Here is a 144,179-nt window from a genome sequence, read left to right as displayed (position 1 = left end):
AGGTATTCTGAGTGTTATATTGAATGTTGTTGTGCAGTTGCTTAGGTATTCTGAGTGTTCTTCTGGATGTTGTTGTGATAAAATTTTGTTTTTCCTTTTGACATCAGAGTATATTGTTTACCCCATTGGCAGATTATTTAGCTTGTTTTAAGGAAAAACTAACTAAATCTAGGTGTATTATTTCTTAAAATAAGACATTAATATTTGCTTGTTTACAAAATGTTTCTTCATTTAAGAATTCTTTGATATTTGGACTAGAAACAAGACAAAAACTAAGTAAGAAAAGCCTTTTTTGCAGTGTAATAGTTCATTTTTGGTGTGTAACCCTTACAGGTATGTAAATGCAGATCATTTTGAAAACATTGTCATGTAAATGTGAAACCTTTTAAAAACTTTTAAGCTTCTGGCTACATCATTATTGCGTAAACATAGAATGTGCCTTGATGCCTTGGAGTGCACCCTTTGAAAGCAGCATTTTCCAGACTCGGAATGCAGACCTGATTAGAGGATTGATTCATATTCATAGAATACATGATGTGCAGGATGAGATCACCCACATTGTTAAACTGCTAAGTAATGAAATACGCAAATGATTTAATATACTGTTGACTCTTGACCTCACGCTTTCTCATAACTATATTCTGCAATCGCTCTGAGGATTACATTCCCCAAAGAGAACATTTAATTGAAGCAAGATCAGCGCATACTAACGTGACAGGCTGCGCTCAAACCACATGCATGCACACTTCGATAAAGACTCACTCCCCAACCGCAAGCTACTAATCTAGAGCAGATATCCCTTAAAAGCCTCCAGCTACAGCTCAAAGACTCTCTCTCTGAGGTGTCCGCTATCTGCTGATGGCTACATTAGTCATGTATAAGCTTACCTGAGAAATGACCCAGAGCATTCTTTTGTTTTTGCCATTAATGCTAAACGACAGATGAATGAAGTATTTGTGAACTCCGCGTAGCCTTAGGGAAATCTGGCGGCCGTTAATCATGTGCATAAACATTGTATGACAAAACTGGATCTGCCAAGACAATGAGAGGAAACAGCACGTGTCAGAAAGCTTTGTTTGTATTTGTCTTTAAAGGTGAGCTTTAAATTCTTCAGATGTTTACAACAATGGCTTTTAAAACTGAGCCTGGTAGACTGCTTTTTAATTCACATGCAACCAGGCAAGCTGTTCTACAACAACTCATTCAACACCAGAACATTAAACTCGGTCAACACAGCAGACAGACAATTGTACGCACAAACACACATACCATGAGCTTTTGTATAGTTAGTTGTGTATACAAAGCTCACATCCGTAATGCACGCTTTCAGACTTGTAGCCCAGCAAACACTCTCCGCCTATTAACTACAAGATCATTTTACAGCATCTTAGAGTGAATGTTTAATGAAAGATTTGAATAAACGATAAAGATTTTTGGAGGTTGCATGTCTGTGCTCATCCCAACAGCATATTAGCAAATGCTATCAATCATCTGTTTGAGTAAATCTGTCAGCGTAAACTGAAAGCACATGGGTGTGTGGTGGGACTGTTGGTGGAATGGTGTAGGCTCAAACCCTGCATGGTTTTTTGCAGAACATAAGGTTATCGTACATTTGAAAAGAATATATTTTTTTTAAATATACTTATTATATTGCATTATTAAAAATTAAACAATTGTTCACATATAAAGTCTCCTAAATCCTAATATTCAAAGGGCATCCTCAGGGTTTTGTGTTTGAAACCCTAATTTATATAGTGAAAAATTACGATTACTGTATAGAAAATATGGTGGCTTAGTGGTTTGCACTGTTGCCTCACAGCAAAAAGGTTGCTGGTTCAAGTCCTGGCTGGGCCAGTTGGCATTTTTGTGTGGAATTTAGTACTATTGCTTGCTTCATTTTAATTGTATTTTGGATAGTTTATATTTATGTCATTTAATAAATTTTGTGATCATTAGATTATAAATAGTATTCTATTTTATATTGTTATTATAGTAATAGTATTTTATTTATTTTTATTTAATTGTTTTTCATACCAGAGTGTTTATTCATCTTAATCAAATGTTAAATAAATATTGACTGTATTTATTTTTGGGCTTTTTAATTTTAATACAATTTTATATGGTCAAGCACCAAATTGTTCACACCCCCTTGCAAATTCTGACGTAAATTTTTCTATGTAAATTTTTTCAGATGTAAATAAACCGAGAAAATGTATCATTTTTTCACACAATGATGTCTCTTGCACATTGCCTTACTATCTTTTGCTAGGAACCTGTGTCGTTTCTGGTCAAAAAACAAACAACAACAACAACCTTTAATTCAGAATTTGCCAGATGTATAAATAATTTCGGCGGCACAATGGCACGGTGGGTAGCGCTATTGCCTCACAGCAAGAAGGTCGCTGATTCAAACTCTGGCTGGGTCAGTTGGCATTTTCTGTGTGGAGTTTGTTTGTTCTCCTCGTGTTCGCGTGGGTTTCCTCTGGGTGCTCCGGTTTCCCCCACAGTCCATAGACATGCGCTATAGGTAAATTGAATAAACTAAATTATCCATATGTGTGTATGTTCTGGTCCTCCAGGTTGTGGGTTGAGCATTGGGCTAACGATCCACCTCGTAAAAAAAAAAAAAAGATGGTGCGAATAACCACCATGGTGTTCCAAAATTCAACTTCGATGAAAAAACAGCCCTGGGAGTAAGTAAGAGTAAGTATAAATAATTTCGGCCTGACTGTATATATTATTATTTAAAACAAATCAGCTGTAAACCACATCCAAAGACATGTGACATCATTATATGCCATTCTGGGTAAAAGTTTGAAAAGTAAAATTCGGCTCAAATCAAAACTGATCAATAGTTCCCCCCAATTTTATTATTATTATTATTTTGTTTGTTTGTTTGTTATTAACACTTAATCCAAAGTCTCTCTGAATTCCATATGAGTGTAAATATTTATCAGTGGTGTGATAATAAGTACAGTAAATGTGACTATTTACTAAATTCATCACTGAAAGTCTAAAATTACCTAAAAAAATACTTTTTTTTTTGGGTGCATGAATCATATATTCATTCAATGAGAGTAGGCTCCTTAATGCAATTTAAGTATTAAAGTTAAGCCTTAAGTGCTCTGAACATGCTTAAAGTCATTCAGTTGAGAATTATTAGCTTCATCATCACTATTAAAAAACAATTGTATCTGATCAGTCCAATCTAGATTAAAAGCTGCACTTAAAATTCCTCTCAACATATTTATTGTCATATAGGTGTCACATAGGGTGCTCTTTGTATTTGACAATTAGTTTAAATTGTGTATAATTTGAAGAACTATTTTGAAATGAAAGCCTTATACTGGTGTCACCAGATATAATTTTCTATTCATTTTGTTACTAGTTTTGCTAGAGTGGAAAAAGGAAATGTGTTACAATGTTGCTGGATATTTAGATTTAGTTTTAGACAATTGCAGGACTTCAAAGTGCGAATTCACAATGACTGGAACACATGAAATTATTTAACATGAGCCTTTCGTAACAGCCACAGTTTGATGTCTGCTGCTGGGATTAATTATATGACCAAAACAGTCGAATCTTTTACAAAGAAGCGGATATTTGTATTTCTGGATAGCACACTGAGGTTACAATGACTTTAGAAAATATTTAGCCATTTGCCTTTTTCACTCTGTTTTTGATCATTTATGTGTCTTGTTTCAGCATACGAATGAAATCACACATTTATGAGTAAACCAGATGCTAAAGAGTTGGTCATGTCTGGCCTCTTTGATCACTTTTCTTATATTTAAGCCCTTTTCAATCCGTTGCTTATTTAGCTGACGGCCTGCTCTGAGCTGTGCTGTGTATTTATTTCCATTTCGTTACATTGGACGTCACAGTGCTCTCAGGAAAGTTCCAAAATGTCACCAGCTTTTTTTTTTATTACTTTCTCAAACATTTTCCCTCCCACTTACATGGTCTTGAAGTTTCACAGGCATTTCTTGGTTTCCATGACAGCAGGACTGAAATGATCTGCTGTTCAACCTCAAAAACTGAGTGATATTTAGCTTATACTTTAAGCAGAGTTGAAGAACAAATTGCTGTGACTTATGGGTGTGTAGTGTGGGAAATATCTAGTATTTTTGTATTTATTTGCTTATTTATTTATTTATTTATTTACTAATTTGTGATGACAATTTGATTGTGTGGAGTTAAGCTTCAGCTCAGTATTCTCAATAGTGTGCAGCACACACTTTAAATGAAAGGAACTTAACTGTATAAATATTTAATAACTGTCTATTTGTTTGTGTGTGTAGTCATTTTTATTTTACAAAAAGACAGCTCTAGTCATTCTTGTTTTGATTATATGATTTCAAATATTAACAAAACAGCCTTTTTCAACCATTTAAAGCCTGGTTTATACTCTGAGCGCTCACAAGCAGCAAAGGTGGTTAATATCAAGTTCACACTGCATGATTTTAGTCTGAAAAAGACATTGTCAATGAGCTACAGCCAATGAGAGAACAAGATTGAGGACTTCGTTACAGACTACAATATCAAGAACATGAATTTGGTAAAGAAAAAGGCTACTTGTCTGTCTTTATGGACCCAAGAATGGCGGATAATTTGGAAAAAAACTTTGGCAGGAGCATCCATGGATTTTTGACATTTTGCCTAAGCTGTAGCCTACCACAACTGGGTACTATTTCCAGACAGTTATTTCCTTATCAGTTATACTTACCTGTGCTTGGTTGTGAAACGTAGTTTGTAAGATTTGTTCAAGTTGAGTAAAGTGCAGTGTGTGAGTTTCTGTTGCTGATCTATCATGCAAATGTAGCACAGTACAACCGAATATTCATGCAATGTGAAAATAACTGTGATTCAATGACTTTAAGAATCATACTGTGTGAACTCGGCATAAGGAGTTTATGGAGCATCAGAAATGAATCACATCCACTGATGTGAACAGGAACAGTCTCTCAGACTGCTATCAAGATACAAAGTGAAACTTGTATGCTTAGTATGCTTGTATGCTTAGTTAATCCAAGAGCAGACAAGTGATAATATATCTGTATTAAACTTATTTAAAGTCTACACAATTCTTTATATTTATATATATATATATATATATATATATATATATATATATATATATATATATATATATATATATATATATATATATATATATATATTTCATTCATTCAATTGTTTTCCTTTCGGCTTAGTCCCTTTATTTATCAGGTGTCGGCACAGTGGAATGAACCGGTAACTTATCCAGCGTTTGTTTTACGCAGCAGATGCCCTTCCAGCTGCAACTCAGTATTGGGAAACATCCATACACTTTTGCATTCACACATATACACTATGGACAATTTAGCTTACCCAGTTCACCTATAGCACATGTCTTTGGACTGTGGGGGAAACTGGAGCACCCGAAGGAAATCCACGCGAACATGGGGAGAACATGCAAACTTCACACAGAAATGCCAACTGACCCAGCTGAGGCTCGAACCAGCAACCTTCTTGCTGTGAGGCGACAGCACAAACCACTGCACCACAGTGCTGCCATTTTATATATTTTATTTAATAAATTTTTTCTTTTGCTTTCTGGAATTTGTTTTCTGGTATTGTGAAAAGGCCTCTCTTTCTTTTCTAGTTAATGTTATTGTTTATTTTCTTATGCTAAAAGCAATAAAATATATACAGTATAAAAAAAATATACTAAACTCAATCACTGGAGAATCAATGTTTATATGAACAGTTTATATGATTCCTCTGACTCAGCAGACACCAACATCCCAGTCCACCACACTCTTATGTTTGTTTTTAATTGTGGCCGTTAGCCATGGTTTGGGCAACACTGATTGGGCAGAACTATGATGTTTTCACTTCATTGGTTAGTAAGACTGTGACTCAATGAGAACCATTAGGCGCCTCCTCATGGTTATATGTTTGTATTATATATATAAGATGTAGAGCGCACTAACATCACAGCCTTAAAAATCGTGATTGTTTTTTTATTTTTTTGATAAATCACTCAGGCCTAGTGTCATGTCATTTCAAAGCTTCAGGTTTGTTTTGAGTTTATTTCAGGTGTTTGAAACAGCTCGCCAAAGCAGCTCGCAAAGTCTGCTTTGGCTTGTAAACACCTTTGAAATGTTATTGGTTTATAGAGATGATGTAATATGCATGCTCCGCCTTCATCTTCGGTTCATTTCTTATGTTCAGTCTGTCGAGGTTGAACATCAACAACTAAAAACAAGCAGTAGAGAGAAGTTTCATAGAAGAAATTTAAGAGCTGTTTCTATTCTATTCTATTTTATTCTATTGTTTTGTTTGCTTGCTTGTTTGTTTGATTTTTTAAAATGATTCTTTTTTGCTTTAGCTTTATTTGGCGTAGATACAGCTTTTGGTCAGATTATTGGGGAAAATCTGTAGAATCTTGGACGTGGAAAATGACAAAAAATTGTTACTTTGGTTGCATCTTCTGATTTATAATTATAATTATAAATTATAATTATATTATGTCTTTATAATTCTGTAGACTTTTTGAAATACAGTTTATTTTAGTTTACTTGTATAGCACTTTTCACAATAGTTATTGTTTCAAATCAGCTTTACAAAAGGTGTACATTATTGCATTACCATCAAATTCTGAAAGGTTAAGGTTATTAGTTACCATAACTTTATTAGTTAATAATAACTTTAGCGGCAACACGGTAGCGCAGTGGGTAGCATGATCACCTCACAGCAAGAAGTTTGCTGGTTTGAGCCTCGGCTGGGTCAGTTGGCATTTCTATGTGGAGTGTGCATGTTCTCCCCGTGTTGGCGTGGGCTTCCTTAAGGTGCTCCGTTTTCCTCCACAGTCCAAAGACATGCGTTATAGGTGACTTGGGTAAGCTAAATTGACCATAGTGTATGGGGGTGAACGAGTGTGTTTGGAAGTTTCCCAGTGATGGGTTGCAGCTGGAAGGGTATCTGATTAATAAAGGGACTAAGCCGAAAAGAATATGAATAAATGAATGAATAACTTTACCTAATTACCTAGTAACTAATGATGTGGGATGTCTACAGTATGTAATTTTTCTAAAAGATTTTTCAGATTTTATTTCTGACTTACTAGTTAAAACTTATAAAATATTAATTGATGAATAAACGATGACTAAACGTGTGTGATATTTAGTTTCAACTTAAACAACTGATAACCATTGGATTGTAATTCAGAATGAAGATGTTTTTGAAATAAATTCCAGGGCCTGATGGAATCTGAGGAGTGTTTTGTAGTGTTTTTGTTTTGTGTATTTGTTTAGTTCTGTTGCTGCATCTGATCAATTTTTGAGGAAAAATATTTATAGAATTCAGAGGGAAAAAGTCAATGGAATGTGTTGTTGTGTTGAAAAGTTAGTGATTTTCAAAGCTATACCATTGATCACAAGTATGTACAAACTGTATTAATGTGGTTTACTCAAGATTCAACATGCAACAAGTTGTTTACTCAACAAGACAGAATTCAGGCCCACATGGAATGTTTGGTTTTTGTTATCATTGTGTTTTGTGTTTATCAGCATATACTGTACCACTTGACTCGGCACTCAGTATTAGTAGTATTCTGCAGAAAGGCTGGTACAGTTAAAAATAAAGTACTGACCAACCAAGAACACCTACACCTGCATTTTTTTCAAGTAAGCATACTGAAGAGAATGCCGCACATTATCCCTGAGGGCAAAGTTACTTCAAAGACTCAAAGCACACATCTCTCATTTTAATGTAGTCCGGTATGTTAGCTATGACAAGAAGAAACACAAGCTGCTTAAAATGAAAAACAGGTCAAATATGTAAGCATAATTGTTTATTGTACCACTTCATTCAACCTGTCCTTAGGTATTTTAGTTTTGTACTGAGTTTTGCCACAGAGCGCCATCTGAATAGTTTCGTTTAAAATAGCATGCGAATGTGCACGTCTGGTGTGTGAAACTTTCAGCTGTCATGTACGCCCCATGTCGCGGCACTGAGTGGCGCATCCGGTGTGTGACGGCCTTTACACTGCAAAAAAGACTTTTCTTACCTCAAGCTGTTGTCTTATTACAAAGCGAAAATGAAATTATTTTGCTTACACCATTGGCAGGTATTAGCTTGTTTTAAAATAATTTTGACATGATAGATCTAAAAGCAGTGGTTAACCCTGTCGTCTCACAGCAAGAAAGTTGCTGGTTCGAGTCCCAGCTGGGCTAGTTTGCATTTCTGTGTGGAGTTTGCATGTTCTCCACCTGTTCGCGTGGATTTTCTCCGGGTGCTCCGGTTTCCCCCATGGTCCAAAGACATACAGTGAATTGGACAAACTGAATTGGCTACTACGTATGACTGTGTGTGAATGTGAGCATGTATAGGTGTTTTCCAGTACTGCGTTGTAGCTGGAAGGGCATCCGCTGCGTGAAACTGGAATAGTTGCTGGAATAGTTGGTCGTTCATTCCGCTGTGGTGACCCCTGATGAATAGGGGCCTAAAGGCCGTCACACACTGGGCGCCGCGGACAGCCACCGACTTGCGGCGCCGGTGTGTGTACACTGATAGAAACCTATGTTTAGAATTCTGAAATGTATGGTCGCCGAGCGGCGCTTCTGGTGTGTAACCCCCTTAAGCTGAAGGAAAATGAATGAATGAATGAATGAATGATTAAATGAATTAAAATCTGAAAACAAGACAATGTTTTATTCTTGTCTACAAAATGCTTCTTGATTTAAGAATTTTTAGATATTTGGACTAGAAACAAGACAAACCTTTAAGCTTTTTGCAGTGTAAGATGTGTTTTGACTGTCCCTTTTGTCCATTTTTACACCACTAATGTTTAAGAAGTGGGACATGAAATGAGTCTGACTGCCTCCACCTAAAAAAAACCTCCACCTGCAGCTCCTACTTACAAACATACCTGGACTCTCTGTACATGATGTCATCTGCTGTCTCAGCAGCTTTTTATTTATTTATTTATTTAGGTTAGTAACCTGTTGTGTGCTAACTGCTTTCTGCGTTTGTGAGTCTAGACTGGCAGCTACACTTTGATACATCTAATTTCTACATGTTTGTATAAGGTCTTTTGAGTGCAGTGTTTGGATGTTGGGTGGAGAATTCTCACAACAGCACATATAATATTCTTCCTAATAATATCCTAACATATGGATCAAATATGATGGCAAATGCAGCCATTTACTGTCATTTCTGGAGGATTCTATGTAGGATTTTAACCGTTGCAGTGTTATTGAAAGCTGTGTATTTATGACTCAGAGTTTCTACAACTCAGATCTATTTCTGCAGCCCAGATGTGTATGTGTGTGTGTGTGTGTGTGTGTGTGTGTGTGTGTGACGGCGCGCGTGCGTGCTTGTGCGAGGAAAATAGGGGTAAAAAGAAAAAAAACAGTTGAAATGGAAAAAAAAAATCAATTCCAGTATAATTTTAAAATTGATAAAATAAGTCTCTTATATTATGAACGTGTTTCTCATATCTTGACTATAGTCAAAACAGCATGCTACTTTTACTTTTCTGCACTATGTATTGTGTGTCGAGAATGCAGATTTTCTGTCTGTATAAAATACATATAAGGAGGCACGGTGGCTTCAGTGATTAGCACTGTCGCCTCACAGCAAGAAGGTTACTAGTTTGAGTAACCAACAGGGTCAGTTGGCCTTTCTGTGTGGAGTTTGCATGTTCTCTCTGTGTTAGTATGGCTTTCCTCCAGGTGCTCCGGTTTCCCCCACAGTCCAAAGACATGCACTATAGGTGAATTGAATAAACTAAATTGGCCGTAGTGTATGAGTGTGTGTGTGTGTGTGTGAGAGAGAATGACTGCGTATGGGTGTTTTCCAGTACTGGGTTACGGATGAAAGAGCATGCGCTATGTAACACATATGCCGAAATAGTTGGCAGTTCATTCCGCTGTGGCGACCCCTGAAATGAAGACTAAGCCGAAAATTATTGAATAAAATACATATTGCATTTGCTCAACTATACAATACGCAGCCACAATGAAGAATGAATAAACTAAATAAATCATTGCATTTAACTCCATTTGTCTGAACTGTTTATTGGTTCATAATATGTTCATTTACAAGCTGTTTTAAGGAAATATAAAGATGTTTACAGCAGTGTTTTACTGTAACAAAATACCAAACCCAGTAGTTGGTACTAAATTCTGAATTCTCAGTACCAGTATTAGTACCACATGAAAATCATAAAACTATCATTTAATATTAATAATACAATATTAATATTGATGGGTGGCACGGTGGCTCAGTGGTAAGCACTGTTGCCTAACAGCAAGAAGGTCACTGGTTTAAGCCCCGGCTGGGTCAGTTGACCTTTCTGTGTGGAGTTTGCATGTTCCCCCATGTTGGTGTGGGTTTCCTATGGGTGCTCCGGTTTCCCCCACAAGTCCAAATATATGCTGGAATGGTTGGCGGTTCATTCCACTGTGGCGACCTCTGAAGAAGAGACTAATCCGAAAAGAAAATGAATGAATAAAGGAATATGAATATTGGGGAAAATGTTTTTAATTAATTTAATTAATTAATTCAATCACTGGTTAATTCTAATCATTAGTTATTGGTAAATAATACCTTTAAAAGTTTGTAACTTCCAGATATTGTGTTTAATAAAGCAGAGGTCATGAAATTAAAAAAAATCTATAAGTTGATATATTTCCGTATTTAATTGTTTTGGTTTTTTTTTTGGGATTTGAAAAGTTTTGGTTGCACAGACTCTAAGTGCATGTTATTAAATTAAAATATATATTTTTTTTAAATACAAGCTTTCTGCAGACTTTATTAAAGACCAATTTAAGACCTTTATAACATACTATAACTTAAATTATAAGGAAAAAATCAAAGGTTTTAAAGCACAATTTCCAAAAGATCTTTATTTGTTTTTAATTCATTTTATAAGTACATTAGAAAACATTGGCGGTTCATTCCGCTGTGGGCGACCCCTAATTAATAAAGGGACCAAGCCGAAAAGAAAATAAATGAATGAATTAGAAAACGTTGACGATCTTCACACACTCATCTTGATTTTAAGTAAAGCTCAATTGAAGTCTGTGCTAAAGCAAAATGAGCTGAGAATAGAACAAGCTCTTGATTTGTGGCTTACTAAACACACAAGGAGTGTGAGGTTTGTTGAACTTTGTTAATGATTTTTGAAGGGGGTTTCCAGTAAATCCATTGCGTAAATTTACTGATTTGTGTGCATATTTTGTGTGGGCGTCGTCTGATTAACAAACATTTCTCCTGAGCAATTTTTCAAATATTTATCAACCTGAATTAGCTTATTTCTATAGAAAAAAATGACCCTGCAACTCAGCAGAACAGCAATTATTTTTTGATGGTGGATGAAACTTAGGTCATCTCTGAAGTACAGCTGAAATCACTGTGGATCATGATGTCATATGATGTTAATGTGCTAAAACACTCCCGTCCGCATTCCTTCAGCTCCAACCCCCTTATGTGGAAAGAAACGCATTACATCTAAGTGTAATATTCACTGTTTAAGATTGCGTGATGAGTTGCAGGGTCAGGTTCAGCAGGTTATCATCGGTGTGACTAAACTACAGACTGACTGGAAAAATAAAGATGTCTCTTTTATTTGACTGAATGTTACAAAATGCGCCACAATATATATGCAAACTTTTCAAAACATTTTTAACCCATTTTGCTTGTAATAAACATCAATGTACAGTACTTTTAAATTCTGAGTGTAAATTATTATATACGGTAAAAGCTGAGATGTCCAAAGTAGGGCCCGTGGGCCAAAGTTGGCCCATGCTAACCTTTGATTTGGCCCGCCATCCCATCTGAAAAGAGGGAGAATGTTGATGGTTGGGGTGAATGCCTTGGCCCGAAATCGTCATTCTGAATTTTGATTTTAACGTAATCTTTTGCTTCTTTTTTTGTTTTATTGCTGAGCTACAAAAAAGGCAACTGAAATTAAATGATTCAATTAAATGTTGTAAATGAATCAGATTGTTAAAATGTAAATACTGTCTATTGCCGTACAGTACATCTGACATCTACAAGCATAACTAGGTAAAGGTGGATGCAAGCAATGAACTTTATTGTGTTACGAATGGAATTGTTCATGTTTTTTACAGTAATAATTCATTATAAAATGTAAAAAATTATACTGCATTAGATATTAAATATGATTTAAAGCAAAGTTTTCTAGTTTTTTTTTAATATTACAAAATAAATGAAGAAATTCCCCTTGGCAAATTTAGTGTAATACAGTTTGGCATATATTCGGCCCACAGGCCTCAATCAAGTTTGGTTTTTGGCCCTTTATAGGAAAAAGTTTGGGCACCCCTGTGTAAAAGACTGTAAAATGTTTAATACAGCATGCAAATGCAACTTGATATCCTTAAAAAAACGTAAAATGCTATTTATTTGTTTGGACGATTAAACTGTTTATAGGGCACCTATGGTGAAAAATCTACTTTTCAAGCTGTTTGGACAGACATGTGTGTAGATGTAGTGTATAGACCGTCATATTGGGGTGATATAAACACACCCAGTCCTTTTTTTTTCAATTCAACAACATAAAAACGGTGGACCAATTGGAGCGGTTTTCAGACCGACTGCAACTTGGCGTAGGAGTGTGGTCCCCCCGCCCACCGAATTGATTGACAGCTGCGCGTAATAACATGTCCCAGTAGTAACGTGTATAATCATATCACCAAACAGGACGTGTGCAAAGCAACCGGGAATAAAAGATCTGTTCAGTTTGCTAGGATCATCAATCATCATCAAATGTGATCATGAGTGAGTTTTACAAGTTTAAAATGTTTTAAAACAGAGCATGTGTGTAATGAATTACAGCGATTCACTTCAGATTCACTTCATCACCACAGCCGCCACAGTGTCAGAACAATTATAAAAGAAGATGCTTCAATCCTGGTTTGTTGACATTAAATCAGGTTTATTTTGTACATTAATATAACAGATATTCATACAGCAGTGGATATTAACCTGTATCCTGTCACATATGCGTGCAAAGCTAAACGCGCGTGCTGTCTGTGTGTCCGCACTGTGTGTGTGTGTGTGTATCTATGTGTGTGTGAACTTTGTAACGGCATTGTGTGTGACTCATCGTTGCAACTCCACAACAAATGCATCAAATCCTCATTGGTAAAGTTCTTACTGTAGTATTTCTCACAAACGCTACGTGAGATTTTCTTTCTTTATGTCTGTCTGTTGTCTGAAGCAGCCGAGGGAGGAGATTAAGGCACGCTGAAAGGCACATAGAAACATTGGGCGGGGAGGACTAGCCTTAAAGGCGCAGTAATAAAAAACCACCTCCTGGTGCTCAGAGTTATAAAATAGAAACTTATAAAAGGTATAAATATTATATAAATAATCTGATGGGTGTTTTGCGCTGAAACTTTACAGACACATTCTGGAGACACAAAAGACTTATATTAAATCTGGAAAAAGGGGTGACCTTGGTGCCCTTTAAGTTAAATATACTAGTTGTGTTTTAAAAGTAATGTATTTCTGTAAGTTGAGTTAAATAGTGTAACGCATGTTAAATAGTGTAAAATGTTTTAATTATTATGTTTTAACTTATTTTGATTAATAAATGCATTAAGAAAACCAAAGTGAAAAAAAGTCATGGCAAGTCAGTTTTGTTTTTGGGAACGTGTGACCATCATTCTTTTGATTTCAATCCAATTTGTTCGTGGGATATTTCACAACAGTGCTTTTGAGTTGTGAAAAATGCAGATATGTTTTTATTACAAAGCAAACAATTTGTAAATATCAACAGCATTTTAATTTGCACGACCTTTCATTTTGTGAGATCTTGTGGCATAAACAACAAAAACAGCTTGTTCTTGTTTACTGAATTTAGCTAACATTGTCCTTGCAGAAGTTTGTTTACAAGACACAGTACACTCAAAAAAATAAGATGTATTCTGATTGCATTAAAAATTTCCATCCATATGGATCACATACTTTAACATAATTGAACTAATAAACGATATGTGATTCATATTTGTTAGTTAAACATAAATGAAACAAATAAAAACAAGATTTATATAATAACATCAATAAATCCTATGCGTTTTAAATGCTTTTTATTAATTCATCTGTTGTGTGGAGTATAGGATTGAGTCAATTTTGCCCCTGAATATTAAGTAAATCAATCTCATAGAATTTAACTAACTGAATCTGGCTTTTTCTACACCTAGATATATTTTTACCATATTCATATCTTTCAACTGATAAAAATCTAGTATTCGTTTTCAACAGATTTAGATTGATTGTAAAGAATCTGACTACATACATTTAAAAAAACTGACGAATTCAATCAAATCAAAAGGTTTCAAACAAATATGCATTATGTTTTTATTACAAAGCAAACAATCTGTAAATATAAACAGCATTTTAATTTTACATTGCAAGACCTTTAATATTGCGAGATCTTGTGGTATAAACAACAACAACAACAAGCTTGTTCAGTGAACTTAACTGAATTTAGTTTAACTGAATTTAATTTTCTTTACAAGACATACATAAAATATGACATAAAAGGTATGATTTATGTATTCTGATTGCATATAAATTTTCCATCCATGTTAAGACTAACAAATAAAACAAAATGTATGTATTAACATCAATAAATCCAATATGTTTTGCTTCTTATTAATTTATCTGTTGTGTGAAGAATGGAGCTGCATCAATTTAGCTCCTGAATATTAAGTGAACCAATCTCATAGAATTGAACTCATTGGATCTGGCTTTTTCTACAGCTAAATATATTTATACCACATTCATAGCTTTTAACTGATTAAATCTAATAGTATTCGATTTCAACAAATTTAAATGGATTCTAAGGAATCTGACTTCAAACATTAAAAAAAAAAAGATAAATTAAATCAAATCAAAAGGTTTCAAGCAAATATGCATTATGTTTTTATTACAAAGCAAATAATCTGTTGATATCAACATTTTAATTTTCCATTGCAAGACCTTTAATATTGTGAGATCTTGTGCATAAACTCAACAACAACAACAAGCTTGTTCAGTGAATTTAACTGAATTTAGCTAACTTTTCGCTTGCAGTTAGTTTCTTTACAAGGCATACACTAAAAAAATATAATTTATGTATTCTGATTGCATATGACATTTCCACCCATGTTAAGAATAACAACTAAGAACAAGATTTATGTAATAATATCAATAAATCCAATGGCTTTTAAATGCTTTTTATTAATTCATCTGTTGTGTGGAGTATGGAACTCCATTAATTTTGCCCCTGATTATTATGTAAACCAATCTCATAGAATTGAACTCATTGGATCTGGCTTTTTCTACAGCTAGATATATTTATACCACATTCATAGCTTTCAACTGATTAAATCTAGTATTCGATTTCAACAGATTTAGACTGATTGTAAGGAATCTACTACATACATTTAAAAAAAACTGACAAATCAAATCAAATCAAATCAAAAGGTTACAGTTAGTTGTGAACAGTTGCGTTGTGAACCAAATCAAGTGCTTGTGCTAATAGCTAATGCCAATGTTTATTGTTTTTATACAATAACATCAGCACTGGGCAAGTAAGAACAGGCTGATCTTAAAACTGCCATTGGCACAGTTATTGCTGATTTAAGTGAAGCAACTGTCTACGTTCTCTGTCTATTATTACTACGTCTTCTGGATTTGCCCCTTTGCTTGTCGCTTGGTTTGGACTGCTTTACTGTTACCGACTACTTGCCTGTTAATACATTGATGTCTCTGTCTCACCCTTTTAAAAAACTTCAGCACATGGATTCAAACAAAGCCTCATCCTCCTCGTAACAGCAACAAGTACAGTTGTTAATTAAGCCACTAGCACCCTAAACATGAGCTGGAGATCTTGTCACACTGCTAATGATTTAATGAGAAAACTGTCCAGAAGGTGTGACCTGTGACTACTGCGGCTGATATGCAGATATCAGTTTGATTAGGAAAAAGGTTAGGCTCACAGAAAGAGGTGGACACTATCTTTTACACTCACTGCAAAACAGGTTTGACAGGTGGCCATAGGTACGTGTGTGTGTGGGTGAGTGTGTGTGTGTGTGCTTGCTAATTTGAATCAAAACGAGCAAGGAAAACCTCAACAAAATAACCTGCAAATAACATCAGCATGTATAAGATTGATCTTAATCAGATTGTAAAAAGATAAGTGATTGTCAACTTTTAGAAACAGGGTGTGTGTGTAATTATGAAACTGAAAACGTATGATTGTAGATACGGTACACTGTGTAATGGCATCTTGCCAAGTAGATTATCATATCATTAGATGTTTGTAAAAGATCCCTGTCTGGTATAGTAGCAGGTGATTCATTTGGCCCAAATAGGGAGGAGAAAGATGATGAATGAAAAGCAAAAGAAAGAGTAAAGTTTTTGCTTCCACCGGGTATCAACATGCACTGAAATGTGTGTGTGGAGTTCAGATTTTGGTAAGATTCTACGATCATCTGAACCGCTGTAAACAAAACCTGGACCCCATCTTCTCTCCCCCACGACAACCCCAATACTATAAATGTGCCTCACACAGGTGAGTGTGCTTGACAAACCACCTGTAGAAAACACTCTCTTGCACTGTAACCGACACTTGCTACACCACTTTTGCATATTTGTAACGAACACATTCTTACAATCAGTCCATATCCTTAATTTTGTTTTTAATTGTGCTTTTATGAAGTGTGCTTCACACAGGTGAATGGGCTTGACATTAGTAGAAACATTCGCTCTCTCTAAAGAAAAAGCACTTTCCTTCTCCTAATTCCAGCATTTAATTCTCTGAGCACTAACAGTTTCTTTGTATAATTAGCACTTCTTATGTGCATTGCCTCTTCTTGTTAAATCGCTGAATGCCTCCTCAATTGTAAGTCAATTTGGACCAAAGACTATAGAATACACAAGACATGTCACTCGTATAGTTGAATGGGGAAAAGTGTAATGGTCAATATGGCAAATGAAGCCCGGCCTACTGGCGCAGGAGCCAATCATCGATCGCTATAGACTGACATTTCTCTGGGGGAGAAGCTCTGACCAGATGTGTGCTTTGATGACAGTTTTTTTGTGGTCAACACACACATTTGAATCTCAGCGAATACATGCTTCACAGACATAAGAAATATATCCAATTAAACTATAAGTTTTAAATGAACCAAGGGCACTTGAAGTTTTCTGGTTTTGTATTCTGCATAAAACGAACGTGAGTTGCAGTCCGTCCTGTCAAACGCACATCATATGACAGCAACTACTCAAACACCCCACAAACATGTGTACAAAAAGTCGCTGTTATTTCTGAATGAGATTCATCAAGACCAAGTTGAGGATTACTCCAGAAGAGCAGCGTGCTCTTACGATCATTATCCAAGCGATGATAATGAATTTATTTATACCAACCATAAATGAGGTTTGTGTCGTGATCTCGTTTCTTTCGAGTGCGCATGCGTATTAGCTTGGTCAACCTAATAAATATCCAGATTTTGTTTGATTCGTATGTTTAGAAACTAAACTTATGAGACAGTTGTTGTTTAATTTTATCGGTGATTCCAAATATATAGGGTAAATGTAAGCTTGACTAAAAGTTTTGGAGAATTTGATGTTTCCCTATTCAGACAGAATGCCTGAGCATACTGCCCAAAAGGTGTTTCAAAGATGGTCGTCGAGTTAAATGACTTGATTTTGATTTGGACAAAAGCATATGCTGAATCACTAAATGTACATAAATGTAAAGACATCTTATTTTGTCATGCTCTACATCTCTTTCACAAAGTGTTTGGTGTGGTGCACAAGTGCAGTTTTGTGAAGGAACACATGCTGTGCAGATTAATATTGAAATATGTGGATCGCAGCTATGATTCATATTGACTACATTTGTTTTTTAATCACAATGAAGTATTTCTGTAAGTATTGTGGGTCCATCAGCATTGTGTCACTGGCATTGCTTGCAGCAAAATTTCCCAAGTATCAGCCAATTGATGACCTTATGCAAATATCGTAGCTTAGGCACAAGTCAATTAACCAAATGCAGATTAAGTCAAGTCCTCATTATTTATATGGTTTATACAAGATTGTTTTAAAGCTGCACGACATAGATGATCAGGAAAAAGGATAAACACACTATTAATGACTTTTATAAATTACACAGTATTTAACTATGTTATGAACTGGATTTTACTGTAGGACAATTATGCAGTATGTTACTGTATTTCAATGTCATACTGTGAAAATTACTGCATTTATTACAGTAAAGCTATACAATACTGTAAATACATACAAAGTAAGGTAAATGGTGCTGTATATGTAAATACAGTATTTTTGCTGTAATTGATTTACAGTAAGTTACTGATGAACTGAACTGTAATATGAACAGTATTTTACTGTAGGACAGTTATGCAGCATGTTACTATAAACAGTTACTTTAAAGTTGCATAGTGAAAATTACTGTATGTTCCACGGTAAAGATATACAAAACTGTAAATATAGAGCAAGGTAAATGGTGCTGTAAATGTAAATACAATATTTTCTCTGTAATTGATTTACACTAAATTACTTGGCGAATTGCACCAGTAAGTGACTGTATATTATACAGTAAATTGTTAACAGTGCAGTCATAACAATATTTGTGGGATATCTTCAGCATGTCAGGCAGAACATTGGTGTAGTTCTGTTTAGTTCAAAATTTATTTAGCTCAGTTTAAATATGAATGTCAGTTGATCATGATTGAAGGATGATCCACTGATCAGTGAACTGAGACCAGTTGAGACTGCAGTCTGGTGTAAGTAATAAAGTCTCTGCACTACCTGATATCTGTACTGAGTGCTTGATATTATCAATACTGAGCTACTTCTGGTCATATATACATTGGTAGATCAGTAGATTATGAATGTCCAGAGAATTCTTACAATCATATGCATACTGTACAATACTGTGCCGCTTGACTGCTGCCAACCAAGATGTCCAGTTCAATTAAATTAAATTAAATTAAATTCATCTTTATTTCAAAAGGGCTTTTACAATGTATATTGTGTCAAAGCAGCTTAACATAGACAGATGACTTTCTAGTAAATTGAAACAGCTTTCGTCCAGTTTTCACAGTTGATGTTCAGTTTATTACAGATCAGTGTAATATGAATATCACTGCTGAAAGCCGAAACACTAAAAGGCAAATCCAATGAGGTGCAGCTTCACAAGTTCCAAACCAAACAAGACAGTTGCAACAGGGGAGAGGAAAAACTTCACCAATTGATGAAAGTGAAGGAAAAAAAATGCAAAAACCAGGCTTAGCTGAACACGACCAAATCTCCTCTGGAGATCTCCTCTGGAGTCCCAGTCTAGGCACCAGAGGTTTGAGAATAATGGATGTCCAGCAGGTCATAAGTCACATACAGTGATGATGAGCAGCCTTGTCTGTCTCACAAGGTCAATAGAAAGGTCATGACACCTGCTGACCAAAGCTCAGAGTGCAGATAGGGTGAGATAAGGGAGCTCCTAAAAACTTTTTCGCCAGTGAAATCAGACGACTTGCCAGACAGACAAACCAGGAAAAATCAGACAGCCCAGAATGAAAGAAATGAAGATGCTGATTCAGATACTTCCAATGTTTCCTTCAGGTGATGGCTAACCTGGACCATCTCATCTACTTAAATACTGTGAAATCAGATCTGGAGTAGTCTCGCATAGCCACTAATCACAAAGTTTCCGCAAATAAAAAAATACAGTTACTGTTTTATGTCTTTTTCTTATCTTCATGACCAAAATGACACAATATTTAAAGGTTTTCACAGGAATTAGAAAAACACGATAATAAAAGCATACCTGCATGTTTGTCAACATCATGTGTCGAAGCTTTTATGCAGTGAGTATTGCATACTTTTAATAATCCAGCATTTATTAGGTCAAATTGATAAATACTCATCTTCACAAAGTTATCCTTACAATAGCAGACAAGTGTGCAAACAGTAAATCACTGATTCATGACTGTTAGAAAGTTATGTTTATTAATGAGCACTGTCGCCAATATGAACATCACAGCTTTTTTATCAAAACGTTTAGAGATAAGCTCTTTTATCAGCTCTTTTATCAAAAAGCCTGCTTCCAGGCTAGCTGATTGCTGCACACTCAACTCCTGGAAATCCTGTTTATTAAAACCAATCAGAGGATGATTGAGGATCTGCTAAAGTGTTTGCAAAAAAGTGTGCCGTATGAATCAGATGTTTAGCCAAAAGTAGGTGGTGCTTGGTGTGATGTATAGATCTGAAGGAACAGCTAATGACCAAAGCTCTGGCACTCAAGCTGAGACAAGACAGTTCAAATTGAGAATTGGGAAGAAAAAGATAGAAAACTCTCAATAATCCTTATAGTGAAAAAACTTGAAATTTAAAAAAAAAACATTTTAAGGTCAAAATTATTAGCCCCTTTAAGCTATATCTATTTTTGAAATAAATAAATAAATAAATCAGTTATTAGAGATGAGTTATTAAAACTATTATGTATAGAAATTCTCTCCGTAAAAAAAAAATTGGGGAAAAAAATAAACAGGGGGCTAATAATTCTGACTTCAATTGTATGTGTATATATATATACATATAAAATTTTCCATCTGTTCCAATTGCTAATTAAAGCAATTATTTATATTCCACAAGTGGATGTCAATAAATATTGGTGTAAACAGGGCTTGTGTTTTTAATGAAAGTGACATAACTCACAATCTTTGCACTCTTTGCTTCCTGTGACGTCACTTGCAATCAGTGATGAGTTACTAGTTGAAGGGAAAAAAAAACAATAGTGTGCAAAGTCTTACGTAAAGCAGTTTCCTCCCATTGAAAATCATTATGAACAAAAATGCATCAAGGCAGTGGTACACTGTATATAATATATAACATGATAAAGAAATAATATTGCAGTACATTTATGTAAAAAATACTTTACAAAGTACAAATAAGACTGATATCAAATAAATGACCTAAATGTTTGCAGATGTGCCCAGTGACATATCTAAAATGCAGTATGTACAAGCTGAGAGATTTATGCTTTGAGACTTTGACATATCTATTCGCTCACACATACACACGCGCACACACACACACACACACACACACACACACACACACACACACACACACACACACACACACACACACACACACACACACACACACACACACACACACACACACACATGAAACCTTCTAATCTCTACACTTAACCATACATACTCATGAAAATATACAGGTGTAGAGTTACAAACTATCCACTCTTGAAGAAAGAAAGAAAGAAAGAAAGAAAGAAAGAAAGAAAGAAGAAAGAAGAAAGAAAGAAAGAAAGAAAGAAAGAAAGAAAGAAAGAAAGAAAGAAAGAAGATGAACGTAGTAACTTTTACTTTACTTTCCATGGTAAGTTTGTTTTATGATGTTTATCTTAGGTAAATCTTTATACGTCTCTTCATCTTATCATGTGAATCATAGTTGTTCTCGTTATAATCATGACCAAACTTCTCATTTCCCACATATATTGTTTGTAGATAAACTTGCTAGTAAACACACCGTGTCTCTTCAAAAGTCTCCATGGTAACTAAATAAACACTGAGCAAGTGATCATGCAGCAGCGGCCGGCGCAGGAAACTCGTGAATATGTGTGTGTGTGTGGGTTTCCTAGTAGTTTGTGATCTGTGGTAACCCTGTTGCCATGACAACTGGGGGTGTGGCCTTTGGTCAGGCTTGGATTGGGGAAGTTCAGGATTAAGGCAAAACACTGCAGGTGATTAAGGTTAAAAAATAGTTATCATCATACTTCCATGCACTGAAAAAATGATGTCTGCAAAATTGTGGTTGTGTTAAACAAACTAATAATAATAATAATAATAATAATAATAGTAATAAATAACTTTTAAAAAAATTGTAAATCCAAGGAATCATCTTTGAATAATTTTTTCAATGTATTTTGCTTTCAAATGTTTGATTAAAACAATTTAATTAAAAGTTTTTAAAAATGTTATGTTTGCTAGTATTGAGGCAATATTTAATTAAATGAACTAATTTCCATGCATTTCTGGCACAAAAATCTGAATGTTGGATGAAGTTGGGTATAACATTTATGTTTTTTTTTTTATTATTTATTGTTTTGACATATTAGAGTCCAATGATTCTACATGGGGATAAAATACAAGTTACAGCCAGAAACTAAAATTTAGAACACAATTTTTTGTATATATCAGGGAAATTGTACAGTATGAACAAATCCCTCTGTACACTCAAGAAACATTTCTTTTTGCTCGTTCAAACTATTGAATTAAAATAAGCTGAAACAACACAATTCTTGAGATTTCATTGGGAAAACTTAATTTTTTTATGTTCAATCCACATAAATTTGTTAAAAGTGTTGGTGACACTTTATAATAACTACACACTATGAATCATTTATTAAGCATTAGCAAATAGTGAATTCATTATCTGTTAAGCATTAACTCTACATTAATAAACATTAGTAAATAGTTTATAACTACAGCTACAAATGCTCTATTCTTCACCTACAAACACATTTATAATGAGCTTAATAATTGAACTTTCATACTTTGTTAATAATTTATTTTTCATTACTAAATTAAGTTTAGCATTATTTACATTTGTATTTAAGAGTAGTTGGTGGTTTTTAAAATCATTCAGAAAGAGTTAGTAAATTATTAAAAAACTATTGAAATTAACGTTTATAATTCTTATTATTCAGGCATATAGTAATGGTTACTATGTATGTTAATAAATGATTTATTAACTAAACTTCATGCACTTATGCTTTATAAATCCCTTATAAACGACAGTTAAAGGCTCAGAATCAAATGAACAATAATCTTTGCAATCTTATCTAAAAAGTAAAATGACTGTACAGTTTAAACATTGCTAAATAACAGAAGTGTTAAAATACGACATCAAATTAGATAAAACAACAATATAACAATTTAACAATATAATAAGATGCAATGTTTAAACTGTACAGTCATTTTATTTTACGTAAGATTACAGACTTATTTTTCATTTGCAGTACAGTATCATTTGTGTTTCTCTTAAAACGAATAGGAATGAATAATGTCGTTTATGTTCTTTTATCCTGTTTAGAATTCAACAGAGCCTTTAATTGTCATTTATAAGGGATTTATAAGGCATAAATAGTCCTCACTTTAGGTCGCAAAACTGCATGAAGTGTAGTTAATAAAGCACTTATTAACATGAAAATTAACTATTAGTATATGCCTGAATAATAAGAATTATAAATGTTATTTTCAATAGTTTAATAATCATTTACTAACTCATTCTGAATGATCTTAAAACCCACCAACTACTCTTAAATATAAATGGTTTGTAAATAATGCAAAACTTAATTTAGTAATAAAAAATAAATTATTAACAAAGTATGAAAGTTCAATTATTAAGCACATTATAAATATAGTTAGGAGTCAAGAATAGAGCATTTGTAGCTGCGGTTATAAACTGCTTACTAACATTTATTAATGTAGAGTTAATGCTTAACAGATAATGAATTCACTATTTGCTAATGCTTAATAAATGATTCATAGTGTGTAGTTATTATAAAGTGTTATCAAAGTGTTAACTTAATCAATTTGTGTTAGGACAATATGAATGCCTTGTGTGGAACCCTGCATTTTTTTTCAGTGCAAAACCCTTAAGAACGCAGATATCAATATAGTTTGGTGTACACAAGTGCTGCTAAATTGCAGATTTGACTAAAGTATTTTGATAAAACGGTCTTTTAAATATTATAATCTATATACACAAATTGATAAAGTGAGGAAAAAATAGGTAACACTTTATTTTGATGGTCCATTTGAGTATAAGTAGACTGTCTGCTTAGTATCTTTTGATACAGCTCCTTCAACAGACATTTGACTATATGAAACTTTGCAAGTACATGTCAACTTACACTAACCCTAACCCCAAATTAACAGTCTACTTATAATCTAATGAGAATTAGTTGCAATGTCACTTCAATTCGACAAACGGACCATCAAAATAAAGTGTGGTTAAAAAGAACACTCAAAAGTTTAATTACTTTAATTAAAAGTTTAGTTATTTTTCTTTACATAATGACTGAATAAAAAAGCCCCCCCCAAAAAACAAAAAACTCTGTCTGTGTTGTATCAACTGGCTGAAGCACTGACAGACACAGAACAGTTCACCTCTGAGGAATCTTACACTGTTTTCTTCCTCAGTCCAGCTATCAGTCCACAGCTTTTCTAACAAATGTGTAGCTATTTTGTGCTGTAATTGTTTAGGCTCCTTGAGGTTTGAGGTTGTCTGAAAATATCCCAGATTCAAGTGTTTGGCCTTCTAAGGGCCGGGACAAACCAAGCCAAATTGAATGTATAGCATAGAAGCAAATATTTTACAATGGTAAGAAGGTGTGGTCGGACTAGGCTTCATTTTCATACTTCCATTTATATGTAAATGAATAGCATGTCAGATTAACTTGATGAACTGAAAGAATAAAACTATTATAATTCATTTATTTTCTTTTCAGCTTAGTCCCTTTATTAATCAGTGGTCACCACAGTGGAATGAATCGCTAACTTATCCAGCAAATGCTTTACACAGTGGATGCCCTTCCAGCTGCAACCCATCACTGGGAAACATCCATATACACGTATTCACATACATACACTACGGTCAATTTTTAGCATACCCAATTCACCTATAGCACTTGTGTTTGGACTTGTGAGGGAAACCGGAGCACCCGGAGGAAACCCACGTGAACACGGGGAGAACATGCAAACTCCACAAAGAAATGCCAACTGACTTAGACGAGGCTCGAACCAGCGACATTCTTGCAGTGAGGCATTTAAACTATAATAATAATAAGAAGAAGAAGAAGAAGAATACAATAAATTACATTAAATTTATGTATAAAACAAAACTATAATAATAAAATATAGTAAAATATAGTAACTATTTTACATGAATGAATTGAGAATTAATTAAAAATAAAAAAAATCAGGATTTAAATTAATAACAAAATTGTAAATATAGTAAAAAGCAATAATGACAGATTTAATTACCCTATAATTTCAAAATTAATTATATATTACACTATTAATTATATTTTATGTCATAGCTTTATATGTTTAGCTTTATATATAGCTTGTTTGTCTATTAAAGTAATAATAAAATCTTTGAAAAAAATCTCTTTTTCAGAATCTTAGATATATATATATATAAGTGTGTGTGTGTGTGTGTGTGTGTGTGTGTGTGTGTGTGTGTGTGTGTGTATTTATATGTATACATACACACACACATATGTATACATACACACACCCACAATGTATATAAGATATATTTTTATATTTTTATATAATAAATTATATTTTATATATTTTTATCTTTGTATATTTATATTTTGCATATTTACAGTTTACATTTTTCTATGTTTACATTCATTCGTTCATTTTCCTTCGGCTCAGTGCCTGATTATCAGGGGTCGCCACAACAGAATGAACTATGAACTGCCTGTATATTGGCAGTTTTTGTGTATTAAAAATGTGTGTCTATTTCTTTATTTTTTAGGTCTTATACTTTCTAAGGCTGAATATCTGTTCATAAAAATACTATAAGATACTATAAGATTTATTAAGTTTAATAAATTTACAACTTGTATTTATTCATGTAATATCAAAGTCATCTATATCACCCGTCTTCAGTGTCACATGATCCTTCAGAAGTCTTTTTAATACACTGTTTTGCTGCTCAAATTCATTATCATCAACACTGAAAAGGGTTTGTGTCAGTCTTCTGTTCATTTTAGTATTCTTTGATCAGTATATATTTCAAAAGAACTGTATTAATTTGATAATATAAATCATTTGATCTTTAATGTCAGTGTAAAGTGGATTTTATGAGATAAAAATTCGTAACGCAGAAAGCATTGAGTATGACGTCATATCCTACTGCCCGCATTTGACTCAGGGTCACCAGCATGAAATCATGAAATCCTATCTGACACACCTTGAGGGAGTGAACGCAGAGAGAGTCGCATATGCGTCTGTGTTTTTGGGTGTATCGGAGTGTCTCTGATTTCACAAGATAATGTGCTGAATGCATGAAACGATTGAAAAATAAGCTGAGAAAGCTTTAAGCAACATTAAAGCTTAAGCCTTCAAAGGCATCAAATATCAATGTTTGTCACCACACTGTATTCATTGTCCTCTGCTAGAGTGTGAAGTGACTGTCAAAAGGCCATCTTTATTCACTGCTCAGCTGATCATATGATCACACACATTAAAAGCTCAAACTTAGGAAAAAATGGTTTTGAACTGTACCAAATTATAAGGTTCTTAAGCATGAACTCTTTCTGATGCTGAACAGAATCATTTTCATAAGGTTCTATAAAGAACCATGTTTTGAAAGTGTTATATATGTAGGACCTAGACTTAAAATAGTTTTAATATTTCCATGAACTTTAGTATTAATATTGGGAATAGGATGCACCAAAATGAAAATTCTAGACCGAAACTGACTATTCTGACTTTTTAAAATTTAACTCAATAGCTTAAATTTCACTGATTTAAAGGGCACCTATGGTAAAAAATCTACTTTTCAAGCTGTTTGGACAGCCATATGTGCATGTATGGTGTATAGACCGTCATATTGGGGTGATATAAGCACACCCAGTGCTTTTTTTTTCAATTTAACAACATGAAAAACAGTGGACCAATTGGAGCGGTTTTCAAACCGACCACAACTTTACATAGGAGAGCGGTCCTCCCCGCCCACCAATATTGATTGACAGGTGCGTCATCATATCCTCAGTTTGTTGATTCACGTCCGCCATTTTCAGCGTGAGTCGAAGCAATATCACTAAAGGAACACCCTTGCTCTATTTTTAGATGCAAGGCTCATTGGGCTCAACACAAGAGCAATATTCTCCACATTATCGCTCTAATCTGAATTATTGGTTGTATCTTTAGGTAAGTTTGCAAACATGTGTATTTCTCATCGAGTCTACCTTATACTTCAGCCGTTTGCATTTCTCGCGATCCCAGAAGCTCCCTGTGATCTTAAATAGCATGCATTTTAGAATTATAAACATACAGTAGGTTTCTATCATGGTACACTCAAGTCGACGGCTGGGCGTCGCGGACCGCTGCAGAAACCTATGTTTAGAATTCAAAAATGCGTGGCGCGACGATTCGGGACACGTCATGTTTCTGCCGCGCCACAGAGAGTGTCTGGTATGCCGTGTCGCGGCTTCGAGCAGCGCATCAGGTGCCTCAGTCAAAGTTAATTCAGTGTGCGTGGTTATTAGTTTGTACAATAACTGTGTACAAGCTCGGCACTTGAAACTAGCACAAAGTTGGCTGTAAAACTGTACAAAGACACAAATGATTTTGTACTCTCTGCTTGGTCTGTGTCCGAGTCGTACATGTACGACTGAATGCTGAACCTCTCCAGCTCCTTCTCGCAGTCTGCCTGTCAGACTCTGTTGCAAACGCAGAGCGGGTGAGCTCATGGCCCCGCCCCCTTGTTACATTGGCGGGAAGCCGAAACTGATTTACATGTGAAGCAACACACCCATAAATCAGCGAACTGTGGACACGCCCCCAACATGACACTTTTTAACACATTATAATAAAAAATCTGAATTGTGTTTTAAACTGAACCTAAACTGGCACACTCAGAAGAACCATAATATTAAATCATAAAAAAGAGGTAAACTATGTGCCCTTTAAAAAAGGGAGAAAAGATGCCAATAACATAACCCACACATTTTATTGACAGTGAAATTAAAATTGATATTTTCAGTTGATGATTTTCGGTGGCCAAAAATCTTTTGCATCCCTAGTAATAAGAGTACTTATAGTATTAATAAAAGAAATAGTAATCTTAGATAGAGATATATATATATATATATATATATATATATATATATATATATATATATATATATATATATATATATATATATATATATATTTATTTATTTATATATTTATATAGAAGACCATATATTGGTCTTCTTCTTATTTTATTATTACTATTATTGTTTGTCTGGTATTACATTTTGCAGCATCTATTAAGGTTTAAAAAGATAAAAATAATAAAAACAGCATACTGATACTCTCATGTAGAAACTGCAGCCTAAATTTAAAACTAAATAAATGGCTAAATACTAATCTTGACACACATTAAAGTGTAAAGCCTGTAACAGGGTATATACAGTTGAAATCAGAATTATTAAACCCCCTTTGAATTTGGTTTTCTTTTTTAAATATTTCCTAAATAATGTTTGGCAGAGTAAGGAAATTTTCACAGTATATCTGATAATATTTTTTCTTCTGGAGAAAGTCTTATTTGTTTTATTACAGCTAGAATAAAAGCTGTTTAATTTTTTTTTTTACATTTTAAGGTCAGAATTACTAGCCTCTTTAAGCTATATTTGTTTTCGATAGTCTACAGAACAAACCATCATTATACAATAACTTGTCTTATTACCCTAACATGCCTAGTTAACCTAATTAACCTAGTTAAGCCTTTAAATGTCACTTTAAGCTGAATACTAACTAGTGTCTTGAAAAATATCTAGTCAAATATTATGTGCTGTCATCATGGCAAAGATCAAATAAATCAGTTATTAGAAATAAGCTATTATGTTTAGAAATGTGTGAAAAAAATCTTCTCTCTATTAAACTGAAATTTGGGGAAAAAATAAACAGGGGGGCTAATAATTCAGGGGGGCTAATAATTCTGACTTCAACTGTACAAGAATCAGAGAATGAAATTCAACAAGTTAATTTTTTTTTTACTCTTTCCATAGATTTTAAAACTCTCAGCTGACATTTTAACTTGAGAAGTATATTTACTTAATACTGATTGTAAGAAACTAATCCTAAACTAAAACATTGTTCATATAATGAATAAAAATGCTAATCCAAGTAGCACCTATAATACAGCAGGAATAACAGTTTCCCTGGTTACTGCAGTAAACAAAGAAGCATGAACACTGCTGTCTTGCAGTCAGCCAATCGCAGCATTGTTCATAGATCTTCAAAACTATCGCGAGCACTCATTAATCTCAGATCAGTATATCAACATATTTTAAACTGATTCGCAAACTTTTTGAAGAACCAAATTAGTCTGAGATCAGTTATCATGATTAAAGATCTGCCAAATTATCTTAGATCATTAAGCGAGGTATAAAGACAGACCCCTCCAAGAGTATTGTCACAGATTACAGACTTGAAAAACAAAAAGCGAGAAATAAAAAACCATAAACTCACATAAAGATCCATTTGAGCATATGGTTCTTCAGGTCAATATAAATCTAAATAGAACTATTATTATGTGCAAAGGACCTTTAAAGAACCATATGTTTAGAGTGTGATTAAGTTAGATCCCAAGTGAAGCAGGAATATCCAATTATAAATCTTATGATGAAACCCTTAAAGAATTAGTTGACTCAAAAGTGAAAATAACCTCATCATTTACACTCCCTCCTAGGGTTTTAAACATTTTTTTTCTGTTGAACACAAAAGAAGATATTTTGAAGAATGCTGGTTGCTGGGGCCCATCGACTTCCATAGGAAAAAAGAATTACTGTGGAAGTCAATAGGATCCAGCAACCAGCATTGTTCAAAATATCTTCTATTGTGAGGATAGGAACTCACACACAATTGCTTCATGTTGTCCCAATACAAATCAATCAATTAACTTGTTTTTACAAATTCAAATGGATTGAACTTAAAAATATTAAGTTGCCACAAGAATTGTGTTGAGTCATCTCATTTTAAATAAGCAATTTTAACAAGCAGCAATCCTTTTTGAGTTAGTGTAGGATGAGTAAATAATGGCAGAATTCAAATTCTTGGGTCAGCTATCCCTTTAATAGAGTTAAACACATTATGAAACATGGCAGCTTTGCTTCTTATTCATGCCAAAGCATGAAAAAATGTTCAGCAAGATGGCCTGATAATTATATACAGACAAGAAGAGCTATAGATAGGGTCGGCATGATCACTATGTGATGGTAAATGATGGTTTTCTTTCAAAGTGTGACATTCTCACTCACTGTACTCACCTAAACAGAGGAATCTCATAATTACACAGTCGTCAGGACCGACACTTGCAGATTCATAACTTTGAATGTGTTTTGTTTTCATGTTGACTGCGAGATAAGATAGAGAGAAGGACAGCAGAATGTCCCAGGAGAGTTGAGAACAGGACAGACACACCTGTTTTGACATTTTGGAGAATGCTAGAAAACATTCCTGTACTGACTAGTAGCCATGGTCCACTTTTGTAGTTCACTGGGCATAAATGCGTAAGATGTACAGTATCATATAGTGTCTTACAGAGAGATATTGTTGTAATTCACTTTCTGGGCAGACTGGGTGACTCATAGGCACACTGTCGTACTGAAATATCTCTGTTTCAGTGGAAAAAAAAACATGAATGCTTCCTTCGGGGCTGTCATGGTTGAGAAAATTCAATGAGGCATTTTAGAAAGCTGGTACAAATAGTTATAAACAAGTAATCTAATACACCACTGAAGGAAGATTTGCTTGAGAAACAGAACTGTGTTAGGTTATATAAAACAAGACAAAAAGGGAATGATAGTTTTAATAAAAAAAAATATTTTAGTCAATAATTGAACACTGGAATGTCTTTTGTTGTTTTTGTTATTTTCGCCTGGTCAAAATAACTATGGTACATCTTTATCATGATTTACAGAGGACGTCAACTAAGATGTCATTCAGTCTAACAATAGTTTTAATGCCCAAAAAGTCTATTCACACATTTTTAGAGCAAGAATCACTTGTTGTCATATGTAAAGACTATTATAGGATCACGGTGCAGGCCCAAAATACTTGTCATTGGTCATTTTTACACTAACCATTCACTTATGATCACTTATTACAGGTCAGATTAAGGATGTTTTTCATTTTTACATTTACCTGTTACAAAAGTTATTTAAAACATAAGAAGTCTGTACTTGCAGCTTCAATATGCTATCTATATGTATAAAATCACTTTAAGACATTTAATTTGATGCTGACACCAAAATGAGATGGCTCAGTTATTACCCATATATTAATATTGTTTCTTCTAGATTACTTTTAATTGAAAATATTGCATCTTCTGTATTTATTGTCATTATTTTGCATTGTTTTGCATGAATTAGTTGATTCTTATTTTCAGAAAGCTATTTTAAACATAATAAATTTATTACACTGCAAAAAAATTTGCTTTTCTTACTTACATTTTTTAGACAAGCCAAACATATGCTCTTGTTTTAAGAAATAATATGCCAAGCTTAAGTAAGTCATTCCTTAAAACAAGCAAAATAATCTGCCAATGGGGTATAAGCATAAGAGAAAAAAATACTAGTTTATTTTGCTTACCTCGTTTGCAGATTATTTAGCTTAATATTATTTTAAACATAAGTAAAGATCTTATTATTACACTGCAAAAAAAAAGAAGCTTTTCTTACTTACATTTTCTAGTCGAGCAAAACATATGCTCTTGTTTTAAGAAATAATATGCCAAGTAAGTCATTCCTTAAAACAAGCAAAGTAATCTGCTAATGGGTTAAGCAAATCAGAAAAAATACTAGATTATTTTACTTACCTCGCTGGCAGATTATTTAGCTTGTTTTAAGGAAAGATTCTTTTAATTTTGACATATTATTTCTTAAAACAAGACAGTATGTTTGGCTTGTCTACAAAATGCTTCTTGATTTAAGAATTTTTTTTTATTTTTGAACTAGAAACAAGACAAAAAAATCTAAGTGGAAAAAAGAAGTTTTTGCAGTCTAAATGTTTAGATTTAGTGTTATGCACAATTACTATCAGGCATGTATGGAAATACAGGAGCGTGTTATATCTGCATGGAAAAAGTGAGCCTGATCAAGTTTTCCCTGGTTCCTCTCAAAAACAATAGCCGGGATTCTGTAATCTTAGGAAAGACCAGCGCCTAAAGATATCATCACTCCATGACTGAAAACCAATGAAGATGATGAAAGTAAAGATGATCTTAAGACACAGCTGATTGAATCAGAAACTTGTTGTAGATGTTCTAGTGTGAAGTATTATGCAGTAATAAAAAGTCATCACACATTGCTTAAGGTGGCAGGATTTAAGTCACGTTTGACACGTACGGGTCATTCCTGTTCAGTAGAAACTGAAGTGATTTTACATTTTTTGACTTCACTAATGGTGCCTTTGAAATGTAAAAGTGCACGCCACACCTGATGACCCAACCATAGAAACACCTGGTGATGAAATTAGTGGTCAGTGAAAATAGTCTGTGCTGGAGGAACAGGTCAAGGCAGGTCTAATTTGTTTACGCAGATACTTCAGTGCTTGCAGAATTCAGTTCATTGGTGTGGTGCGGAAGCCTGTAAATACCCATTACTTTATAGTATTCAAGTCCAAAGCACCATAAGATAACTTGCAAATCTTCAAACAGACAAAGAAAGTAGCATTGAAACTAAATCTAGTGAACATCTAACCTTTGATTTGGCCCACCATCCCATGTTAAAAAGAGAGTGAGAATGATGGGCGGAAATGGACTAACACAGAGATCATTATTTTTAATTTAACATAACATTCTTTTGTTTGTTTTATTGCTGAGCTACAAAAAAAGCTAACTGAAATGAAGTGTTTCAATTAAATAGTGTAAATCAATCTGATTCGTAAAAATGTAAATACTGTCACTTGATGGAGAGAGAACTATGCAGAAGATATTGGCGAGCAAATTAAGGCAAAAACTAGTGTAATTCTGTTATAAATGAGATTGTTTTTGTTTTTACTGTAATAAGTTCATTAAAAATGTAAAAATATACTGTATTAGTTAATATTAAGCAATGTTTTCTAGTCATTTTTAAATATTATTAAATAAATTAGGAAATCACCCATGGAAACTATATTTACCTTTGGCCCACTAGCCTTAATCAAGTTTTTGGTTTTTGACCCTTTGTAAGAAAAAGTTTGGGCGCCCCTGATCTAACCTCATTATACAGCCTCCCCTGTATCATAAATTATCACTGTACTTGCCAAAACCCAAGCCTAATAAGAGCTTCATCATGTTAAGCCATGTTTTAAAAAAGCAAGCCTCTGGTTATTCAACGATTAACACAGCATGAACATAAACCTGGTTAACTTTATAAGGCCTCTGGAATCCAAGGGGTTTCAGGTCCTTAGGGCTAGATTTTTAAACCTGTCAAGTATTGCCTTACTAAAGCTGAGAAACTATTGGTGGTCCAGTTTCATGCAGGACTGTTGCTGCTTGTAAAATTACATATTACATGTGGCATACTATTTTTCCGCTTAAATTTCCATGTGTTTATGCTGTAATCAGAGACAGTAAAACCCAAAAAGTTAAGGTAACTCAAACCATTTGAGGAAACCGATTGCAACAAACCATTTAAGATCAAAAACTAATCCTAATGAGTACTGTGAACTTTATCCATTTGAGTAAACAAAGAAATTTTTGCACAGTAAAACCCAATAAATGAAGAGAACTCAAACCAACTGAGTACTGTAAAACTCAATAAGTTAAGGCAACTCAAACCATTTGAGGAAACGGATTGCTACAAACCATTGACAAACCAAGTTAAAAAACTAATCTATATGAGTACTGTGAACTTACTCTAATTAAGTTGAAGTAATTAAGTATTTAATTAACTCATTACCTTCAACAATGAGTTCAAAACTCCTTTCAATTGAGTAGAATTAACTTAAGTTTTGAGTTAACTACACTCATTTAATTTAATAAAGTTGACTGTTGGGTTTTACAGTGTAACATTTTCTATTGTAGAGAATGCCGCATATATCTAAAGCTAGTTGGGTGCTGTAGGTGATAATAAAGCATAACTGGAAGCCACATGTTCCTCTTTGTACAGCTTCAAGTGCTGAGAGTTAAAACATTTGAGCTGTCAAAGGTCTAGAGTGAAATTCAAAGCCCTCCAGATGTCTTATTTGTATAGGCAAATTAATAGATGCATGCTAGTTCAGTGTGAACATACATTGCCTTGTAGAACCTGACATTGCATTGGAGTATTTCAATACTCTAAATGTTTAATTTTGCTGACATACAGTTTTTTAAAAACTTGGTATTTTGACTTTTATTGAAAGTGATTCATTTTATACTGAATAAAACAATATATATTAACTAGAATAAACTGAGGGTAGGTAACTAGTTTTTCAACCACTTAAAATTCCCAGAAAATGTCTGTTTCTGGTCACATTGAATCACAAAAAGATCCATGTACTGGTTAGACTAGGAATGCAGGGACAATGTTGGATTGAATTTCAGCCACACCCACTTTCTACACCTAAACACCGACCAATCAGACCCCTCCTTTGGCTCCTCCCACTCAGTGTCCAGCGCATATAGAGCAAGACAGAGTCAGCCGTTCTCTCTATCTGCTCGAGTTTCTCCAGCACAGCAGACAAGGCTCATATCTGCTGCTCTCGCTCCCCCTTTGCTCAAGCCATTCTCTACAAGACAGAAAACACATAAGGCAGGATGTCTACCTACAGCAAGAAAACTAGCTACACCGTCAAGTCTTCATCCTCTGGATCTATCCCACGCAACTTCAGCAGTTTGTCTTACTCCGGCCCCAGCATGAGCCGGCAGAGCTACAGTGCACGTAGCTCCTATGGAGGTGTCAATCGTGGCATGGGAGCTGGAATGGGAGGTGGTAGTGGCTTCATCACTAGCTCTTCAGCCTATGGTCTTGGCATGGGCATGGGTACCGGTATGGGTGCGGGAGTTGTGGCACCAATTCAAGCAGTCACCGTCAACAAGAGCCTCCTGGCACCTCTGAACCTGGAGATTGACCCCAACATCCAAGTTGTCCGCACCCAGGAAAAAGAGCAAATCAAGACCCTCAACAACCGCTTCGCTTCCTTCATTGATAAGGTAGGTTTGACATTTCTTTCTTCTGAGTTTCACTAGTGGTCAGTATGGTCAAAAAAGTGGATAAAACTGATTGTGTTCTTGCTTAAAATGTCTGTAAATGTTAGTGTAGAGTGGAACAGAAACTATATTTTGGGTTTAAACAATGGACAAAGTAAGGGCGAGTAGAAAAGGGTGTGTACATGGTCAGAGTGTGATGGCTTTTCATTTAAATGAGATGCCTTGAGGCGCTTCTGAAACCCTTGTGAAGAGTCCACACCCAAAAAAAGGACGTTCTGCAGGACCTGAAACCTGTTTTCTACATATTATCATTACAAGTGATGCATTACATTTCCAGAATCCAAACAAACTGTACATCCAACTAAACGTCACATTCTTTTGTAGTTAATATTTAATTTAAAGAACCAGGGTCATGTTCTGGATAGTACTGGATAGATTACGTAACAGCAAGGCAACAAGAAGAGGAAATATTCTGTCACACTTTTAGCTCTTAAGTATTTGTGACCTTCCTCTTAATTATAATAGTCTACTTTGCATTGCATTATTTGATTAAGGCACCATCTGTTTTGAATATGACAGATGATTAGTAAAGTCAGCTGGCTCAGTGACACTTTTTCTTTAACCTAGTTGTGTGTTCAATGTTCACCTCGAGCTAAGTCTTATCGTTGTATTATTTGCTCTCTGCCGGTCGTTTACACACTCCTTTAAAGGACTCCAGCAGATCAGAGTTGGTATCTTCCTGTTATCACTTAAATATTAACTAAGTGGATCAAAACTTTTTTGATAGTCTCATTTCAGTCTATAAAAAGAGATATAGTTAACCATACTACTATCCTACTGGAATATGCGTCATAATTTCCAGGGGGGGGGGGGGGATGGGGGGGTTCAAACTGAAAACACATGCATCCCTTGTTATTAAAGGAAAACAGTGCTTTCCTTTGTGAAGATCACTTAACCACACGAGCAATATGTTGGCATATGGTTGCACTTCTAGAACCATGATTCTAAATGGCCTCTGCAGAATCGGTCTGGGAATGGGGTTGCTTTCTGAAGTTGAACTTACTTCCAAGTATGGTTTTCATTTGTGCCTGGATTGAGACAAAACCTCTATTTTCATTCTGCCAATGTAGGTACGTTTCCTGGAACAGCAGAACAAGATGCTGGAGACAAAATGGAGCCTGCTCCAGAACCAGACAGCCACACGCTCCAACATCGACGCCATGTTCGAGGCCTACATCGCCAACCTGCGCAGACAGCTCGACAGCCTTGGCAATGACAAAATGAAGCTGGAGGCTGACCTGCACAACATGCAAGGTCTCGTTGAGGACTTCAAAAACAAGTGCGTAAAAGTCTCATATTGGCCTGGTCAAAGAAGGCTTTAGTGGTGTACGTCGTAGAATAAAAGAGGGAGGAAGAGGGAAAACTTGTTTTAAAGGTCTGATGGGAATAGACATCTTCATAATCCAACAACGCTTACACAACTGATACACAACCTCCATAGTCACTCCCTATACTTGCCCATTGTCCAGCCTTTTCAGATTTGAATCATATAATAGGCATTTCACTGAATAATATAATATACCCTTGAAAAACAACTTTGTGCTGCAATTAAATGGGCGTCAGCACAAGTCAGATAGATTTACACCAACTGAACAAACATCTACGCAGCACCTTTCATGGATCTCTAGACAAATCTGATTCATAATAAGGCCCATGAGAGACAAAAAAATGAATCCAGAAATAGTTCAGAACTTTTTGCGATACATGTGGACCACTGCTGCCCCCTAGTGTACAAAACTCATTTAATAGACCACTATTACATCTAACCTGTGTTTCTTTACCTCTCTTCAGATATGAGGATGAAATCAACAAACGCACAGAGTGTGAGAACGAGTTCGTGCTCATCAAGAAGGTTTGTAGACTGCCTCTTACACAAAGCAAATTGTGTTTATTACACAAAAACCCTTGCTTAAATCTTAAATTGCTTTTTGTAGGATGTTGATGAGGCCTACATGAATAAGGTTGAGCTTGAGGCCAAGCTGGAGAGCCTCACTGATGAGATCAACTTCCTCAGGCAGATCTTTGAGGAGGTAAATTATAACTGGAGAATCCCACCAAATATATGGTTCACTGATGTGAGACAAATCCGATTTTAATTTCTCTCACTATGGATATATAGGAGATCCGTGAGCTGCAGTCTCAGATTAAGGACACCTCAGTGGTGGTAGAGATGGACAACAGCAGGAATCTCGACATGGATGCCATCGTTGCTGAAGTTCGCGCTCAGTATGAAGACATCGCCAACCGAAGCCGGGCTGAGGCTGAGATGTGGTACAAGTCTAAGGTATGTTACTTTTCAAGTCAAGTCTTATTTTAGTTATTCTTAACAGTTACCATTGAAGTTCAAAAGATATACTCCTTTTTGTTCTTCAGTATGAGGAGATGCAGACATCTGCAAACAAATACGGTGACGACCTTAGATCAACAAAGACAGAAATCGCTGATCTTAACCGCATGATCCAGAGACTTCAGTCTGAAATCGATGCTGTGAAAGGACAGGTACTACACAAACTGCAAAATGTCAAATATTTGTTCAGTGTAATGCAAGAAGTGAAACTTTTATTATCTAAAATAAAGATTAAAAAAATCTTTATTTTTATTATTATTTTTTATTTCGATAGCGCGCCAACCTAGAGAACCAGATTGCAGAGGCAGAGGAACGCGGCGAGATGGCAGTAAGAGATGCCAAGGCCCGCATTAAGGACCTGGAGGATGCCCTGCAGAGAGCCAAGCAGGACATGGCACGCCAGATTAGAGAATATCAGGACCTGATGAATGTAAAATTAGCCCTAGACATTGAGATCGCCACCTACAGGAAGCTCCTGGAAGGAGAAGAGGACAGGTGAGTACAGCAAATGCACACTTGCTGTATAGAATCAATAATCCCCAAGTAGTTGTGGTTTACAGTCAATTTATAACAGCTAAAGGGAGTCGTTAGACGACGCAAAATTGGATCAATTTACTGTAAACCATGCCCTCGGGGGACTTATTACATTACATTACACAATAGTAATTTCAATGAAAGAAATTTAAAGCAAATATAGTTTCCTTGGCCCAGTACCAAGCCGCAGTCACAGGTTTATGTTTGTAGAGTATTTTACCACAGCTTCAAACATAGCTCAACCAATCAGAACTACAACTGCTTCATAATTTGAGATTTCTGTGCAAGATTCTCATTGCTTTTTCACTCTTTTCCAACAGACTGGCAACTGGAATCAAGGCCATTAATATCTCAAAACAGAGCAGTAAGTTTGACTCTTTTCAGGGTTTTTTCTTCACATAATAATTCAATGCAATGGACTGTAGTCTACAGTAACATCTCCATGTTTCTGTCCCAATAGCAAGCTATGGTGGATATCCTTTGGAAAGTGCCAGCAGCAGCTACAGCAACTACTCTAGTGGTTACTCCAGCGGTTTATCTGGAGGATATGGTGGCGGATACAGCGGCGGATACAGCGGCGGATACAGCGGTGGCTACAGCTCAGGCAGCGGCTACAGTGACACCGTCTCTCAGACCAAGAAGAGCGTCGTGATCAAGATGATCGAGACCAAGGATGGCAGAGTTGTGTCTGAGTCCTCTGAGGTGGTCCAAGATTGAGCGAGTCCTTCCCCCAGTTGTGTCCACTAAACGTCACGCCTCTTTTGCATTCATGACCTTCCCTCTCAACCATTATGACTGCTGCCCAAAGCTCTAGACAGAAAAGCAGCCATAAAGCAGGTTGAAAGTTACTCACACTGACCAAAGAATTCCAGAGGGACCAAATAATCTCACCGCTCTTGTCGTGCCTTAATCCACATCACTAAAAACACAATCACAAGTGTCTTCATGTCTTACCTTGCACAACATGACACAACACGTCTGTAGGCTGGACAATCCTTGATGTGCCACTAACTGCAGCTAGCCGTTTAGCTGAATTGCTAAACATGCTAAGCAAATGAAGGGATATATTTGCATTTGTGCTAAATTGCTAGCGTGTTAGTGGTAGATCCACGTGGTTTGCCTGTTTATTAGATATCATTTCATTGTACATTTGGCAAATGAGAAAGAAGTTGCCCATTGTGTATCCTGTTTTCTGAGGTGCTGTTTTTGCTACCAGAAATAAAAGTGTTTACCTAAAAATGTACCATCATGTCTTTTTTGTGTGTGTGACAATGTTTTATTCAAGTGTTAGTTTTCTTTTCAAACAGGAACATATATTTTGGGTCTTCTTTTACTCTTGGTTGAGTAGCATATTATTTTTTATTTACTTTTAATTTTCAGATATTTTTACACACTGTCTTATATGTTTAAGTTTACATAATAAAAGTGAACTTTGAGATGGAGCACCTTAGAGTAAATAAGATGTGTGTAAAATGAACCTGATCTTTGGTGGTGTACTTATTGCAAATTCCTACAATCAGGTATTATTAATAATAAAACCTAAATTTGAATCTATACTTGAAGTTCAAAAATGTATAAACTGTAATTTATACCAGTTAAATTCATCAAAAATAGCATATACATTATTGGCGATTCTAGAATTGCAGAAACATTTCAAGTCTTCAAGATCAAAATAACATATACAAGTTTAGCCTAAGGAAAATGGATGGAAAATGCTTGAAACAATTCTGGGATGAGTAACATACAATATAAAAACATGCAATCATGACTTAACCAACTTAGCCGCTTAGGGCCCCAGAGTATTAGGGGTCCTCAACCAATTCCAAGAAGCCTACATTTATCATATAGCCCTATTTTCTATCATATGTTGTAAAATCTGTCTATAACTGTTAAGATTTTAATGCTATTACTTATTTTCAAAACCGGGGCCCCCATGAATAAGGGAACGTTCCTTCCGAACTGCACATGTAAGATGTTTGAGCGTTTTGATCAAAGACACTGCCAGCCAGTGTTGCCAACTTAATGACTTTTCAGTGGCAAAAAATGGCAAATTAACTGTACATCTTGGTGCCCAAACTTGGTCCTGGAGGGTCAGTGTCCTCCAAAGTTTAGTTCTAACTCCAATCAGACACACCTGGGCTAAATTATCAAGCTCTTAAGCTGCGGTCACACTGGACTTTTCTCCCCATGGACTTACATTCATACGCACGCAAATGCATTAGACCTGAAACGCAAGCTTGTGCGACAAGTTTTCGCAGTTCACTGCATTGGAAAGTTCAAGCTTGGTGAACTCTGAAATCGCACCACATGATTGCGTGAGACCAATCAAAGATCAAAATAAGACCTTTCTGTACAGAAATTTAAAACATGGACCGATCGCTTGCTTTTTTAAATGTCTAATCATCTTGTTTAATCCCACCTCTTTTCGCAGTGCCGTACAACAGCATTTCGCATGCGCAAACTCTAGTGTGACCGCAGCATAATAGAACGTTCCTTCCATACTGCACATGCAAGAGGTTTGAGCGCTTTAATCAAAGACACTGCCAGCCAGTTTTGCCAACTTAGCGACTTTTCAGTGGCTAAAAAAATGCCTAATTAACTGTACATCAGAGTGCCCAAACTTGGTCCTGGAGGGCCAGTGTCCTGCAAAGTGTAGTTCCAACTCCAATCAAACACACCTGGGCTAGCAAATCAAGCTCTTGCTAGGCTTTCTAGAAACATCTGTGCAGGTGTGTTGAGACAACTTGGAGCTAAAATCTGCAGGACGAGTTTATTCACACAAACACACACATATTTATATATTTATTTATTTATATATATATATATATATATATATATATATATATATATATATATACACTTTTTAACATGTTTTATTTTTCAAAAATGCTAGTGCTCCGTACTCCATGAATTGCTTAGGGCCCCCCTAAGTCCGCCCCTGCATGCAATATAAATATCATGCATTGGTTTGGAAAATGACTATGAAAAAATAACTATGCTGATTCCAGCGTTATGTAAGTGACATTTGGAGTAAAAAATGAAACATTCTTAGAGAATGTATATGTTACCAGTATATTGAAACATTTGTTTATATTTTTCTTACCCCTTAACCATGGAGTTCAGACATCAATATCAGTCTTTACATGTGTTTTATATTTAAAATAACAGCAACATTAATGCATTACGGACGTGACAAAAAAGTCTTGAGTTGACATACTTTGTGGAAATTCTGTGAATAATAATACAGAAACCAAAAAAATATATAACAGTCAAAAGCATAATATGGCTCTCCACATACAGACATAATTTGTTTTATTTAGTTTTTCATTTCTGCATTAATGTGGAAAAACGATTGTTACGGAGGTGACTTATCTTCTTTACAGACGTGACTGTTCTGAAATTGACAGTGAAAATGACTATAAAAAATGAACTACATTAATATTTTATAATTAAAACAATTAGCTCTGCTTTCTTAATTATGTATTTAATTATTATGGGATCAGTAGCAGACCCAAGTTTGCTGAAATGCAATGTGTTCTGCAGTTCTTCAACAGCAGTTAATGGATGTTTCTAAATATCTTTGTTTTTTAAGAGCCATAACCCTGAATACTGTAGATATTAGTGTATTGCTCTCGGCCGTTCTGATATTTTTGAGTATTTTCGGTATAGTTCAATTCAATTCAATTCACCTTTATATGTATAGCGCTTATACAATGTAGATTGTGTCAAGGCAGCTTCACATAAAAGATCATAGTAAATTGGAACAGTGTAGTTCAGTTTTTAGTGTTTAAGTTCAGTTCAGCTCAGTTCAGTGTGGTTTAATATTCACTACTTAGAGTCCAAACACTGAAGAGCAAATCCATTGATGCACAGCACTACAGATCCTGAACCATGCAAGCCAGTGGCGACAGCGGAGAGGGAAAAAAAACTTCACTAATTGGCAAAAGTGAAGAAAAAAACCTTGAGAGAAACCAGACTCAGTTGGGCATGACCATTTTAATTTCTCCGCTGGCCAAACGTCTTGTGCAGAGCTGCAGTCTGAGCGGCGGAGGCTGGAAGCTGGCCTCAGCGAAGACTCGTCTGTCCCTGAGCGTCACAGGAATCAGTCTCATGTTCCACTCCTCCACGACCACCACAGTAGCTGCTCTCGATTTATGAGGATACCGTGGTCAGTGGTGTCAAATGCCGCACTAAGATCGAGTAAAACTAATAGCGAGATGCACCCTTGGTCAGCAGCTAAGAGTAAATCGTTGTTGTTTTTTTCACTAATGCTGTTTCTGTACTGTGATGAGCTCTGAAACCTGACTGAAACACTTCAAAAACATTGTTTGTCTGCAGAAAGTAGCATAATTGAGCAGAAACAACTTTTTCTAGTATTTTAGATATAAATGGAAGATTTGAAATAGGCTTGTATTAGCTAAGTTGCTGGGGTCCAGTTGTGGTTTCTTAATAATGGGCTTAATAACAGCTAACTTGTAAGGATTTGGAATATGGCCTGAAGATAAAGAAGAGTTGATAATGTTAAGAAGAGGTTCTCCTATAACAGGTAGCAATTCTTTCAGTAATTTTGTTGGAATTGGGTCCAATGTACACATAGCTGGTTTAGAACTATTTACAATTTTATCTAGCTCTTCCTGTTCTATGATTTTGAAGCACTGTAGGTTCTTTTGATTCGGTGGGATGTTTACTGGATCTGAAGTATAAGGCGGTGCAGAAAGTTTAATATCTCCTATTTTCTGTCTAAAGTCTTCTATTTTATTACTGAAAAAATTCATGAAGTCATCACTACTAATTTGCGGTGGAACATTTTGTTCCAAAGATGACCGATTATTTGTTAATTTAGCAATGGTATAGAGTAACAATAAATACTGTAGTCTGGATGATACAGTAAATGAACTCTAAAACGTCGTTTCCTCTACTCTGAATAGCATGAATCAATGGTGGTGTCTGATAGGCTCACCTTAGGCAGGTTAATACAGTAGCATTGAACTGCACTGCCATCAAAGGCATTTACTGTAGGAATTTTGGGGGTGGAGCAAAGATTTTGGAAGCACATTGGAACTATTGCAAAAAAGACTATTTTTTACGATCTTCTGCGGCCATCTGGTGTTCAAAAGGTCAAATAGCACATAACTAACTACAGTCCTGATAAATGTAGTAGGCTAAATATGGAGTTTGTCCACCGAAGCAACAGCCGACAGAGGATTTCGTTTGGTCTTAAAGCCTTTTTTGATGGATTATTTTCATTACTTATGACGCATTGGCGGTCAAAATAGGACAAATGAGCTCATGTACGGGACAAATTCTGGACCTTTGTCAGTGACAGTGGGTCTTTCGAACCGACCTGGCTAAAGGCCTGAAAAGTTAGAACATGTTTTATGCTTATAGTAAACATGTTTTTAATAGAATTGTGGCTGTAAAAGTACACCTACAGGTTTTTCAGGCGCAGGTCAGACTTTCTCCAGGTCATAATTTAATTTATTGATATTCATTTTGTCTAAAAAAGGATTAGACCTGTCCAGTTTCGTCTGAAATGCACCCCAGATCACCTTTTGAAGTGGTTTGAGCGATCGGATATCTGATCAGAATAAAATGAATGAAGTGAGCAAACAGCCTAAAAAACACAGACGTGACGGGAATATATATTGAATATAAATATATTATATTAATTATATAATAAATATATTATATAATATTAAATTACATAAAATAATTAAAAGGACAAATGCTGGACATTTTGGCCATGGGGGGTGGTAGTAGCAAGTTACATGCTATTTGGTTATGTGACCGCTAGATGGCGATCTTGGATAACAAGAACCTTACCACCACTAGGAGTTTGTTTGGCAACAGAGTAAGGGGAAAATAACCCAGATCACTTCTACATATTTACCTGGTCTTTATGTACCTGGTCTCCATTTTCCCCTCACTGTTAGTTCCCTGTTGTCTACCTGCAAATGTAAGGAAAAGTGTCTGACCTTTTCTTTTTAGAAGTTTTGCCAAGTCATCATTACTGTCATGATAGTCTTAACAAATGCTCCAGAAACAAAGTAGAAAACATCTTCGTTTATTTTCCTAATCTTCACAAGTGAACAATAACACAGGAATCACTTACAAGTGAAGACATCAGAGCTCTGGCGGACACCGGACTTAAATACACAGACTAATTAAACTAAGACAAGTGATGGGAATCTAACACAGCTGCAACATGTGAAACACTAATGACAGGCGGGAAGGAGAACGAAGGAATCACATGACACAACCACATAGACCACTACAAACATTGGGGCGATATCAAACCTAGTGCAGGTAGTCCAGCGGTCGGAGAAAACCCACGCAAACACGGGGAGAACATGCAAAATCCACGCAGAAATGCCAATTGACTCAGCCGAGGCTCGAACTAGCGACCTTCTTGTTGTGAGGCAACAGTGCTAACCACTGAGCCACCTTGCTGCCTTAAAAAAATCCAAATTAGTCCGCTATTTCAGTGTTATCATGTCCAAGTGTCTTTGGGCTTGCTGTTTATGTTTGCCTCAAGTTCATTAGGGCTTATATAATGGTCAGATGGGAGTATAGCGATATATTGGACATTTTTTTTTTTTGATAAGTGATTTGTTTATTATGGATTTGTTCATGTTTGCTGTTATTTTCACAAAGAGCTGTAATCATTTCTCTGTGCAGATAGTTATTAGTATGCACACACAATGGATGTGCATGAAAATACCTCACTAGTAAATCAATTTGGGTTTCATACACAATGTGTGTCATTTCTGTAAAAGCTTTTGTCACTATTCCATTACTCCACGATACCAAATTTAGTGGAGCCAGAGCGGTGGCCAAGTTTGTCAAACGGGGACACTGGCCCCCCAGGCCACACACAAAAATTGTCCTGCCTTGCTCTGCTCTTCTCTGCATTTCCATCAGTGTGGTCCATTTTAACACAGGTGACAAAACCCATCAGGTATGATACTTGGAAGGTTGTTATCCAGCACGTCTAGTGAAAGTGAGCCCATTCCTCTTAAGACCACAGAGTTACAAAAACGGAATGTAAGTACATCATCCAGGTGTCAGGAGTGCACTCCAGATTTTCTGTCAGTGTTTACTCCCTTACCTTTCAATTAACTTAAGCCTTCCTCAAAAGTATGGGTAGCCTTCTTGAAACTCCTCTATGTGACTGTCACTCTTTCCTCGGGTCTTCTGTCATTCTCTGTTCGGAGGGTTACCAGCTATTTCTCTCAAGTTTTTACAATACATCCAAAATTCTGCAGCACCTGTGTTGACACATACATCGTCTCGGTCTCACATCACTCTTATACTCCAACAGCTTCACCGGCTGCCCGTCAAGTCTCGTATTGATTTTAAGGCATTGATTTTAACATATAAAGCAGTTCATGGTTCTGCTCCAGGTTACATTTGTGACCTGATATCCATTTCCTCTACCTCTCGCTGTGTAAATCTCTGCCTCTGGTCCTACGCTGTTTCAGCCTCGCTGCAAACTCAGCACCATGGGAGGTAGAGCGTTCTCTTTCCGTGCCCCTAAACTGTGGAATGCTCTTCCCACTAACATTAGGAATGCTGGCTTTAAAAAGCTACTTAAAACTCATCTTTTTAGGACTGTTTTTAATTTGTAATATCTTTTATTCTTACTGTGTTTTTTACTGTATTTTCTTATTGTTTTACTGTGCTTTGTTGTTTTTACTTTCTTGTAAGCGCTTTGGGTTTTAGAAAAGCGCGTCACAAATAAAACATATTATTATTATTATTATAACCACCACCAGCACGCCAGGGCTGATTATCATCAGGGCTGAGTACACACAAAACGCCACAGGTCTCACTTCAGTCCATTAGACTTCAAACTACCCATGTTCCCCTGGTCTGAGTAAACCATTGAATGTTAAATCAGTCAGTCATTGTTTACAGGAGAGTAGGAAGGTCTGGGACTCAGCTCATCATCGCCTCTAAAGCTTAGTCCCTTTATTAATCAGGGGTCACCACAGCGGAATGAACCGCCAACTTATCCAGCATTTGTTTTACACAGCGGATGCCCTTCCAGCTGCAACATATCCCTGGGAAACATCCACACACACTCATTCACACTCATACACAACAGACAATTTAGCCTACCCAATTCACCAGTACCGCATGTCTTTGGACTGTGGGGGAAACCGGAGCAACTGTGGAACATCAATGTTTAATTCTGTATGTCTATCTAGTAAGGCTCTGGGGCACATTTCTGACATCTAGCAACTCTGACATCAAATGTTATGATTTCAGCTATATGTACTAGTGAAATTTAAAAATTAATTTTGCAATCAGCATATAAAAATAGTCAGATATATGTATATAAAAAAATAATAATAATTGGTGAAAAATCACAATTGGCAACACTGCCCTCTAGCTGAGAACATCGACATAACAGTCTCATCACAGATAGTTCATTCATTCATTCATTTTCTTTTCAGCTTAGTCCCTTTATTAATCTGGGGTCGCCACAGCGGAATGAACCGCCAACTCCAGTTCCAGCTGCAACTCATCACTGAGAAACACATACACACTTATTCAGACACACATACACTTCAGCCTACCCACATGTGTTTGGACTGTGAGGGAAACCGGAGCACCCGGAGGAAACCCACGCAAACGCAGGGAGAACATGCAAACTCCACACAGAAATGCCAACTGACCCAGCCGAGGCTCGAACCAGCGACCTTCTTGCTGTGAGGCAACAGCACTACCTACTACATTTAAAATGTCATATGAATGGCAAATTTTGATTTCTGTGTGAACTAATGCTTTTATCTGGAAAGTTCACTCAAATTTGAAAGTGTAGATATTGTTTTCTCATGATCATATAGGACAGATGTTAACCTTGGGGGAACACAAGATTACATATTAAGCTCTGTTCCTCCCACAAATTTTTACTAATAATAATAATTCCTTACATTTATATAGTGCTTTTTCTGGGCACTCAAAGCGCTTTACACATAGTGGGGAATCTCTTCATCCACCACCAGTGTGCAGCATCCACCTGGATGACGCGACGGCAGCCATTTTGCGCCAGACCGCACAACACACACCAGCTGATTGATGGAGAGGAGACAGAGTGATTAAGCCAATTATGAAATGGGGATGATAGGAGGCCATGATGGACAGAGGCCAGTGGGCAGATTTGGCCAGGAAGCCCGGGTTTAAACCCCTACTCTTTTTCAAAAGGTATTCTGGGATTTTTAAGGACCAGAGTCAGGACTTTGGTTTAATGTCTCATCCAAAAGACAGCACTCAATGAGCAGTATAGAGTCCCAATCACTATACTGGGGTATTAGGACCCACACAGACCACAGGTTGGGCAGCCCCTGCTGGCCCCACTAACACCACTTCTGGCAGCAACCTAGCATTCCCATGTGGTCTCCCATCCAGGTACTGACCGGGAGCAGCCCTGCTTAGCTTCAGTGGGCGACCATATGAGAGTTGCAGAGAGCTAGCTGCCAGCTTTTGACTTTAGAACCTATGGTTGCATTCATTACATTTATCATGTTTTATTGCACAGTTTTTGCCCTACTTGTCCTTGATAGTATTTAGCATTTAGTATTGCTCTGCACTGGTGTGATATTTAATCCAATTATGACAAAAAAAACTTACGATGGTATTTATTTAACCAAACTCAAAAAAATATATACAATAAACATCATGTACATCATACTACAATAAGCAGCTGATGGTTAGGCTGGATTTTGTGTGAGAATAAATGTCTTGTAGTCTATTAATGTGACCAACAGTACAGTAAACACACAGAAATATAAAAGAGACAAAATTTAGTGGCAGCTATCAGTGATTTCGAATGAAGTCATTTGGTTAGATAAAGCTTTGTGGGACTTTCTAAAACTAAACTCCTCTAAGTAAAGCTGTGTAAATTGACCCTGAAAGTTATTTCATAAAACAAGAATGCATTTGTTCAGCGAATCAAGCTTGCATTTCTTTTCAGTCTTCTTATCAACATGATAAACACATCTTTGCTTGGCTTTTTTCGCACATGATTTGTGGATTTTAAAAAAACGACTCTGATTGGAACTTCTACTGTAAATTATCAGAAACACTGTTTTACTCTTAAAGAAACACTCCCATTTTTTGAAAATAATCTTATTTTAAGTCTTTTACTAGAATTTTACCATTTTTTTATCTATTCAGCTGATCTCCAATCTTTATCTTAGCTTAATATAAATCATTAAATCTATTAGACCATTAGCATCTCGCTTAAAAAAAAGGTTTGATAATTTTCCTATTTATAGCTTGAATATCCAGAAGTTATATAATGTACTGATACTGACAGAAAATTATGAAATATATATTTTCAAGGTCTGAAAATAGCCTGAAAATAGCCCTAGTGCTGCGTTATATCATTGCACCTGCTGTGGCCATGTTATGGCAGCAAAGGACCTTGATTATTACGTTGGAACAACTTTTCATTCTACATCAGTCTAAGTACATGATGTAACTAGAGAAGATTCAAGCTTTAAGCAGGAAATTTATCTAAATGTTTTTTTTTTTTTTTGGAGCGAGATGCTAATGGTCTAATCCAATTCAATGATTTATGCTAAGCTAATCTAACACTGCATCCGCCAACCCTGGAGATCGGCTGAATGGATAAAAAAAATGGTGAAACTCAACTGTTTAACTCTTACAGACAAATAAAATGAGCCTATTTCCAAAATAAGCAGAGTGTTCCTTTAAATCCCCTCATTTCCGAGAAGGGTCTGGCTGCAGACTCGGTACAGATGCAATCTGAGCTGCATCTAATGCTTTTTAATGGGCTAAATTAACCCCACCACTAACCCTACCCCTTACAGTGACGTCACTCACTTCATTGAATGCATTGTGTCTGACGTTGCATCTCTGAGCGATGCAACCTCAGCTTGCATCATAAAGGCTGCATCCAGATACTATTGTCATTTCTAGCCAGTCTGAGATTAAATGGATCATAGTCTCAGTCTGAGTGTGTAAAGGTGGCGTTATGTGGGCGTCTAAGCAAAGAGTAGATGGCCACAGGAGAAGTGGGCTCAGAGCTGTCATGATATGGGCTCCTGTCCATGTTCCTCTTACTGACGCCTGTATATTCTCCGATGAAGGAGCCGTCTTCATTAAACTCCATCTCTTCTCCTTCACCGTACTCCATCAGGCTGTCGTCACTGTTGGTTCTCCTGTTAATGTGCTCGATCGCACCTTGACTTCGTCCCTGACGACTTTCCTCTTCACTGAGGAAGAGATTATTCACTTCAGATTCAATTCTCAGAAAAAAAATGCAAAAAATGCTGGAAAATTGAAGAGATACAAACCGTCTAGAATAAGGTATGGTGGACACTCGTGTTATCCTGATATCAAAAAGATACAATTAATATTATGTTTATGCAAGGTAGAATATTGTAAATAAATAATTATGTAAACTGTGATGTTAGTTGATTAATAAAAAAAACAACCATTCAAAAGTTTTGGGTCTGTAAATTTGATCAAAAAAGCAGTAAAAACACTAATATTGTGAAATGATTTTAATTTAAAATATACTTTGATAATTACTTCAGTCTTCAGTGTTACACGATCCTTCAGAAGTCATACTGTTATGCTGATTTGCTTCACAAGAAACATTTCTGATTATCTTATTAGGCTAAAGATGTTCATATTTTTGTGGAACCATGATAGTTTTATAATATAGTGAAACATCATAGCATTATAAATTTGTTAGTCAACAATGATCAATTTAATGTGTCACTGGTGAAATGAATTTGCCAAACTTTTGAACAGTAGTATAAAAACTGTCTAGACTATTTGTAGTAAATTGATTATTAAAATAAAACTAATAGGACACATAAACACATATTTCACATGTATCATACCTCTCAAGAGACCTTCAGTGGTCCAATCGCAAAAGACAAAATAAAATAAAGGAGGAATGAACAAAGTAAGAAATGTTTAATGAATGGAGGGATCAATTATGACTTTGGGAGGGGGAAAAGGGACAATTATTGTGATATACATTATATTCTCTATTTTAACCTGCGCTAATGTGATTGTGATGGAGTAAATCAGGGAGGCTCAACCCTGTTCCTGGAGATATACTTTCCTGCGTAGTTCAGCTCCAACCCTGATCAAACACACCTGAACCAATTAATTAGGAGCTGAACAGCACTTGACAATTACAGGCAGGTGTGTTTGATATGGGTTGCTACTGAAATCTGTTGGAAGGTAGATCTCCAGGAACAGGGTTGAGCACCCCTCGTGTAAATAATAAGATTAATTCATTTTCAAATGTTTACTACATCTCACATGCTGTTTTCATGTAAGTACAACAATGAAAATAAATTGTCTTAAAGTGCCACTATTATGCTTTTTCAGATATTACTTTTCATGCAGCGTTTAATGTAGCTGTTTATGAATCCAAAATGTCTGTACTCAAGAAATAAAGTATACATCCTAAAAGAAAATTTGATTCTGCACTGCTGAAACAAGCTGTTAACAATTCCAGTTCAAGCTGTGCTTTACAATTACATTTATAATTCATATTCGTTATTTTTCCAAAAAAAGAACATATTTTATATACATTATAATAAAAATAATAATATTTTTACAATTTTTGTGTTGGTATTTAAGAGTCTTTGAAAATTTTGATCAAATGTGTATTGTGATATTATAAAAGTGTTTTTTGACCCGGCATGTAAACTTTTCACAAGAGACCTAGCTCCAAAACAAAACTCAGACGCTAAATAGCATAATAGGAGCACTGTAAAAATACACTTAACATTATTAAACTCACACAGGAAGTCTTAAGATGATTTTTTTGAGCTACTCATCAAAAAAGTTCACCTGTAATCAAAGGTTCCATTCTCTCTATCATCCATCGGCTCCAGTGCAAAGTCCTTATTGTCCCGCACTTACAAAGCAAACAAACACACAAAATATTACAACTTTTATCATAAACAGTACACTATAAGGCTTTCCAGATGGCAAAGATCATGTTTTTATTTGTAAAACTTTTGTGTCCATACACAATTTTTTTCGAGAAATTTCTGCGTCCAGATGAAAATGGGAAAACTGGATTAAAACGGTGTTATATGTGTGTCACACATATATGTGGCGCTGTAAACAAACAGTAGCTATGTTTCCATCCAAAGATGCGAATACAATTTATGTGAAAGACAGAAATATTGCATAAAAGATATGCGAATAAAGCAGCGTTTCCATCCAATGAGTCAAAGAGCACAAAATCGTCACTTCCTGATTAACTGGCGCCAAATATAAAAAGTAAAAAGGGAATTTGCTGTGGTAGGAGAAGCTGCGTCAATCTTCATTCATTCATTTTCTTTTCGGCTTAGTCCCTTTATTAATCCGGGGTCACCACAGCGGAATGAACCACCAACTTATCCAGCACGTTTTACGCAGCGGATGCCTTTCCAGCCGCAACCCATCTCTGGGAAACATCCAAACACACTCATTCATACACATAAACTACAGACAATTTAGCCTACCCAATTCACCTGTTCCGCATGTCTTTGGACTGTGGGGGAAACCGGAGCACCCGGAGGAAACCCACGTGAACGCAGGACATGCAAACATGCAAGAACATGGACATGGAGTGCATGGAGAACATGGAGTTGCAGAACATGCAAACTCCACACAGAAACGCTAACCGACCCAGTCGAGGCTCGAACCAACAACCTTCTTGCTGTGAGGTGACAGTACTACCTACTGCGCCACTGCGTCGCCCTGCATCAATCTTTTCCTTATTTAATAAATTACTTGCACCTCAGAAGACAAATGCCAACACACAATGGATGCATGTTGGCATTTTAAGGCGTGAGCACAGATGCTCTTGACAATTCTGAAGGTAATTAATATTATAACAACACTAAAGCTGCAGTCACACTGCACTTTTCTCTCCATAGACTTCCTTTCATACACATGCGATTGCGTCAGACCGGAAACGCAAGTTCGTGCATCAAGTTTCGCAGATCGCTGCGTTGGAAAGTTCAAGCTTGGGGAACTCTGACCTGCGAAATCACATCACATGATTGCGTGAGACCAATCTAAGATCAAAACGTGACCTCTCTGGACAGAAATTTAAAATATGGAGCAATCGCTTGCTTTTTTAATGTCTAATCATCATGTTTAATTTTGCCCCTTTTTGCAGCGCAGTATGACAGAATTTCACATGCTCAAACTCTAGCGTGACCGCAGCATAATACTGAAATGGTTAAGGCGTTTTAGAATGACCAAAACAACATTTCAAATGTTTTACAATGTGTTCAGCCTGCTGGTTTGTCCAATCATACACATTTGTATCATCACATGATCTCTTGTAAGAAAATCTTTTATAATCCGCATACTGGAATTTGTTCTGTAAAAGTGCTTCTTTGTAACTTTTATTGAATCTCAGCTGGTCATCTTACGTTTTGTAGTAATAGTGCTAATAAACTAAGAAGTGCCTGCAGCATAAATGCAGCTCTGTAATCTGCCATTGTTCTTGTTACGTGTTACGTTCTTCCTCCTGGTCACGTGGCACTGTGACATCATCATTTTCAAAAAGTGCCATTTTGCCAATCTACACAGCGTGTTGTGTTTTTGTGTAACTTCTAACATGTTTGGTTAATCAAATAAATGTAGTAAATTCAAATCAGAGTGCCACCTTCCATGTCTGGAATGTATGTGTTATTGAGTCTATAAGGTAACAATAATATAATCTGATACCTTTGTTTGAAATGGTTTGTCTAAAAGAAAATTTTGGTTTTGTCTTTACTACTAGGTTCTTACATCGACTGGGATAAATAGAATTGCTTTAAAAAGACACTAAATACAAATTTCATTAACTAAAACTACACTACATCTCATCAGGTTTCGTCGATTAAAGCTAAACTAAAAATAGTCATGGATGATTGACAAAAATGAGACTAAAATGTTCAGATTTTACTCAACTAAAAAGAGTATAAACATGACAAAAACTAAAATGTCAGCTTCACAGAAACACTAGAGTAAAACTAAAATTAAACAGGCCAAAAACAACAATAGTGTTGTATGGACGAATGGCCAAAATGATATTAAACTTTTGCTGACTGACTTAAATCCACTGCCATGCGAATGGGGCCTAAGACTAATGGTAGCACTTTAGTTTAAATAACAAAAGACGAATTACCAGTTTGTAAACATTCAGGATGCATGCGCAGCGAGGTTGCAAAAAAAAAAAAAACGGGAGCACTAGCATTTCCAGTGAGGGAATGACATCTGACGCGGTACAGAGTTTGTTGCTGTATTAGAGATAAGTTATATTGATTACATATTATATATATCATTTACATAATGCTTTCAGCGTATTATAACAGCTTATAATCACCCATTGATATCCACAGTTATTCAGCAAAATTAAGGTTAATTTTGAGCAGCGTTGTCAGACAGGTCTATTTGCGATAGCACCCTCCCAATGGATAATGTATAAGACGAAATGGCCAAGCTTCCAGCCCGAAATATACAACTATCTCACTGAAACTCTAAGTGATTTTACAAGAGAGAAGTTAAAAGACCTAAAAGTCTTTGAATGCCAACAGTTTTGTTCTGTGTGGTCTTGTGCAAGAAATAATGTTCCATGATTACCAGATTAAAAATTTTGTAGAGCTAAAAACAAAGCTTCTGCCTAGCCAAAGACAAGCAAAGAAGACGGAGCTATACAAGGCCTGGGTAATCATCCACAAGCAAAACAACAGCATTCTGACAGTGAACTGCACCTGTACAGCAGGGTATGTCAGCTTAGATTTTTACGTTTCATTCCAAGCATTCAGTGTCCGCACTTTAATTCACCATATTTAACTGTTTTTGCTGAAATCATTTCTGCAATCAAAAACAAGTAATATGTATGATTTAGCATAGCGTGAACTAACCTGATATAACATGAGAACTGCAGAGTCAAGCCTTTTTAATTAGGTCCTCACTCCATACACCTCTTATGATGGCTGTTAGCCAAAGACGTCTGCGGTTGGCATTAAAAGCAGTGTAGGAAGATGGTGTACGGTAAAATTAAGGTTTTCTATTTTTACACGACTTGTTTGCTATTGCAACTTGTCTTTTTTGCGGTTGAACCCGTGTGATGTCATGTGTGACGTAGGTTGGTAATTCCCCTATTCTCACTAATTATTGGCTTATTTGCTGCCTATTATAAACATATTGGCTGTTTATTAGTACTTATACATGACATATTCTCCATGATCTTATTCTGCATCCCTAATCCCACCTATTACCTAAATGCACTACCTTAATAACTATTAATAAGCAGCAAATTAGTGTATTGAGGCAAAAGTCATAGATAATAGTTAATTCATAGCTAGAATTGTCCCTTAAAATAAAGTGTGACCAAAATAACTTATCTCAAGTAATATATCTAGTACCTGGGTACTTTCCTCCTCGGCTCCTCTTGATGAAAAAAACTATGAGCATGATGAGGACAAGAAGAGCAACTGCACACATCAAACCAATGAACCATCCCTGCGTCACGATGTCCACTTGATCCCGGGTATGTTCTGCTCATGCATACAAACACACGGTCAGGCAGACGTGTTAGAAATGGTTTTGTTTACAGAATGATGATCTTATGATGTAAGCGAGTTACCCTCAGTTGTGAAATGGGGCGATTCCTCTGTAAAAGCCTCGCCAACTCCAAACTCAGTTTGTGCTGCCAGAGAGAACTTGTATCGAGTGTATCGGTCAAGACGCCGCAGAGAGAAGTAGGTGATGTTAGGAGGGATGTTTTCAACCTGGATTCTGTCCCCCAGACTGACGTTCACTACAGAGATGATATTGTTATTCTTAAAGTGTATATGTGGTTAGTTATTTTCTAGACAAAATAGAAGGCAACTTTAATATGTTAATCCAATCAAATTATGAAATACAATTGTGCAATTTGAAGGAATGCAACATTTTTTAGAAAGAAAAAACTGGAAGGTTTGCAAACAGAGTGTTGGACTTGTTACATTGCAATATTTAACAGTTCATTTATCAGTGAACCTTCAAAAATGTATAACAGTTTCTACAAAAAAAATGTAAAATGACTATATTAAGATATGTTGCTAAGCACAAAATCGGCATATTAGAATGAGATTAGAAGGCTCGTGTGACACTGAAGTCCAGAGGAATTATGCTTAAAATTCAGTTGTGCCATCACAGAAATTAATTACATTGTAAATTACATTTAAAGAGTTTACATTTAGCTGATGATTGATAATGAAGCGTGTTTGGCAATATCAAAAGAATATCCTCGAGCCCGGGGCTCCCTCCCATTTTAAGGGCGAGAGGGGAGTTTGAGCTCGGGTCGGTCTTGAGAACTCCCATGCTTGTGCATGATTTTCAAAGTAGTTGTGTCACGGATGTTTTCACACTGCATGACTATCTGGGGTAGCGTTCCGTCGGTGCTGTGTTTATACTGTAGGATGGACTGGTGACAGGGGGTTTCACACTGCATGACTTTAAAATAGGAAGAATCGCCAACAAATTTGTCCAAACTATGGTCATTTGGTCAATTAAATATATCTTTTGTTATTAACTACATAATGGAAAAAGAAGGGTTTAGTGGGGTAGAAAAATTTACATATTTTGCTCACCTGGCTTTTGAAGAGAATTAGCAATTTCTCCTTAACTTTTTTCTTTTTTGACCCGGTTGTGATATTGCTCAAATGACAGGTCAAACAGACACGAGTGCTCCTGCCAAATTCCCACTAGTTATTCCTTCATTTCTTGGGTCCAAATAAACTTAAAATGAGCGCTTTTAACTTCTCCCCCAACATCCTGCAGGCCTGCCGGTACCCGTACTAGTGAATGCTGCTCTTTCATTGGCTGTAGGTGATCGCTGATGTTATTTTCAGTCAGAAAACATTTCACACGGCATGTGGCATTTGAATCGCCAAATATCTGATGGGTGTCGGCGAATCATCTGTGGTTCTCTCTGATTGCATCCTTAATAGTTCATACTGTGTGATTGTTACTCACATGAACGAGCACCGATTAGCCTGTGATTTCAGGCATTTGTCGCCGATTTCTAAAAACCTGTCGGCGAGTCAAAAATCAGGGCTAAAATCATGCAGTCTGAACCGGGCATTAGAGTTTGTCTTAAGATGCTACTTTGGAGTAGTCAATTTACTTATGATGTATGTCTTTGGATGGTGGGAGGAAACCGGGGAACCAGGGGAAAACCCACGCGAGCAAAGGGAGAACATGCAAACTCCGCATAGAAACGCAGACTGGCCCTGTGTGGGGTCAAACCAGTGGCGTTCTTGATGTGAGGCAACAGTGCTAACCACTGGGCCGCCGTGCCACCCTATCAGAAGAAGGGGAGGAGTAGGGGTGGAAGGGGGGATTCTTCAAGAACACTCTGGTTATTTATAGTGAGTCAGTATTCATCCGATTGGCGCAAAATGCTGAGCCAATGCGGGACCAGCCATGCTCAATCATAAGCACATGATCCTCTCAAAATGAGTTTTTAAATAAACTGCACTTAAAGAGTTTTTACCGTATTTTTTGTGAAATTATTTCAGCCTTGAAATCGCAAAAAATATATATTTTTTAAGGTTATGTGTGAGTCGATCTTTTTAAAATTAATTTTCCTCATACTATTTCATATTGTTACTGTCATTGAAATAATAACAAAACTTCTAGTAATTAAAATGTGTACTACAGATTGTTTTTATTGATTTGCTTTTACATTTTATTCAAAATAATCTTGTGCCAGAAGTTTGCAGAGGCTCCTTAGTGGAGCTTTACCGTTTGTTTGAAAACAGTAATATTGTGAAATAGTATTTTATATAAAATATTAAAAACACTCATCCTAATGTATTAAAAATCTAAATGAAGTAAGGGCACTTACATGTCTGATATTTGAGAATATATCCAGTGAGAACACCATTGGGTTCTGCAGGCTCCTCCCAGTCCAGGTAAAGGGTATCATAGTGGCGATGCATGATCCTGAATGATCTGGGAATGGTGGGAACTGCAGTGAAAAGCAGAAATGTGTGAATTTGGGCCTGTATGTACTGTATACAATGTGTTTTGTAAATGCTCTCATACCTCCTTCAGGAGTCTGGAACTCAATGGTGTGGCTGGGCGGCCCCTCGTATCGGTTATTAGCCACTACTATGTACATCTTGTAGTTACTATATGGGATAAGACCAGTCAGCGTCCCAGACAGACGTGGTCCATTAGCTTTAAAACTCTTGGTCTTAATCCTCCTGCTCACAATGTGCCAGGGCAGACGACTGCTTTCTCTCCAGTAATATACCTAAAAAAACAAACACAGCTCCATCAGCAGCCATTATTATTCACTGATCAGCAGAGCTATGCAAACACAATACTATGGCCAGCCATTTTAACATTTAATACATAAAGTGTTTTATCATCTGTTTTATTCTACTTATTTTTAGAAACTAATAATATTATCTACTAGGGCAAGGGTGTGGGGAATGTTGATCCTGGAGGGCCGGTGTCCTTGCAGTGTTTAGCTCCAATCCTAATCAAACACACTTGAACAATCTAATCAAGGTCTCTGAGATTCAGGCAGATTTTTTAGGGTTGGAGCTAAACTTTGCTGGACAGTGACCCTACAGGAACAACATTTACCACCAAGATGCAACCTCCCACTCTTCCTTGTATAGAAAATACAAAAGTGACTGAAACTGCAATTCATTGATTGGCCACTGGGGGCTTGCACCAAAAGAGAGTAAATGCCCATAGACTCCCATGTTAAAATGCCCAACTTTACAGCAGAAAAAAAAAGGTGTTTACAACCTGGTAAAAAATGGTTTTGGTGTATATAGCTAATATTATTCGTCATGACAACTGTGAGGGGGTAAATTTAGAAATGTAATGCACTCCAGAATACTGGATTACAGATTAGCTGTAGGCCAAATGCTGTCATACAACATTATGTCTGCATTTCATAAATAACCTAGCATTTACTATCACAGCCTATTTTAGAAAAATTTGGAAGTAATTAGCAGTTTTCTCCTATAAAAAACATAAGAATAATGCTTAACGTTTTTTCAAAAAAACAAACTTAGTAAACTCATTATTGATATAGTATACAACCAAGCACACAAGGACAGAACACGAACGAGTTGTGCTTAATGAAGTGCTGAGCGTTTCACCCAAAGAAATTAATCTGAATTTCGGGCTTGACAGTATATATAGACACTAGCACTTACTATATTATCATTAAATATGAAAGCTGCTGTCTGTTTAACTAGTATTTATTGATTAGATACTAGTACAATTTAAATAGATAACTATTAATTAGATATTAACATTTAAATAGAAAGTACAAGAAAAATATTAAAGTGGCTATTACTGCATACAAGTACAATAGATAGTAGAATTGATTTATTATTACTTGTACCTAATAAATACACTACTTCCTTATCGATTAGCCACTAGCACTTATATCACTAGTAACATTTGTTTCTAGTAAACCAAAAAAGTCATACTTTGTACTCCTTTATTTCCCCCATGATGTCAGCTCTTGCCACTGGCTCCCAATGGACTGTCAGTGTTGTGCTTTCAATGTCTGACACACTCAGCTCAGATGGAGCAGCAACTGGACCTGTCAGAGAAACGCAATGAGTGAAAAACTGAAGGAAATCTCTTTTCATGCACCTTGAACAGTACCACTGGTTACTGAAATGTGAACTTACGATCTTCTCCAGAGTAGCCAATAACAACAGGGGATTCTGGGCCATAACCGAAGAAGTTAATGGCCTGAACTTTAATCTCATATGGCGTGAATGTGTCAGTGTCGTAGATGATGGTGCTGCACCACCAGTATGTTGTGTAGTTCTTCCACTCCTCTCTTGAATCCCGCCGTCGCCACCAAACCATATAGCCCAGTTTTGGCCCATTCCATTCTCTGTACTCCAGTGGCTTCAAATATAACAAAATAGCACAGTTAATAGAACCGAACAAAGTCAACAGATTTTAATAAAATGATTGACATCCATCAATCATCAGTGCATCACCTCCCAGCTGATTTCCATGTTATTTCTGAATACTCCATATCCCAGTCCTTGGATGTTTCTCGGGATGGCATCAGGCACTAAATACATAATATAATAATATACATAATCTAATTTTCAGCAAGGATATTGAACAGATAAAATAAACATGTTTGAAATACATTTTAGATGTTAATAGCATTTCACAACATTAATTCCTTTTAAATGTATTTTAGTGAAAATGAATGCAAACTTGGGGACATTGACAATACGAAAAATAGTGACCACAAAAATGATGCATGTTTGAGTAAAACAGGAACAAATATCTGCCAATTTGCACTTCATACATAAAAAAAAAATCTATACCCCACTAATTTATTATTGTCTTAAGCATAATCAACAATATTTGTTGCATTTCTCAAAATTTTACTTCACAAGGTATATTAACCTTTCATTGGTTGATCAACCATATAAGTAACGTCATTTATAGTGATTTCAATATATTTTTATCAACATATTAAATTTTTCATATTTTAAGTGATACAGGTAGAAGATTAATACCAGTTTTAGACCCACATAAACTTTAATATAATATAATATAATATAATATAATATAATATAATATAATATAATATAATATAATATAATATAATATAATATAATATAATAAATTTTAATGTAATATAATATAATATAATATAATATAATATAATATAATATAATATAATATAATATAATATAATATAATATAATATAATATAATATAATATAATATAATATAATATAATGGAAAAATTACCTACCAGCTCCCCCAGTCTGGTAATATTCAGATGCCCAGCTGGGTTTACTGGGACCAATTCCATTTACAGCAATGACCCTGAATGTGTACTCTACAAATGGTGTCAGCTGTAAAATGACAGAATTTAGGCTTCCTGGGTAACTGGTCAGATTCTTCCAGCCACTCGGCAGCAGCCAGTAGTCAGCAAGGAGATTTTCGGTGTACTGAATGAGGTACTCTGAAAGAAAAATCAATCATAATCATCTGCAAGAGAATAGATTGCTTAGATTGCATCTTTGTTTGTGAGAACATGTATACCTTTAATAGGACTGTGGTTGCTCAGTCCTGGTGTCCAGGTGAGTCTAACGCTCCTCTCTGAAGGGTCTGATATCTCTAGGTCAGTTGGAGGATCTGGACGGTCTGAAACCCGGAGTATATGTATAATGTGATCACATTTAGACTGCATACAGAGAGTATATGTGTTTTATATGAATGGAGAGAGTATATATGCAACTACCCATCACAGTGAGTTTAGCAGAGGTTGTGACCTCCTCCAGTTCACTTTTAACCCGGCATGTGTAGACGCCTTCATCTCTTCTGTACACATCAGCAATGCTCAGAGATTCCTCATCCTTTGTCATCCTATAAGACACAAAGCAGTTTAATATAGTTTATTTGAAAAAAGTAAAACAACAGAATGGAATAAAAGTTCCCACATATTTGTATGTGGACAGATGCAATTGTGTTTACCTTCTTCCTAAGATCAAGAACTTCTTGTCTTTCAGCCAAGTAACGGTGACATCAAGAGATGGGTCAAATTTAATCTTACAGTCAAAGCGAGCCAGACTCCCTCTTATGACAACAGTATTGTGGGGAGCGCGGATGATTTTAATGGGCTCTAGAAAACAAAAACAAGTTGAATATTTTAACAAGCAGAACAGTTTACATAATAATTTGTATGTACTTATGCTTGTACTCATGCTCTTGCTTAAACATTTAAGAAGAGGTAGCTAACACATGTTACTATGAGCTATTCAATATCCCTTGGTCATTTACATGATCTCCCTTATAAAAAATAACTGCAGTAAACTGAAATAAAACTGCAGTATAACTGCAGTACAACAGCAGTATATAGAAGTATAACTGCAGTAAAATAAAGTACAATTGCAAAATTGCAAGACAATGAAGTATAAACACAGTTCAAACACAGTACAATAAAGTTCAACAGCAGTAAAAGTTGCAGTAAACTGCAGAGTAAACTCCGTCTTAACTGCACTTGTGCTGCTGTAGTCTAAAATGCCAATGATGTGGTAAGAACTGTACTGCACTTGTGTTACAAGGGATTTGTTCTTCAACATCTTCCATAAATATTTTGTACTTTTTTCTACTAGTACTACCAGTAATTGTACCATTAACAGTAGCAATACTGTATTATAGTAGTAGTATCACTTCAGTATCATTGCAATAGTTGTACTGCATTATAGTAGTAGTATCACTTCAGTACCATTGCAATAGCTGTACTGCAGCTGTACTTTAGTAGTAATTCAATTGAATTGCAGTAGTTGTACTGCAGTTGGTTGCATTGTTGTACTTCAGTTGTATTGCCTTAATACTGCAATATACTTAAATAATATTTTTGGTTTTCTGTTTTTTTTTTTTTTTTTTGTTAACTAAAACTGCAGTATTCTTTAAAAAAACTCCAGTAATTTTTTGTAAGGGCTCTCTCAAGTGTGAGCCTGTGAGCAAAGACTATAGAATACATAAGACATGTCACTCGTATCTTTTTGATTGGGGAAAAGTGTAACGGTCAATATGGCGGATAAAGCCTGCCTTCTAATACAGGACCCAATCACCGATCGCTATATGGCGAATAAAGCCCGACTTCTAGTACAGGAGCCAATCATCGACCAATATAAACTGATCATACTCCACGGAGGGGCTGAGACCAGATGTGAGTTTTTGCAGATTTTGTGTGATTTAGACGTTTAGAAATGTAACTAAAGGGACAGTTGTTGTTTAATTTTATTTGTGACTCCTAATATGAAATTCAATCGTAAGCTTGGCAAGGAGAATTTGATGTTTCCCCATTCAGAATGCCCGAGTATACTGCCCGAGAAGTGTTTCAAAAGATGGCCACCGAGTGAAATGACTTGCCTTAAAGGGACTTTGCTATGAATGACTCAAACTGGGGCTATCTAATGTATCATAACTGACAAAAATTCAGTTAAATATTGTGCCGCCAAAAGCATTACTAGTTTAAACTTGCCTAAACTTCCATAGAAAACAGGATAATCAATGGCTTGCTGTGTGTTGAAGGATTTTAAATGCACTTTGCGTAAGCAACCATGTTCTTTACTTCCACGTTGTACTTTTGAAATCCTTTAACACATGCCAATCTATTGAATATCCCTTAATTCCAGTACAGAACAGCTTTTTTTTCTGCAGGACTTACTTGTTATGTCTGGGGCACACATAAACATAAAAACATCTTTTGATTTTCCTGACAAAATATATCCTTCCCATAAAAATCAAGTATCTACATACTTTCATAGACATCCTGACAGTCTTGAGATTTTAAGTTTCATTACAAGCAGTTCATACATTGCCATTAAAAATGATTTTGACATATTGACCTTATTCTTTGTGTAGGAGCGGGCGCAGCCATTTGAATCTTTTTGACTCAAGACTTCCAGTCCCATTCACTTCCATTTATTTTTAGACGCTAATAACAGCTTGTTTAGCTGCTTGATTTTGCAAAGTGCAAACACACTTGTTTTATAGAAGAAGTTGCTTGACCGTTTTTTGCCGTTTATTATTCCTAGTTATTTCTCTCATAGGAAAATGAATCAGAAGTTCTAAAACAATCGCAAAAACGAGCGCACTTCCGCATTGAAGAATAAGCTCAATTGGCCTGACATATAGCCCCTTTAAAATGAAAACAAGTAAAACTGGGAGTTAATATAAAGTAACAAATTAATTAACATTTTCTTTTTAGACATTTCCTCAAACAAATTAGTTTTTTTAAATAAACATTAGTGCATGTGAGTAATATTTATATTTATTTTAGGATCTGTTCTAGACACTGACCTTTGACCTCTAGTTGCACCTCTTTCTCATCTCGTCCAATGACGTTGCTTGCAACACACACATAAGCACCCTGATCTTGTAGCTTTGTGTTTCTGATTTCCAATGTGCCATTTGGAAGAGTCCCATAACGACCTCCTTCTAATGTACCTACTCCACCTTTAGACCTGGAGTATATACAGATATGGATATTTAGAAGTTATTTACTTCTAGACCTAGTAGTTTGTCTTTTCATCCTTCCATATGTGATAATAAGAATAAATGATAGCAAAGAACTATATTTACCACCGTAGAACAGGTTTAGGAGAGCCAAAATATGGGCAGTCTAGAAGAGTGAGATTGCCTTCTGTTGTTTTAAACAGTTCATCTCTCGGACCAAGCAGACGAGGCTTCATGTCTACAGACAAGAGGATCCGTTGGAAGCAGTAGTTAAAGCTAATTAATATGTACATCCTAACACTTTCACTTCATCCTCTTACCCATTACAGCCAAGAAAGCATTAGTCATGATATATCCATATGGGTTTGACGCGTTGCACTGGAAAACAGCAGCACTGTCTGGAACAACAGCCCTGAAAGTCAAAGTGTCTCCAGAAACCTGTCTGCCAGGACTCCGAGGAGCATCTAATGAGAACAGAAAGAGTGAGTGTCAAAATGCCTTGTAGTGCACTGGGTTGCAATAAGGCTGTTGTTGTTTTTTCCTCACCACTGATTGGCTCTCCATTAACCAGCCATTGTATCTGTGGTCGAGGAATCCCATCAGCTCTACACACCATACTACCACCGTCATCCCGAGACAGAACCAGACTCTCAGGCTTCTCCAGCCAGAACGGAACCGCTGCGGAGAATAGTCGAAGACAATTGAGAATAGGACCTTAATTTAGCCATTCCCGCTTAAAATGAAATGTAGTCATTATTTATTCATCTTCATATTGGATTACACTAGTATGCTGCTGTTTTTGTTTCATTACTATTGACCTTATTCTTCAGTGCGGAAGTGCGCGCGTTTTAGCAATTGTTTTAGAACTTCCGATTTAGCTGCCTATGGGAGAAATGACTAGGAATAATAAATGGCAGAAAACGGTCAAACTACTTACTCTACAAACAAGTGTTTGCATGACAATACAGACAAAGTAGAAAAATATAATAAGAAAATGTCAGTTTGCAACACCAAGCAGCAAAACAAGCTGTTTTTAACGTTTAAAAATGAATGGAAGTGAATGAGACCGGAAGTCTCGAGCCAAAATTATTCAAATGGCTGCGCCCACTCATACGCGGAGAATAAGGTGAATAGAGCAGGGGTGCCCAAACTCGATCCTAGAGGATCAGTGTCCTGCATAGTTTAGTTCCAACCCCAATTAGACACACCTGAACCAGCTAATGAAGCTCTTTCTGTATACTTGAAGCTTCCAGGCAGGTGTGTAAAAGGAAGTCCAGGACCGAGTTTGGACACCCCTGCTGTAGCGCATGTAATGTTTAGGGTTTATAGTGTATTTTTGTGACAGATTAACTAGTTAATCATATTAAATTGATCAGAAGTAACAGTTGTTATATATATATATATATATATATATATATATATATATATATATATATATATATCCATACATATATTATTGTCACAAATATTGTATTTTATTAGTTACTGTTGATTTTTATTTGAAACAAATGCTATTTTAAAATCTGTTTAAAAATCCTGAAAGTAATGCATGTTTTCTTAAAAATATTAGGCAGCACTACTTATTAGTGCTACTATTTTCATAATTACAATAAAATATAGCTATTGAGCAACAAATCAGCATATTTCAGGTGGCACTGAAGACTGGAGCAATGGCAGTTGAACAAATTGTAACAGTATGTCACAATATTGTTGTTGTTTCTTTATCAAAAAAGATTTGCTTAGCATAATAGCTGTTTCAACAACAAACAAAAACGTACCAACCACAAAAAAAATTAAAAGCTGAAGTAAATATGGTTGTCATCTATTTTATTTTATTTTCGGCTTAGTCCCTTTATGAATCAGGGGTCGCCACAGCGGAATGAACCACCAACTTCTCCAGCATATTTTTTATGCAGCGGATGGCCAGCTGGAACCCATCACTGGGAAACACCCATACACTCCCATTCACACACATACACTACAGACAATTTAGCTTACCCAATTCACCACATGTCTTTGGACTTTGGAGAAACCAGAGGAAACCCACACGAACGGGGAGAACATGCAAACTCCACACAGAAATGTGAACTGACCCAGCCAAGACTCGAACCAGCGACCTTCTTGCTGTGAATTGATCATGCTACCTACTGCGCCACCATGGCACCTAAATTTAGAACTTGTGCCTATAAAACATTCAGCCTAATATATGCAATTTTAAGTGAATATTGATTTCAGTGTGGCTATATGGGACAGGTCTTTTGTACTATGTTGCTTATTTATTAATGTGAACAAAGTGTGTGTAATACTGACCCAAAAAAAACATCTTGATTGAGATTTGTTAAATATATAATAATAACACATACAGTGATTTTTTTTGGGGGGATTCATAAAGTAAGCTATACTACTGCATTCTAATAGGGTACATCGCAGTCTGTGCTTTTGGGCTCCCAACAAGTGTTTATTTTTTTGCTCACATATAATTTTACAAAAATTATAAACTACGTAGTTGTATTTTATAATTATAAAATACAACTACGATATTATCATAGATGATAAATATTGTAGGGCGACACGATGGCTCAGTGGTTAGCACTGATGCCTCACAGCAAGAAGGTTGCTGGTTCGAGTCCCGGCTGAGCCAGATGGCAATTTTGTGTGGCGTTTGCATCTACCCGTGTTGGCATGGGTTTCCTCCGGGTGCTCCGGTTTCCCCCACAGCCCAAAGACATGCGCTATAGGTGAACTGAATAAACTAAATTGGCCGTAGTGTATGTGTGTGAATGAGTGTGTATGGATGTTTCCCAGTGCAGGGTCGCAGCTGGAAGGGCATCCGCTGTGTGGGACTAAGCCGAGGCAAAATGAATGAGGAAATGATAAATATTGTGCAACCCTGTGCGTAAACATTCCAGTTGGTATTCAACGTAATAATTTGCAGCAGGTTTGGAACATGAACATGAATGAATAACAGCAACTGTGTTTTTGTGTGAATCCACTAGTGACAAACAACAGCAATAAAGATAATGAAGTATTCTACATTTGACCCTGACAGTGATGATGTGGTCCAGGCTGCCCATCCTGTTTGAAGCGGTGCAGATATAGTCCCCTCCATCATCCATTGCGATCTTCTTTATCCTGAGCGTCTTATTAAAATTCTCCAGCTTCTTCCCTGTCATTGACATCTCTTCATAATCTTTAGTCCATTTGATGGAGGGAGTTGGACTACAAAGAAAAAGTGAGAATCAGACTTATATCCTGTATAGAAATTTGATATATACGACAATATAAGCAAACAACATATATGACAAATTCATATTTGGATTTCACATACTCAAAATTAGATTCATTGGTCCATGAATATTTCCTGCTTGTTGTCAGACTTTTTTATAACTGTAATAAGAGGTCATTTAATCATACCTTCATGTTAAAGCAGTTATCATGACATTATTTATCAACATGTGGACCTTATTGCATTCTCGGAAGTTATGGAAATTAAAAATGTAAAACAGGAAATACATAAGGTCCATTGTTATTGTTTACATCTGTCAAAATGGTCTATATGCAACATATATTTCAAACAGTTGCAAAATGGCCTTTTGGAATTATAAACATGTACATACAGTTGAAGTCAGAATTATTAGCCCCCCCTTTGAATTTCTTTTTCTTTAAATATTTCCCAAATTATGTTTAACAGAGCTTATTTTAAAACATTTAATAATCAGACTGACCCCAAAGCTTTGACCGATAGTGTATATATCAGATTTCTATGTGAGATTAATGATGTTTAACAAGAGATTTAACAACACAATCGAATAATCAACCAATAATCAGAAAACAAACATGCCATCAATCAAAACGCTTTTAAAACTCACACTCCAGCAGCAAAACACTCCAGAATAAGCTCCTCCCCCAGCATCGCAATCCTTGTGCTGGCAGTTCCTTTGGGTTTCAGAAACTTGGGTGCCGTGTGTGCTGCCATGCGAGCTATGTTGACATAAAATAACACAATTCTGATCAGAAAAACTTGGCCAAAGCATTGATCGCGTGTGAGTGGATGAGTTAAGGCGTGCTAATTGTTTAGAATAAAGAAGCATAAGGAAAAGCTCACCATTGTGTTAGACTGTTAGATGTTTTAATCATGGTCTTCTTCAACTAAACACAAACAGAAATAGGCACAGGAGGAAATATTAAAACAAAGTGCAATTCTAAAGCAGAATAAAGGCAGTTTCCTGCACAGACCTGTGAGCACCTGCAGGATGAGGGGTGGTTTCTGCTGAATGGTGTTGGTGAAGGGGAAACGAGCCACACAGACGTAGTTGGTAAGAGCGTCTTCTGCTACGATACTGGAGAAGTACAGATCTCCATTCTCAGACTTTGACACTCGACGATCCTGACGAATTTGCGACATTGCTATGGAATAAAGATGAACTTGGATACAAACAGCTGCCTGCATGTTTAAGTTCTTATATGATTAACAAAATTATTAAATCTAAGTGAAATGACATTTACTGAGCTAGACAGTCAGGACTGCCCTATGTTTCTGGACCAGTGTGAAAGACTACCAGGAAAGATGACAGATTTTTTACCATCCCTATTGGGGTCACTGCTGCATTAGCACAAGGTTTATCATTTAAATGTGCTTTAATACTAGAACTATAATGAGGCAGTCATTTTGTAATAACTAAAATGTTATATTAAATGACATATTTCAAGTATACGTTTCATTCTAACATTGTTATTTTTATATTAAATTACATGTTATAAGTACAGTATATGTTTTATTCTAACATTGCTATTTTATTACCACTACAAAACACAAGAGTTCTGACTATTTCTGCCTTGAATGGCCGTAAAGGTCACACTGACCTTTGCATTTAAGCATCCGCTACTTTTTCCTGTGCCTTTGAATATGCATGTCTCTTGTTTGCCTAGCAAATTTATGCTAACAAAAACAGAACTTTCTGAGAGCAAAAACATAATTTTACTTCAGGCATGTCTTTTAAAACAACATTTTCATTCTGGTGAAAAGACTTTGCTCTCCTGCTTGCTGGACAAAGTGAGGTAGGCTCCTTCTTGGGTGGTCTAGTAACTCGTACACAATAATATGTTATATTACAAAAATATGACTTCATAAAATATGGCAACAGACATTTAAAACTTAATTCTAAAATCTCAATAGAAGCTTTGAATGTAAATATGATTTGATGAAAATTCTGTTCAGCACAGTATTAGTATTCGGCACTTCAGTAGTTACAATATTATAATAGTTACAGCCATTCTAGTATTATAATACTAGTAATATAGTACTGGTTGTCCCAGTGTTAAATTCTTGACAATTTTAACATTTAATTCATTTTAAAAGCATTAAAGTACAAGAAGACTTGACCAGTTCTTGCACAAACACCAAATTGTGTCTTTTTCATCTTGGAAAATTATTTTATTATTTTATCAATTTAACTGTCTTCTTGAGTACCTTCAATAAAACCAGCAATTAAGGATTGTATCGTTGCATTGGATCCCAGCATCCTAATATACAAGCTGTGTATTTAACACTTATCTAACTAAAAAGGGCAAAGACATAACATCAGAACATAACGTCGCACTCTATAACATCAGAACATCAGAAGGGTCCAACCCTTCCTATCTGAACATGCAGCTTAACTCATTGTTCAAGCTCTTGTTCTCTCCAAACTGGACTATTGCAACTCTCTACTAGCCAGGCTTCCAGCTAACTCTATCAAACCTCTTCAGCTGCTTCAGAACGCAGCAGCATGAGTGGTCTTAGATAACCCCAAAAGAGCACGTGTCACTCTGCTACTCACCCGTTTGCACTGGCTGCCAGTTGCTGCTCGCATCAAATTCAAAGCTCTGATGTTTGCTTACAAAGCGACCTCTGGCTTTGCTCCTTCTTATATGCTCTCACTTTTGCAGATATATGTGCCCTCCAGAAACTTGCGTTCTGTGAATGAACGTCGCCTCGTGGTTCCATCACTAAGAGGGAAGAAATCACTTTCCCGAACTCTCGCATTCAATCTGCCCAGTTGGTGGAATGAACTCCCTAACTACATCAGAACAGCAGAGTCACTTGCTTTCTTCAAGAAACGACTAAAAACTCAACTATTTAGTCTCCACTTTCCTTCCTAATCTGTAACTGTCTCTCTGGCTATACCACTAACTGTACTCTCTCTCAAAAAAAAAAAAAAAAAAAACAACATTACTAATGCTTTGCTTTTTAGACTTTACACACCTGAAACTTGTCTATAGCACTTGTTCACTGCTGCTCTTATAGTTGTGTAAATTGCTTCCTTGTCCTCATTTGTAAGTCGCTTAGGATAAAAGCGTCTGCTAAATGACTAAATGTAAATGTAGATAATCAGTCTTTGCTCTTGACCTGATAGACTTTTGTTTCATTTATACTGTTAGGAGGACTATGCAATATTATTTTAATATACGAACTTGGTATCTTTTGGGAAATTTTGGTTTTAATAAGCTTTATTTTTACAAAATAGCAAAATAAAGTAAACAAGTCCTCTTTTTAATATATAAATATATATATATATATATATATATATATATATATATATATATATATATATATATATATATATATATATATATATATATATATATATATATATATATATATATATATATATATATATATATATATATATATATTATTTATATGTTTATTTCTGTGGTGCCAGAGTTTAAATTACAGCATAATTACTGCCTTTTTCAATGTCACATGATCCTTTAGAAGTCTTTTAATATAACAATTTAGGGCTCAGAAACACTTATTATTATTATAAATGTTAAAAAACATTGTACATTTTCCAATGCTTCATTAATTTCCATTAACAGAATTCATTTGAAATAAAACTCTTTGTAACTTAATACATTTATTTATTGTCATTTTTGAAAAACGTAATGCATCCTTGCTGAATTACATTTTATTATTATTATTATTAACAGAGTGGGTAGCAGAAAGGGGGTGAAGGATCTGCAAAGGTCCTCAAGCCAAGAATCGAACTCAAGTCTCCATGAACACCATTGTGATATGTGGACATGATAACCACAAGGCTATCAGCACCAGCTAAATAACCCTCTTAATAAAAATAAATAATAAAATGACTGATCCCAAACCATTAGTGCACATCTACATTGCACAACCTGTAACCAACTTTGACTAACTTCAGGTCACTTTCTCTAAATCTCTTATACTTACTGCTGTTCAGCCAGTAAGTGTCTGGTTTAGGAGGGCCTTCAGGTGGATTGCAGGGAAGGATGAGAGGAAGTCCGACCACCACTGTGACTGGCTCCAGATACTCCTTCAACCATGTTCGGGCCTCTGATTAAAGCAAATACATTAAAAAATCAGTACACTAAATGCAATTGTTATGTATTCACAAATGTATGTGTTACGGCTTACTGGAGACACGCAGATTGATGTAACTGGAGAGAGCAGTCCCAAACTCATTGGTGGCCGTGCACTGATAGATGCCCTCATAATCATCAGGACGTCCCCAGAAGAAAATCTCTAATGTGCCCGAACGCCACCTCATGCTGACCTGAGGATCCCGCGCCACGTTCAGGTAAACCCCATTACGCGTCCATGTAAAGCTATGTACAGGATGTGATCATCAACAGTCCAAAATTATTCACATTTTCACCAATACATTTTACAATATGGTCAATCAATATATCACAACAATATTATCCACCTTTTTTCTACAGTACGACCCATGATATTTTATGGGAATTTGGAGAGTAGCTTCCATTAAATGGTGAACAATTTAAAATTAAAATAAATATACACTGGCTAGAATGTGGTACAGGTGAATTGGGTATGCTTAAATTGACTGTAGTGAATGAGTGTGTCTGGATGTTTCCCAGTGACATCCACTGCGTAAAACATGTGCTGGATAAGTCGGTGGTTCATTCCGCTGTGGCGACCCCAGTTTAATAAAGGGACTAAGAAAATGAATGAATGAATAAATGAATGAATGGCTAGAATGATGTGACTTTATTATCCTCACCTCACTTTATTATCATTCATCGAATGTCAAAAAGTTGACATAATTTAGAAATGACTTTCAGCAGACCTTAAATAACCCCAAAAACTCAAAACAAGTCTTTCTGCAGCAATATGATGGATGTGTTCATTATTTCTGTAGTGAAGGAGCAAAACACAGTTCTTTTGAATGGTTGTTCCCCAAACTGGAAGGGCAATCCATCATTTGAAATGTAGTAGACGCATGTGGAAAAAGGTGAAAAAACCAAACAATCTAAGGAAAATCTTGGGAGAGCACAGGTCATAAAGGAAGAAAGATATGGAGATGTTCTTACACTGGAGGTGGATTCCCTGTTGCTTCACACTCCACTATAATGGGATCAACTGGATCTACTATGTAGTCTTGAACACTCTCTTTATAGATCATTGGAGGCTGTCTGACTGTAGGGATATGAATATAAAAATATTATAAAGGACAGTGCCTGCACTACCAGTCAAAAGTTTGGAAACATTCTAATTCTAATTAATAATTATTCTAATCAGAAAATAAACAATAGCAAAACGGTATTTCAATTGTTTAATTGCGGTTTAATATTTTAATATATATGAAAATGTATTTCATTCCTGTAATTCAAAGCTGAATTTTAATTACTTTTTCTCCAGACCTAAGTGATTCCTCAGAAATAATTGTAATAATATGATGATTTGGCACCCTATATGATCAGTAGCTATTGGTGCTCAGAGTTCTTATTAATATTAGTGTTGAAAAAATTATATTTCATTTTATTCATATATCCCTTTCTTGCTTTGCCGCTCTACCAAACAGTTGACCGTGTTTTGACTGTTTTAAATAATGACTGTTAAAGTCATTTCAAGAATGATTTAAATCATGGTTAACACTACACGGTATTGTTGGTTCACAAAAAAATGAAACAAACAATTCTGTTGCACAACTACACTTGAGTTTGGTTTTATTGTAAAAAAACAAATAACAAAAAAAAAAACAATAAAAATTAAATAAGATGATGTTAAATGAGAATCTGAAATATTTTATGCCATACTTCAAAAAATAAAGTTGATTTAGTATTCAAAAATGTAGTATTTTGAATATATATATATTTTTAAATAAATTGGTCTTACACTACATATTTTCAGATTTTTCATATTGATTCCGGTACTTTTACCATGAGCCAACATATCAACTATTTGGTAGAGGTTGATATTTTAGAAATTATGGGATGAGTTGAAAAAAAATGCATTGAGTTTGTTAACTATCGATTTTAAGAGTAAGAAATGCAATCTTAAATCTTTTTCCTGGTGGGGCAGTTAAAGGGATATTCATATTTTTGAGGAAAGCTTAACCTTAACATCAACAACAAAAGCTGCATATACTCAAAAAATATATTTTGCAACCATTAATTCTAAAAAAAATTATACTGATAAATAATTTACAATATACATACAGAGTAGACTGGGGTAATGATGCTAAAAGTGCAGTTTTAAATAGCCAGAGTAAAGCATATTTCACAAATTACAGTAAATTCAATTTATGCAACCTTGGCGAGCAAAATAAACTTTACAAAGACAGATCTGAATGAGTTACAATCGCAGTTCCTCACCTTCAGGAGGAATCTCCATGGCCAGAATCCATGTTTGCTGTAGGACCGTAAGTATGACAGGAATCCTCCAACACGTCATATCTGCTATACAGCATCTGTCTCACTGTGACCTGACGACACAGAAAATACTAGAACCAGAGCTACAATCCGTATGAAATAATAACAAATATTGGTCCACACGTGCTTGGCTTGTTTACATGCTGTTTTCTTTTCCTGATTCTTAACTTTCCTCCCTTAAACAGCGTTTTGATGTAATTTAAATCTATTCATGTTCAATGTAGATACTGAAACGTTCGTTACTGTACGTTTGGTGCAAACCAAACTATTTCGTATGGAAATTTTCATTGGCATTATTTGAAGCCCCGCCTCCTTCCGCTTACACAAATGTGATTCGTCCACTAAAGAGTCATTTGCATTCCAGCACCTGTAGCCTGTACGTCAATTATAAACTTGTGTTTAATTCAGGAGTGAACAAACAACCATAAACACTTTTAGTTTTGTACAGTATGTATTTATATTGTTAATATTGTTAATTAAAGTAATATTTTACATTAGAATTATTATCCCTATGTGTAATATATTCATATATACGCTGGAAAATATAACAGTCCAAGATGAAAAACAAACGCTATGAAAATAACCTCTTTCATGAATAATTCATTACAGTGCACAGGGGTTTTCTTGTCTAGTTTACCAAATGCATATTTATTAGTGTCCAATGTGGGAAAAGCTGAATTCTAAACCACATATTAGCATTGCTAAGTATTCCTAAAGCAAAATAGTTAAAGGGAAAAGCTACATATTTGGGTTAGTTGGCCTTCATGTCACATTATTGTGTTTGGTGATCAAAGCTACTATTCATTAGTTAAGGTCACTTAACAACTTAATTACACAAACAACACAAACTAGCCTACCAACTAAACTGGAGTATATCCAGGATTCACAGAATCTTCTTTTTCTGTGTCAGCGGGTCATTTCACGGCACTAAAATAAAAATAAAGGTATTAAAATTACATTATATTAACTGTTCACAATTGTCAGTCACTACATCTTTAGATTTTTACCTTTTATATCAAGCCCGGAGTTTGTTTCCTCATTTTGCTAATCTGTCTTCATTTGCTAGTATTCCAAAATGTTGTTACAATCCCAGACTTTGTATTCAAAAAGGTCCAGAACAATGTTAATCCAAGCAGACGTTTTCTGTAATGTATACCTCTCCAGCTAACATCCCTCTTCATTGTCTTCATCCGTTGGCCCACTCTACACATGAAGCATGAATGACGTCCCACCCCCTCCATCTCTCTCTCTCTCTCTCTCTCTCTCTCTCTCTCTCTCTCTCTCTCTCTCTCTCTCTCTCTCTCTCTCTGTCTACTTATGGTTTTTACTGTATTATTGGTCATATGTGGTGGTTAATCAACAAAGCTTTATTGTATTTAATGATAGTTTTATTATATTATCTAATTTTTATATAATTAGTATCTTGTCATATTTATGTTAGCACTTTGCCTTAGGCATAATAAAGCCAAATTCAGTTGTCAGATATTTTGCATTCTTTTTGATTATGACATCAATATGTGGGCCTCATTGTTTGGTCCTGAAAAACTAAGCTAACTCAGTGAATGAAATGTTTGTTTCTCAGTGAAAATTAAATGCGGTCATGTGATTAGTGACTGCACATAAAAGAGATTCAGCCCTCTTGGGCTTCTCCGGTCAAACAGACATGACTGAAAACTGATATTTTTCTCATTTGCTCTACCGGAATGGGACCACACTTGGTGATTTTTGTCATATTAGCGATGTTTAGGAAATGTTAAGTGGCCAATAAAAAAAGGGAAAAAATACCAACCTAGACAGTTTAATGGACACAAGCAACTGCTAACAGTGACTTGGGGTCTTGTTCCACAGTGGTCAATCTGTTTTCACTGTTAAGGGAACCAAATTGTGGAATGATTTACCTGTTAGCCTACAATTAGAATGTAACATAAGTGTTTTAGTAGTTTACTTAAAAAGTGGTTAAAAAAAAGCAGAGTTTACTCAAATAGTTTACTATTAGTTTGTTGATCATGCCGCCTTTGCTTTTGCCTTACAGCAATTTTATGTAAAGAATTATAATGTTTCTGTGTTTATAATGTGTTTTAATGTTTATAACAGTGTATATGTATCTATTTTATTTTCATTTTAGGGTTTGAGAATTAGCAAGTCTGCAAAAACACTTTAGCATTTGTTTGTCCAGTGTAACTGTGATGTCCATGTCAAAATAAATAATCAATATTTTTTACAAACTATACATAATGTACAAACTACACTAAGTTCATAAAAATCAAGACACTCTAAAATAAGTCAGTCAAGAGTGCAAAATTAGCGTGGATACACACACACTATTAGTTGTTAAAGTTAGCTGTTAGTTGTTAAATGTTTGCATAAAGCGTTATAAATTATTACTGTCGATTCTTTACTTATTTTTAAGATTGTTTATTAAATCCAGACTAACAAAACAAGCTTTCCGTGTGTGTGTGTGTGTGTGTGTGTGTGTGTGTGTGTGTGTGTGTGTGTGTGTGTGTGTGTGTGTGTGTGTGTGTGTGTGTGTGCGTGCATGCGTGCGTGCGTGCGTGTGTGTGTGTGTGTGTGTGTTTTCTTTCTAAGAAAATTGTAATGCTTTATTGCAATGCAAAGTTGTTATCTAATAAAAAAAATAACTAAAGTTGTCTTTTCAGAATATATATCTAAAATTAAAACCTAATAATACTAAGAAAATAAACAAGTAAAAAATAAAGCCCTAAAATATATAGAAATCCAAAAGCCTCTCTGCACATTTATAAGGATATACAGCTGAAGTCACAATTATTAGCCCCCCTTTGAATTTTTTTTCTTTTTCTTTAAATATTTCCCAAATGATGTTTAACAGAGCAAGGAAATTTTCACAGTATGTCTGATAATATTTTATGGAGAACGTTTTATTTGTTTTATTTCGGTTAGAATAAAAGCAGTTTTTAATTTTTTTAAAAACATTTTAAGGTCAAAATTATTAGCCCCTTTAAGATATATTTATATTTTCCATGGTCTACAGAACAAACCATCGTTATACAATAATTTGCCTAATTACCCAAACCTGCCTAGTTAACCTAATTAATCTAGTTAAGCTTTTAAATGTCACTTTAAGCTGTATAGAAGTGTCTCGAAAAATATCTAGTCAAACATTATTTACTGTCATCATGAAAAAGATCAAATAAATCAGTTATTAAAACTATTATGTTTAGAAATCTGTCTTCTCTTCTTTAAACATAAATTGAGGGGGAAAATAAACAGGGAGGCTAATAATTCAGGTGGGCTAATAATTCTGACTTCAACTGTACAGTATGTCAATGTCAATGTAAATTAATTCACTTTCTGGTTCAGGTTTTGACCATGCAGCTCACATTTACAAATTTTTATCTGAAATTCTACCTTTGGCCCTCTTCACTGAGGGGGTCACAAGTTATATAAACTATATATATATATATAATATCCCCTCAAAATTCTAAATAACAATAATAATAAAAAAACACATTAAAAATATTACAATTCCAGGCTTATAAATGCCATTTGTTACTCCTAGGCCCAAAGAATATATCAGCTTCTCAAAGTTAAGTTTAAAATGTGTAAATGTGAGCTATATGGTAATAAATAAAGGTGAATGAATTGACATCCAAGAGGGACAAGCTTGACTTAGGAGAGAAGATGTGGGTGGAAACAGGACCTCGGTGACTGAAACGCATTCCCAGCCCACATCTGCTCAGGCATCCAGGGACACATAAAATACAGTCATACTATATGCTCCGTGGATGAGCTAATACGAAAGCGAGAGTCATGATGGAACAAAAAAGTTCTTGAGTCAGCTCACACTAGGTGAAAAGATTCATAAGTATGATCTAATAGCGGTCAGTATCTAGCTGTCCATGTGCCATCAGCAGCACTGCAGTGCCATGCACCAAACTGTACAGAGCCTGAATGAAGCTCTTCCTCCAGAGACAGGACAATGACAGCTCTGTGCTCGTCAACACATACGCTGCTCTGTTCATACTGGGTTTTATCAGTTCAGCCTTAAAGTGCCACGACAGCTTGTTGGGAGAAACAGATGCTGCCTAACTAGTCATGAGATACTGAATCTGAATGTGTGAACATTAACTGTATCAGCAACAGTGTGGAGGAATCTGCATCATACACTACCTGACAAATGTCTTGTCGCCTATCCAAGTTTAAGTTTAACAACAAATAATAACTTGATTTCTAGTTGATCATTTAGTATCAGAAGTGGCTTATGGGAAAGGCAAAGGCCTCTAGATTACGCTTATTTTACCACAATAAAATATGATCATGCCTTGATTTTTAATTATTTAATTAGGACAGTAAGTCTGACTTTGCTTAGACAAAAGTCTCGTCACTTAATTCTTTTTCCACTGCACCATGACTTTATATTCTATACTGTACATTATTTCTCTTAATATTGTGTATGACTCCTATAAGCTTGGACGACTGCATCCATACATCTTTGCACTGACTCAAGTAACTTATTAATAAAGTCATGTGAAATGGCAAAGAAAGCGTTCTAGCAGGACTCCCAGAGTTCATCAAGATTCTTTGGATTCATCTTCAATGCCTTCTCCGTCTTACCTCAGACATGCATGCTCACTATTGTTCATGTCTGGTGACTGGGCTGGCCATTTCTGGAGCACCTTGAACTTCTTTGCTTTCAGGAACTTTGATGAGGAGGCTGAAGTATGAGGAGCGCTATCCTGCTGAAGAATTTGCCCTCTCATGTGGTTTGTAATGTAAAGGGAAGCACAAATCTCTCTCATGCCCCCAAACTAAATGGAACCCCAAACCATGATTTTTCCTTCACCAAACTTGACAGATTTCAGTGAGAATCTTGGGTCCATGCGGGTTCCAATAGGTTTTCTGCAGTATTTGTGATGATTGGGATGCAGTTCAACAGATGATTCATTGAAAAAATCTACCTTCTGCCACTTTTCCAAATGATCAACTAGAAGTCAAGTTATTATTTGTTGCTCTTACAACTGGGATTGACGACAAGACTTTTGTCAGGTAGTGTAGATTGACAACTATAATGTTTACTATTTAGTCGAGCACAGACAAAATATTGATGCAAACTACTAAAACTATGAACACAACACACATAATCAAACAAACAAACAATCAAACAACATGTTAAAAAAAAACATGCAATCAATTTGATGTCAAAACCCAAATGTCCATTTGATATCCAATTGCTGGTGTCTTTTTTGACCAAAATGATGACAAAAAGTATTATATCCGAAAAGTTTTATGAATTCTATTGGAAAAATGTTCAATGTCTGGGGACCTTTTCTTGGATATTTAGACCTAAAAACAGTCCAGCAATACTCACAAGAGCAGACACACTGCATTTTAGAACATTTGATGACTTGACTCTGTAGCACTGAAACCAAACGTATGCTATGTCCTATTATTTTTACCCGTAATATAATAGATCTATTATTTTATTATTTACCTGTAAAAAGTTATAAATAAAACTTGTAAAAGTTTTATTAATCTAAAAGCTGCAATTCCAAATTTACACTAGATTTTGTATCTGTGCCCACAATGCATATAAACTATACCTTGATGTCCAAACAAAATCAAATTGACATCTAAAAATCACATTAAAAAACATGTCAAAAATCAATTACAGAACATATTTTATGGGTTTTTGACACCAATGTTAGAAGTTAATTAGATGTGATCATCAAATGACATTAGCATTTTTTCCATCAAGATGCCCACTGGGAAGTCACTTCTACATCTAAAAAGTTTAGATTCATGGAAAACACAAAAACAAAAGTGCTATTTAAAAATTGTGTTTGTTTGTTTTTATCCTAATTTTTGGATTTACATACTTTAAAATAAAGGTTCTTCATTGGCATTGATGATTCCATGAAGAGCATTTAACTTCCATAGAACTTTCCAGTCCAAAAGACTCTAAATAGTAGAAAACTGTTGTTCTGTTTAAAAAAAAAATCTTATTCATGAAAATAGTTCTTGTTTTTTTTTGTAAATAATTACTACAATGAGCTTCGGGGAACTAAAAATTTTTCTTTTATGCTTCTTTTTCAGAGCCTTTATAATAAAGATCGCAGCAAAAACATGAACAGCACGTTTCAATGGCATTAAATATTTGTTTATTTTTTAATTAGCTGTTCTAGTGTATGATAATTGGTACCCCAAAACAAAATCAAGTACACTAATTTTATGTTTATGGTAACACATTTCATCCAGTGTTATTTTAGTGTTATTGAGATACTGCTATAGTTCATTTAGTTTCTACTTATTTATGTATTACTTCAGTAATTGATAACTTGAAATACTTTGTAATCATTTTAAAATCTATTTTAGTGTACTTCTCTTAAATACATCGAGTTAAACTAAATACATGAGCAAACATTATATTTAGCATGATAGTCTTCGCTGCTGACACTCTTCAATGACAGAGGTAATTCAGAAGCAGCTGACTCACAACTCTCAGCTCAAGCCTGAGAAAACGGCCACCATAATCAAACATACATTGTGTTTCTGACAGTGACATCATCACACTGCTTTTACAAGCAGTCATGGGGAAAGATGTTCCAGATAACAAAGACAGATTTGTCATAAAGTATTTATATAAATGTAAAAATATTGAATGCAAAAGTAGAAATAATAAATTCTGCTAAAATCATATATGTAGCTGTGCATTTATATTTTCTTCTTGTTTTTTTTTTTTTATAAAATGAGAATGTTTTTCCTTACCCTTTTTCAGTGGATTCAGTGTTCCTTTACGTCTGGTTTCAGTTTACAAAAGCATCATAATTGTGCTCTTTGTCCATGTTTTCTCTCCTACGCCACAACACAAAAGCCTTAATATTGATATATATAAATAGAAAAGGAGTCCACCAGTTCCTTCAAAGCAGAGTCTGAAGTAAAATAACCTCTCAGAGGGAAAATTTTGTCCAAAAAAACAAACAGAGCTCTTGACTGATGTCAGTCACTGCTAGTCACATGAGCAGAGACTACGTGACTGATTTATTAGCACTGTAACAACACTAAAATCACCATGTTTGCATTGTTAAAACACCAGATAATTTTGTAAGAGTGAACATTTCTATGCTTGCTTGAGGTGCAAAATATTGACTTTAAATGAAGGCTTATTTTCAGACCTCATCATATTCAAAATGGATATTGTAGATTGGACTTCAATAATCATTGAATAATGAATGAATGTTGATTAGACAATGAAATCAAGTTGGGCCAACTAAAGAAAATATTACAAACAAGTAATATTAAAGGAAATTGAGCAAACTTGTGAAAATGTGGGAAACTAGTTACCAAATAATTGGTTGAAGCTGCTTGAATTTGAACTTTAACATCTTAGATAATTAAAAGAAAAACGCATGATATGAGAGATAGTATAAGATATTGTTTCTGTCATCTTTATAACTGGGATATTTTCAAAGTATTGCTAGTATCTATAGGTAAATAAAAACATCAGAATTTTTAAGTTATACCTTACATAATCCTTTTTTGTGCTTTCTTCTTTCAGAAATAACTGTAAACATTCAGTGACAAACAATCAGTGCTCTTAGATCAATCAAATCAGGTGCATGTTTTCTTTAATTTCATAATCTTGATAAATTACATACTAATACAAGAAATAAATACATATAAGAGATAATTTACGCATTATAATATTAAATATTCACATCGATGCACATTTACAAGCTTATGATGGTTTCATTGCAGAAGTGCTAAATACATTCAGTCAGTTTAAACAACAGATACTGCTTTTTGAAAGGTTTTTACAAGTTAAATTGTTTTACACATTTTTTTAGAGACGATAACAGTTTTTATTTTCTTTTAGAAATTTGAACTAAATCGGCTTCCATTTACAGGCTCCCAACACACCTAAAAACGCCCCGTGTCCACAACTGTCGTTTTCAATAATTTCCCAAAAGCATTCATCCTCACTGAAACAACAGAATACACCTTCATCCTTGTACTGTGTATGTGTTATATTATATAAGACACTTCAATTTAATTTAATTTAATTTAATTTAATTTAATTTAATTTAATTTAATTTAATTTAATTTAATTTAATTTAATTTAATTTAATTTAATTTAATTTAATTTAATTTAATTTAATTTAATTTAATTTAAGATATTTCTGCCTGCCACTTATTTGGCTATTTCAAATATCTTGGCAAAATGTTGAGGAAAAGAACACAGTATTATAAAAGGGTAAACAGTGAGGTGAAGCAACACAGGACCGTCAAAACGAAGAGCATCCAAAACAACTGCTGTACAATGGCATTTTATTTGAATTAGTCACATGACTAAAACTGCATCAGTGGTTTGTTTTTAACAATGCGCTGTTGTTTTTGAAAGCTTTTGTTTTCATAGATCACACTGAATTTAAAAAAATGAAAACAAATTAAAAAATTAAGAAAAAGAAATACTTTGAAGGTAAATTGTTACACGTTTCTAAAATTCTTCCAAATATTTACACTTTTGTGTTCAACTGGTTTGGAAAAGTCAAGGTAAGTAAATGCTATGCTTAATTTTTATTTTTGGGTGAACTCTCTCTTTAATATGAAGGCTTTTAAAAAGAATTCTAATTCATCCACCTTGGAGAGTGTTTAAAAAAATGTTTTTGGTGGCTAACAATGCTGTTTTAGTGGCCAAATCTAGTTTTTAAAAGAAAACATTTAGTAAAAATGTTAATATAATTCTATATTTGTTTGATTAAGACCAGCGCATACATTCATCTGCTGTTCTGTCAGGACAGTGAAAGCTCCCCTCAGGTCCAGCGCTGCTGCAGCTCCCAGGCTTTCTCACTGATCCAGTCCCGCGTTTTCCAGATTGCCGTGCGCTCTGCCATCAGCACTTCACTCAGACACTCCAGTTTGTCTCGATTCCGGTCCAGGTACATATGTGTGTCTTTCTGGAGCTGCTGAAGCACTTCAGGTCTGCTCTCATCCAGTGTCACGTTTGAGCTCAGCATCGGGTTAAAGCGGAAATACACATTCGGTGGTAAGAGGTCATCCAGTAGAGTGTGAACTCCTAGAAATGGATGGATAAACAATATCAGCATTATAATATATCCATGATATGGAAATATGTGTAAAAGAACATGCTTTTGACTGGCTAATTGTATACAGTGTCAATTTGATTTAATATTTTCAGTTTCATTGCTATAATTACATTTACTATTTAAAGCATGGGTCTCAAACTCGATTCTTGGAGGGCCACAGCTCTGCACAGCTTTGCTCCAACCCTACTCAAACATAGCTGATCCAATTAATCAAGGAGTCCAAGACTACTAGACACTATTAAGCAGGTGTGAGTTGGAGCTGGTTGTAGCTAAACTATGCAGAGCTGCGGCCCTCCAGAAATTGAGTTTGAGACCACTGATTTAAAGTAAAGGATGTTTTTGCAGTGATGCAATGTAAAACAAATTTCTGGTTCCACATACGTTTTGTCAGTGCAGTTATTTTTTTCTTTGTATATTAAACATTATAATAATCTTTAAAAAAAATTCCATCAAGGATTTTTTTTGGACAATTTTTAGCTAATTTAAAGGGTTTCATTTTAATTTAAAGTGTTCTCATTAGTGTCTTCACACACATGCATATGTAATTAATTTAATTAATTGTAAAAGTAGTCTGCGTACATTTAACATTAAAATGTATTACATAATTGTATATTGTGTTACAGTTATCCTTCATTCATTTTCCTTCTGCTTAGTCCCTTTATCTATCAGGGGTCACCACAGCAGAATGAACCACCAACTTATCCAGCATATGTTTTACACAGCGGATGCCCTTCTAGCTGCAACCCAGTACTGGGAAACTTACAGCACCTGGTATTCCCAGGCAGTCTCCTATCCAAGTACTAACCAGGCCCAACCCTGTATGCATATTGTATAATATATTGTATTATATTATATTGTATATTGTATTATAAATACTTAAATAATTGTAAATAGTCTATTGTACATAATTAATAATTGTAAAATTATTATCTATAATATTAATAAATGAAAACATGCAATAATGGTAGACTTTTCTTAATAATTAAAATAATAAAAATAATAATAATTATTATTTTTTTATTTAATTAACAATAAACAAATTATAGTTTTTTAATATGTGCAAACTTTACAATAAAATAAAGAGTTTGTGTTACTGATTTTATAATAATTCTTTATAATATTTTTTGTGGTTGTGGGTGGGTTTATTGTCTTGTTAAATACATATTATGTTAATTGCGCTGTAAAAAAAATCACTAAACTTGAAATTGTAAAGCAACTTGCTGCAGATTTTTTTATTTGACTCAACTTAAATTGAGTTAAGTGCAGTACTTGGGTTAAAAGTTGAGTCAACTCAAAAAAAACTTTGCAGCAATTTGCCTTACAATTTTTAATTTGAGTCTTTTTTTACAGTGAGTGTGTGTGTGTGTGTGTGTGTGTGTGTGTGTGTGTGTGTGTGTGTGTGTGTGTGTGTGTGTGTATAATACAAATAAATCTCTGTAATGTTAAAAGTAACCAAAGTTTCCCTTATGATGGTAGAAAACTGAACCTCTAAAGAGACTATTTTTAAAAAGTTTTGCATAGTCTTAAGTTGTCAATTGTATTAAATGATTATAAGTAGCTGACAGAAGTTCGTCATGGTAAAACAGGCTGACCCTCAGTATCGGTGGCGCTGCAGATCAGGTTGCTGATTTTGGCTCTCAGACTGGTGGAGGTTGCAGGTCCTCTTCTAGCGTTATCATAGCGTCCCGTGCCCAGTGACAGCACACACTGGAATTGCTGATGGGGCCACAGCAGACGGCTTTCATGGACAGCCAGAGCACAGGGGTTATTGAGGATAAGACCACCATCCTGCAGAAAAGACAAGAGAAAAAAGTTCTCCACATACATTTTCAAAAAATACTTTGCCTTTTTTGATGCCTAACAATGCTGTTTGAGTGGTCAAATCAGAGAGAAGTTTTTAAAAGAACACAAATTAGTGTGAATATGGCCGTTAAAATGTTCCTGTAATTCTAGATTTCATTAAGACTAGCGCATTCATAGTCTACTAAACATAGACTAAAACTGACTTTTCTGACCTGGTGTATGTCACCGTGAAGAGGGAACTCCTGGAAATATCCTGGAGCGGCAGACGAGGCCCGGACGGCCTGCCAGAGTTGATATCCTGATCCTCCAGCATATCGATTCAGTCTTCCCGGAGCATGGTTATAGTTGCGGAAGATAAATGCTTTTGGGCTTTTCCCCCAGTTCACTACAGCGCTCACAGCAGACACCTGTGGAAGAAGACAACAGCAGTCTGGAGATCATAAAAATCAGCATTTAAAAGTATGTTTAAACCTCAGTGTTGTGAATTTTCGTTTTGAGTTTCATTCATTCATTTTCCTTCGGCTTAGTGACTTCATAGTGTATTCATCAGGGGTCACGGCGGAATGAACCGCTAACTTATCCAGCATATGTTTTACACAGCAGATGCCCTTCCAGCTGCAACCCAGTACTGTGAAACATCCATACACACTCATTCACCCACATACACTATGGCCAATTTTGTTTATTCAATTCACCTGTACCGGAGCAACCAGAGGAAACCCACACGAACACAGAGAGAACATGCAAACTCCATACAGAAATGCCAACTGACCCAGCCGGGGCTTAAACCCTGGCTTTTTCTTGCTGTGAGGCGACAGTGCTAACCACTAAGCCACCGTGTCGCCCTCGTTATGAGTTTGTTAAGGTTAATTTTCAAAACTAGAACTAAAAATAAAACTAGAAACAGGTGTGGAACATACACAGTAACCATAGAAACAGAAACAGAGGTAACAGAACAAAACAGAGGAAAACTAGAAGATTCACCAAAATAAAGCTATGCAAAAAATAAATAAATAATAAAAAAATGTTGTAAATTTGTAAATCTTTATTTTTTATACATTATCAAATTACTAAACATAGCTTTTAAACATCTTGTATGTTTTTTGTATGCTATGTTCATTCAATCATTCATTCATTCATTTTCCTTCGGCTAAGTCCCTTAATTCATCAGGGGTCGCCACAGTGGATTGAATCGCCAACTTATCCAGCATGTTTTACCAACGCAATCTCACTGCAACTTGTAACTTTTTAATTTAGTGGCTAATTTGTATGAATTCATACTGTCTAATTCGTACAATTTAGTACGATTTGCTCATCACCCAATGATGGTTGGGTTTAGGGGTGGGGTTTGGTGCCACGCCTCCTTTTAAAAATCGTACATTTTTGTACAACTAAAGTCGTACGAATTTGTATGAACTAGCCACTGAACTGACAAAACGTAATTACTTACGTTTTCTCATGAGATCAGGCTGGTTTTACACAGTGGATGCCTTTCCACCTGAAACCCAGTACTGGGAAACATCCATACACACTCATTCACACTCATCCACTATGGCCAATTTAGCTTACCCAATCCACCTATAGCGCATGTCTTTGGACTGTGGGGGAAACCGGAACACCCGGAGGAAACCACGCAAACACGGGGAGAACATGCAAACTCCACACAAAACTGCCAGCGGACCTTCGTGCTGTGAGGTGACAGTGCGCCACCGTGTCATTCGTATGTTGTGTTATTTATTTTAATTTATTTATCATTTACTGTTATTGTTTATTATTATAAGCAAAAAAACGTCTCTTTAAAAAAAAATCCAGAACTGTACATTTAGTTAACCCTAAAAAAATGATCCATGAGCATCATAATCACAACAGATTTTTGTGTAGTTTCACTTTATAGACATGTTTATGACCCTAAACGAGAAACTATTACAACATTTCACTGATTAAGCAGTATTTCTGATAACTCAATATATTATATAACATAACATAATTCAATTCAATTCATGTTTATTTATATTGCACTTTTCACAATGTAGATTGTGTCAAAGCAGCTTAACATAGTTCTAGTAAACAGAGTTGGAAAAAAGTCAAATGCTTCTCACCTTTGGGCTCAGCTCATCTCTTGCGGTTTTAATTAAAATGTCTTCCCCCATCTTCTCTCTGTGATTCAAAAATTAACAGTTAAAAAAGCATTGCAGGCTTTGATACAGTATTCAGTTTCTGCTTCTACCGAGTGTGTAAATACAACCTTAAGATCCTCTCCCATGTTTCAGTGTTGTAGTAGGAGTGCGTCCAGCCCATTTTCACTGTACCAACAAGGGGGTTTTGCCGAAAAACATCTGTCCCAAATCGATGATACATCTCTTCGCATTCATCTAACGAGATGCGAGCTAGACCCAACAAGAAAGCCAGAACCGCTCCTGTGCAATAAAAGTAGATTATATAAATTATATATGTATATGCACCACATAATAATAACTCATGTGGTCATTGTCGCAAATCCCCCTCCCCCCCACTCCAAAAAACAGGATGCCCAATTTGGCGTAGATGGGTCTTAAGTAGCAAACCAATAAATAAACAAACAAACAATAACTAATCATTTTCGTTGTATCAAAATATGGAACGTATGGTATAATATGACACTTAAATTAGCAACTAAGCATTATTTAGGCTAGAACAATGGTCATTTAAAGAGTATGGAGATCAATTAAAGTATTAATTTCTTTAAAAATGTAGGATAAATCTCACTGACATTGAAGGAATAGACCATCCAAAACTTAAAATGGATATCTTTTTACATTTACATCCAAAGCGACATACAAATGATGATAAATTGGCTATATAGTGATGTATAGTGATTTCATGCAAGTCTAAGTTAGTTTAGCAGTTTATTATTATTATTATTATTATTATTATTATTATTATTATTATTATTATTATTATTATTGAGATTTTTCTGTTAAACACAAAAGAAGATATTCTGAATGATGTTGAAGACCAGTAGCCATTATAATCCAAGCTATAAAAATCCCATGAGAGTCAGTGGTTACCAGTTTCCTCAAAACATCTTTTTTTGTGTTGAACAGGATTATATGACTGGCAGTTTTCTTTTTTTCAGGAAGAACTATATCATTATCAATTTATTATAATGAATTTATTATTAGAAAAGTATTATATATTTATATGGTCTGTATTACTTTCAGATGCAGGTTGTGTTATGCATCACCTGTGCTGACTCCACATATGTAGTCAAAAAGCTGATACACTTGTTTCCTGTTTGAGCCTCCAGATGTTTTAACACTTGCAGTGGAACCAACCCTCTGTAATGAAGAAAACAGTTGTAGATAAAAGCCATGTTGAGGTCATATTTTTCGTAGTTGGCTTATTAAATGTGATGCTCATACTTGGTTCCTCCTCCATCAATGGAAAGCACTTTGACCCCACAGCCTTTGACGGGATCCACATAACCAATCAGAGCCAGAGTTTCCCTAATTGCTTCTTGAAGGTTTTCATTCATCCAAAAGATGCGGCGATGGCTAAGGAGCAGTGGTGCTGCTTTTTCCTGCAATGATATAAGCAATTAACTGAACAACATCAATCAGTTTACATTTGAAAATGGATTTGAGTGTTACCTGCCACACCACAGCTTTGCTTGCCGGGTGCTGAATAAGGTGAGCATTCAGTTCCTCTATGCAAGAAGTGATGTATGATGTGACCGTAGCTTTTTTCAGCTTTTTTAATAGAACTCTAGTCATCTCGTCTGCTTTCCTCCTCCTCAAACCCTAGAAAAGAGATCTTAAAATTAATCCAGTTGATTTGAAAGCATAGATTCACATTTTAAAAATAAGGAATCCAAAAAGTATGTTTGCAGTGATCCAACAGAAGAACCTTTTTGGTTCCTCCAAAAATCTTTCAATAAACAGTTAAGTCTTAAATTAAGTATTTTTTCTAAGCGTGAGTAAAATTGTTATCATTTAAAGAACCTTTGGGGAAATATGGATTCTGGTTCTATGGATGAATTATGGTTCTATGGATGAATTATGGTTCTATGTATGTTAATGTTCCTTCATGGAACCATAAGCAATAATTAAGAAGCTATATTTTTAAGTAAGTAATGTATATTTATTTATACAGTGCATTTATCGTGTATGGCTATACAGCCAAAGTGGTGGTCTCTCCACACCACCACTAGTGAGCAGCATCCACTTAGATGATGCGACTGCAGCCACAGGACAACGGCGTCAGTGCACTCACCACACACCAGCTATTGGAGTGGAGAGACAGTGATAAAACCAGTTCAGTAGATGGGGATGATTGGGAAGCCATGATTTGTAAGGGCAAACAAGGACAGACAAACGTATGAACTGCTTGCAAAATGTACAAATAACTTCAAAGAAAAAGCGAGTAACGCACTGTTATACTGACTTTGCATCTTATAGGAAAACTTCAATCTTAAAAATAAAGGTTCCAAAAGAAGGTCTTTATAGTGTGGCTGTAGAGAGAAGATCCATTTTATAGCCATCAATACCAGTGAAGAACCTTTATTTTTAAGGGTGTATGCCTTAAACCAGGGGTACTAAACCCCGCTTCTGGAGATCTACCTTAATGCAGATTTCAGTTGCAACCCATATGAAACACACCTGCCTATAATTATCAAGTGCTGTTCAGGTCCTGATTAATTGGTTCAGGTGTGTTTGATGAGGGTTGGAGCTGAACTTTGCAGGAAGGTAGATCTCCAGGAACCGGGTTAAGCAGCTCTGCCTTAAACCCTCAGGTGTCAAAGCCAGTTCCTGGAGGGCCACAGCCCTGCACAGTTAAGTTCCAACCGCTAACCGCACGTGAATGCATCAGACCGGAAACACAGGGTTATGAGTTAAGTTTCGCAGTTCGTTGCGGTGCAAAGTTCAAGCTTGGTGAACTCTGACCTGCGAATTTGCATCATTTGACTGCGTGAGACCAATCGAAGATCAAAACAGGACCTCTCTGGACAGAAATTTAAAACATGGAGCAATCGCTCGCTTTTTTAATGTCTAATCATCTTGTTTAATCCCGCCCCTTTTCGCAGCGCAGTACGACAGAATTTCACACACAAAGCCCAGTGTGATCACAGCTTTACCTGCAGGTTTTAAACAAGCCTGAAGGACTCAATTTGTTTGATCAGGTGTGTTTAAATAGGGTTGCAACTAAATGTGCAGAGCTCCAGCCCTTTAGGAACTGGCTTTGACACCTGTGCCTTTAACCAGTCTGCTCTATGTCACAGATGACTTACTGTTGTATCCAGCATTTCCTCTGCTGTTCTTGTCATAGTTTTAGTCTGGTCAATTCGCCGGCCGGAGCTCATTCCTAGGTAGCTGCCCACAAAGCCAGGTATAGTCGAGGGATTCAAAAGACAATCAAAAAAGGAGACTGATTTATTCTGGATGAGCTCTGGTGAACATCGGTAATGTTCCAGCTCTCCGTTATTCTCTGAAGCTGTAGATCCCTTGAAGTACTGGTTGATGTGTTTGGCCATGTGAGTGTAGTTTTCCCCAAAGCGTGTAGTGAGGCTGCTCATGTGGAACAAGCCTGGAGATTTTGGATGAAGAAGTGAAGTTTGGTCTTTGTTTTGGAATCTGATGTCTTCTGGATGTTTGTCTCGGTATGTGACATCTGATGTCCTCTATTTGCTACTTTTGCTCCAAAGTATCGATTGATATGACGGGCAAAGTGAAGGTATCCTTCTTCCCATGAACTACATATATTGTCATCAATCTCTGGTCTCAATCTCTGGGTAGTTTCCTCATGAATAACACTTTTACTACTCGTAACTATTTGCATTCTAATTCTAGACTTTCTAAAGCCTTCATCTGGCGATACATTAATGTGAATTTGCTTTGGTGAAAACACAGTGTTAATGTGATTGGCCACATAGCTGTAACTTTCCCCAAATCGATTGGCTAAGGAGCTGATGTGGAAGAGCTGTAGTCCAGGATAAGCTTCTTGAACCTGCTCAATGGTCTCTCCAGAGCGTCTGTCTCTCTGACTCGTCTCGGTGGTCTGGTTAGTGCTTTATCCTGCTCATAATCCATCACCGTTACCTGTTTCTGCCTGAAATATGAATTAACGTGCCTAGAGAGACGATGATAAGACTCTCCTAATCTTGCTCCAAGTAAATCCAGCTGAAACGCAGTCCTGCCGTTCTGGTAAACTCCAATGGGTGCTTCTGCTTTGAATGTCTCTCTATTGGAGGTTGAGTAAAATCTGTACATCTGAGGACCTAGTATGTTCTCGTGTTTCATATTACTAGTAATGGCTTCTAAGAGTCGGACAGTATTCATTGATCTGTGAGATTTGAGAGAGATTCTCCTTGTTGACTCAGGTGAAGAGCAAAAGCTACATGATCTATGAGGCCTCTTGGCAAAGTGAGGCACATTTCTTATGTTTGTGAGTAGATACTTCATTTTAGACAGTAACCGGAGCTTTCTTGAGCCCAGGTGAGAGACCCGAGTTTTGATGAGGTACCAATCCATGAGTAAAGAGACAAAAACAACAAAGTCCAGGGTAGATGAACTGTATGAGGAGGAGATACACTTTGGTAAAAGAATTACAGTCACGGGACGTCTAAAATACAAGCAAAAAACACAATTAAGCACTAGAGAATAGGTACTTTTTACATTTATTCATTGATTTTTCTATCCTTGTAATGTATGCTCGTGAAAAATGTTTATTTACATTGATTCTACAAACAGGTAAGTCTACAGTAGTTAACATTTGAAGTGAATCAAAACAGTTTTTCAAAATTGTCCTATAACAAGAATGGGTGTTTGATGAATGGAAAGGGAAATCTTTGATGAACGGTTTTGAACCGCTTGATTACTGTAAATCACATGTCAAACTCAGTTCCTGGAGGGCCACAGCTCTTGCCAGTTTAGCTTTAACCCTAATTAAGCACACCTGATCAAACTAATTGAGACCTTCAGACTTGTTTTAAACCCCCAGGTAATGCCGCAGTCACGCTAGAGTTTAAGCTTGCAAAATTCTGTCGTACAGCGCTGCGAAAAGGGGCGGGATTAAATAAGATGATTAGACATTTAAAAAAGCAAGGGATTGGTCCATATTTAAATTTTCTGTCCAGAGTGGTCATGTTTTGATCCTTGATTGGTCTCACGCAGTCAAGTGATGCGATTTCGCAGGTCAGAGTTCACCAGGCTTGAACTTTGCTACGCATTGAACTGCAAAACTTTCAGCACGACCTTGAGTTTTCGATCTGACGCATTCGCGTGCTTATGAATGGAAGTCTATGGGGAGAAAAGTGCAGTGTGACCGCAGCTTAAGTGTGTTGAACGTGGGGTTGGAACTAAACTGTGTGGGGCTGCAGTCCTCCAGGAACTGAGTTTGACAACCCTGCTGTATATGGACCCAAGCAATGTTTAATGTTGATTTATGTTTGGGCGCCCTCTGCTGGTTATATACATGAGTAAAAGATGTGCTGTCCTATTTTTGGTGTCCACATCAAATTAAATGGATAAAAGTGGTTTTATATACATAGAAATGTTATTAAATAGAAGGTGTGTACTATGATGTTTCAAATATCTTTTTGATAATAAAATGTAAAAAAATATATGGGAGAAATAATATTAAACTCTCGTTCTGTGTAACATATATTTACATAAGCATGAAACAACATAATACCTGTAGCCTACTTATAAAAATACATAGAAGGATAAGTGATCACAAAAAATTGTATTTTAATTTTAATTATTAAAAAAATATTACAGACAAATGGGTAAATACTAGTGGTTTAAAACGCAGTGCCAAAGAAAAAAGATTTAATCAAATTATATGTATTTTTTTACATTCTGTGTCTGAGTCTTTGAACATATCAAACAAGGATTTTTGCACTAAATATGCCTGATAGGATTGTTTGCTGTATAAACTGTTGTTACCCTGACTCAAATTTTAATGGTATCTTCTGAAAATTATGGCAAGTGATGGTCATAATTTTTCTCCATTTAACATATTAATAAATAAGAGCAAGTTTTAATGCACAAATAATATATTATAATTTAATAATAATTTAGTTAATTATAATTTAAAGCGTTATTACTCTACTGAAACCCATTTTCATCTTAAAATAAACAAATAAATAATGAAGTAAATAAACGATTATTTATTATATTATTTATTAATTAATTATTTTGGATCTGCAAATTATCCTCTGAAAAATCCCCAAAATTTTCTAATAGTGTTTTTAATAAATCTAATAAACGGCATAAATACTGTATAAAGTTAGAGTCAATTCAATTCACATGGTATACTATTGACAGTAATATTTTAATATGGCAGAATGTCAAGCCATTCTGTAAACAAAAAAACTCAGCCTTGCTCAGAGCTGTGAAACACGACACTGTCAACATAGGTCAGAAAAATACCGTTTTATACTTCCATGAAGCACCAGAACTCATCTGGTATTTATAGTGTTGGTCACATGGCAGACCGAGGAAAAACTCTTTGCCTCTTTTGTCTTTGTTGTGGTCTGAGGACTGACACACTGTCACATTGTGTACACACAGATCCACAACATGTTTCCACGTGCTTCAATTGGGCACGTGAAATCCTCCAGCCTAGCCTTCCAAATAAAATTCCATATATTATGAAAGAAAAAACTGCCATTAAACCCATGACTCTCTCTTGCATTTTTTTAAACGTGTAAAATATTATTGTTAATGTATTGTGACAAGGCTTTTATTATGTAAACTGCTGAAAATGCTAACTTCAGTAAATATTGCAGGCAAATGATTGTCTTAAATTAGAACCACACTAATTAAATGTGAAATATATTTTTCTAGTAGTTAATGTTGAGACTTGATATCATTTGCAAGCATTGGCTATTACACTTGCTAATAAGCTAACAATAAACAATACCTTTAAAGCATTTATTAATAATTGAATTTGATGACACCATCAATATCCAATATAGTCATTGTTTTGTTTTTTTTCTGTTTGTTTGAGGATGGATGTGCATTTCTATTAACATTAAGAAAATCAGACTTTTGCAGTGTTACATTTCATTACTGATAGAAATCTGTCATTAAGTTGTAGAGATCTATAAAAAAATACAAAACGAAAATAACTTATCACACTTGTAGCTTGAATTGAGTTTTGATTTTTTATGTATTTTAATAAGTTTTTGTTTTTAAATGCGTATATAGTTTCATTTAATTTGTTAATAAAATTAATATTCATTTTATTTATAAATTTAACCAAAGGAAAACGAGAAAGATTTCCTTGCCAACTAGCTATAATTATAGTTGATGAGTGTATATTTTCGTTTTAGTTATTTTTTTTTCCCCCAGGTAATAAAATTTTGTTAGTTGAATGGTTTTAGGCAATTACAACAACCCTAAAATACTTTTAAAAACAGACTGTACATTTTTTTAAATATATTGCTATATTCTTCATTAAGACAGAAGGTCAAGTATAATTCCAATTCATAAAACCATACTTAACCTTGAAGGTGACTTCTAGATCTCAAAACTTGGCTAACTAAACTAAAGATAATTTGTCTTACCTTTAACTTTCTCCTCTGCTCCTGAGCTTGACTTCAAAGTTATAAATGCTCACTTTCTTTCCCAAACACTTATATTGCTTTTGCATTACTTCTTGTGTTTACACTTCCTTCTGTTGTGATTTTTAATCCCGCCCTACTCTGAGGTACAAAGCCTATTGGCCAGTTTACAGCAGCACTGACCAAACCTCTAGCCATTCCTCATTAAAGCACAACCTGTCCTACCACATCCTAACAGTTGATGACTAGTCAGGAGGCATCTAAATTTAGAAAAAGCACCCCTCTCAGAGGTGTTCAAAATGTCAACACTGTGACGTTATTACTCTGTCAGTATATGAATAATTTACTGTATTTATAAAGATATTAAGTTGTTTAAAGTTTTGTTACTGACAATTTTTTTTTTATTAATTTGTGCACCTATGGCTCCATCATATCTTCAATCAGACAACTTAATAGATAACTGTATAGTTATAACTTTATGATGAATTTTTTTGTTATTTAAAGATATTTAACAGATGATTCACCTTAACAAAATACACTCATCGGCCATTGCTCATTCCAACTGCTCATTTACGCAAACTTCTAAACAGCCAATTTCAGTATTTCAGAAACTGCTGATCTTCTGGGATTTTCACACATGACCATCTCTAGTGTTTACAGAGAATGGTCAGTAAAATAGAAAATATCCAGTGAGCGGCAGTTCTGTGAGCGCAAAAGCCTTGTTGATGCCAGAGGTCAGAGGAGAATGGCCAGACTGGTTCGAGCTGATAGAAAGACAACAGTAACTCAAATAACCACTTGTTACAACAGACGTATGCAAAAGAGCAGGAATCTGCCAAGCCAACACAAACCCAGCGCACTTCACTGTAAAAGGCTACAATTCATACGGGCTCACCAAAATTGGACAATAGAAGATTAGCAAAACATTGTCTGGTCTGATGAGTCTCGATTTCTGCTGTGACATTCGGATGGTAAGTGTCAGAATTTGGCATCAACAACATGAAAGCACAGATCCATCCTGTCTTGTGTCAACTGTTCAGGCTGGTGGTGGTGGGTGTAATAGTGTGGGCATATTTTTTGGCACACTTTGGGCCCATTAGTACTAATTGAGCATTGTGTCAATGACACAGCCTACCTAAGTATTGTTGCTAACCATAACCATCCCTTTATGACCACAGTGTACCCATCTTCTGATGGCTACTTCCAGCAGGATAACGCATCATGTCATAAAGCGTGAATCATCTCAGACTGGTTTCTTGAACATGACAATGAGTTCACTGTACTCAAATGGCCTCCACAGTCACCAGTTCTCATTCCAATAGAGCACTTTTGAGATGTGGTGAAACAGGAGATTGGCATCATGGATGTGCAGTTGACAAATCTGCAGCAACTGCCTGATGCTTTCATGTCAATATGGACTAAAATCTCTGAGGAATATTTCTAACACCTTGTTGAATCTATGCCATGAAGGATTAAGGCAGTTCTGAAGGCAAAAGGGAGTCCAACCCGGCAGTAAGGTGTACTTATTAAAGTGGCCAGTGAGTGTATATACAGGAGAAAAAAAAAAAAACAAATACGCATGACTCTATTTGATGCAATGAGAGGTTATGAAGAAAAATAATCAGTCTGTGCAAGAATATTACATTTTGGGTGAACTACCCCTTTAATAATTGTTGCTAACAATGCATACACAGTGTGAAGGCCATTGCAAAGTCCTCCGACCCTTATGTCTCTTTTTTAACACAGCGTCCAGTGGTGCATTTCTCTCTGCCCGTCCACTTCAGTCTGTTTCGTGCAAACACCCCATAGGCTCGATCCATTACAGGCCTGATCAGTGGGAGAGACAGGAATCTGCCAAGATAACCCAAACCCACCGCACCGTACATCACTGTAAATGCTGGCACGCCTTGGTGAATCTGCCCTCAGAAGGACAAATGGAACACATATTTGATCAGGCAATTTTAAGTATCTTGAATTAATGCAGATGTTCTTAATGCTGTGGATAAAAAAAATTAATTTAATTTTTTTAAAAATCGCTAAATATAAATAAATTTAAAAATGCAAACTTATAAACTTAACTACTTCACATGATATAAGTGTGGAAGCACATCACTCACCTTGTTATTCTTGTCAATCACTGTCATTTCCTTCATTGCCATCTCATAACTGACTCCATATTTGCTCTCGTCATATTCTGGCAGTGAGACGTCTACAAAATCTACTTTGTCGGCTCTTTTTCTTTGAAGAAACTGAAGAAAGCTAATTTCTTTAACACAAATTGGGCATTCTCCATCATACAGCACCTGTGACACAATATGGACATGATACTTCATACATCTGTTTATACTGATACCTGGAGGTTCGCTGGGTTTTTGGATCTTCATTCTTGAAACTACAATCAAAGTATATTTATGCAAACATTTGGCTTTACATGAATTAGGTTCCTTAGTAGTCTAGTATAATGAAATTTACCACCATAACTTATTTCATTTTGACCCTGAAGAGATACTTTGCAAATTTGCTTTGACATGCCCATAATACTTACTGTTTGAAAATTATAATACCCATTCAAACAAAATGTGTTTAGTGTATAGATCAGCTTTGGATTGTAGCCTATCCCTTCAGGTATCGACGATTATGATTGTTAAATTATCTATTAAGTCAATGTCAAATTATACATGTAGCCTTTTATCAAATATGCTTTTAGGGTTGAATTTTGTCCACCAACTAGACCACTAGCTGCGATTACCTTCTTTTAATCGGAAAGTGGCAAGCAGCTTCTTGAAGAGTGAAATTTTTAAGTTTTGAATATTTTTTCAAGTGTTACTTTTTTCCCCAAGTGCCCCTATATGAAAAGCAAAAACTGCTACATTATGATACAATTATTTTAAACTGAAACATTTTGTAGTGTGAAATATGAGGGTGAAAGTTCCAAAAGTGATTCTCACCCTTATAGACACGCGTCCTTTGTCATCAGAGTTGAACAGTCGCCGAAAATTCACACCCGACCTTGATCCAACGCATCTTAAAACCCCAGACAGATGTATCCCGAGAACCATTTCAGCGTTATCAATTGACATTAGAAAAGAGACCGTTTTTTAAAACAGTAGATTGTAGATCCGACAGGATTCTAGGCACGCATGTATGCTAGCGGACAAACGTTATCTAAGAACTTACACAACACATTTAGTCATTAAAAACGTGTTGTTTAATTGATCAGCTAACGTTTATGTAAATATAAACGCTGGAAACAATTCCACGTTTATTGTGCTGTAAAAGCAGTTGAAGGCATTTTTATCAACCAAACACTATGTAAGAAATAAGGTTGTGACACAGACTGCTGCTTGCTTTTCCTTTTCGCGTCTTCAAAATAAAAGTCCCTAAATATTATTTTTTATTTTGCCAAACAAACAGGTCAACAGCAAATGTGAGGGCCCATCTTCCATTTATAATAATATTTTAAATACTTAAATCTCACACATCATTGAGAGGTCATCACATCCTTTAATTTAAATGACTGAATGTGTTATTAAAGTATAAAGATCCACCCTCAGACAAGAGTTTATATCTTTACTTCCTGTTGTTCTATGCACATTCATGCTTTAGCCTTTCAGAACAAATTTACTATACAACAAATATAATTTCAATTACTAGTAAAAAAAATACACAATAAAATAAAATAACATTTTATCAAGCCACTCCTTTATTTCTCTTGGGTATAAATTGTACAAACAATAGTGTAGATCTAATCAGCATCATCTTAATGTGACCCAGTCCCTGATGTCCATCTACAATCGTCAATTCCTGTGAAAATAGAAAAAAACAAACAAAAAGAAAACAAGGAATTAGGTACGATTTTTTACTACCATGACACTTCATTTAAAGCCCAAGCTCTTCTCAGAACAAATAAACTGGCTTCAGGAAAAACTCAGAAGAACGAAAGTCAAAAGTTTATTCATCACAGAAAAGTTTAAATTTTATTTTATTTTAAGATTTTAACTCACCATAATGGCATTGACAATGTCGTTGTTGTTATTCTTCAGTGCGCGCACAGCCTTCGCCCTGGATACATTGGCCTGTGACATGACCAGCTCAATGTCCTTGACCTCCACTCCGGTCTCATCAACCTGTAGAAGGCCAGGCAAACTCACTTAATGGATGTGGATATTTAAATATTATATAACAAGACCTTTAGTGCAAATATGATCAGTATTATTCTGTGCAAGAATCACAAGAGCATCAAAGCTCACCTCTTCCTCTTCACTCTCCTCCTGTACTGTGGGCGTCTGTGTGTTTTCTTGGATGTTTGAAACTGCTTCTCCTTGAACCTTGAACTTCTCTGCAGCTGCTAACTGAGCTTGCTGGGAAAGGTCTTCAATCTGAAAAGAACAGAAATCATCCGTATTTTACTTTGTTTTGTGAGATTTGCCATGTTTCTCACACCAGTGTTTTCTCTCTTTCAGGACAAAGTTTGGCTTCATCAGACTCAGAAGAACGAAAGTCAAATTGTCAAATCATCATCAAGAGGTCACTTAGGATTAGATCACCATGGAAGGTTTCCAAATCAAATTAATCAACCACTGATACTGCAGGAATGCCCACCATCCTTGCATAAAACACTTTGCTTCTTTGCGCCAATTGTTTACCTTTGCCTCGCCGAAGACAATGTAAGTATCTGAAGCGGGACTTTTGTAGACATCTGGTTTGGTGATGACAAAGAGAATGTCTTGACTTGCGAATGGTTACCCTGGTAACACCAGCAACTTGCCTCAAACCCAGTTTGGACATAGCCTGGTAAAGGAAGGTAAGGATACAGTTAAAATAACTGTGCATGCGTTGTAATTTGATTCAACTGCTTTTCAAGGAAGACCTACCTTGCGAGCTTTTTTCTCACTTCTGCTTTGTTTTGCTTTGCTGACAGGTTCCTCATCGATTTCGGCCTGGCAGCTGCAAGCTATGGAATGGGAACGCAACTTTAGTTATGATAAGGTTAAAAAAAAAAAAAAGTAAGCAAATTAGGACCAAAAATACTACTTGTAGACATCTTACCTGTGCCTGTTGTGTTTGCGTCTGTGCAGAGTCTCCTTCCTCCAGGTCAGGAACAGATTCATCACTGTCAGATTCAGTTCCAGACCCTAAAACATGCAGATACACTGTTAATTTACAATTAGAACAACAGAACATTTTTACCAGCATCCAGATAAAACAAATCAAAATGTTCAAATGCAATGAAGTGTAAATATTTTTACAGTGCCAAATTTTACAAATACTTTTACACAGGATACAAGATTGAAGCCAAAAAAGCCATTATACAAAACTTGCGTTGACAAAAAAACTTGTTGATAAACTCAAAACTTAATTATTACTGACCCTGTGCTGTTTGAAAAACTTTCTGAAAGGCATTCAAGTAAAGCTTTAACGTCATTAAAGTCTAAGACATACCAACATAAGAGTAGAAAGACAGACAAACAGAAAGAGAAAAGGAGGATACCCGTGTCGTTCTTGATGACTGGCTCCAGCAAGGATGAGACATTAACTGGTTTGGGAACAGGGGCTTGGCCAATTTTAGAAGCAGGGACAGGCTCAGCTTTAGTGGCTGGGGTTTGCTCAACTTTAGATGGAGTAGTAGGCTTGACTTTAGGGGCAGGAGCAGCCTCGACTTTAGCTGCTGAAACAGCCTCAACCTTAGGGGCAGGTTTTAACTTTAGCGGCAGGAGCAGATTTAGATTTAGGAACATTTTTTTTCAGCTTTTGGAGCAGCAGTTTCAACTTTAGGAGTAGGTTCAATCTTAGGAGCCTCAACTTTAGCAGAAGTCACCGTCTCAGCTTTAGGACCAGCAACAGTCTTAACTTTAGAGGCAGGAGCAGCATCAATCTTAGAGGCAGGAACAGACTCGGGTTTAAGGACATGGGCAGCCTCCACTTTAGGGGTAGGAGCAGGCTTATCTTTAGGACTAGACTTGACTTTAGGTGTTGGAGCAGCCTCAATTATAGGGGCAGGAATAGGCTCAGATTTGATGACCGGAGAAGACACATCAATTTTAGGGAGAGGAGCAGCCTTCTCTTTAGGGCCAGGAGTAGATTTAACTTTAGATGCAAAAGTTTCAACATTAGGGGCAGGGACAGGCTCAGGTTTGGGACTAGAGACAGACTTCGCTTTAGGTGCAGCAGCCTCGTTCTTTGCAGCAGCCTCAGCTTTAGGGCTTTGGGCAGCCTTAGTTTTAGGGGCAGAGGCAGCCTCAGTCTTAACAGCCGCATCAGCTTTAGGAGCTGGTGCAGCCTTAGATTTAGGTGCAGCAGCCTCAATCTTAACAGGGGTCTCGGGCTTTGGGGCAGAAACAGGCTCAGCTTTAGCAGCTGGTGCAGCCTTAGCTTTAGGTGCAGCAGCCTCAATCTTAACGGGAGCCTCAGGTTTGGAGGCAGGAACAGGCTCAGCTTTAGGAGCTGGGGCAGCCTTAGATTTGGGTGCAGCAGCCTCATTCTTAACGGAAGCCTCAGGTTTGGAGGCAGGAACAGGCTCAGCTTTAGGAGCTGGTGCAGCCTTATCTTTAGGTGCAGCAGCCTCAATCTTAACGGGAGCCTCAGGTTTGGAGGCAGGAACAGGCTCAGCTTTAGGAGCTGGTGCAGCCTTAGATTTGGGTGCAGCAGCCTCATTCTTAACGGAAGCCCTCAGGTTTGGGGGCAGGAACAGGCTCAGCTTTAGGAGTTGGTGCAGCCTTAGCTTTAGGTGCAGCAGCCTCAATCTTAACGGGAGCCTCAGGTTTGGTGGCAGGAACAGGCTCAGCTTTAGGAGCTGGGGCAGCCTTAGATTTGGGTGCAGCAGCCTCATTCTTAACAGAAGCCTCAGGTTTGGGGGCAGGAACAGGCTCAGCTTTAGGAGCTGGTGCAGCCTTAGCTTTAGGTGCAGCAGCCTCTTTCTTAGCAGGAGCCTCTGGTTTAAAAGCAGAAACAGGCTCAGCTTTTGGACTTGGGGCAGCCTTAGCTTGAGGTGCAGCAGCAACCTCTTTCTTAGTGGGAACTTCAGATTTAGGGGCGGGAACAGACTCCAGTTTAGGAGTTGGAGCAGACTTAACTTTAGGTGCAGCAGCCTCATTTTAGTGGGAGCCTCAGGTTTAGGGATTTGGACAGGCTCAACTTTTGGTGCAGCCTCAATTTTAGGGGGCAATTGCTGCTTTCTCTACAGGAGTAGTGGCACCTTTAGGGGTGGGGACAGGCTCAACTTTAGAAGCTGGCTTAGCTTTAGGAGCAGCTTTGCTTTAGGGGCAGAATCAACTTTACTAATAGGTTCAGCTTTAGGAGCTGTTGGGGATAACAGTAATTGTAGTAGGTGGCATGGGGGGGAAAAGCAGGCACTGTAAAAGGATTCTCAGGTGGTAGGAGAGGTGGGAGATCATCATCCTCAAATGTTGCCAAAGGAGCAGGCTTTGGGAGAGTAGCAGTGGCTGGGGCATTTGGCCAGGCTGGCCCAGGCTTAGAAGGTGCTTTTGGTGAAGTAGTCTTAGTTTCTGAAACACCAGTGCTTGGTGCTTTGGAGCTTCAGCTGCAACTTTGGAGGCTTCAGACACTTTGGGTGGACTAGAAGCCACAGCTTCTGTAAATGATTTTGGTGCTGGGGCAGCAGCTTTGGAAGTTACTTTAAATGCCACAGGAGCCACAGCAACTTTGGGAGAGACAGGGATAGCATCTGCACGTACCTGTTGGTTTTGCTACCTCTGGTACAGCAAGAACTGGCAGAGCTGCAGGACTCTTGAACAAGCTTGGAAGTAGAGGAAGGGACCGCTCTTGTTCGGCGGGTTTAAAATTCTTGCTTTTTGTTGCTTCCCTTGTTTGCCAGCCTTTACCACCTTGGGAGCAGTTTGCTCAGTTTCCAGCTAAAGGAGAGTCAGCAGGAGGAGAGGCTAAAGGAGAGCATGGAGGGGTAGCACGAGGGCCAGAGGCAGATTTAGGAGAGGTAGGGGAGCTTGAGGAAGCAGATAGAGAAGAGCGTTTTCTGCGTCCTGCAGGAACAGGCTTAGAAGCGGTGGTATGAGGAGATGAGGACAGTTTAGGGTTAGTTTTGCCATCTTTAGGCTTTGCCTGAGAGGGGGCAGGGGCTGCAGCAGCAAGTGTGGCTAATGGAAATAAAAGGGCTAGAGTGATTTTTTGGCAATTAAAAAGTTGCATGGTGTAATCCATCACATCCATGCTGGTTACAAAGGATGCTTTTAGTTTCACAAGTGTTAAACTGATCCTCAAATGCACAATTAGCTACCAAAACAAACCAAACAGCCCAAATCTTGTTAGAAAAATTTAAGACTCCAAACTCTACATGCAAAAATCTACACACTTGTCAGTAAACACAGTGCAAAGTGGAACATCTCATTGACATCCTAATTAGGTTTTCATGGTACCAAGACAGTTGAAAAGAGTTCTCTACACCAAAGCGCAAAAAAAAAAAAAATCATGATACAAAATCAACTGTTTATAAAGAGAGAGAAAGAGCATCTATGGAATTTAATTAGTCAGAATGTGCTTCATCATAGGCCTAATGCAAGAAACAAAAGAAAAAGAAATGCTAAATAGTACAGTTTTAGTAAAAAATACAATTAGTTATAATTATAACAATCTATAACATTGAATTGTCCGTCTTTTAAAAAGCCAAGGATTAACTGGAACTTATATCTGAGCCTTTCAGCAGTGCAGCGTAACTAAAATATGAGACTAAAAGATTTAATCTCACGCATGTTTCAGTTCTACCGAAGATTTTTATAATGAAGCGGAAACAAATACTTACTAGGTGTTATTTTTGGCTATACACGTCATCATTTGATACTTGTTTAGGGATGTTTTTTATGTAGAAGCACGCATAAAACAAAACGGTAAGACAAAAAAAAAATAAAATAAAACTGAGCACATGCTAGAAAATGCGCTCTGACTTCTAACTTACTCTTCAACAGAAGTGCTAACTTCATGAATATGAATGTTTATGTTGCCAAAGATGCATGCTGAAGAAAATTACAATATGCATATTAGACTACTTTAAAACTTAGCTTAGGCTATTTCTGGATCTGAATGTTTGGGGTCTGCAATACAAGCATGTGGCAGTGTTTATGGGCTTCATTGCTTAAAATTTCAGTGCAGAATAGAAAAAATTAATACAGGATCACTAGTTGGTTAGTAATTGTTCATATTGTGGCTTCCTCTCAACAAGTGGATCAGAGCAGTCTCGATTAGCAGCCTTAGATGCTTTCACTTATGGCACCGAACCAAGCCCTCTCTACGAGTATATAAAAAATATAAAAACAACAAAAAAAACATGAAAGTATAGTTTTTTTTCTTTAGCACAACTTGGTATGGTACCGATAGTACTGGTTCTTTTGATACCACTATTTTTGCTATATACGGTACATGATCTCAATTTAAAAGGTTCAAATGCATATGTCTTGAAATAATATCAAAGCACTGTAAACACTATCTTTCTAGGCAAGGCAACCACTATTTTCTCTTGAATGAGTATGCTAAAACAATTAAATAAAAACTACATGGTTTGTTTACTATTACAAATATGCCTGTTCTTGGGTTATTTCACAGCCTTGTAGTCATAACTTCAGCTTACAATAAATGGTAGCATCCTAGAGCATTTGTGAGCAATTTTTTAACAACAGTAAATCCCTGAAAAAGCAAACAGAACACTATCCAATCTAACACAATATCCTAAGGGTAACTCATATTTGAGTCATGATTACTAAAATCAGTGCAGTGTTAGGAAAACCATGCAGAGTTGCAATGTCCATACTCCATTCACACAAACCGTTAAGCTTCAATATGCTGTACAGACAAACCAACTGTTGACCAAGGCGGTCCTGGATTGCTTCAAAAACAAACATTCTGCCATTTCCTCGTAATGTAGCATTTTTTTATCCAAATAAAGAAACAGGATTTCATGACCTTTCAAACTACAGTGTGACAATTTTCAAACAAAATATACTTTGAAGAACATTTAAACTGCTAACATAAGAGTAGAATTGCTCTATGATGAAAGTGACGGTCAATTATTTTTTTTAATTAACATGAATATAGTCTGAATGACCCTTTAAAAACAGGGCTCCAGACTCATATTATATTGTCAAGAGTTAGACTAGTAAAACAGGAGAAACACTGAAAATTTTATTATCCATGGATTTACTAGTAACTTAATGCAATATTTTGGGCAGAAAGACATATCCGTATAGAATTGTATGTATTATTTATGTACATTTATATTAAAAGTAGTGAAGAAATAAAAGCATATACCAATGTTTTTATTGCAAGTTTAATAAGAATCCAATATAGTCCTATTTCTAGGTTTCATATTGCCATTTTCTTGTTGTGCATATAATTTAAATCAGATTAAGTCTAAAAACCAAGTATGAACTTAAACCCTTTTTTACATAAACACGACAGAAACTAAATATTTTTAAATTTGCTTTTTTATCATAGCAGTGGAGCTATACCTGTGGTTATCACAAATTTGTTTTTTAACATATATATGTAAATTAATGAACTGTTTAAACTGAGTGACTAACTCCATACCCAGCTCAAGCTCCAGTTAATTATGATTCTGAGACAAAACATGCAATATTATTTTACATGTGTGGTATTGGAGCCTTCATTTGTAGAACTTGGTGGCACTGCTCTCAAAATACATTATGGAGCACTGCCTAGTAGGACTTGTATTTTTTTTTATTCAGGGAGGAGCTCAAGCACATTAACCTAAACTCTCTAGGTGGAGAAAGGCTGACTCAAAACTGTATCCCCACCCAACACCACTCAGACTAGAGAAACTTGTTTGCAAAATCTCTATAACAGCTGCAAGAAGACCCTACAAGAAACCTGAAGAAAGCCTAAAACAGGTGCAAAAACACCCTGAATAGAATGAGCATTTCAATATTTGCTTTAAAAAGACCAGTACAATAAGCAATATGTCCAGGACCCTCCTCAGACAACCAGTGTTTAGTATCAGACATGCACTTTTAAAAGCATTACTAACCCGTCTCAGCCTGGGGCTGCTGCATCTCCTGCTCTGTAACAGGGACAGTTTCTGTGGCTTCGCCTGGCATTCTGGACTAAAACAGAAAAAGTAAAAACAATACATTATAAGCTTTTTAAAGTCTGCATGAAGGCTTAGACGTGTTAGTCAGTTTTGTATTCATGAGGCTTTTTCTATTGAAACAATCTAGGCCTCTTCCTGTAGGCCTCTGTTGGCTGTCAGCTGTCCCACTGCCGAGTCAGTTAAACATTGCTGTTGTCTCAAAGTATTGCGCTATTTGATAACATTTCACAAGGCCACCGAATAGAAATTGTGATCTTTATCAATTGCAAATAGGTAAATTGAACAAATAAGACTCATAACGTCCCCCAAACAGTTGTACACGTTGTTCGTGTTTGCGCGTGCACTATGATGCACATTTCACGTGTGTTTCTGAGTTCTGTCACGTTACTGCTGAATGAGAGAAACTCATTCCACAAATTAAACCTAAACTTTTTTTAGGAAATCAGTTTATAATCCTTTATAATGTAACGTTAGGTTATACTGTTACCACAGCATGTGTTCATAGTAACGTTATGTTTAAGCTGCGAAAATAACTATCCAGCCAGTGTTTATTGTCGCACGTCACGCAACTACCCTTCTTCCGATGAAATTACAGATTTCTCATAAACATGGCTATAGTTGTATTCAACGCTACTTTTCGCATGGTTTAAAGATTTCACTAGACACAAAGCCAACGGCTGAAGTACAGCAAGTGGTGGTGCGTCTCGCTTCCCCCATTTTGAACAGTCAGCCGGTTGTGTTTATAAAGATATTTCCTCAACAAATCACCCATTTTTACAAATCTTTACCGTTCGACACAGGTACACTAAAACATCAACATCAGCTACAAATTAGGTGTTGAATTGACTAAACCAACGTTGGATGACAGTAGATTTTACGCAGGAGTACTCACTAGTTCAGGGCACAGGATCCAAGATGGCTGTGAGAGAGGGTTTCTGACCTCTGCGTCGCTCTGATGTCACTGCTCTGCTTCCGGTCCCAACAGGAAGTCACTGTCGAATAAGCTGAAGTTAATAGTGAGAAACCACATTTATCAGGTACATTTACTTGCACCCTGTTATTTTAAACACTATAGTTTATTTCAGAGTTGACCGTGACGTAATATCGACAAAACTGATTTTAAGGAAGGTATGTGTCGTTGTTTACAACAGAATGGCATTGCTATGCTAACATGATTTTTTGGAAACGTTTGCTTCACGTACGCTACTTAATCATACGGTTTTTGTCATCTGAGAAAACATCACGAACGGAGATTTGTGCTTGTGTATCTAACGTTACTGTTTTGCCTAAGTAGGTTGTGTTTTTTTTAATCCTATGTAAACCCAACAGACCCTCAAACATCATTTTGCAAATATGAGGGATTTTATATTACAACTTAACTTAACGTATACATTATATCTAAATACTAATATATGTTCATGTATCGCTACCTAATTAAAACGACAACAATATATATATATATATATATATATATATATATATATATATATATATATATATATATATATATATATATAACGTTACGTTCAAATTGGGGGGTCGCCGGACAATGATAAGGGGTCGCTTAGTAATTTTCAAGCCAAATAAATTTTATTTAACTATTGGAATTACCATATTTTATCCATAAATCATAGAAATAAAAACGGTAGTTAATAGTTTCATGAAAAAACCAACAAACATGCAAAAAAACCCATCAGCCTTTCAATTTTTTTTTCATAGGATTGATGCGTTTACATTAGATTAACAACACAGCAATAGCGTCAGCTGCAGCAGATTGATTTTTCTAGCACCAGGTAAAATTTCTGACACCTTCGGCAGTCAAATACATAAAAAATAAATACAGGCCACATCTGAACATTGAGGATGATGTCTGAGTGGCGGTCTCCAAAATTAAAGTATTAAACCGACTTGTGCTTCTGAATATTGTGTGTCTTTAGGTGAGGTGATATAAATAATCAATTATAATTGACTGTATAAATTATAGCCTGTTGTTGCACTTTTTTGCGTTGTCAATATGCTCATGTTTATAGTAGGCCTATTTTGTGTGTGCAACATTTATATATTTATAACCACCTCAAGGAATGTGGGGGTCGCAAGTCACTGGCATTGTTATTTTGGGTGTCGCGAGCTGAAAGTTGGAACCCCTGCCTATAACACTTTTTAATTCTTTGTTTGTAGTAAGTATTCATTAAGTTTTCCTAACCTAATAATAATCCCTTTTAGCCAACTGGGGAGGCCCAGTTTGGAAACCCCTGGACTAAAACATGAATTTCTTTTCAGCAGGAAGATGTCTATGTCCCATTTGTATGGGCGTAGGGGTGATGAAGAGGAGAGGATGGTGTGGAGATTGAGAAGTTTGAGGTGTCGGAGGGGGACTTGGCCAACGAGTTCAATCCGGACAGACGCAGATACAGACAGACTAAAGAAGAAGCAACTTATGGGATTTGGGCAGAGCAGGACTCTGATGATGAACGGCCCAGCTTTGGAGGGAAAAGGTACTTTTGTTGTTGTCAAACAGCTAGAGAACTTAGTAAGTCTTTTTTTTTAAATGTATAAATAATGTATTAACAAAGTTTTTCAGGTAATAAAAATGTCAAACAACAGCAGTTAAAGTAATTTTTTGTCTTGTTTTTTACCTTAACTCGTTTTGACATCAAGCATGGCGCTGCCCTTTTTACATTCATGTGCTTTTTGTGAAAAACAAGACTGAAAGATCAGACACATAAGTATTATATAAGAAATCTTTAAATTTTATTTTTTTTAAATAATTGTATAATAAGGAAACCTATCAAAATAAAGTTAAATATTCACACATATGATAAGTCTATTTAATAAAAGTCTGTACATTTTATTTTGTTTTTATTCATCAATTCTGAAAGACATTAGCAAATTATAATTTTGAGACCCAGGCCTGATCAGACGGTCTATATCAGATGTCGAATTGGACATTCTAGGTTGACACATTCATATTATTAAATACGAAGAATCACCTAAATGTAATAACTGCCAGGCTGCTCTACCATCAAACATATTTTGTTGGAATGTAGAAGTTTAAATTCCATTAGACAAAATTTTTATAAGGAGAGTACTTTGATAGACAATTTAAAAAGGTACCACCAGGAAGAGTTTATTTATTTTTTATTAAAAATAGAACTGAAAAATCATATTTATCTTTGAATTAAATTTTTTTGTGAATTTTATCTATTTATATTTTATATATTTGTCTAAGTAACTTTTTTAGTATAATACGAATTTGTTTTTATCATGTAATATTTTAATGTATATTCCATTTGGCCACGAATGGCCATAAGTTGCTGATGTGGCAATACATATGTAATAAATAAATAATATTCATAAATTCTAAATAATTTACACCACATTGCACAGTTTAAGCATTTTGTACAAGATTTGTATTGATATTGAGCATTTGAATTGTTAATTACAGCTTCACCTACATTAAGTGTTTTTAAAAAAATCTGTCAAACCTACCTCTTCTCTATAGCTTACTTATAAAACTTTTTTTAGCACTCATGACTGTACAGTCATTTAAATAATTTAATTTATTGTATTGCTACAGTCTTTTTAAACAAATTGTTATTTTGCCATGTCTGTGAAGCCTTTTGGTCAACATTTATGTTGTTTTAAGGTGCTATACAAATACTATATACAATATAATGTCCTTGATTGTATCCACATAGAGCGAAAGACTATTCCACTCCCGTGAGCTTTGTGAGTGCTGGCCTGCAAGACTGCAGCTGAGGAAAAAGCGAGAGGGAGGGTTCAGATGATTCTGATGCTGAAGATGCACCTCCTCCACCCCGAGGCTGTGGCTCCAAAAGCTCCAAACGGTAGATTGAGATGTCTGCAAATGTTGTAAAATCTTTGGGTTTTGATTTTTGGGTCCAAAAAGTCTGGGCTGTAATTTAATGAAAATGTTTTGAAATACTTTTATAACTTTCTTAAAGTATACTTTGAAATATTATTTAAATGTAAATATTTTATTATGAAAGTTTTGAAATGCAATGCTCTACAAAGCTCTTTTTTGTTGCAAGTTTTAAATATTACATGATCATTCAGAAGTCATTTTAATGCTCTGATGCCCGAAATTTTGTTTAAAAATATTTTACTACTGAATCAGTTGTGCTGCTTAATACATTTGTTGTTGATATTATTATTCCGGGCTTCTTTGAGATTCATTTAAGTTGAAAGTTCACAAGAACAGCATTTATTTGAAACAGTTCAAAAATGTAACTCAAACCTGCAGGTCAAATCTATAAAATAAGTCTTATTATGCTGGTGTAATATTTGTTTTGAATTCTTTATTTTAGGGTGGGAGCTTTAAGACATCCCAGAGGTTTGCAGGTGGCATCAGAACGGGGCAAGACTTGGGAAACTGGGAGAAACACACACGAGGGATTGGTCAAAAGCTCTTGCAGAAGATGGTTATGTTCCTGGAAAAGGATATTGGGAAAGAATGCTCAGGGTACAACAAGTCAACCCTTTGTTTTTATATTCAATTCAATTCAATTTCTTATACCTCAGTAAAACTGATTATTTAAAGGACGTTTTAATAATATGGACATTTCTTGGAATGTCTTTATTTGCAGGTATTGTGAATCCTATTGAAGCCAAGTTACGGAAAGGGAAGGAGCGGTTGGTGCATATGCAGTGAGAGGACCCAGCAGTCACTGCAGGATTCCTGTTGTCGACTCTGAGGAGGAAGAGGAGGAAGTAAGTTAACACTAAAATAGTGTTTTTTGATGGCATCTAGCTGAAAGGCCCCAGTATACTTAAAGATAACTTTTTGGTTTTTGATTCTTTGTGATGGAAAATCATTTGTGAATTAGATTCTGCATCAATTCTGCAACACTGTTTTCTGTTAATCAATTATGAGGTTTGTTTTTAACAGCAGATGGCGCTGTATGCTTTAGAAATAGATGTAATCTGCTTGCATCAAATTCCTTATAATCACCACTTGAATCTAAAATACTCCTTAATAAAGTCAGGAAGAGTTTAAGCAAGTTACGAGAGTATTCATAGTGAGCTGTGTTTACATTAATCTAGTTGACATAAAACCCAACTTTTTGTCTGAGCATTATTTAGCCATAACAAACAAAAAACCCTGTTGAAATATTCATTACTATTTTTTATTGGCTTTATCACATGGTTGTGATCATTGACTGATTGCAACCAAATTTTTGTGGTCCTAGTAGTTAAATCAAATGTACATTTTTCTGCCACTATTCTTTAAAAAAAAAACATTAAAATGTAAATAAATAATGCAAATTAATGTCAAGCAAGCATAGCATTCTTACGTTTTGATTAGTGCTGTTTGATTAGTTACTATTGCAACTCGTACTTGTTTTTACCTTAATAATGCAATTTTGACCTGGTGCACTTGGAAGGTTTGTTTGATTAAAGTGCATTCTGGTACTACTTTCTCTGTGTGGTTTGTTTTAACAAGTATGAATGCTACCATCTGAATCATGGTGTGTACCAAACAAACAAGATGCCATAAAAGGTCTGCTTTCAAGCGAACACTGTTTTCACACCGTTTACTTAATCTTTCAGGAATTTCAGAAGGAGTTGGGGCAGTGGCGTAAAGAACCTGGAACTGCAAAGAAAAAGCCTAAATATTCTTACAGGACAGTGGACGACCTGAAAGCACACGGTACACGGGCCAACATGAGCATGAGCAGACCTGCTGGAGAACTGGCTCAGGTCAAGGTGAGATCACAAAATATTATTGCACAAGAACTGTTTTAACACATTCACAGTAAGCAATGAGCCACTCTCTCATGTGTTTCAGGTGATCGACATGACCGGCAGAGAGCAAAAGGTGTATAACAGTTACAGTCATATGAGTCAGAAGCACAGTGTTCCTGAGGAGGCTCCTTTGAGTGTGAGCACACGAGAGCAGAAGAGCTCAGGCTTCGCACTTCCAGAGCTCGAACACAACCTCAAGCTGCTCATTGAGCTCACAGAGCAAGACATCCTGCAGGTACAACACTCGTACACATGCACTAAATGAATTAGAAAGATTAATTTAGCTAAAAATTTGTCAAGACAAACCTGGATGATGACTTACGAAAGTTTTAGCTGAAGGTTTTAAGTAATTTAAAAAAGCTTGAGATGTAAAACAGTTCTAGACTATTTTGAGAGATGTAAACAATAACAAAGGTCCTAATAAATTTCTGTTATACATTGTTTATTTCCATAGCTCTCGGGAATTCAGAAAGTTTTAAATATTGATACATAATGTTATGAGAGCTCTTTTAACGTTAAGTTATGATTGGATTGCCATTTTTAAGTTATAATCGTTTGACAATAATCAGGAAATGTTCATGGCCAATGACATCACCACATTGAAATGGTCTGTAGTGTAGGTGGAGGCAGTAGACAGTTGAAATCGTTTTTAATTATAAAACAAATATTGAAGTCTGAAGCAATTTTACATTTAATCAAGCATAAGGGGTAGTTCACACAAAAGGTTCCAAACCTCTTTTGTCTTCTGCGAACACCAAAAGAAGATATTTTGAGAAAGCTGAAAACCTGTAACCATGACTTCCATAGCATTTGTTTTTCTACTATGGAAGTCTATGGTTACAGCGATTCCAGCTTTCTTCAAAATATCTCTTTTGTGTTCAACAGAAGAAAGAAACTCAAAGTTTTGGAACAAGTAGACCTGTCACAATAATCAATATATCAACTTATCGCACCACAACCATGGACATGACCTCAATCATTTTTGGTGATGCAAATATGAAGAGGTCGCTGGTTCGAGCCTCGGCTGGGTCAGTTGGCATTTCTGTGTGGAGTTTGCATGTTCTCCCTGCGTTCGCGTGGGTTTCCTCCGGGTGCTCCGGTTTCCCCCACAGTCCAAAGACATGCGGTACAGGTAAATTGGGTAGGCTAAATTGTCTGTAGTGTATGAATTTGAGTGAGTGTGTACGGATGTTTCCCAGAGATGGGTTGCAGCTGGAAGGGAATCCGCTGTGTAAAATGTGTGCTGGATAAGTTGGCGGTTCATTCCGCTGGGGCGACCCCTGATTAATAAGCGGACTAAGACGAAAAGAAAATGAATGAATGAATGAATGAATATATGAAGAGTTCAGATGCAAAAACCTCTAATGCCATCTGAAATTTTCTTTTTAATTGGGCATTTTTGGCAAGCTCCTGTGTGTATGTTTTAGTAAATTCACTTTTATGACAAAAAATAGGTTCCTTGCATTGCCTTTAAAGTGAAAGACTGCACAAAATATTGGAGGCTGAGAAAAAGGCTAAGTTTAGAAGAACATTTTAGATGGCATTTAGAGGTTTTGCATCTGAACTCTTCATATATCGTCCATACATAAAAACAATTCTAGCAACATTTTAGCTGATTGTGCATCATTCATCATTTTCTTTTCGGCTTAGTCCTTCATTAATCCCGGGGTCACCACAGCGGAATGAACCGCCAACTTATCCAGCAATGTTCACACAGCAGATGCCCTTCTAACTGCAACCCAGCACTGGGAAACACCCATACACTATTGCATTCACACACATACACTATGGCCAGTTAAGCTTATTCAATTCATCTGTATCGCATGTCTGTGGGGGCAACTCGGAGGAAACCCACGCCAACAAGAGCAAACATGCAAACTCCACACAGAAACTCCAAACTGACCCAGCCGGGATTCGAACCAGCGACCTTCTTGCTATGAGGTGACAATGCTAACCACTGAGCCACCATGTCGCCCCTTGATTGACTATTTAAAACTCCATTGTAGAATCACCTGTAATGTGATAACTTATGGCATTTTTAACTTCAGTTAACAATCTTTGTGTTTGTGCTGTGTGTGTAGAGTGCTCGACTTCTTCAACATGAGAAGGACACAGTGGTGACTCTGACCCATGAGAGCGACGCCCTGCAGGTGCGGCTGGCAGAGGAGGAGGAGACTCTTGGTCGGCTGGAGCAGGTGATGAGTCTGGTAGAGCGTTTTGAAGCAGACGATAAAGAGGGAGACCCTGCGCTCAGCCTTCAGGAGTGTGCTAAGATCTTCGAACAGCTGCAGACTGAGTTCTACCAGGAGTATAAAACTATGGGTTTGGGAGATTTAGCTGTATCCGTTGTTCATCCTCTGTTGAAAGAAAAACTTCGCAGTTGGGATCCATTAAAGGTACATTTTAATCATTTTCATTAGATTTGCATGATATTGGAAAGATTTGACATTGCTATATTTTTTTCTCTGCGATTATATATTGGGATATAAATACAGTTTCACAAGATGACTTGCATAGCTCTGTTTGGAAAGTCATTAAATTAGATTTATTAGGATGATTTGTAGGGGACTGAATATAAACATATTTTTATGTAAGTTAGTATATACATATAATACACAAACTACAGTCATAAATAAACACAGTGAAGAAAATATTAAAGGAAATTAACTGTGATTTATGGTTTTCAGAAACCGAATAATCAAATTTAAAGTAACATTGCATAGTCTTCGTCATATAAATCATTCAATAAAATAAATCTTTATGCGCTATGAAAATGCTTTTAACTCTTTTAAATGCTCACAAAAACACAGGCTATTGACTATTGCGGACGCACACAATGCGATATGATGCTCAGACGATATATTGTGCAGCCCTAATTGTAATCATGTTTTATTGTTTTAAGTATTGACACTGCTCAACATTGCATCTATCATCATTTTCATAATGTTTGTCATATTAAAATTATAAAATTTATTTTACATACACAGAAGCTTATTAAGTGTCTACCTAAAAGCTTCAAATAACTCTAAATAAATATTTATGTACAAATAAATAATGTGCTTAATAATGTGGAGGAATAAGTCATTATTGTAATTTGATACGTCAATTATTACATACTTTTGCTGACTAACGGATAAACTATTGGTTTGAAGGGACAGTAGCAATATATAAAGACAGTTATTGTTTTTGGATCAGATTCTTCATCTTGTTAAATTTTAAGTAAAATTGATATATTATTGTATATATTAAAGAGCCCATATTATGGGTTTTTGAAAATGCCCTTCCATGTAGTGTGTAACACAGCTCTAAGTGAAGTGAAATATCCAGCTAAGGCTTAAATCTGTAAGTGTACAGTGTTTAAAACTATTGATTCATCTATAAAAGAGTCGACTCATAGTGCTTCAAACGAGTCGTCTTGATAACGAGTCATTAGGTGTTTTCGCGATGACGCAGCCACGAAACACAAGCCGTCGCCAGTAGTTACGCGCGGCAAACCAGGGAGATTTGAAACCTGCGGCCCCGCCCACTAACACAGAAAAAACACTAGACACACACACACAGACGCCACCGGTCGAATGAAGTCACGCTGTGCTCAGATGGATAATATTGACAGTCTCTACCCAAAGATGAGTTGTTAACCTGGTACAGTACACGCGGTTACTCTTTATATTCTCTTATCACATGTAAGCCACGTTAAAAACGCGACGCGTGCCGATTTGTTTACAGATTAACGTTAAAGGCTTTTGTGAGCTCGCGTTCCACTGCCGTTTGTCGTTGCTATGGCGATCGATCGTAAGCTAGGAGACAGGAGACTCGTGTCACTTTCCCTAGTTCTTCTGAGGAGCGTTGTGTGTTGTGTGTGTGTGTGTGTGTGTGAGAGAGAGAGAGAGAGAGAGAGAGAGAGAGAGAGACTCGCGTCGCTTTCCCTAGTTCTTCTGAGGAGCGTTGTGTGTGTGTGTGTGTGTGTGTGTGTGTGTGTGAGAGAGAGAGAGAGAGAGAGACTCGCGTCGCTCTCCCTAGTTCTTCTGTGGAGGCGTTGTGTGTGTGTGTGAGAGAGAGAGAGGGAGAGGGGAGAGAGAGAGACTCGCGTCGATCTCCCCAGTTCTTCTGAGGAGGGTTGTGTGTGTGTGTGTGAAAAAAGCCTTACACTATGAAGCGTGTGTGCACTGTGACTACTTTTATATAGTTGATTACCAGCTGGGCATTTCACTCTGTCTCGTGCTGAAGCATGTCACTGTCGACCAATCGCAGCAGGCTGTCATCGGTCCAATCAGCGCAGATTAGCTTCACGCTGAGGAGGGGTTGGGAACAAATTGGGAAAGCACCTCTTTTATATCCTTGAATTTTGTTACTTAGTCCACACTTTGAATAAGGAACCTACTCTTGTGTATCTGCAGGACTGCTCAGATGGTTTGGAGGAAGTCGGTCAATGGAGGGCCATTCTTGAAAGCACACTTTCTCTTCACAGTGGCCCAGACACTTCTAACATGGACCCCTATCACAGGGTAAAGCATATCTGTAAGTGTTTATGCCGAGCATGTCAGTGGAAACAGATGATTTGACCTGGAGCTTTGTCTGCAGGTTGATATGGGAAGTGTGGGTTCCAGTCATGAGGACCTGTGTTTCTCAATGGCAGCCTAGAAATGTGGGCCCCATGGTGGACTGTGTGGAGTGCTGGGCTCCTTGTATTACCGCTGTGGATTCTGGATCATGTTTTAGAGCAGCTTATTTTTCCACGGCTACAGAGAGAGGTCTGTGCTACTGTACTTTTCTTGTCAGCTGTAAAGTCCTGTTTACACCTGCCATTAACGTGTGTTTCGGTCGATCAGATCACAGGTAGACAAAGGAGATACTGTTCACACTTGACATTTAGGTTGTCTTATTTGTACATTTTTAGGCCATTTTCAAACTGAGCATGCAGTGTATCCGGAAAGTATCATAGCGGCATCACTTTTTTCCACATTTTTGTGTTACAGCCTTATTCCAAAATGAATTAAATTAATTTATTTCCTCAATTCTACACACAATATCCCATAATGACAATGTGAAAAAAAGAGTTTTTGAAATTGTTGCAAATTTATTAAAAATAAAATACCTGAAAAACACATAAGTGTACCTAAGTATTCACAGCCTTTGCTCAATACTTGTTGATGCACCTTTGGCAGCAATTACAGCCTTAAGTCTTTTGAATATGATGCCACAAGCTTGGCACACCTGTCTTGGGAATTTTTGCCCATTACTCTTTGCAGTACCTCTCAAGCTCTATCAGGTTGGATGGGAAGCGATGGTTGTACAGCCATTTTCAAATCTCTCCAGTGATGTCCAATAGGATTTAGGTCTGATGTCTGGCTGGGCACTCCAGGACATTCACAGAGTTGTGTGAAGCCACTCCATGATATTTTGGCAATGTGTTTTGGGTCATTGTCCTGCTGGAAGATATCCGTCGCCCCAGTCTGAGGTCAAGAGCACTCTGAAGCAGGTTTTTTATTCAGGTTGTCTCTGTACATTTCGCATTCATCTTTCCTCTATCCTGACTAGTCTTTCAGTTCCTGTTGCTGAAAACATCCCCCATGATTGCTTGCCACCACCGTGCTTCACTGTAGGGATTATATGATGAGGCCTGGTGGTGAGCGGTGCCTGGTTTTCTCCTAATGTAACGCTGGCATTTACTCCAAAGAGTCAGTTTTAGTCTCATCAGACCAGAGAATTTAGTTTCTTATGGTTTTGAGAGTCATTCAGATGCCTTTTGGCAAATTCCAGGCGAAGGAGTAGCTTCAGTCTGGCCACTCTAATATACAGGCCTGATTGGTGGATTGCTGCACAGATGGTTGTCCTTCTGTAAGTTTCTCCGCTCTTCACAGAAGAACGGTGGAGCTCAGACAGAGTGACCCATCGGGTATTGATCACCTCCTGACTAAGGCCCTTTCCCCCAATCACTCAGCTTAGATGCCGGCCAGCACTAGAAGGAGTCTTGGTGGTTCCAAACATCTTTCACTTACGGATGATGGAGGCCACTGTGCTCACTGGATCTTTCAGAGCAGCAGAAATGTTTCTGTAACCTTCTCCAGCCTTGTGCCTCCAGACAATCCTGTCTCGGAGGTCTACAGACAATTCCTTTGTCTTCATGCTTGGTTTGTGCTTTGACATGCACTGTCAACCCTGGGACCTATATAGACAGGTGTATGGCTTCTCAAATCATGTCCAATCAACTGAATTTACCACAGGTGAACTCCAATTAAGCTGCTGAAACATCTCAAGAATGATCAGTGGAAACAGAATGTACCTGAGCTCAATTTAGAACTTCACTGTGAATACTTCTGTACATGTGATTTTTCAGGGGGTTTATTTTTAATAAATTTTGCAACAATTTAAAAAAAAAAAATTTTTTCACATTGTCATTATGGGGTATTGTGTGTAGAATTTTGAGGAAATAAATGAATTTATCCATTTTGAAATAAGGCCGCAACACAAAAAAAGTCAAGCTCTATGAATACTTTCCGGATACACTGTATGTTTAGGCTTTTTCTGAAGTTTTGATTAATACTGGTAAATATGCTCTAAGCAACTTACTATACAGTTTAAAAAGTTCCCTTTTGAAACTGACATACTCATTTTCGGTCAACATTTCTACTTAATATACTGAATAAATACATAAACAGTGAAATGTATAATATTATTAATTAAGTAATGTATGTTAAATAAATATAAATACATAAATCATATTCTTCTCATTACCATGTATTATTAATACTTTGACACTCATGAAAAAGGCCATTAAATCTGGCATGGTGTTGAAAACAAACAAATTTAATACATTGACATTTTTAACATGTAGATGTTTGACTGTCTACATTTTAAATGAATTTTACTAATATTTCAGCTCTTCTGAAAAGAATGATGTTGCAATTCAGGCATGTATTCAAAAAAGAGAATTACTGATGAAAACTTAGTAGAGCGCAATATTATGTTGCTTCATTCGAATAAAAGTTCACAAAAATATTGTCATGTTCAAATAAAGATTTTTAAAAAATGTAGTTTAAATGAACAATTGTATTCTAGTAAGTATGTACCTTACTTTTAATCTCTGTGTTACAAGTGAAAGTATTTTGTTAGAAAACAAATTATATATATATATATATATATATATATATATATATATATATATATATATATATATATATATATATATATATATATATATATATATATATATAAAATAATAATATTATTATTATTATTTTTTTTTTATTGTTATTATTATTTTTTTTAAATAATTGTGTATATTTTAATAGATATAAAATGGTCAAACTTATTTATAGAACATATATTTGTGCAAATATGTGTGAGATTTCATTTTGGCCATTAAATAAAAAAGAAAAAAATAATAAATATTTAAAAAACTAATTTCTAACCGTATGGGAACTTTGCGACTCAGGAGTGCTCTTCACTACTCCTAATGTTTCACTACTTTAGGAGCTAGATTAAGCTCTAAAATGCTTCCTGAAAAACTTTGAGCAAAAATATTGGAGTCCTAGATTCAGGACGGATACTCCTAAATCTATTATTTAGAAGTAAGATTCTCTCCTAAATCGTCAAGTTCAGAGCTCCTTTTAGCCTTAATATGTTTTGTCAGTATGGCAATAAATTGTAATCAAATTTAATTTAGCAAAAAAAGCAAAACTTAATCTTTAGTGGCTGTTTGGATACATTTGACCACATGAGTGTCTACACTATAAAACAGTCTGATTTTATGTGTTCTCGTCTACCTCTGGATGTGGTTGAAAAGTGGACAATCTCAAATGTTTAGATTCTGTTTACACCTGTATAAGCCATATCCACCTGTGATTGGAATGACAAAACATCTTAATACAGAAGTAAACAGGTTCATGCAAATATGTAACTCCTGTCTTTTTTAAATAGGTGGACAAACTGGAACCCACTGACTGACACAGTGCCCATTCATTCATGGATTCATCCCTGGCTACCCCTCATGCAAACCCGTCTCGAGCCGCTGTATGCACCCATCCGTAGTAAACTAGCCCATGCTCTGCAGCGCTGGCACCCCCAGTGATTCCTCTGCCAGACTCATTCTGCAACCCTGGAGAGATGTCTTCACACCCGGCGCCTGGGAGGCCTTCATGGTCAAAAATATTGTCCCCAAACTGGGTATGTGCTTTTCTGCTAGACTGTCAGGCTTGGAGAGACTTGGTTAGCATGTGAAGGTTTTTCTCCTGTTTTTCAGCTCTGTGTTTAGGAGAGCTGGTGGTCAATCCTCATCAACAGCTGCTAGAGCCATTTAACTGGGTGATGGACTGGGAATGCATGCTCTCTGTCTCTTCCATGGTTGGACTCCTGGATAAGAATTTCTTCCCCAAATGGCTACAGGTCAGCCTCACAGGGTTTTACAGTTACACCTGTTTCACATCGCAAACGAGAGCAGCACTTGCATAGCGGGTATGGAGAGCAGAAGTAGCGCACAGGCGTTTGCCTTTCACACCAGCTGATCAGCGGATCAGTAGTTGTTGCACAGATCAATCCACCTCTGTCTATTCTATTTAGTTACCTACCTTTCTCTCTCACTCTCTCTGTATATATATATATATATATATATATATATATATATATATATATATATATATATATATATATATATCCTTAACCTGCAACTCTTTATTTTACAAATTATATAGATCCTAAAGAACTGTTTGCTTCTCACTCTCTGAGTGTCATTCGTGTCATTTCAGGTGCACTCGGTCAGAAGAACATCACCTGTGATATCATGTCATTTTGTTTTTGATTGTCAGGATGATGTAGGCCTAGTTATAATAATATTTATACAATATAGTTATAATGATATTTATTGCTACTTTCTACTGTCATTCAATGTGTTTTAGGTCATTATCAATGCACTGTCACTTTAATTCAGCGTGAGCAGCGCGTCTGCGGTGCATTATGAAGCTCTAATCTGTTAACATGGACACCGAAAAAACACGCTCTGCTCGCGGTGTGAAACAGGCATTAGTCAGTGTAATTCATGAGCATGGCTTGTATTTCTTTGGGACAAAACATGTAAGACAGTTGTGTATTGGGGATGTTTTTATTCACTGTGTGGTGATTTTGGGTCTTAATTTGGCCACAAACTATTAAACAAATTGAATAAATATCTTATTTTGACAGATTTTGGGAAAATGAGTTGAAAATGTTCCATAATTCAACAATACTCTGGCCAAATTTGCTACCCTTTCCTTATGTTTGTGGCTGTTTTTGCCCCATTGACTTTCATTATAATCACATTTTTGCAAAGCCATGACACCATATAATTATGCATTCTTTATTGTTGTTGGTGGTTTTCCTGTGTTTGGATGAGGTACAATTAAAATTTTTTTTTACTGTTGATTATTAATTGCAGTGCAAAAAAGCTTAGTTCCTGCCTTCTATATGAGTATAGTGTGTGTGAGAGACCTTTGCGCACTTTTCTGAGAATGTCTGAGAAAATCTAAATAAGCAGCTCAGCTATCAGAACATAGTAAATATAGTAAGTGTATTTATGCGCACACACACACACACACACTATAATCAGCTGTTTTACTCCGTAGAACTCTATATAAAGACAGAGACTTTTTTTTCACATGCCTATCTGAAGGTTTAATGCTGCCAACTGATGTTCATCAGTTAAAAATGACACGTTTTACCTCTTCCCAACAGGGAAAACACCAACTATCAATAATGCATGATTATATGGTGTACATTGCTTTGCAATAAAGTCATTATAATGGGGGAAAAAACAGCCAAGAACATAACAAAAGGGTAGTAAACTTGAACAGCACACAAGGGTTAAGAATGTTTTTAGTTCGGATAGTCCACTTAAATTAAACTTTCATCCAAGATGTAGGTACGCATGGGATGATAACCGTTTTCAAGGTTTACTGCGGTTTGGAAAAGTCAAGGTCTTAAACTCTATACAGTAAATCACAATACTGTGAAACCATGATTTTTTTTTTAAATACAAAGCTATATCACCGTCAGAATCTTATACCGGCCCATGCCTAGATGTAGGTGTCATTTTTTTTCTTCAGTAGAACATTAAAGAAGTTAGCTGAGTTCTTGCTGATAAATATGTCAGTAAATGGTCAATTTTATATATGAAAAATAAACGCGTCCAAATCAACAGCCATGGCTCCTGATGACACACTGATGTCCTGTAGGCACTCCTACATTTGTTAACGGTTTCTTTCTCCACTGCTGCAGGTGTTGTGCTCTTGGCTCAGTAACAACCCAAATTACGAGGAGATCACTAAATGGTATTTGGGCTGGAAGGGCTTGTTGTCAGAGAACCTGCTCAGTCACCCACTGGTCAAAGAAAAACTCAATGAAGCCCTCGACATCATGAACCGTGCCGTTGCTTCTGGACTCGGTCAGTCACATACTAAAAAATAATGTTCACTGAAACATCCATTCTACCTACAACTTAACATACATTTTTTTGTCCTTGCAGGCGGTTATATGCAGCCTGGAGCAAGAGAGAACATTGCATACCTGATTCAGACGGAGAGAAGAAAGGATTTCCAGTGCGAGCTTCAGCCTGAGCGGCGCGAAGTGGAGAACTCTGCCACACGGCCACCAGGAATGGCAGCGGTGCCAGCATCTGTACCTACCAACTTTAAAGATCTAGTCCAGGCCAAGGCTGAGGAGAACGGCATCGTCTTCATGCCACTGGTAGCCAAACGGCACATGGGCAAACAGCTATTCACATTTGGCAGAATAGTCATCTACATTGAACGTGGAGTGGTGTTTGTTCAAGGTGAGAAAACCTGGGTTCCAACATCACTACAGAGTCTTATTGACATGGCCAAATAAGGCGGAGGTTTGAATATTTCCGTTTAATCCAGTTCTGTGTTTGTCTATCAATGTAGTTTTATACCGCTGAAGAAACAGTTTGGAATAAATTTGTGCTTTAAATTAATGCTTGATTTTTATTTTTATTCAGCTACCTTATGTGTCATGTGTAATTTTAACCAGACAGAGGAAGAAATGCGTTTATGCAAATTTTTTATTATGAATTTGTTTAATAAGCTGGTGAAAAAATACAATGAAAACTGAATCTGATTTACAAGTGAAAAATAAGACATTTCTATTAGAAAAGTAAAGGAATACAAAATAAATGGCATTATTTCGTACATATGATTCCTCAATGTATGTTTCAGAGAAATAAAATGTCCGTCTCTTCAGAAGCAGAAGGGCAGCATACAAACATGTACATTTATTTTATGTGAACTGTTGATGTCACCGCTCTTTTGCCTTAGAAGTCCTTCTGAAGATCTGCAAAAATTAAATCCAGCAATTACATTGTGCAGCAATTTTGAACTATGGCCCGTTTCAAATTTCTGGGCTTTTATTTTATGAATAAAAATAAGACACTAAGACAAACCAAATCATTTAAGAGACATTGAATGCGCTACTTCTAATGTAAAGTATGAAAACTTGACACTCATTCTGATTTTTGCTACAGATTACATTAAATCAGTTTTGACACATGACATAAGAGGGTCATATTTTCTAAAAAGCTTCAGGGCTTGTCTTTTTTTGTATGATGTGCCTGGTCTGACCAATTTGATAATGACTTGTTGGCACTCAAACACAATAAGGTCTAGCCGAGGACACAGGAGTTGCAGATAAAATAGGATTTGACGCCGAGTTTCATTTCTTTTAATTTGTTTTTCATGGCTTGTAACTTTTTCTGCCAAACTCCTGACCAGGTTAAACAGAAGTGGAAAAGCCTACGTGATAAATACACAAGGAAAAAGCAAGAGTGTGAATTCTGTGCAACAAATGAGCGTCAAAAGCGTGAAGTTATCTAGTGTTGAGGGATTTTGGATGTTCACTCAACTCATTGCCAATGAATATCACAAATATCTGGTGATAAATGAGAGCAATAAACCTTAGAAACACTTAACCTGAAACACTTCATTTTAACTCACCACTCTTCTTCAGCATCTCTCCTTTGCGAGATCGAGCCATTGAGTCCAGAAACTGATCGAAGACCTTCACATACTTGGCCAGGCTGGTGCGCTTGTAGTCTACAAATAAGCCAAAACTGTGTTTAGACCTCAAAACATGTCCACAGAATTGAAGCTGAATGGTGAACAGTATTACCAGCTGTGCTCACCTCTGATTCTGCGTCGCTCTGCAGCTTCTTGTTCATTCTCCTTGTCCTTCACATCCTCGTCCTCCGCTTCATCTGCTCTGGATTTCTCCAGCTCCTCACAGATCAGACTACAGAGAGAGCAGTGAGTCTAACATCTCCAGCCTTATGAATATCAATAAGCATTTTTCATGTTCTGCAACTTTATTATAGAACAAGCCAGCAAAAATGAACACGCGTTTACCTGATTGTGGGCACCTTAAAAGGATCAATGAGTCCAGTTCTTTTAAATCAATTGGGACAGAGATTCGACCTAAAAAATAAATAATGACAAAAAAAGATGTTTAAAAGCAAAAGAAAATGACAGAAAAAACCATAACTAAATAAATAATAAATAGGAACCTATGTACTACGTTTAAAGCAGCTGTGCTCAACCCTGTTCCTGGAGATCTGCCTTCCTGCAGATTTCAGTAGTGATGTGACGTTCTGCGCCGAGGCTTCGAAGCATGTAACAAAAAAACGATACACAGGATTCGTTTTGCCATCGCGTGATCAGTGACGTCCGAAGCTTCACTTTCGCCTATACCCACGAGACTGCTTTTAATTTTCATTCAAAGGTTTAAACACCCCCATGGGTTAATAAAGTGTATAGAGAGAGATTAGGCGTGGATTACATACATTTCTGCTGTTTCAAAGCACTGCACCGGTCCCATACACCAGTAATTAAACTAAAATACAATAGTAATTTATAGTAAAAAGGTTTTGAACCATACTAAAGTGTATTAGCGTATTTTTTACAACTATCCTTAAAGTAAATCACTGCATACCGTAGTATAGTGTTTAACGGAGGCCAGCTGGCAAGTGCAGCCTGAAAGCCTCACTCACGTAGCCTCCTCAGAGCATTCGCCTCCCATGCAGGAATCGCTGGTTCAATCCCCGCTTGGACCGAGTGGGTGGGTGAATGACTAGTTGGAATACGATATGTAAATACTTTTGAATACCTTGGATTTTACTACGGTCATCGGTGGTGTAATGTAATATACCTTATGTGTAAAAACTACAGTAATTGAGGTCTTTGTTTATATTACTGTTGTTGTATTACTACATGAATGAGTTGGTCAGTTGTGAACATTTGACATTATTGCAACACATTGCTTCCCCACACTTAAACCAGAAGAGGTCCTCATCGAGCTCTGATTTAGAAAGCTTCGAGTAACGAACCTTTTTCCAATACAATTGGCTCGAGCGCTTCACTGGTTCAGAAAGCTTCATTTCACCATCACTAGATTTAAGCTCCAACCCTGATCAAACACACCTGAACCAATTAATTAGAAGCTGAACAGCAGTTGATAATTACAGGCAGGTGTGTTTGATAAGGGTTGCAACTAAAATCTGCAGGAAGGTAGATCTCCAGGAACAGGGTTGGTCAACCCTGGTTTAAAGGTTTGGGACTAGTACATTTTTTAATGGATTTTTATCTGAGAAATCAAAATTCTCTTGATCTTTTTAGTCAGAACTCTAAACTTTCTTGTTAGTCAAAAAAACAGCTTATATTGAAGTCAATCTGGCAAAACGACTGAAATGTGCCTTTATTACAAAAATTTCTGATAGTGTGACTAAACCCCGCCACCACAGAAGATCAACACCTCTTTATACTTCACTGCCTGTTTAGCTCAACCCATTGATGAATATATAAATTCAGAGAAAGGCGAACACAGATGTAAGCAGAAACTGAAGAGAACAAGATGCTGTTGATTTCTATTCATTGCCTTCCTTCTGATCCCAAACGAGAAAAAAAGCAAATAAACATTATTTAATAATATACATCTTTAATAATATAACAATAATAAAAGTTCCAGACATTATCAGAACAAATTTGGCCCTTTGTTTACTTAATTTTACAACAGATCTCTTTCTAACTGCATTGGATCTGCCAGTATGTTGCACCACTCAAGTGTGAGTAACTATTTTAATTATGTGATCTATTGCTTGTTTTTTTTTTTTTTATACGTATCTAAATGTTTTTAACCTACATCACAGAAGCGTTCATCTTTAAAGGATGTAGGCTGTCAAACCAGGGTTTCTGCAGGTTTCACAAAGTCAAATTTAAGACCATTATAAATGAAATTTCAGACTTGTACAGTGCTTTACCAGACAGTGCTTTACCAACAACAGAGAGAGAGAGAGAGAGGGAGGGAGGGAAAAACATTACCTGATGGATTGTTGGTAATATTTCCGGAAGACGATCATGTCGCAGTTTAGCTAAATTAATTCACAACTAACAATGCACATTCGTCGTTTGTAATGCATTAAAACATTGTTTTCCAGCTGCAGCCGTGCTTCATTCTCGAAATGTGTAGTTTGTCTAAAGTGATGTTTACAAACTTTATAGTACACTATAAGCAGGTATACAACCAGCCAGCGCAGTTGTAGCTCCATAGTCAAAAGTGACATTTTGTGTCTGCCGGATTGTTTACTTGCGGGAGTTCCATTGGCATTTTCCCACATGTTAATTCTGACCAATCGAAAAGCAGTTTAGGAAATACGTTCAATAACATTTGGCCAATGCATGATGTGGATTTGGTCACATGACTGCATTTTGGTTCTTTTCAACTAGTTCGGACCAAAGCAAACAGTGAGGTGTGAAAAGGACCCAAAACGGCAGAAAATGCTACAATGGATCATTTGTTACTCTTGCTTCGAACCAAATAAAGCCAACTACAGATGTGAAAGCACCCTGAAAGACCTGTAGTGGGTGAGTCAGACAAAGGAGATATCCAAGACATGCAGTTCTGGTGGTCCTCCAGGAACATGGTTGAGAAACACTGCTCTAGATGATTCTACAACCTGCCACAACTATTCAGTATGTTAAGATTTGAGAGGGTTTCAAAACAGGACAGACAATTACTTATAGACTATGATGTGTTTTTAAACACATACAGGCTGAAAAAACAATAGAATGAAATATATCAATTCAACTACCCCCACCCCACGCCACTGTGGTTATACACTGGGGTATCCAATGAATAGAAGTTAATAGAAAAACAAAAACAAAGTACAGTATCAAGTATCATTTATACAACATAAAGCAATCGTTCTGGATCCTGATCATTGTTTTGTGCAATAAACATGGAGATTTTGTCAGCAGCTGAAGTCCAGATCTTTAATGTACTCATTTGTACCAAGTTTACTCGAGCTGTGTGATAGTTCCAACATTATAATGTCCTGAAGTTGTACCAACCACTTGTACGTGTCCAAATATGTGAAGGCAGCCAATGTTGGACTAGTAGTTTTTTTGCAGAAGTTAAGCCAGCCAGCCAAGCAGCTTTGTGTAGCTTGGTAAGATTCAACGTAGAATCATTGCTCAGTAATAGAATGGAAGGATTCACCGGTACAGGACATTTAATAAATGTAGATAAATTAAAATGGTTTTTGATGTAAAAATATGGATAACATTACAGGTGGACCTCTAAAAAAATATCAAGGCAGTTCATGAACGCTTTAACTTATTGAATGACTGCTAATAAAGTTAGTACTATGGATAAGTTTGATCTGACCTGTCTTGGGGTGAACGCTGAAGGGGCTCTTCAGTAAATGGTTGACTCCTTTACTGACGTTGACATCCAGACGTGGGTAACAGTACTGCAGCATGATCTCCTTATCATAGTACTGGCCTCCCTTCTTGCTACTCGACTACACACACACACACACACACACACACACACACACACACAATATACAATGGGAAACTGAACTGTTTCCTGCAAATGTAGATTTCACTGTAGCTGCAAATTGGATGTACAAAAAAAAATAATAATAAAAATGTACCTTTTTGTGGTCGACCAGTTGGCGGAGTCTGTCCCATCGCTTCATCGGTTCCTTGTGAGTCTGATAATATTCGATTAGATCTTTTTTGATATGTGCGGTCAGAATTAAAGAAATAATTGATAGCTGGGCATCTCATGTAAGAGGATCAGTTACAGTAATCAAATACACACATTGGTCACAATGAAAATCTTAATGAATATGTGGTGAATGGATTCAATCAGCCACAAAAGAGCACCTGTTATTTGGACATGTTGTAAAAAGAAGTGTAAAACTAGGTGTTTATAGTTTACTGCATTGAAATACACATCCTTTACATTTGCTTTCTTTACACCTCGCTCTTAGTCACATAAAATGGGTTCATTCAGTCAGTACAACAAGAGGAAAGGGTCTTGACAGAATCTGAGCACAAGTGGTCAGTTGCTAATACTGTACCAGTGTAACTGTACCATTACCAACCTTTCTCCAGTATTGGGAACTCAGTTTAGTATCCACTGAAAAAAGGGTTTCAGGGTTTCCTTTTATTAAAATCTGGCATTTGCGTGCACCTTTTTGTGTCAAATGTTTCTATTTCATCATTTTTTCTATCTTCTATTTGCAGTGAATGTTAAATGATGAAATTATCATGATTATTTTCATATTTTAAATATTCTCTTTAAATATATGAATAAAACAGCCAATCAGAGGCGTTTATCTGCTAAATAAAACAAAACTCAGTCAAATCAAACTAAGCTTTAAAACCTTTTTTAAAGTATACCTCATTTAAAATATTAAAAGATTACATATACATTTCAGTGTATTTGTTACTTCTAATTACTTTTGCATTGATTTACTTTTTTAATTATTATTTTGAAACTAGTAAATATAACTTTGTTTCCCCTCAATATTTCAGATATGATACTGAATCTTTTACTAGTATTGATACCAGCGATCAAAATCTTGCTGTCATTATAAAAATATACTGCTAATGAAAGGATATCTTCAGGCAAAAGACCGAGCACTTTGTCCACGCTCTCCTTATTGCCCAATATGTCTTGATCCACAATGGCGTACTGTGGAAAATAGCGCTCCACTACAGACAGAGATTGACTAAAACAATAAAAACATCACAAATTGTCACATTATTAATAAGGACTCATCATATTTTGAGGGTTTTTCCATAAATTTACCCTTACCTTATGAAAGGATGAATTGGATCTGACAGCACAACTTTTCTCAAGGTCTCCTCGCCACCCTAAATGAACATTTAAATGAAAATTCTGTTGATTACTGCCCCTTATGCCGTTCCAATCCTGAGATCTTCGGAGAACAAATTAAGATATTTGAGATAAAATCTGAGAAATCTCTGACCCTCCAAAGATCTAGAAAAAAAGTTTGTTAAAGGAACAAAAAACATTGTCAAAACTTACCATGTCACGTCAGTGGTTTATCAGTAATCAATATGAAGCTCCAAGAACACTTTTGTGCACCAAATAAAAAAAATAAGAAGACTTTTTTGCCAATGTCTTCTCTTGAACGACTGGTCAGGGGGCTCATTTACTCATCAAGTATGATGTATTTGCTACTAGAGTCAGCAGCAAACACATAGGTGAACATTTGTTTTTGCTTTTTTTTTTTGTGTACTAAAGTGTTCTTGGAGCTCCAAATGATTACAGTAGAATCACTAAAGTTACATGGAATGCTTTAAAGTATTTGGTTCCTTTTCTGAACTTTGAACTAGGGCTGCACGACATATTGTTTTAGCATCGATATTACAATGTGATCATTTGCAATAGTCACATCACAAGATATCCAATGTTGAGTTTTGATTATAATTTATCATTAGTATGTGATTGAGGCCTGTGACTGTATAAGGATTTTAAAAGCATTTGGCATAAGGAATTGTACCATTAGCAATGATATATATATATTTTTAATTATGTTAGAATTATATACCTGAATACTGTTAGACTCAGAAAATGAAAAAACCCTGTTCATTTCAATTGTATCTTATTCTTTATTGTATTTTTCTATGCTCTTAATTTTTTAGATTTTATGAAATCTAATATGCAAAGACATAGACGGCTACAGAATTATTCTAATCAATCTAAATGATAAGATCTTTCCAAATAGAGATATTCTAGTCATCGGGTGACATTGTATTTATAATCACAGACTAACAAAATATTGCAATATTAGATTTTTTTAATATCATGCAGCCCTACTTTGATTGTCTTGAACTGTTGCTGTCTATGGAGGCTCAGAAAGCTCTCGGATTCCATCAAAATTATCTTCGTTCATATGAACACAAAGGAGGGTCTCAGGGGATTGGAACAACATGAAGCTAATTAATTTAGCTTAATTTTATTTATATGCTATTTGAATACCTTGACTAAACTGAGATATTCAGCCACGGCAGACCTCGCCGCCACTGAGAGCTTTCTAGCAGCATCATCACAAACCCAGCAATGCACTCCTCTCCTACCCGAATACACCCACAGGAGATGGTGGAAACCAAAGTCCTCTGAAACACACATGCAGCACAATGTGGATGAATTGTTATAATGTTACTCAAACTGTAAATGTTCTGTAGATGAGAAATTCAGCTTACCCCGAAGAGCCCGGTCCAGAATGATGATAGCAATGGTCATTAGAGTCCAGCACTTTGAGCAGATATCAGCAGCACTAAACACCAAAGAAAAGTGTTATATATAAGAAAAATAATGTGTTTTAAAAATCGATTATTGCACAAGCATCATGTGTATTAAAATTAAAGAAGGCAAACATCTGTACACCTGCAGCAACGTCTGACGTCATCATAGTCTGTCATGTCAATGTCAAACACCAGCTCCTTTTCCAGGGCCTGGAAGGTTCCAGACTTCACTGTGTTGTGTTGACTGGGCTGTCAATTAGAGAAGCAGAGAATATATCATCTCTTCATTGGCAATAAAATTAAACAGCATCATGTATCAGGTGGAATTCAAAAAAATATATAAATATAAATAAATAAATAATAGTTAAAAAAAATAGAAGCTTCTAAGCTAGGTAAATGTTTCATAGCAACAAAGACTCATTTTTTACATAAATCCACTACTCAGAAAACTACATTTATCAAAAATAATAATTAGTGCTCTAAATATAAATAATCATTTTCTAAAATATAAGCATGTAAGCGTGTTTTTAAATACACAGAATAAATATACACTGCACACACACGCTTAAATTATGTCAAAACAAACTTAATTTTGGATGCGATTAATTTTTACTCAGTTATAATATAGTAATTGTATACACTAAACAATGGGGTATATGCACATGGACTTTTAATTTCAGTCAGCCAGCCAGCCCCAATGTCTTCCGGTTAATTGTCATCCCATATAAAATCACTGCGTTTAAGATCTGATTTCTTTAAACAGTGATCTACACTGTCTGGATGAGATACGATATAAAGTGGGTATCAGACCAAACAAGAGCACTGCATTAAATTATATTTTTCCACACCATGTCTTGAAAATATGGATATAAATTTTACCCCAATATTTTCAATGGAATTTCTCCGCTGGCCTGCGGCTAATGACAGTGCCTGTGTTTAAACAGTCTTTCGTCTCTTTTTAAGCTTAACAACCATTTAACTGACTATATCCGAATTACATTACAAAATCAATGCTGTAAAAGGAACCTTATAAAATTCAAAAGTCACATAAACCTTTCACCTGAAATTCATCATATTTGTCTGAAAAACACTAGCTGTCCATATAGCCCATTACTATTATTTTATATGAAAGATAAATACAGTAATAAATACCACAGTGTATAAAAATTACGGTATAAGAATGATTCAAATGCGGTTAAAATGTCCAATAGATTAAGTACACCATAGTACATATCAACTTTGTATATAATATAATACTATAATCTAATGTGGGTAAAATTAAACAACGTGTTATTTTACCTTGTGGCTGTAGACTGCTCCAATATCAATCTTGTAAGGAACCATTTTCTGCATCTCCTTCTCCAGCTCATTCTGAGAGCTGAAGGACTGATATCTCACATAGATGTCATCTTTTAACGTGAAGGAGAATTCACGGTTCTGGAAGTAGTTTTTGGACACTGTAAGAGGCAAAATTAAGATGAAAGAAATTAAAAAACCTCAATGCTTAAAGCAGCATCCCACATGAAAAAAATGCTATAGTAATTTGTGTATTGTACTGCATATTTTGTAGTATTTACAAGTCTTTGTGAACAGATAAGCTATAATAAATACCATAGTATGCTTTAATTCTCACTAAAGTAAACTGTTGTATTTTCATAGATTATTCTGGAGGAAAACTTAGTACAGAAATTTACTAGGCAATTTGTTTATATTACAATAGTTGTTGTCACAATGTTGCCACAGTAACTATCGAACAGGTTCTTTACTATAGTATCGTTCAAAAACACTACAGTATTTCCATAGTATTGTTTCATGTGGGATTAAACTGCAAATACTAATATGAAAGTAGGCATGCATGCTAAATAAACGTCTATTTAAAACAGTAAATACACAAGCTACTGAAAAATAACGTTTTACAGTGGTTAATCGCTCGTTGTGTGATCGGAGTCTGGCATGGGTATGTTAAGTTAGTGGCTCAGAGAGTTATCGTTACTTACCACCGCCATAACTTAACCAGCGAAAGTACTGTGAAAAAGGGAAGAGTCTGCGGTAATAAAGTGGCAACAAATCCGGCAAACAAGCTGAATCATAATCAGAGATTGGCATGTTTATTCGTTCGGTATTGTTAATCCTCAATGACAGCTACAACCAGCGCGGGAAAATTAACGTAAATAGGAAATGACGCACTCTGTCCTTGTTCGTTGGTTCCTTCACCGCGTTAACGTTTTCTGCTTGCTCTGCTGCCACCAAAAGGCTCGGAAAAAATGGCTGAGGGTAGTGTTTGAAAAATATTCAAACATATCGCCTATCTAGGGTGTTTTTTGACTCTTGCCGTTAAGCCTGTCTGTAAGAGACGACTGCACGTTACACGAGATGAAAAACGGATGGTGTGCGACTCAAGTTCAACTGACGTTACTCGTAATTTTAGAGCCTTAACGTTTCTGTAAAAGTTAGTGTAAGGAGGACATGAATTAAGAGCTAGAGACTATGACACGTGATTTCCGAAAAACAGAATATCAAGGTAAATATTGAAGGTGAACAGAGTTTTATTGTGGCTCAAGTTCTCATTGTTGTCAAATTTTACAGGAAAAGTGAACAGTTTATTTAATTGTGTTCATTAAATGTATTGAAATGCTACTTGTGAAATTAACCCTTGCTAAACAATGGACATGGCGTTTTTTCCCAGTGTTTTTGAACATATTTAAAGTGTAATTTTAACAAGAAAATGCCATTAAACTAAACACATCATTAAATAACGTAAATATAAAACAACAACAGCAAAAACATGAACTGCTGGACAGAATAAATTAATCAAAAGGTGTATTAATAAAGAAATGGCTATCTGGACTTAATTGATTGTTTTTATGTGCTTCAGGTTTTTTTTCTTCCTCAATTATATTAATTCACTGTGCTATGTCGTATATGTTATTGTTCAAGTGAAATAAATAGAGTAGCAAACATTTTTGTTACGTATGTATTCATGGAAAGTTCCTCTGTGAAGTTTGTATAAGATTAATAACACTTCAATTTAAAAAAGGTTCAGTTATTTTTCCAGTGCTATGTATGTATAGGAAGTTCAAGTTTTTGTAACATTTATAACGATTGAATAAAAAAAAATCATTGGGTCGGTTCGGACAGTTCGGAAGACTCACTCCTCACTGGCAAATGTCCAGATTTTGTCCCATACATGAGCTTATTTGTCCTATTTTGACTGCTTTGCCCCCATAAATAGTGAAAATAACCCATCGAAAAAAAGGTTTTAAAACCAAATGGAATCCTCTGTTGGCTGTCGCTTCGCCGTAACTTCAGCTAATAAGTTTTGTCCAATGCTAACAAATATTTTCATTTTACAATCTACCATGAGAGAAGTCATCTTTCACTACAGCTTTGTTTTTAAACAGAAAACATTTTACAGGTAACTTTCATTCTTAGTCTTGGACCTTGTTTTTGAATCTAAAAATGACCAATAAAAAGGTGTGAAGCACCAAAAGTGGCACATATTAAAATGAACTGAATACTATTTAGGCTCTTGTTGTTATCCATGAATTTTCAAATGTACTTTTTTACAAGAGAAACTAGAAAAATTGTGAAGCTCTACATTATTATTATTATTATTAATATTATTATTATTATTATTATTATGTTTTAAATATTTTTTTAATCAAACGGTCAAATTCTGACTAAGGAAAGTGGAATATGCTTGCCAGTTTGTTATTTGCATATAATAAATGACATTAGATTACACTTAAAAAAAGGTTTCTAGTGATATATGATGTAATAAATATGTATTTAAAAGATATGTATTATTTTACATTTCTTTATTATAAATCTTTAGGAAATATTTAGGTACATCAAAAAGTGTGGTTATGATGACCATCTGACAAGCTAATTCAGCTAAAAATAATGCCTAAAATGTCACTAAAATGCAGTATTTAAACCTCATAATTAAATAGAAAATGAGGTGTATAACTGCAAAAAAGTCCACTTTTGGAGAAAAACATCCAGCCCTTTCACCAGGCTGGCTACGGCCCTGTACAGTGCTCAGCATAACTGAGTACACCCCATTTTGAAAATGATTATTTGTATCCATTTCTCAGTGAATATAGGCAATGAATTTTAGTGCATTTAAACAAAACAGATTTATTAAACAGATATATTTATTAAAATAATATTTTAGTCACCAAAGATATTTAGAAATTGAATAATAATACAATTAAATTCAAGCAAAATATTGCAAAAAAAAAAAAAAAAAGAGAAAATGCAACCTACAAAATTTCAACAAAATTTAAATTTTTTGCTTCTCTTAATTTTTCCTTGTTAAAATTTGTATTTAATTATTTTCTATAACATAATCTAAATTTGGCTGTACTAGTTTTTGGACAGTTATTGTAAGTTATTTTGTTAGATAAGCTCCAGATTTGGCTTTAGTACTGACTAATCTCATGTATATGCACAAATATAACATTGTATAACTTCCTATTAAAAACATGAATTTAAAAGATAGATTCGTTAGGGGTGTACTTGTATATGCTGAGCACTGTATGTTAATGTGTATTAGAATACAATGGCTCACTTTTAAAGAAATTAGTCAATCTTTTCATATTCAGCTTAAAATCTAAGCCTAAAACACACACCCTCTTTTCCATTTCAGATGCTCTGTATTACCACAGGAGGGCAGATATTCCTTGAGCGCTGGACAGACTGCGACACCGTCATGCTGACTGCATGGGTACTGATAATTCTGCAGCCAAAGCTGGATCCAATCTGCTGAGTCCAAAATCACCGCAGTAAACAGGTAAATTGCAAATGTTTAAATTTGATGCTTTTCTCTATATAAAAAAACGTGGGCACAATTTTGGCGATTGATTGACTCCCTAAAAATGTACCCAAGAATTTTTATGCTGTCAGTAAATGTAGGGCCCATCCATGACATCCTGTAATAGAAGAAAAAATAAAAAAGTCACTGTACCAGATCTCATATTTTGGGTCAGATATTGAAATGCGTGTTTCTGAGATAAGAGGTCTTGCAGCTGTAAATCTCTCACAAACTCTTCAAAATGTTGTGTTTTATGCAAGTGACTGAAGGTAAATCCTAATGGAGTACTCTTGTAGAAATGAGAGCTCTCATGGGAGAGTGTCTGACTAAGAGCACTTGTGTCTGAGTGTGCCAATTTCATTTCCGCCTCTCGCTGTTTCTTTTTATTTGCTGTTGAATTTACTACACTTATGTTAAGCAAGGCCTAATATGCGTTCCTTGCGATGTTAGAGGGTTTTACTTCCATCAGCAAGTCTCTATATTAATTACCAGCTTCCTGAGTGGCTCAGCAGAGACATCCTCATGTAGCAACTGGTCTAAGCTATTTTAGGCTTAATACGAGTGCTTTTCCTGTCGTCCTTTGTGGATCCATTTTCAGCACTTAAAAAAAACGTCTTCCTGTTCTTGAACAGATACAATCCCCTAATAGCACAGCTTCTTGTCATTTAATGTGGGGTATAAGCTATCGCAATGCAACCTATCATTACATGTGTGGTTCACCCAAAAATAAAAACTCATTATTTACTCGTTTTACAAACCTGCTTAAGTTTCTTCTGTAGAACAAAAAAGAAGATATTCTGAAGAATGCTCTGAATGAGGCGACACGGTGGCTTAGTCGCCTCACAGCAATAAGGTCACTGGTTCAAGCCCCGGCTGGATCAGTTGACATTTCTGTGTGGAGTTTACATGTTTTCCCAGTTTTTGGTGTGGGTTTACTTCAGGTGCTCCGGTTTCCCCAACAGTCCAAAGACTTGCACTATATGTGTGTGCATGTGAGAGTGTGTGGGTGTTTCTCAGTACTGGGTCACAGCTGGAAGGGCATCTGCTGTGTAAAACATATGCTGGATAAGTTGGCGGTCCATTTCACTGTGGTGACCCTGATGTGTAAAGAGACTAAGCCGAAGGAAAATTAATGAATGTTCTGAAAGCTGCAGATTCTCTTGAAATAAAATAAACTAATATTTCAAACATAAAGAAAAACTCGGTTACCTGTCCATGACACTACATATATTCATTAGATATGCTCTTGTTCATCAAAAGTGGCACTGATATAACTGCTAAAATTATTTATATTGCTAGATCTCAAACTGTGGATCATGTTTATCATCATAATATATCATCATATCGCCCTGCCCTAAATGTAAAAACATTCAGCCATAATAGAAATAACAGTAAAACTTTCAGTCAGTCCTACGAACATGTATGATTCCTAAAAGGAGACGTGGCATTAAACCCGACCCCTAAATCCAACTGTCATTGGAGGATGAGTAAATCATACTTAAATGTACAAATGAGATCAAACAAATTCAGAAGTTCAGAACGAATTAGCCACTAAATCAAAAAGTTACGAATTGGCGTGAGATTGTGTTGAAATAGCTGTATTGAGAACTGCGTTACACTAGTTAATAACATGACTTGTTGACTTTTAAATGATCAAGATTGCTTTCTTTTAGAGATTTAGAAAAAGCAACCATAGGTGTATAACAAAGGAAAGGAAATTTATTACAATTTTAAAAATTCTCACATTGTGTTTTTGCACATTAAAGGTCCTGTGAGGTACTTTGAAATGTGCATTTTTTATTCGATGTTTGACTTGATCTCTAAAGAGAGGGTGGGACATAGACTATCTCCTCTTTAAAAGAACAGCAAATGGCGTTTTTTTTTATTTATTACAGCTCTGCCAGTGAGTGGTTGAAATCAAGCACATCAAATGAAAAGCAAATAAGAGGCATCCTTAGTGGGGCGGGGCATGTCAGGTACTAGAGAGCATTTAATTGCTGAAAATTGAAGCCAAACTGCAGTTTGAGCTGACATGAAAAAAATCGTTGATCCATTTAGGCGGAAGTGTCATATTGTTTTTTGTGACATAGAGTTGACATAGAGTTTTATATTTTCTAAACGCGAATTTTGTTACTGTTTTGGAACACACTAGCTAATAGATATCTTTAAAACTAACAGACTGAAATTAACATCTTAAATGTTTTATTCTAATTTCATGGAATCTTTAAATTTGTAGTAGCGAATAAATTTCATAAGTTATTATAGACCTATAATCTCTTCAACTAATTTTGATCGTCGAAAACTTTACAGTTGAATTTTTATTGACATTTTTAGTAGTTTGAGGTGATATATTGGGCCCTATCATACACCCGGTGCAATAAGATACAAGACGTGTTTGGCGTGATGTGTTGCTATTTTCAGACCAACGCAGTCCTAATTTTCTCATTTGCATCGCGTTGTTTCAATAGCAAATCCATTTGCGCCACTTTGTGGACTCATGGGTGTTCTGGTCTAGAAAGATGTTCTGGTCTATGGTGCATTGTTGAGGAACTAAAATAGACTATGCTGTTGACCAGCTGAAAGCTCGTCTCAAGTCCAGTGCAGAGCGTGTTAGTTGTGTACACATTTCTTAATACACACAGGGTGTACAGCAATACACAAAAATCTTTACAAATGAAATATTACAAAATTATTAAAATATTACAAAAATTATTTTCTACATAATTATAAAAACCACTGGCTCTATGTCTTCTTCATCTCGGGGGGCTTTTTCTAGTTCATTCATGACAACTTGCTTTTGAATAATGTTATTATTATTATTAGTATTATTTAATATATGCATATTTATATTTGTTTTAATAAAAACAAGCTTAGATTTGTCCACCTGGCGGGTTTTGGACCATATGGAGCATAAGAATAGGACCTGTGTTTAGATATAACCATACATTTTGACCACACTAATTTATTATTGTTCATTTATTCATTTGCTGGAAATCAAAACTAGAAATAGTTGTGAATAAATTAGAAATAGTTGTGAAACAAATCTTTGTGACTAACAAACAAAATTAAATATGTAGGCTAATGGATGTCTTCAGTGGAGTGCGTACAACACTGTTTCCTTGTCCACGAAAGTAAACGAGTAAAGAGAAAGAGAAAGTAAAGAGGCCGAATGGAGGAGGCTCGTTCTTTCTTCGCACTGCAGATGGTCTGTTTAATTGTTTTCTTGGTAGTAAAGCGTTCAGTTTTTCTACTTACAAAATGTATTTTTCCATTTTTAAAATAGCAAAAGTGGATTCAGACATGCCCTTAATGCTTTTGTGCCATGTGCTTTAGATTTTGCGGCTAGATCGTTAAAATAGAGCCCATTGTTTGGTTTCGTCATTTAAATTACAGCACAAAAAATCGGGTAACCTATTATTTTACAGATTTATTCTATAAATATGATTTCTTAAACAACAGTTTCCAATGATAATGCTAATAAAACTCACTTTGGTAAACGCATCAAGATCCCATAATGCAATTCATAAATGTTCATAAAGAGAACAAAACGCTGTGAATCACAAGCTATGAGTGGTTGAATTGTTTTTTTCCCCAATCTTTCTAGTCTCATCCTCGTGTATATATAACTTTCAAAGCTCTTTTTGGTGTCTGTTGTGCGCATATTCTCTGTGATGAGATCAAATGAGGTTGGCGGTGCGAGTTCAGCACCACCTTGTTTACTTGATCAGCCATGACAGAAATAGACTGTACTGTTTGTCTGGTAACAATGGCTGTTGTTGCGGGGCAGGATGAGGGGCTGGTAGAGGAGCAAGAGAGGGGGAGAGAGGGTTATCTTGGCGACAAGGTGAAGCATATCAGACCTTCAGCTGAGGAACTCCAGTGACACACCAGTCTCTATTGTTCAGTTCACATCCTCCACCTCCTCCTCCTCCTGCTGCAGTGGTGTTCTCCATGTGTGTGGGTGGAAGTGACTTTTCCCTCAGTGGAAAATCTCAAAGCCGGGCTTCCCTTTATGAGCCCTTCCTTCTAGAGAAGAAAGAGAACTTCCTTCAAAACAGGTGCAGACTGTTGATGGAGGCTTTGAGCTGAGAGACAGGCTCTGACACACTTATGATCTAAGGCGGATGTCTGCCGTTTTGAATTGTGTTACAGGTAACATCAATTGCTAACGCTATATCACCCAGCAAGAAATGATCCACACTGCTTTATTATGCACCTGTAAATGTTGAGATTTTAGACTTTTTGGCTTTTCATTTTTTTCTCTCTAATGTAAAGAGAATATGTAAAATGCACTTTTAAATTCTATCATCATTTACATCTTTAGAAGAGATTTTGAAGCATGTTGGAAAATTGGGAACCATTGACTTCCATAGTATTTGCTTAAGAAGTCAGGTTTCCAGTTTTCTTAAAAATATCTTGTTTTTGGTTCAACAGAAGAATAAAGGCTTGGAAACACTCGAGGGTGGTGAGATTTTTGGGGTGAACTATAGCTTTGAGTGTTTCTTTTGTCACTTTTTTTGTAGTTTCTATTACAATACTTATTTTTAATGGCTGCTTTCTCACAATGAGCTTTATCTTTTGCATCAAGACGTATATCTTCAATTCAGCAGCACTTTCATAAGGTAAACTGCACAGTTTTATAACTGATGCACCGATATTGACTTTTTGGCAGATAACGATAACCAATAACTCTTAAATTTAATTTAAAGTGGTTTAAATGCCTGTATTATGCATTGAAAAGGTCAAATTTTGGTTTTAGGGTTCTCCAACAGGCTGATATGCATGCATGGTCAAAAACACTTTCATTGTCTTATAATATGCATTTATTTTTACATAATTATCCCAACAACTCCCATATGATTTGTTCAGCAATTAATTTGTTTCCAAACTCCTCCTGTTCTGATTGGTCCAATGACCCAGTCTGTTGTGATTGGTCGACTGCATTCAGTGTGAGACACAGAGAAATGCCAACCATGGCTTATCAACAATTTGGAAGTAGTGAGAGTGCAGAGTGTATGAGTAATCCCAATGCAGGAGTGCATTAAAGCAATGCAGTTTAACACCAGCATATTGCTCTATTCTTAACAATGACACACATTCAGTATTAATCCACACAGTGGCAAAAGCTGAGTTATTTTGAAACGTGACAGCTGACGGTGGACATAGCATTGACAAGCAGTAGTGGATCGCGAGCTCACAAATGCATTTAAATCCGTAAACAAAGCGTGATATGAGAATATAGAGTTAACCAGGTACAGTACAAGCGGTTACAAGTAACAAAACACAATAAAATTTTGTCTTCCTCATTTTCTTTCTACAGTGTTTGTGGGCAATTTTTCCCGGGTCTGTGCGTGCAACAAATGGGTGGGGCTTGAGTTCCGTGTCGACGTCATGCCGGCTAAAGACTTGTTACAGTGGCGATTCATTCGAACCACTCTGACTCAACTTTTTTATAGATGACAGTGTTTCCTCTAGGATTTTTTCCAGCTGTGGCGGCAGGCCTTTTTTACACAGATCTACTAACTACCTGTTGCGTTATTTCAATGACAAATGTCGTGAGCGCAGTATTACGAGTCGAGATCGCATTTATGTAATAGGCTACAGCATGCAAATCTCTTTACTTGCGCGCCGATTTCCTCTGCTTGTGCACAAAACTTCTTGCGCGCCCTCAAATACGTGCTGCTCAAGCGCAGATCTTCTTGCACGCTCTCAAATAAACGCTGCTGAAGTGTGATTTAGTGCGTTTATGTAACGAGTATGTCTCCAACATTTATTAGATTTGGTAGAAATATTTAGGAATATCTCCAATAGACCTGCAGGCCGGTATTAATGCATCCTGAAGTAAAGTGAAACGGCTATATGTCGTGTTTGCTGGCCTCTTGCACCTGTCAGTCAGTCAGTCAGCATGTGACCTTAAAGGGTTAAACAAATGACGCACAGCACTACTATGATCGGTTACAGAAAAGTTCACGAGGTTATAATTCACTTACTCTTTAAAACATTTTGGTGCGATTATCACCCGCTATTAAAAAGATAAAATGTTTTGAATGAGAAGCTGTAATGTAGCTGTGGCGGGATGAATTTTGGCGTGGCACCCCGCCATGGAAGAATGAATGTAGCAGAAACCATGGATGAACTTTCAGTGCACTTTCAGATTTAAGCCTTAGCTGGATATTTCACTTCACTTAGTGCTGTGTTACACACTACATGGAAGGTCATTTTCAACCCATAATAGGGGCTCTTTAAGATTTGGAGGCGGATAACCAATATATTAGCTGAAAAATATAAATATTTCAAAATGTTATATTTTATACAGTAAACTGTTCTATGTTTACACATGCAATATTTTTGCTGTGGCGATTTAACCAAAAATACACAATGACACTCTATTAAACATATTTACAATGATAAGGAATATGGTTAGTGAGTTATTAACGCACAACAATACCACATAAATAAAGGACGGACTTTAAAGGAATAAACAATGTGGGGAAAGCTGCGTTATTGTGCACTAGACAAGTCAGACCATGTTCGAACCACGCATGAGTGAGGCTGGCAGTTCTGTACAATTACGTAATCTATCGGCTTAAAGATATCGGCCTAATTTTGATATTAGATATATTAAATAACATATTAGGAAAAACTGTAATTCTGAATATTTTTGCATTTCTGAATGTAATCAATCAACCGGTGGGAATTTTTAGTTAATTATTTCACCCTGTTCACCTGCGATGTCTTGCCCTAATACACGCTCAATTGTGTTCCTTCAAATCAAATGAATTACAAATGGGGTCATCGCATGGAAAAGGTTGCGTGGATACGGTTTCGATTGCTCATAAATGCAGGGCACAGGTGTTAATTAAAATTTACCACTTTAGTTGCCCTGATAAGGGCCTGTTCGCTGCTTTCATCTTCAGACAGAGAATGTACGTGTGCTCAAAAGAGCAGAATCTGTTAAATATTTCATTTGAGATGAAATTTCAGGCCGTTGAAAAGTAAATCAGTGCGAGTGCGGGCACCTACACTCAGATACTCTTCCACCAAGTCTTCGCTGCTGTTGCTATGGCTACATTCTTTCTGCGGTAAATGTGTTGTCTGACACTGTAAAGTCAAAGAGAATACTCATGTTTTCATATCTACGCTCAAGGACACTCAAGGTTGTGGGTAATTTCGATTGCGGCTTTGTGTGACCTTGAGACTCGTACAGAGCGCCACACAAAACAGATCTTTCTGGATATTAGTGTCGTGAATGGTCTAGGGGTAATACATATTATCCATGATTATTTTTTAAAGCATATTAATGCATTTACTTTGCTATACTGCTAAGATTGCAAAGCTGTTACAATAATCATATTATATTTACACGAATTTCATTATTTAATTGTAAAATTTTTAATTTAAATTAAAGGGTTAGTTAAACTGACACAAAACTAAAAATTCCATCATCATTTACTCAAGCTTCACTTGTACTAAACCTGTTTGACTTTCTGTCTTTTGCTGAACAGAAAAGAAGTTATTTTGAAAAATGTTGGAAACTTTTAACCATTGATTTCCATAGTATTTGTTTTTCCTGTTATGGAAGTCAACGGATACATGTTTCTAAAATATTTTTTTCCAAAGTATCTTCTATCATGTTAAGCAGAAAAAGCAACTCACAAAAGTTTGGGACCACCTGAGGGTGAGTAAATGGTGAGTCGTTTTTCATTTTTGCATGAACTATCCCTTTAAGGGTTGAATGTGTGATTTGGGCATCTTCCATTTAAAAGAACTGAAGAAAATATTTTTTGTCTGCAGGTTGGTCTGAAAAAATCTATTGTGAAATCTGTTGAAAGTAATTTCAAGATTTAATAAAATGTCCCTTAAAGGCAGGAGTTTTCAACCTGTGGGGCGCACCCCACCAGGGGGGCACCAATTAAGGGGGGCACAAGACATTGGGGCTTGCACTTGAGTAAATTATGATGACAATTTTTATGCATTCACTAGAGGGAAAATGATTAACGTTAGCTCCACAGCTAACTAGGCACCTGTAGAGTTGATGCTTAAGTAAAATATATACAAATAAAATGGAGTGGTTTTTTTTTTTTTTAATTAATGACGGTGAATGAAGTCAAACTGGTGAGCCGTCTGACAAAAAGTGCCCTTCTGAATCAAATCAGCAGGATGCTCATCTAGATCTTTCACTTACTTTGAAGACACTACTATGTTAACATGGACATCAATAATTTGCCTTAATAAAAGTGCTTTTTGAATGTTGCGTCACCAGTCTATTCACGTTTTTGCAGAGGCTCATGTAATTTTGGGTGTTTCATCTTTAATTTTCCGACTGCAGTTTGTTTCAAGTTTCACTTTCACTCATGAACAATTTATTCACGTCCCCGTGACAAACTGGGGTAATAGTATTAGACATGAATATAAAGAAAGGACTGGTGGAAGAGTGTTGTTTTAATGGAAAGCCGAATGGAAAGAAAGAAAAAATTCTCCGCATTTCGTGATGTGTGTGTGTGTGTGTGTGTGCAGCCTTTTACTGACAGCCGCCGTGTGTGGATTTTGTCACAAAATGCGGCGAAAAGTCCTACATGACAGTAATAACTGTTTCAAATAAACCATTTGAAAATGAACCACATTAAATATACATTTATTAATGTTAAAGAGGTTTAATATGCATTAATTACATTGTAAACCTTACCATTTTCATGAAGTGCAGTAAGTGCACTATTCTGTGCTTCTGGATGGCTGTATTTAAACTTCTGTCGTTTTTCATCTGGTGCAAACAGCCAAATTGCTTATCACTGCGTGTCTCATCACATAGCGTGTTGCTAGGACATGGGTTTACAATGTAACCTGCTCACCTAATGTTTACGTTTCTAATATTTATATTATTTGCTAATTAGTAACCATCTCATGTGGATATCTGAAGCTGCGTATTATCTCGGAGTCTGCTACTGTCCACCGGAGGTCGCATTTTCAGTCACGGACATATGCTTTGAGAGTCTTCCTGACTGAATGAATGAAATGCGCTGTTTTCCACAAGGGCAACCTGTGGTGCTGAAATATAATTGGCTAAACTGGCATTAGGCGATACCAAATACCAAAACAAAGACAGCCGTTCTGGCACGTAACTCACATTTTTATAGCAGAATATCTGACTTCAGCATTGTTTTTCAGATAAACAAGATTGTTCACTTGGCATGTTTCTTAAATATCTGCAAATATATTATGGTATTTTTGTGCTTTAGAAGAGTCAAAAACTTACATACAGCACGTTTAAATATTCAATAGTTAGACTGTGAGGAAAACACATACTGATTATTTATTACATTAAATGATGAAATGTGTCATCTGTCCATTGATCTTTTAACTGTCAGTCTATCAGTTTGCCTGGCTATAGTGAGTTTTAACAAACAGTAATTGGCAAACCCCCTGTGGTACCATCTCGGACCCCCTGTTGTAGACCTCTGCTTTAGTTTGTAGCAGTCTGGAGCCGCTTTAAATTCTCCAAAAACTCTCACTCTGAAGTCTTTATTTCTCCTGCTGATAATGCTAATCTTATGGAAGCAGTTTTCTTCAAATTTATCTTTAATCATCGGTTCATTGTCTGACATGTTGTGGGCTGCCGTGATGCTTGATTGATAACATATTATACACATGGAACTGCAATCAGGCTTCATTGTTGTAATATCATTGTTTTTTTCCTGTTATTACAGGAAAAGATTGTATCATAGAAGCACAAATAAACACACACTTAAAAAAAAAAGTTATACTTACATGATATTGCAGCATATTCAGGCATTTTGGGAAGTTTCCCTAGTCTGCTTTGATTGTGAGCATGTGTAATGCACCCTGACCTAATTAGTTATTTACAGTTTCACGCATAACTGCACTCCATATGTTAAATCTGTCAGAAAGAAACGCAATTCTGTCTTTTTAGTACCACATGCAGCTTAAGATGTGTAGTGCATGCTACTTTTTATCCCTAAACTGTTTTAGCAGACTACTATAATCGGTTTACTTGCATATCAATGTTGTTTATTTAGAGAGGCACATGTCAGTCTGAACTCAGGCACCTGAGCCAGTGCATGGGACGTCTGGACAGTTCATTATCATTAAAATAGGTCATTTTTTTTCTTTTTTAACACCTGAAAATATTTACTTCAACCTATTTTTCAGTTGTAACCAGCGAAAAAATAAATGAAAACCCTGCTGCAAGCATGACCATCCTGACCTGTCCAAACACAACACAGACCTTTTTTCTTCTTGTTGGCCCAGAGACCCAGATGCCATAAAAACACGGTTGGCTAATTAAACAGCCAAATAAGCTCATCCATTATCCACAAACCTCAGGGGTTCACCTTGACACACTGTACATATGTGTGAGAGTGAGTGATGGTGGGGGTTGGTGCACCTCATGGGTTTTAGGGCAGCCTTGGGGACCCCCTTGGCAAGAAAAAAAGCCCATGGCAGTGTGACAGGGATGCCTGTGTTAGGGCACATGTGCACGCTGTTATTCTGTTCTGTTGCCAACGCAGCAGAAATCAGGTGTGCAGATCTTGCAGCTCCACAATATTAAAGTCACAGTGTAATTTGCTTTTGTTGATGCAGATCAATTTGATCCTCTTTTGTTGTTGGAGTTTTGTTACTATAAAAACCATTGGAGTTTTAAACCTCATTTAGTGTTATGATTACAAAACCTGTTCAAAAGTTCTTTCAATGATACTAACCCTATGGCTTCAACTGCATTTCGAGCTATAGTATTTATTCACCCATGGAGTTATAATTTAATTATTATAATAATTACAATTATTATTACAATAATGGAGTGACATAAAAGCAAAAACGGGGAAATGACGCTTTTTGTCTACTTTTGTCTTCAGAACTGCTTTAAACTCTGTGAAATCA

At 36.1% G+C, this 144,179-nt stretch overlaps 6 protein-coding genes, 2 non-coding genes and 1 pseudogene across 10 annotated transcripts; 2 read left to right on the top strand and 7 right to left on the bottom strand.

Moving 5' to 3' along the window:
* Positions 1-34,446: 34,446 nt before the first annotated feature.
* On the top strand, positions 34,447-39,137 carry krt8 (keratin 8). Its single transcript, XM_056448837.1, has 9 exons — positions 34,447-34,956; positions 36,084-36,292; positions 36,805-36,865; positions 36,948-37,043; positions 37,133-37,297; positions 37,387-37,512; positions 37,635-37,855; positions 38,215-38,258; positions 38,355-39,137. Exons 1-9 carry the CDS (start codon positions 34,561-34,563, stop codon positions 38,609-38,611), a joined length of 1,575 nt encoding a protein of 524 aa, XP_056304812.1. The 5' UTR covers positions 34,447-34,560; the 3' UTR covers positions 38,612-39,137.
* An 8,386-nt stretch (positions 39,138-47,523) lies between these two features.
* nfascb (neurofascin homolog (chicken) b) lies at positions 47,524-73,781 on the bottom strand. 3 transcript variants are annotated; one of them, XM_056448743.1, is made up of 28 exons: positions 73,609-73,781; positions 73,459-73,528; positions 72,545-72,654; positions 71,261-71,366; positions 70,344-70,534; positions 70,140-70,262; positions 67,151-67,321; positions 66,784-66,895; positions 65,949-66,133; positions 63,461-63,592; positions 63,235-63,378; positions 63,041-63,152; positions 62,759-62,922; positions 60,422-60,569; positions 60,189-60,313; positions 59,990-60,091; positions 59,697-59,909; positions 58,918-58,994; positions 58,597-58,822; positions 58,390-58,505; positions 56,978-57,188; positions 56,778-56,900; positions 54,531-54,704; positions 54,310-54,441; positions 50,744-50,810; positions 49,777-49,788; positions 49,222-49,257; positions 47,524-49,140 (listed from the first exon to the last, which is right to left on the bottom strand). In XM_056448743.1, exons 3-28 carry the CDS (start codon positions 72,621-72,623, stop codon positions 48,873-48,875), a joined length of 3,549 nt encoding a protein of 1,182 aa, XP_056304718.1. In that variant the 5' UTR covers positions 72,624-72,654; positions 73,459-73,528; positions 73,609-73,781; the 3' UTR covers positions 47,524-48,872. The 3 variants fall into 3 exon arrangements, with proteins under 3 accessions (XP_056304718.1, XP_056304719.1, XP_056304720.1); XM_056448744.1 differs by lacking the exon at positions 49,777-49,788; XM_056448745.1 differs by lacking the exons at positions 70,140-70,262; positions 70,344-70,534; positions 71,261-71,366; ... (1 more) ...; positions 73,459-73,528; positions 73,609-73,781 and adding an exon at positions 67,020-67,063 and having other exon boundaries at positions 67,151-67,192.
* Positions 73,782-80,188: 6,407 nt separating this feature from the next.
* LOC130216859 (calcium-independent phospholipase A2-gamma-like) lies at positions 80,189-93,307 on the bottom strand (annotated as a pseudogene).
* Positions 93,308-94,670: 1,363 nt separating this feature from the next.
* Positions 94,671-96,706, bottom strand: LOC130217018 (uncharacterized). The gene is made up of 3 exons (XM_056448994.1): positions 95,980-96,706; positions 95,149-95,334; positions 94,671-94,947 (listed from the first exon to the last, which is right to left on the bottom strand). Exons 1-3 carry the CDS (start codon positions 96,109-96,111, stop codon positions 94,756-94,758), a joined length of 510 nt encoding a protein of 169 aa, XP_056304969.1. The 5' UTR covers positions 96,112-96,706; the 3' UTR covers positions 94,671-94,755.
* A 5-nt stretch (positions 96,707-96,711) lies between these two features.
* Positions 96,712-105,080, bottom strand: naca (nascent polypeptide associated complex subunit alpha). The gene is given in 9 exon segments (XM_056448997.1): positions 96,712-96,835; positions 97,036-97,158; positions 97,282-97,410; positions 97,678-97,756; positions 97,758-97,822; positions 97,906-97,985; positions 98,074-98,166; positions 104,040-104,115; positions 104,995-105,080. Coding segments are annotated over 8 exon segments (753 nt in total). The 5' UTR covers positions 104,110-104,115; positions 104,995-105,080; the 3' UTR covers positions 96,712-96,721.
* LOC130217876 (small nucleolar RNA SNORD59) lies at positions 96,924-96,999 on the bottom strand. Its single transcript, XR_008835916.1, has one exon. It is a non-coding gene; the product is annotated as a small nucleolar RNA SNORD59 (small nucleolar RNA).
* LOC130217875 (small nucleolar RNA SNORD59) lies at positions 97,486-97,558 on the bottom strand. Its single transcript, XR_008835915.1, has one exon. It is a non-coding gene; the product is annotated as a small nucleolar RNA SNORD59 (small nucleolar RNA).
* Positions 105,081-106,389: 1,309 nt separating the features above from the next.
* On the top strand, positions 106,390-120,831 carry tfip11 (tuftelin interacting protein 11). Its single transcript, XM_056448996.1, is given in 22 exon segments — positions 106,390-106,429; positions 106,432-106,597; positions 107,801-107,931; positions 107,934-107,950; positions 108,431-108,539; positions 108,542-108,564; positions 108,567-108,585; positions 108,710-108,745; positions 108,748-108,765; positions 108,768-108,798; positions 108,800-108,833; positions 109,674-109,829; positions 109,912-110,103; positions 111,950-112,264; positions 114,266-114,373; positions 114,451-114,552; positions 114,554-114,642; positions 117,789-117,930; positions 117,932-118,034; positions 118,111-118,253; positions 120,117-120,282; positions 120,364-120,831. Coding segments are annotated over 22 exon segments (2,502 nt in total). The 3' UTR covers positions 120,726-120,831.
* A 69-nt stretch (positions 120,832-120,900) lies between these two features.
* On the bottom strand, positions 120,901-130,654 carry prim1 (DNA primase subunit 1). Its single transcript, XM_056448993.1, is given in 14 exon segments — positions 120,901-121,187; positions 121,847-121,945; positions 122,035-122,141; positions 122,255-122,285; positions 122,288-122,323; positions 125,568-125,703; positions 125,839-125,930; positions 126,815-126,924; positions 127,011-127,069; positions 128,202-128,338; positions 128,426-128,499; positions 128,610-128,716; positions 129,767-129,924; positions 130,465-130,654. Coding segments are annotated over 14 exon segments (1,275 nt in total). The 5' UTR covers positions 130,574-130,654; the 3' UTR covers positions 120,901-121,167.
* Positions 130,655-144,179: the final 13,525 nt, after the last annotated feature.

Source organism: Danio aesculapii, chromosome 23 (assembly GCF_903798145.1).
Source record: "Danio aesculapii chromosome 23, fDanAes4.1, whole genome shotgun sequence".
NCBI lineage: Eukaryota > Metazoa > Chordata > Actinopteri > Cypriniformes > Danionidae > Danio > Danio aesculapii.
This window is presented reverse-complemented; position numbering and strand designations above follow the sequence as displayed.

Bases quoted from the DNA above. Each gene is read 5' to 3' on its own strand.
- LOC130217018 (XM_056448994.1), bottom strand. From the start codon at position 96,111: ATGTCAATTGATAACGCTGAAATGGTTCTCGGGATACATCTGTCTGGG. The intron at 95,335-95,979 runs GTGAGAATCACT...ATTGTGTCACAG, and splicing joins AAGGACGCGTGTCTATAAGG to GTGCTGTATGATGGAGAATG. The intron at 94,948-95,148 runs GTGAGTGATGTG...TTCTGAGGGCAG, and splicing joins TGATTGACAAGAATAACAAG to ATTCACCAAGGCGTGCCAGC.
- krt8 (XM_056448837.1), top strand. From the start codon at position 34,561: ATGTCTACCTACAGCAAGAAAACTAGCTACACCGTCAAGTCTTCATCC. The intron at 36,293-36,804 runs GTGCGTAAAAGT...ACCTCTCTTCAG, and splicing joins GTTGAGGACTTCAAAAACAA to ATATGAGGATGAAATCAACA. The intron at 37,044-37,132 runs GTAAATTATAAC...ATGGATATATAG, and splicing joins TCAGGCAGATCTTTGAGGAG to GAGATCCGTGAGCTGCAGTC.
- nfascb (XM_056448743.1), bottom strand. From the start codon at position 72,623: ATGACGTGTTGGAGGATTCCTGTCATACTTACGGTCCTACAGCAAACA. The intron at 70,535-71,260 runs GTAAGAACATCT...TCCTGTACATAG, and splicing joins ACAGGGAATCCACCTCCAGT to CTTTACATGGACGCGTAATG. The intron at 57,189-58,389 runs GTATGACTTTTT...TTGTTTTTTTAG, and splicing joins GGGAAATAAAGGAGTACAAA to GTATATTACTGGAGAGAAAG.